The 138,968-nt window shown below is 41.0% G+C and overlaps 1 protein-coding gene and 1 pseudogene across 7 annotated transcripts; one reads left to right on the plus strand and one right to left on the minus strand.

Annotated features, from left to right (window-relative positions):
• Positions 1–16,998: 16,998 nt before the first annotated feature.
• Positions 16,999–111,524, minus strand: INO80D (INO80 complex subunit D). 7 transcript variants are annotated; one of them, XM_073019971.1, is made up of 12 exons: positions 111,435–111,496; positions 103,609–103,731; positions 90,330–90,423; positions 89,978–90,133; positions 84,016–84,761; positions 75,025–75,133; positions 52,092–52,316; positions 43,197–43,306; positions 40,971–41,104; positions 32,854–33,071; positions 30,529–30,686; positions 16,999–28,805 (listed from the first exon to the last, which is right to left on the minus strand). In XM_073019971.1, exons 5-12 carry the CDS (start codon positions 84,662–84,664, stop codon positions 27,640–27,642), a joined length of 2,769 nt encoding a protein of 922 aa, XP_072876072.1. In that variant the 5' UTR covers positions 84,665–84,761; positions 89,978–90,133; positions 90,330–90,423; positions 103,609–103,731; positions 111,435–111,496; the 3' UTR covers positions 16,999–27,639. The 7 variants fall into 7 exon arrangements, with proteins under 7 accessions (XP_072876072.1, XP_072876070.1, XP_007964150.1 ...); XM_073019969.1 differs by having other exon boundaries at positions 89,978–90,224; XM_007965959.3 differs by lacking the exon at positions 103,609–103,731 and having other exon boundaries at positions 89,978–90,224; positions 111,435–111,524.
• Positions 68,661–69,941, plus strand: LOC140712680 (large ribosomal subunit protein eL27-like; annotated as a pseudogene).
• Positions 111,525–138,968: the final 27,444 nt, after the last annotated feature.

Raw genomic sequence — 138,968 nt, forward strand, 5'->3', positions numbered from 1 at the left:
AATAGCCTTTGAAATAAAATGCTATTTAGTTGGCAACATTTTATTTTATTTTAGTCATTTTTTAGAGACAAAGTTGTCCAGGCTAGAGTACAGTGGCACCATCATAGCTCACTGTAACCTCGAACTCCCAGGCTCAGGCGCTCCTCCCGCCCCAGCCTCCTGGGTAGCTGGGATTACAGGTACAATGCCACCATACTCAGCTATTTTTTTTAATTTTTTCTATTTTTTAGTAGAGACAGGGTCTCAGACTCCACGCAGTCTTCCTGCCTTGCCCTCGCAGAGTGTTGGGATTGCAGGCATGAGCCACTGCACTCAGCCAAAATTTTTCCCTACAAAAAAAAAAAGTAAAATTGTATTGGTCTTTTTGGGGAGCTTTCTGGGGAGTCCCAGACTGGCTCCTCTGGGACTCATTCTTCCTTTCGCTTCTGTCCCACCTTTTGCCCCCTTTGATCTTCCCTCCGGTTGTCTGATATGGTGTATTTCAAGCCCCTTCTCTGTTTGGTGGTCAGTGGATGAAAAATTACAGAGAAAAAACATCAGACTTCTAGTTATCACATAAAGGGATCTAAAAGAAACTTCTATCAACTGTGAGACCCCTTGAAGAACACAGTTAAGGCACCACTGACCCCCGTCTTTTGAGGTCCCCTGTATTTCTCATGGCACCCCAAGAGAGTTGTGAATGGGTTCCTTTCAGGTCTAAAGCTCTGCTCTTTCGTATTAAACTCCCTAATCTCTATGACTGTTGGATACACACATGTGTACGTGTGTGGTTTGTTGTATCTACATGTATGTATATGTCTATACATGTATTTGTATGTTGTCTACAGGATACCAAACTGACATATAAATAAATAAGTACTCATGAATAACTCGCCAACATGCTTTTCAAGTTCACATGTAATTTTGGTAAGTAAAGCTAGCTTTAAATTTTTGGGTAAAATAAAATAAAAATGTCTTCCAAATTTAATGTAGACATTTTTGCCGAGTCTACTGATTAAACAAATTTATGCTGTCTCTGCTAGATGTTTTAAGGTCATAAAACTGTTGCTTCTGTGATACTTTTGATACTTGCTTAACTTGTCTTTGAGCTAACACTGCAGGCTGGCTGCGTTCCACCAAAGCCTTGCAAACATCCTGCTGTGGGGTTTATGACTTTGGTTTTAAGCTTTGGATTCTGCAGTCTAGACAGGTGGCCATGGTGAGGCCTGGAGACATATGTATGTCCACAGTACCTGGGCCACCAGCAGCAGGGAAGAACCAAGCCCAATATGGCCCCATTCTCTCTGGCCCAGCTTGCCTCCTAGCCATGCTGTGAAGGATCAGATCCTCCAGGTGTGGTCTTTACAGCTCTCTCCTTGTCCTGGGCTCTGCACCTGGTACATAACAATTAAAATTGCTTATGCCTGTAATCCCGGCAGTTTGGGAGGCTGAGGTGGGTGGATCACTTGAGGCCAGGAGTTTCAGAGGAGCCTGGTCAACATAGCAAGACCCCATCTTTGTGTTTAAAAAAAAAAAATTATTTTAAAATTAAAAGAAAACACAAAATAAAATTGCTTACTTCAGCCAGGTATGGTGGCTCATGCCTATAAATCCCAGCAATTTGGGAGGCCAACGCAGGAAGATCACTTGAGCCCAGGAGTTCAAGACCAGCCTGAGCAACATAGTAAAACCCCGTCTCTAGAAATAATTTTTTTTTTTGAGATGGAATCTCACTCTGTTCCCCAGGATGAAGTACAATGGTGCAATCTCAGTTCACTGCAACCTCTGCCTCCCAGGGTTTCAAGTAAGTCTCGTGCCTCAGCCTCCCAAGCCACCTGGACTATAAGCACCACGACCATGCCCAGCTAATTTTTGTATTTTTAGTAGAGACGGGGTTTCACCATGTTGGCCAGGCTGGTCTCAAACTCCTGACTTCAGGTGATCTGCCCACCTCAGCCTCCCAAAGTTCTGGGATTACAGGCATGAGCCACTGTGCCTGGCCCTACAAATAATAACTTTTAAAAAATTAGTCAAATGTTGTGTCATGCACCTGTGGTCCCAGCTACTCCGCCTTTAGCCCAGGTGGTCGAGGCTGCAGTGAGCCATGATCACATCACTGCTCCCCAGGGTGGGTAACAGAGTGAGACCCTATCTCAAAATAAAATAAAACAAAATAGGCTGGGCACATTGGCTCACACCTGTAATCCCAGCAGTTTGGGAGGCTGAGGTGGGCAGATCACCTGAGGCCAGGAGTTTGAGGCCAGTCTGGCTAACATAGTGAAACCCTGTCTCTACTAAAAATACAAAAAAAGTCAGCTGGGTGTGGTGGTGCATGCCTGTAAGTCCAACTGTTTGGGAGGCTGAGGCAGAAGAATCACTTGAATTCAGGAGAGGGAGGTTGCAGTGAGCCAAGATCATGCCACTACACTCCAGCCTGTGCAACAGAGTGAGACTCCGTCTCAAAAATAAAATAAAATAAAATAAAATAAAATAAAATAAAATAAAATAAAATAAAATAGTTTTTTTTTTTTCCTTTGAGACAGGGTCTCGCTCTGTCACCTAGGCTAGAGTGCAGTGGAACCATCTTGGCTCACCACAACCTCTACCTCCCAGGCTCAAGCAATCCTCCTGCCTCTGCCTCCTGAGTAGCTGGGACTACTGGTGCATGCCACTATGCTTGGCTAATTTTTAAATATTTTGTAGAGAGAAGTTCTCACTATATTGCCCAAGCTGGCCTCCAACTCCAGGCTCAAGCAATCCTCCTCCCTTGGCCTCCCAGAAGTGCTGGAATTACAGGTTTGAGCCACCGTGCCCCACCAAATTTGCTTATTTCTATGTTTTCCATTGAAAATTAAGGTTACTAGGAGTTAAAATTGCAATTAATATATGAAATTAAAACTGCTAGATATAAAAGACACAATTCTGCATACGGAATGTGTAAGAAGGCCAAGCACAGTGGCTCACACCTATAATCCCAGCACTTTGGGAGACCGAGGTGGGAGAATTGCTTGAGCCCAGGAGTTTGCAACCAGACTGGGTAACACAGGGAAATCTTGTCTGTACAAAAAAAAAAAAAAAAAGTTTTTAAGTAGCTGGGTGTGGTAGCACACACCTGTAGTCCTAGCTACTCAGGAGGCTGAGTTGGGAGGAGCACTTTGAGTCCAGGAGTTCCAGACCAGCCTGGGCGAAGGAGCGAGATCACATCCAAAAAAAAAAAAAAAAAAAATTTGAATGTGATTTTGGTTACAGAAAAGTTTATAAAGAAGACATAAAGATGTGGTTTCTGCTAAAGGAAAAGTAATTTTGTCCAGTTTAGAAGTTATTTAAAGTTTGTTTCAAAATGAAGGTATAAAGGAATAAATTATATACAGCAACACATCTACTAGAGTTTACTTCAAAGAGAGATAGGGAATGTGGAAGGACATCCCATTAGCTGGAAAATTCTCTGGGAAAATATTTTCTTGCTCTGAAAGAATTTTGAAAAAGGGCATTTCAGTTATGATTGAATCACATTGTAGGGTCAAAAACAGTTAAACATCCACAATTTCATATGATTCAATCTGATCCAAGAGGACTGAGAAAAGTGTCATTACTTTTCCACTTGTTTATAATAAAAATTCTGTTACAAATTGTGCACTTAAAATGAGTGAATTTTATGGCATGTAAACTATAGCCCAATAATGTTATTAAACATTCTACTCAAGTCATTTATTCATTCCCGTTTTCAAAACACAAATTCCTAACTTAAAGGTGGGATATCTCACTGAGGTTTTATGTGGCTAAATGACTTGTTTATTCATCCAGAGCAGAGCAGAAAACCAGACCACAAATGAAAAGCCCAGAACTTTCTCTACTTGGCTCACTCCCCTAGTTCACGAGACTTGGGTATAAAATGGCCTAATGTATTCCCAACAGCTGCAATTCTTCAAGACAGGAGGATAATCAAACTAAGTCCACATATTTTTTCAGAAAAAGAACCAGAAACTAAAGTCCACCCTCTCAACCACTTCTTTCTCCAAGGTAAAGTTAAACATTAACTGTAGTGCACAAACAAGGACTTTGTCTTGTTCTCTGTACTTCCTTCTCTCCTGTGACACACCCTGTTTCTCCCCACCCCCATCTCCCAACCCAATGTGTTCAACGTTATCAGACACCAGTCTCTCTCTGGAAGTTCAACTTGACCCAAACAGTCCATACTGGGAGACAGGAAAACACCACCAGTTTCAGCAGCAATATTTTGACAGCCTCGTATGTGCTGCTTAGCTTGCCACAGTGCAGTAGCCATTCTAGAATGCATTCCTGGTAGCAGATGGATATGCTAAACCTACAGGAAGTCCTCTATGGTGGCAGAGGCAGAGGTACTTCTCAAACTTGAATTGCACCTGAAACCCTGGGCATCTAGTTAAAATGCAGATTTTGAGGGAGTAAAGATAGAAGGCTTGGCCAGGCGCGCTGGCTCACGCCTGTAATCCCAGCACTTTGGGAAGCCGAGGCAGGTGGATCATGAGGTCTGGAGTTCGAGACCAACCTAGGCAATATGGTGAAACTCTGTCTCTACTAAAAATACAAAAATTAGTCGGGTGTGGTGGCACGTGCCTGTAGTCCCAGCTACTCAGGAGGCTGAGGCAGGAGAATCGCTTGAACCCTGGAGGTGGAAGTTGCAGTGTAGCTGAGATCACGACACTGCACTCCAGCCTGGGTGTCAGAGTGAGACTCCATCTAAAAAGGAAAAAAAAAGGTTAGAAGACTTCACACATGAAGGATGGTTCTTGCATTATGGGAGTTAGTCTAAATTAACTTTCCAGCTCTGATATTCCACACTTCAAATAGAGATAAACATATTTAAGAATATTGTGCACTGTTTATTAAAAATACCGAGGCAGTGTTAGGACTATTAGAATAACGAAATCCCATTAGTTCCTTTAAAAGCCTCCCAAGGGGTGGGGATGTAAAAAACAAACAACCAAAAAAAAAAAAGATTTTTTAAATAAAAGCCTCCTTCCCCTAAATTCTTCAATTACAACTTTGGAAGCATCAGTACTGACTGAAGTTCCTTATTTCCCCTACTCACATGTGCTTATACAGCATAAAATGTCTATAAGACAAGCAGTCAGTGGAGTAGTTGGAAGAGCAGAGAAGCTAGGGTAATAAACAGAACAGATAATTAGTCCTTGAATAACTGATGAACTTAGGCTCCAAGGGCATTATTCTACAACATTCTTTTTTTTTGGAGACGGAGTCTCGCTCTGTCGCCCAGGCTGGAGTGCAGTGGCGCCATCTCGGCTCACTGCAAGCTCCACCTCCCGGGTTCACGTCATTCTCCAGCCTCAGCCTCCCGAGTAGCTGGGACTACAGGCACCTGCCACCATGCCCGGCTAAGTTTTTTGTAGTTTTAGTAGAGATGGGTTTTCACCGTGTTAGCCAGGATGGTCTCAATCTCCTGACCTCGTGATCCGCCCGCCTCGGCCTCCCAAAGTGCTGGGATTACAGGTGTGAGCCACTGCGCCCGGCCCCAAACATTCTTAATGGTACTAAAACTACTCCAAACATTTTCCTGATAGCAACCAGTGACTGGAAAACAAGTTTGCTCCAAAGAAAACACTTTTCAGAAAGGATGAGTAAGTTGCTTCCAATAAAGAGGGATGGCCACAGCTGAGAAGATGCCTTTAAAATACAATCTGGGAAAGTACTCTCCAATCTAATTTGTTTCATAGCATGTTAGTACTTTTAAAATTTTTCTGCAGCATACTTGGAAAAAAATTGGAAGAGTAGCAGGGACAGATATAACATGTCCATTGGTAACTGCCACGTGTCCAGCAAGGCTGGCAGATTTGTCCAGTAGAGAAACAACAAGCCTTATAACCTGTTGAACTTAGTTTATTGCTTAGACATCAAACAACAACAACTCAAAAAACAAAAAACAAAGAGGCCAGTTCCTCATGTCCTTTGTGCCATAAGGCAACACTGAAACAAAAGTGGCCAGATGACAGCATGGATGATAGCACACTGTAGCTGAGAAGCCTGTGCCATGATGCAACTAAGCAATTTTATAGCCTGCAGCTATTCCCCACGGGTCAAGACAAGGCCTCATACCTCATCAGAATCCAAGAAGCAATGAGAGTGTCTCATGATGGCCTCCATGGAAGATTGGGAGGTGAGGGGAAAAGGCCTTAGGGCATCTCCTCAGAAGTTCTTCATGTTCTGGGACAATCACAGGGCATTCTTCCAAGACGTAGATCAGTTGTGGTTAAGCTTTGCCTAGGTGGCCTACATGGAGACTTGCACAGATGACGAGGACATCATGGTGGAGTCATTCCCCTAGGCCATGGTGGAATTAAAGAGTCTCTTGGGAAAGATTATGAAAGGGAGGGAAGAATGACATGCAGAGGTCCGTAAAAATAGCCAAAAGGGCTCTGATTAGCAAGCTGAGTCACTAGTTGGTCTACAAGGGAAAGAGGTTACACGGGCAGTATTGGTTCGTTAAGATGGGAATCTACCATGGGCAAAGGGCTAGTGAAAGCCCATCTGGACACAGCATAACAGGACACTTTAGACCATTCCTAACACAGGGATCTGGAAATGCTACTTGACATTGTGAGAAACAAACTCACCTGTCCACACCCAAAGAATGGACTCAGAGACCAGGAGAATCGCGAAAGTGAGACTTTTAATGATGGTCTTGCGAGACTGGGTGTCTGATGAGCAGGCACACCCAGTACAGTTTCAACAAGCAATTTGTCCCCTAGTGCGCATGTCCCTTCCCCAGTTCCTCATAGGCTGAGGACGATGGGGTCACAATCTTCCCAGACATCGCCTATGGATTGTTAGGTAGGGGAGTTAGACGGTTTTTTAGGGTTGTCTTGCTGCATTGTTTTTGCAGCCCACAATGCACTGCAATCCTAGTTAGCTCAGGGCTTCTTCAAGTATTTGACTTATGACCTAAGTAGCTGGGCAGGCTGATAAGAATAGACAAAGCAAGCTATTTTGCAGACTAGTAAACTTTCATCTTAGACTAAACTTTGGTTCGGGTGAAGGCAACTAAGGGGGTGATGGGGAGGGAGGAAGCCGACAAGCAGGTGTTGGCTATCCAAGCAGAGGCCTAGTATAACCTGTTTCTTCTGTAGTTTGCTGATCTAAGCTGATTCAAGGCACTTTGTCTTGGAAATAGACCACTGCATATATCATTTCCTTTAACGTTAAAAAACAAAAAACAAAAAACAAAAAACCACATGGGCCGGGCACAGTGGCTGGCGCCTGTAATCCCAGCACTTTGGAAGGCCGAGGTGGGTAGATCACTTGAGGTCAGGAGTTCGAGACCAGCCTGGCCAACATGGCAAAACCCCCATCTCTACTTAAAAATACAAAAAAATTAGCTGGACGTGGTGGTGCATGTCTGTTATCCCAGCTACTAGGGAGGCTGAGGCAGGAGAATTGCTTGAACCCGGGAGGCGGAGGTTGCAGTGAGCCGAGATCCCACCACTGCACTCCAGCCTGGGTGACACAGTGAGACTCTGTCTCAAAAAAAAAAAAAAGAAAGAAAGAAAAAGGGAACTACTAATCTGGCCTACTTCTCTTAGTCTACAGATGAGGAACCGAAGGTCCAGAAAGGTGAGCTGATTTTCCAAGGTTACACTTCTACTATGGAGAAACACCTTGAGCGCGACCATTTCCTCATGGTCCAAGGCTGCTTCTAGTGGTCTCCTTACTTCTAAGTTGTGACACACGTTTTTGCTTACCAACACAAAACTGCACCAGTTAGAAACTGTTCCAAAGCAAAACTAAAACTTCTGACAATGCTACTATTCTGAAGCTGAAATTATGCCTTTAAAAAAACACTTTTTTTTTACCAGACTAGTTCAATGACATCAAGAATTGCTACATTCTTAGTTATTTATTTTTCAAAGCATTGTTTTATCCAGATACTTAAGAAGATGTGATTTTAATATTTCATTATTTCGTTGCATTTTAAAGCAAGGTTTTAATTTAGTCTTACAACCAAAACACTTTCCAAAAAGAGCATCTCTAATTTGGGCATTTGTGTCAATAAGAAAATATGACTAATTAATATACATCAGATTTACTGCCAACTTTTCAGGAATACATTTATTTTGTCAAGTAGCCTGTTAATTAAACAGGAGTATGATAAGAGAAACAAGTGATAATAATACAAGTAAATAGAGCTCCAAGCTTCATTATCATTTTCAGAGGGAAATGTAGGTAATATCCACAAACATTACATCACATTATACTTTTGATACCAAAATTCAAATACAACTTTGGCACTGCTATTCTATCTGTATATAAAAATTAAGTAAAACAAAAAAGGCGCTAGATGCATGTTCTTAATGATTAATATTCTGTGCATACTTTTTTCTGTACACAATTTTTAGGGGAGACAGAACACAGATTAATGAAATACTGACAATCTAACATATGCTGTGACAAACTGGAGTTACAGAAAAAATTGCCAATTTTGAATATCAAGATATATTTGAAGGTTCCTCATTCTCCCTCACTAAAAAAAAAAATCAAATATATTGTTTGGCTTCTGCTAGCATCATAATGAACAACAGTTTATCCAGGTTCTGCTATATGCATTGAACCACCATCTCCAGCAATAAGGATTTTTATTTGTATTATTTTTTTTTCTTTGAGACAGGGTCTTGCTCTGTATCCCAGGCTGGAGTGCAGTGCTGCGATCTTGGCTCACTGCAGCCTCCAGAGCAATATCTGTTAGGAAATGATTGCCTGAGTTTGATCAGCAAGTGAGGAAAACCTGGAACACTGGGAGAAATCAAGATGACCACGGATACTGGTGTGAGAAATCAAGATGACCACGGATACTGGTGTGAGAAATCAAGATGACCACGGATACTGGTTGGGAGTCTTTCTATTTGTTCAATGAATGAATAAATAAAAGAGCAAGTGAATAAAGGCAAAAGTTCAGAGTGAGAGCTAGTCAAAAAGGAAAAGATGTTAACTTTGGATTTAGACAAGCTAAATTTATAATGATGGCTGGATATCAAGGTGGGAGTCCTCAGGAAGCAGCAGGCGATGTCAGGCTAAAGTTTGAGAGTAATCAGAGCAGTAGGTACAGGTTTCAAGTTAATCTCCAGGGAGGTCAATGTTTAAGCCAGGGCATAGAAGGATCCTAAACTGGGAGATCATGTACAGGGTGAGAACAACAGAGAAGGCTAAGGAATGATGATGAGGAACTGGAACTGACAAAGAGCCCAGAAAAGGCATAATACGGGAATAAAACAGAGAAAAGAAACAATGCAATGTCATCGGTCTTGACTGGTTCAAGAGAGGCTAAAGAGAATGACATCAAAGGGCATGGATGGCCTCAGAAAGAATAGTTGTGGGAAAATCACAAGGTGAAAGCTAAACTGCAATGGGTTAAGGAGTGACGGTCAGTGGAAAGAGCAGGTATAATGTTGACCAGTACAAAGAAAGAACTGCAATTAAAGGAATAAGAAAGGGGAGGGAAGATTTTAGTCTTCAAGAAGAGACATTGGTACTGAGAGTAGTAAGCATTGTGAGACACTATATTTAGCCTCTATGTCACTGTGGAGGTGACATATGGTCTGGCCTCTTAGATTTCTACTTTTTATTTATTTATTTTTTTTGAGACAGAGTCTCACTCTGTCATCCAGGCTGGAGTGCAGTGGAGCGATGTCGGCTCACTACAACTTCCGCCTCCTAGGTTCAAACGATTCTCGTGCCTCAGCCTCCGGAGTAGCTGGAATTACAGGCGCCTGCCGCTACACCCAGCTAATTTTTGTAATTTTAGTAGAGATAGGGTTTCACCATGTTGGCCAGGTTGGTCTCAAACTCCTGACCTCAAGCGATCCACCTGCCTCAGCCTCCCGAAGTGCTGGGATTACAGATGTGAGCCTCTCTGCCCATCCTCTACTTTTTAGTTTAGCAAAAGTATCTTGAACTTGATGGAACTTATGTTGAAAAATAGTTTATATTTTTTACTTTTATCTTTTAAAAATTTATCTATTTTTAAGACAGAGTCTCACTCTGTCACCCAGGCTGGAGTGCAGTGGTGCGATCTTGGCTCACTGCAACCTCTGCCTGCCAGGTTCAAGCGATTCTCCTGCCTCAAGCCTCCCCAGTAGACGGGTCTACAGAGGGACATGCACATCTTCTGATAAAGGACTGTCTACTAATTCTTTATACTTATAGTCATATTTTCTTTTCTTTTAGACATGGGATCTTGCTGTTTCCCATGTTGGCCTCAAACTCCTGGGCTCAAAGTGTCCTTCTGCTTCTGCCTGAGTAACTGTGACTACAGGTGCGTACCACTGCACCCAGCTCTATATTTTCTTTTTTTTTTTTTCTTGAGACAGAATTGCCCAGGCTGGAGTACAATGGCATAATCTCGGCTCACTCCAACCTCCGCCTCCCGGGTTCAAGCGATTCTCCTGCCTCAGCCTCCCAAGTAGCTGGAATTACAGGCATGTGCCACCACACCCGGCTAATTTTTTGGATGTAGTAGAGATGAGGTTTCACCATGTTGGTCAGGCTGGTCTCGAACTCCTCGGCTCAGGTGATCCACCTGCCTCGGCTTCCCAAAGTGTTGGGATTACAGGCGTGAGCCACTGCACCTGGCCTATATTTTATTTTCTTGAGTAGTTTCTATCCCAAAGTATCTTCTTTAAGTCAGGATATCATGATATATTTTCTTCCATTAAATGATGCTTTGTAGTATGTAAGATAAAATGTAAGAGAATTTTTTTAAGTTACAAAGCAAAGGCAAATTTATATTTTCTTTTTTTCTTGTTTTGAGACGGAGTTTCGCTCTTGTTGCCCAAGCTGGAGTGCAATGGCGTGATCTCAGCTCACTGGAACCTCTGCCTCCCGGGTTCAAGCGATTCTCCTGCCTCAGCCTCCTGAGTAGCTGGGGATTACAGGCGTGCACCACCATGCCCGGCTAATTTTCGCATTTTTAGTAGAGACAGGGTTTCACCGTGTTAGCCAGAATGGTCTCTATCTCCTGACCTCGTGATCCACCCGCCTAGGCTTCCCAAAGTGCTGGGATTACAGGCATGAGCCACCACGCCCAGCCTTATATTTTCAACAGGATTCCCATAACTGAATGCATCCTAGAATATTTGGAAACTTGGTTGGGTAAGAGTAACCACATATGCTGGTTACCCATATCCTCTTGTATTTAAAAAATCAACAGCAGACATCCTTATGATCAGAAATTTCTTCCCAAGCTCTCAGCCTATCTCTATCTTCCTCCTTCGCAGCTAACCTCTGTTCCCTTGTTCATTTCTCCAGGACACTTCCTTCTGAAATTAGCCTATGTTGTTTATCTTCAGTCTTTCCCTCTAGTTATAAAAGAAGCATAACTAAAATTTACCTAGTACTTAGTATATGTCAAGGACTATTCTAAGTGCTTTACATAGGTTCTGTTATGTAACCCTCTCAATGCAAAATGCATTTTACAGATGAGGAAACTGAAGAAAAGAGGGGATAAATGATCTGCCTGTGATCACACAGCTTGGAATCAAGATTAGAACCTAGGAAGTCTGGCTCCCAAAGCCACAGCCTTAACCAACTGCTATACTGCTTCTCACTAGACCCCCCTCAGTCTCTTCAGAGTACTAACGTCATTCAGTAATATTTACTATGTGCTGATACTGGGAAGCAGGCTGTGCTAGGAACTGAGCTTTTTGGAATTAAGGAGGTAGATACTGGAGCATACCTTCCAGAAGGGGACACAAACAAGTCATTACAATGAGAGTGAGGGGGAGGCAAGAGAACATGCTTAGGCACTTACAAAGTCAGGGTTGGGGAAGGGGCTGACTTTCCCCCTCACAGAGCATCGGGGAGGAGAGCTAGCCTGACAGCACTGGAATACTAGCTCCATAATTTGCTAGCTGGGAGACTCTGGAAACATTATTTAAGGTCTCTTTTTGGGCCTAAAATAAAATAAAATAAAATAAAATTAGATAACAGATTTGTTTCCCCAAATATGTTCTTAGCTTTCTTCCTTGATTGTTTACAGCTGGCTTCAACATTCAATTCTATGCCCACAGCCTCCCCATCTGTACCTCCGGCTTGGGCCTCTCTTCTGAGTGCTAGCGGAAGGGGAGCTGGCCATCTCCCTCTGGCCCCTGATCCCAGCTCACACTATGTGTACTCAGAACCCACTGGCCCTCTCCAAACTGTAAAGTGTTCACAGCCATGCTGCCCACTTCCATCGCTGGCACACCGCTCTTCCAGAAACCCAGGGGTGAAATATCTTTGGCTCTTTCCTTTCCCCTGCCCCTTACATCTTTATCACTGTTTCCAAGTCGTTTTGATTTCCCCTTTCCTTCACATTTTTACTTCCACAAGTAGGTGCGACTTCATTGTCTAGCCTGACTACTGCAGTAGCCCTCTCCCAAATCATGTCATGGTAATCTTACCTCGATCGTGAGGAAAGATTAGATTTCCTGAGTGCCCGCTGATCATCACTCCCATTCCAGCCTTCCACACTCCTTATGCTGTCACGCATTAGCTTCTCTGCTCCTCACCACTCTCCCTCACCTACACTCCAGACAACCTGAACTGCTCAGTGTCCTTACACAAACCACAAGGTATCCTAACTGCTCATGTTGCTTGCTTCACCTGGAACACCTCCTCCATTTCTGAATGTCCAAACACTGCCCATCTATGGATGTCCTGTTCAGATCACTCGACTCAGGGCTGGGTGCAGTGGCTCACGCCTGTAATCTCAGCACTTCAGAGGCTGAGGTGGGCGGATTGCTTGACATCAGGAGTTCGAGATCACTCTCCTCTAGAAAATTTGCTCTCTCCTTTGGTTGCAAATTCTGTCTTCCTGACTTGAGCTTACACAGCATTTTATCATTCTACTAGGCAGCTGACGGGGTCTTTCTTGTTTGCACAGATGGTTATGCAACTCTCTCCTGCTAGGTGGCAGAATCCTTTGAGTGTAGAATCCAGCTGTGATTCATTTTCATGTGTCTCACTGTCCCTAATACAAACTGCCCAGAAAAAATATAACTCAGTGTATACAAATGAATGGAAGGTCAGAAAGACAGAGAAAACTGAAAAGATGGGAGAAACAGCAATAGCATACTACCATGAGGCCGACTGAAATTTCAGGATGCTAAGTGATGAGCACCATCTTTCCATCACAGGAATTTGAAGTAGGAAAAACAACTGACTATAGTCACAACATGTTAAAGAGGACTTTTCCAAGAAGACATTTCTGTGAAAGGAACAAAATAACATCACTGGTATGGTCTGACGTGTCTCACATTCATGTGCTGGAAACTTAATCCCCAGTGCAAGTGTTGAGAGGTGGGACATTTTAGGAGATGTTTAAGTCATGAGGGCTGTGCCCTGATGAATGGATTAATGCCACTGTACAAGGGTTTGATGAGGAAGTTTGTCCCTCTTTGCCCTTCTGCCCTCTGCCAGGTGAGAACACAGTATTATTCCCCTAGGGAGGACACAGTGTCCAAGGCACCATCTCAGGAGCAGCCCTCACCAGATGCTGGCGCCTTGATCGTGGTCTTCCCAGCCTCTGTAACTGTCAGAAATAAATTTTGGTTCTTTATAAATTACTCAGTCTCTGGTACTGTGATAGCAGCACAAAACAGGCTAAGAAAATCACCTTAATGTTTAGACCCCACATATTGCTGGAATGCAAGTACAAATTAATGCAAGTACAAATTAATGCAAGTAAGGTTTTTAAATAATACAGACTTTAAAAAAACAAAAAAGCAAGCAAACAAACAAACAAAAAAGAGAAACAGGCTTCACTTTGTTGCCCAGGATAGTCTTGAAGTCCTGTGCTCAAGCAATTCTCCTGCCTCAGCCTCCCAAAGGTGCTAGGATTACAGGTGTGAGCCACCATGCCCAGTCAATACAGGCTTTTAAAAGAATTATTGTTAGGCCAGGCACAGTGGCTCATGCCTGTATTCCCAGCACTTTGGGAGGTCGTGGGCAGATCACCTGAGGTCATGAGTTTGAGACCAGCCTGGCCAACATGGCAAAACCCCATCTCTACTAAAAATACAAAAAAATTAGCTGGGCATGGTGGCGCACACCTGTAGTCCCAGCTACTTGGGAGGCTAAGGCAGGAGAATTGCTTGAACCCAGGAGGCGGAGGTTACAGTGAGCCGAGATCACGCCAACTGTACTGCACTCTAGCCTGGGAGACAGAACAAGACTCTGTCTCCAAAAAAAAGAAAAAAATTATTGTTAGATCTTAATGAGGCAGAAGAAAGAACAAGGAGGTGGACATATACTAAAGAAGGGGAATTAATAAAAATATATTATCTTCTAAACTCCAATTTTTGCTTCCACTCACAATCCACAGGATCTCAGCATTACCCCTTTAAAGATGTTGCTTCAACTCAAATATTACACTAACAGGCTTGTCTCCTAAGGCTACTATTTTTTTCTTAATCAAGAATTTAGCCAGCATAATCTCAAAAGTTTGTGCAGAGATTTAGAAAGGAAGCAGCCTTAAGTAGAAAATAACAAAAGAGCTTAAAATCAGCTACCATATAACTGAAGAAACAGAACGATCCATTTCAGGCATTATCCTCTATACCTTGTCAATCTCCAGTACAGAGAAATGGAAAAAGTTCTGTGACTGTGGCCATTTTACTAGTACAGTGGCCATCTGCCTGTAGCCTCAAAATGTCAACTTCTTTTAGAGAAACAAAGCACAATTTTAGAATGTACCTTAAACATGCCTGGGTTAGAGACCAAGGAAAACAAGTTCAATTGCTCCACAAAAATTTTTAAAAAATTGGTGGGCATGGTGGCTCACGCTTGTAATCCCAGAAATTTGGGAGCCCAAGGCAGGCTGATCGCTTGAGCCTAGTTGAGACCAGCCTGGGCAACACGGTGAAACTCTGTCTCTACAAAAAAATCCACAAAAACTAGCTGGGGGTGGTGGCACATACCTATGGTCCCAGCTACTTGGGAGGCTGAGGTGGGAAGATCACGTGAGCCCAGGAGGTCGAGGCTGAAGTGAGCTAAGATGGCACCACTGCACTTGCCTAGGTGACAGAGCGAGAATAGCTTGAGCCTGGGAGGTGGAGGTTGCAGTGAGCAGAGATCACACTATTGCACTCCATCCTGGGCTACAGAACGAGACTCTGTCTCAAATAAAAAAAGGTCACTAATTTTTGTATGTGTATTTTTGCCTCTATGTATACAACAAAACCATTTACGCTAGAGCTTCCCTCAGCAACAAGAGATAGCATTAGAAAGTTGAAAAACAATTCCAAGTAAATAGTTGTTAGTATCTGCGTTAGGCTGTTCTAACGTTGCTATAAAGAAATACTTGAAGCTAAGGGTGGTGGCTCATGCCTGTAATCCCAGCACTTCGGGAAGCTGAGGCAGGAGGATTGCTTGAGCCCAGGAGTTCAAGACCAACCTGGGCAACACAGGGAGACTCCATCTCTACAAAAAATAAACAAAATTAGCCAGGTATGGTGGCATGTGCCTGTAGTCCCAGCTACTCAGAAGGCTGAGATGGGAGGATCGCTTGAGCCCAAGATATCGAGGCTGCAGTGAGCCATGATGATGCTACTGCATTCCAGCCTGGGCAAGAGAGTGAGACCACAAGGCGGAAGGTAAAGGGGGAGCAGGCACATCACATGGCAGGAGCAAAAGCAAAAGAGAAGGGTGGGCGGCGGGTGTGTGCCACACACTCTTAAACAATCAGATCTTGTGAGAACTCAACTATCAGCAGGACAGCACCAAGACATGAGGGATCTGCCCCCATGACCCAAACACCTCCCACCAGGTCTCACCTCCAACATCGTGGATTACATTTCAACTTGAGATTGGGGTGAAAACATTCAAACTACATCAATGCCTTAAAGAACAAGAGTGTCCCAGCACTTTGGGAGGTCAAGGTGGGAGAACTGCTTGAACCCAAGAGTTCAAGACCAGTCTGTGCAATATGGTGAGACCCCATCTCTACAAAAAATAAAAGGAAAATTAAGGGCTGGGCATGGTGGCTTATGCCTATAATACCTACACTTTGGGAGGACTGAGGCAGGAGGATTGCTTGAGCCCAGGAGTTCAAGACCAGCCAGGGCAACATGGCAAGACCCTATCTCTAAAAAACAGATTAAAAAAAAAAAAAAAAGCCAGGTGGGGTGGCACATGCCTGTGGTCCCAGCTACTTAGAAGGCTGAGGTGGGAGGATAGCTCAAGTCAGGGAGGTTGAGGCTGCAGTGAGCCATGATTACACCACTGGACTCCGGCCTGGGTGACACAGCAAGATGCTGTTTCTAAAAAAAAAAAAGTTTCTTCCAGTTTTCTATTGCTTTTAAATTTTGGCTATAACACACGAAGTTGTTCTTATATTTGTGAAGCTACGAAAATGAAGACAGAAGAGGCTTCTGATTTAAAGAAATAGAAATTGGCTTGTAAGACTTCCATTATAGCATGTAACAATTTCAGCCGGGCGCAGTGGCTCACGCCTGTAATCCCAGCACTTTAGGAGGCCGAGGCGGGCGGATCACAAGGTCAGGAGATCGAGACCACGGTGAAACCCCGTCTCTACTAAAAATACAAAAAATTAGCCAGGCGCGGTGGCGGGCGCCTGTAGTCCCAGCTACTCGGGAGCCTGAGGCAAGAGAATGGCGTGAACCCAGGAGACGGAGCTTGCAGTGAGCCGAGATCGCGCCACTGCACTCCAGCCTGGGGGACAGAGCAAGACTCTGTCTCAAAAAAAAAAAAAAAAAGAAAAAAAAAAATTTCAAATGCAACTTCTGGTTGAACTTCAAGGCTGGATACCCTATCAAAAATCACTTTGGATAGTATTTGATTGATCCACAGTTATTACAAATATTAATTATTGTTAGTTCAACCATAAAAATCATGAATATATCTGCCTAGAGTTATTAGTGAAATACAAAATATTTAAGAATACTGTATTCAAATAAAGGCAGAAAAATACTTACCCTGGATTTGCAGCTTCCATCAATATCCCAGCAAAGAAAATTAAACTAAAAACAAGGCTACTTCACAGCAAGATTTATTAATACATCCAAAAGAAAGAAAGAAAAATGATTTTGTCACACTATATACAGATAATACATACAGTGTTTCATACACATATTACATCAGTTTTTACACAAGAAAAATATACATAAAAATGTAAACTTTTGTATACAAAAACCCTTAAACAAATTAAACAAGGACCAGATAACAAAAGGAGACCAATTCATTATTATTTCATCAAATTTTTTAAAACAGTAATACAGTACATTCATTGAGATATATATGGAAAATGTGAGCCATCTCTTCTTGTTTAAAGGGAAATTACAAACCAAAAGCCAATCGCCTCCCAAAACGTGGTCTCCCCCAGCAATGCCGCACCCAATGCCACAAGTATGCCTCTCCACTAGAACTGGGGGCTCTTACCAAAACCTGCCCATCTCCTCATCTTGCTCCTACAGTCTGTGCAGAAACAAGTGGCTCCTAACTTTTGTGCATATAATTAAATTCGCAGCCACTATGAACACAAATACAGAGGAGAGATTCTCAGTTTGTAAGTTCCCTTTAAGCAGCTTTTATATTTTTGTATTTATTTTTAATGCATGGCCTGTTAAACATACTTGTGTGCCAAGGTGAATGAGAACACTGAAAAAGAAGGGCTTTGAGAACCGCTAGTCCTTGCTACCGTGCAGTTTCTTTGTTAGAAGAGATTTTAAAACTGTCCAACCTGTCTCATTTGCTGGTTTCAAATAAGCTACCTCACCTTTGATTTCCCACTGCAACTTGGTTTCGACTTACACTTCAGTACTCTAGTTGTTAGTACCATACAATTGCCAAGAGGCTTTTTGTTAAAGGCTACTTCTGATATCAGGTTCCGGCTAAGCTACTCAGTAAAATGGCTCAAACCCCAGCCTCTCTATTTTAGTCTTCAGGAGTACTCTTACTTTACTGTTTTTTAACATCTTACAATTTAGGATTGTCCATCTAACCCTCCTCTCTCTGCAAGTTCTTGAGATGTAATCTGCTGCCAACTCTTCACAAAATAAAATAATATTTAATAGTTCTTCCTTAATAGTCTTGCATTCAGTGTGTCAAATTGATGTACTAATGAAAAATACCTGAAACCATAGGGAATAAGAATTAAATCTATTTCAAGCACATGCAACTTGGAACTCGCCAAAAAAAAAAAAAAAAAAAAAAAAAAGAAAAGAAAAGAAAGAAAGAAAGAAAGAAAAAAGAGTTTGGGAGGACCCTTAACTAAAATGTGCTTAAGACAGCTTCATGAGAGAGCTGCCTTCCTTCAAATTTGAATTTTGAACAAGGCAAAATAACAATTAGGTGATATATTTCCCTGCAGCATGAGAGTAGTTAACTTCCCCCAGGCAAAATGATCTCAATAATCATTATTTATTAATGAAAGGAGGAGGCAAATTGGTGAATTAAGTTGATCTAGGAGATGGTGGATGACATACACTAATGGAAATATTAGGATCGCTTTATAAGTGAAATAAACAGTCTGGTCTGTGGAACATCTCCACTTCAGAGAGAGGAAAAATGCACAAAGCTCCTCAAGTGAATCTCCAGCTCTTTCTTACTCTCATGGGACAGATGGCATTTTTAAAATGACAGTCTCCCTTTCAGTTAAGAAAAACACAACAATAAAAGGAAAAGGAAGATAAATAAATAGTGTGTGGATGTCTTTAGATGAGACTTTAAATGTTCTTTAAATAACTTTTGATAATGTATTTTAAATCATTACATACAACTGCCACTGCAGTGACAATATTCCAGTAGGGGCAGCATTTTGCTAAATGTAAAAGATTGCCATTTAAAACTCATACATATACATGTGTATATACAGTTATATCAACACTATTTATATACATATATATCTAGAGAGCAATATTTCATTGCCTTTGAATATCTATATATCTACTCCCACAATATATACTAGAGACATACTGTGTGAGTACATATGAAAGCATATGTACACATGCTCTGACATGTATATATACACTTTTGTCTGTGTGTGCATAAGAGCTTTAAAGGCACAATATATAGGGATGCAAATTTTCTAGAGAGCTGCAGCAAAGTTAATACAGAATGTCACAAACTGAGAAAATTCAAAAGGAAATATAGCAGAATTCATCACACAGGAATTCATCAAAGCAGTTTCATCATGAGAAAAATGAGTTAGTTACAGAATTCAAGAGGCTTACATGTGACCTTGTATGCTTTCCATTAAAATGTAAATGGTGAAGTTATGATTAAACTACAAAGCAAATAAAAATATGTAAATGACAAATTAATGACAGTAAGTGTGGAAATAAACCTAACACTAATATCAATCATAAAATCATAATTATGTTCTCTTGTAATTTAAGTAAAATGCCCCCACATTACTGAGGTAAAACTTTCAAATTTATTTTATTTGAAGGTTGGCTTTCTGTTTGTTTTTGAGACAAAGATGAATGCCCAATTCTCAAAATTACTATTGATAATATTACCAAAACTTGTGTCTTCTGGGAAAATTTTAGAGATAAAGATCTTTCAAAGAAAACAGAGAAGTTGACGAAATATGCTTAAGCCAAAAGTTTCTGGCTAGAAAAGACAGAATTAAGGAGAAAAAAACCACAATGATGTGTGATTTCTTTTTCTTTTTAAGTGATGAGAGACTGACCAGTAGAAGGTGGTGAAGATGAAGAATAGTGGAACTGGCAAGTAAGAATTGTTCAGACAGGCATTCATTGTGTAATATCCATAAACAAGACTATAATCCAAAGGACTTCCATTTTACTATGTTCTGATGATGTACTCTAGACTGTCACCTCCTCTGGCTTACAGAATAATCCAGAACTTTCCATAGACTTTAATCTTGCTTAACAAAGGCTGTTTACCTATTATACACACACATTTTTAAGGGAAATATATGTATATAGCTTTATCTATACACACACATATACATACGTGTATATATAGATTTATACAAATGTATAAATAAACATAATACTTTTCAATCTTTCCATTGACAAGGCAAGTTCACATTCAGCAAAGTGCCACCACATCCCATATACACATCTCTGTACAGATATACACATAAGGGTCTGTTTTCACCCTTCAATCGGGAGAATTTTTTCTAGCAAATCCCATTAACCAGCAACTGAAGGGAGAAATGGCACCAGTACAAACTCCCTTCTTTCATTTGCATGCATATGTACAAGAAATATGCAGATTAAAAAAAAATCCCAAAACAAGAGTGAATGAAACCAGGAGATGCTGCAAAAATACAACTGTAGAAAAGAACAGCATATAGAGCTTTCCTAGGTCTTCACTATATCTAAGATGAAGTAAATGATGCTCAAGAGACAACTACAAATTCAGGTATATTATCAGAAGTTGTTTTGACATATTTCGAAGTACATGATTTTTTAAGTATTAAAAAGAAATGTCATTGGAACATTTAATAACAACTCTAATTTTGACTATTTTAGACCACCAGATACTCCAGTAATAAATGTATAGCAAAATAACACCTTAAAACTCAAAATAAAGGGGTGTATTTTTTTTTATTTCCATATGAATCAGGGGTAGCACAATTTTTCCTATAGCTAAAATATGGGGATGGGAGCACTCTTAATAAATAACAGCAGAACTGAGTAAACATTTTTTGAAAAATTCTGGAAATGAAATCACCCCAGCTTTGAAATATGCACGGTGAAATGATCCCACCAACTCCTTAAACAAAGCAGCCCCTTCCAAAAGTTCTTTATGAAAGGCCTATACTTTTTCTTAACTTCACCAAGAAAAGATGATCAACAATATTTTCTTACTCAGAATATAAAGAAATCTATAATAAACATAAAAAAGGTTCAACAGATCTCTGGTCCCATCACCACAATAGATAAACACAGCTCATGTCTGGGGCTGTCTGTCTCCCTCTCTTATTTTTATGCTCAAAAGTGAGAGGCTGATCTTAGAACCTCTATTTCTCATGTCGTTTTATGAACATAGCATAATATAATTTAATCCAAAGGTTAACATAAAATGCACATGATATCAGAGCTAGCCTTTTAACATAAGATAACATAATGATTAATTTGGTGTATTTATACAACAGAGACAATGAGAAAGTAACTCCAATACCCTCAACTAAATAAATCATGTTTCTACAATACATTCGGTTACCTTTATCTATTTTTATATAAGCACACATTCATATCTCTCACACACGTGCCCCCAATGTATATTTTTGCATGTGTGTAAAAAATACAGACATATACATGCACACGAGTAATTTAATTCTATTTTAAAGTCACAGTGGGAATTCCTTAGTGAGGAGGGATAAAAAGTTCCTGAATAAGACACTGAGAACATCTAGATTTATTATTTTCTCTATTTTACTTCCCAACTTACAGAATAAACTGTAAATTAAAGAATAAATCCATAGGAAATAAAAGAGGTCTTAAAAACTTAGTTTACAAATTCCAGCTACAGTAGTTGGAGTTTTACTTGATCTATGTATTTCTATGTACCCTGTAACTAAGCTTCTAGCCATCTTATGTAAACCACAGATCATTTACTAAACAACATGATTCTCAACAGTTCTAGGAACAGTTATAAATGGTCTAAAGGTGTTCTACATTTTGAGGCCCCAGGATATCCTTTTATTTTATATATCTGCAAGGTAGCAAAGGATAGCTATACACCTTGACACGGCAGAGATCCAGTGTAAAAAGGTGCTTCACTAGTTTGTTTTGTCAAAAAAAAAAAAAAAAAAAAAAAAGCTCATATATATTTAGCTATTAAACACATAGGCAACATAATTCATTACACTCAATACAGCTTTAGTATAAAACTTATAATTTATGAGGTGATGTTAATAGCATAAATTAATATACCTTTTCTCTTAAAATCTACAATAAGTATTCTGAAAGCTCATTGGGGAAGGAAATTTTTAAATAAAAGTTTTAAAGCTGTGCATGATGGGAAAGGAGTCTGTATTCTGAAGCTGAGATGAGAGCCTGGAGGAGAAAGGAAAAAGTCCTATGCAAGACACTGTGGGCTACAAAACCAAAAGTTTCCTCTTTCTTCCGCTCTCTTCAATGATGAGTCACCTTTAGTTTCTTTTAAAACTATTTTCTTATTTTAAAAACTGCCCTAATTTCCACAAGGAATCCCTGAGACATACTCAATACTATACAGTGAAAAGAACTATCACTGTTGAGAGGAACAGATTCAACCCTTCCAAACAGATGAAGACAATGTCAACAAGTGTCAGACTTCCCATCATTTCAGCACTAATCCACTGGAGCCAACTGTACCTTAATGATGCAGGTTGGAGTCATTTCAGGGCAAATCAGTCTGTTCCCCCAAGTAAAAGCAATGGTGTGGCATTTAGCTGCACTGGAGCCTTCTGCACTGCGTGTTGAAAATTTTTCCAAGGGGAACTTTGGGTGCATATAGAGCTTACTTCAGTGGTCCCCAGCTTTAAAAACAAACAAAAACAAGCAAACGAAGAAAAAAGAAACAAGTGAAAGAAGAGGATTCTATGCCTCTTTGACCGGGATGGGTACAGATCATGTGTGCATGTGCATTCTTCAGGACTGTAGTGGGCAGAGGTGAGCAGGCGGAAGAGAAGATGGAAAGCCGTGCTGCCCTATGGAGCTCACTGAGAGTTAGATAGATTTTTCTCTTATACGAGTATTGTTCTAAACTTTAGGTCACTCAAAACTGCGTTCAAAGTAGCCAAACATCCCCAGTATTGGGGAACATAGGGTAAAAAAAGTCATACCCAATTTGCTTGCTTTCTCTCTGAAACGTCACATTTCCTCTTATTAGCTCTGTATCACAGTGCAGAGAAAAACTAACAAAAAGATAAGGGCTGAAGTGAAAACAGAATTTTTGCTATGTAGAAATAAGGCTCCCTAAGTTTGACACACAAACAACTGCAGCGTTAATGACACTGTTTATTAGAAGAGACAGAACTATTCATTAAAGTTTGATGTTTTCTTTCCTAATTCATTAGTCAGGGAGAAATGCTTAACAGATATCCAAACATGTCTTTCACTGGCATTTCATTACAAATTATTGTATTTAAAACGTTACTTTAATCTACTAAACATGATTTTGGTTTCCTCCAGAATATAGGAAAATTTATAAAGATATTAAGACATTATTAAACTGTTTAGCTTTTCTACAGAAAGCCAGTGAAGATTCAGTTAATGTATTGGGAGGGGGGAAACATCTATGTTCTTTCATGTAAATATATATATAACTCTCCACCCCCAAGAAATAAATTTTTTTGTCAGGAAAAATATCCTGAGAACAATGTAAATACTGGTAATAAAAGAGATACAAATGAAGACTGTTCAGTATGACTAACTTTTCTTTCAAGGAATCCTCTAAATTGCCTCATTAAACTGGAGAGTTCTTTAGAAGACCATAATATTAGATTTCTATATATACCAGATTAAGAAGAGAATTTTAAGTCTAAAAGAAAGATGAAGAAACTGAAAACTAATTTTTAATGAATTTCAAACCTCTTAGTAAGTTTAGTGTTAATATACTCATCTTTTTGCAATACCAACCCATAGCGACCTTCTGAACTAACCTGGAGGAGAGGAGATTGCCTTACACGTGCACTGCCGACTGATGGCGCCCACTGACCATCACCAGCACCCCTAGGATGCCAAGGCACGGGAAAGATGGCGGGCAAGCACCGGCGGACTGACCACACGACATTTACTAGATATGCTCAAATTCTAATCCACTTTATAAAAACAGAACGGTACAGGTCAATGGAAAGGTCAATTCTTTCATGTAAGAAGAAAAGTGTATGGACAGGGCACCTCTGTGCAGCACAAACATGGTTTCCTTCCTGATCAAAGAGCTGTCTTTGCTACTGTGGACTGTGATCACAGATTGAGAACAAGCTCTGATAAGGAAGAGCTTTAGTGTCAGTCACAGAAAATGATGATTCTTAACTTTCAGATGAGAGACTGGGCTTATTTTTAAAATAAATCTTATAAATAATCATTTGGCAAAGATAAAGTATTAGCTTTCTTTAGCCTTAAGACACTAAAGACAGTAACACCAATTTTAAGGAAAAAAAAAAAACCAATAACCTCACTTTCCAACTTGCTCCCTATGCCTACTATTTGTTTCTGATTATAGTCTTCTCATAGAGGGACACTAGACACACCAACCACACTGCCTGCCAACATGAAATTGCTCAGGAAGTCATTTATAAAGCAGTTATATCACACATGGTAGGTTACCAGAGAAAATAATCCTTTGCTGTCTAAGCTGTGTGACGATAATTAGAAAATTTTTCCATTGCATAGTCTGTCACTTGGTGGGTTAAGTATAATTGCTACTTACTATTATGAGTTGTTTACTAGCTACATAACCTACCCAGATGTGCAAATTGCTAAGCCATTTTTACAGAAGAAAAAACAATGTCTTAAGTACTTTAATTAAAATAATATTAATAATTATGTAGAGAGAGTAGAGAAAGCCCATCTTTTCTTCCGATGCTACTGATCACAGCCAGTGAATATCACACATTAGAATGGAATTCAGATTCTCAGAGCACAGAATGTATCCATTAACTGCAGCAACTTTGTAAATTAAATCACAGTAACACAATCTAACTGGCCTTTATAAATAGTCCCAAAGAACTGCAGAAACAGAGTGAAGCTTCTTTGCCACTATTTCTCATGGGTTTAACACTAGAATAACAGCTAGTTTCTACCTATTTGGGACCTTATATAAGATTTGTTTTTGATTCCAGTATTGCCTTATGATAGCATAAGAGCTACCTTAAAAAATACTAATTTTCATATTTCTGGAGTAAAAGACACTTCATTCCTTTCTATACATATTAATAGCAAAGTTACTACTAATAGACAAGAATGGCTCTATTAACTAAAAGAAAAACACAGATCTCTCTGGGCTTATAGATGTTCTCCTCTCTTCCAAAAAGGGACTCATAAGAAACAGCAAGAGCAAAGCAAATTGCAAACTTTGATATCTGTTTTGAACTAGATAAAACAGAGGAGAAGTTTGTCGTTGATAATTCCTCAACCACTTTCCTCAGCTTTCATCACGGGCATCCAAACGAAAAAGTATTTACTCAAAGTTTTTGGTGTGAAGCTGTAACTAGCAACATTCCTGATAATTTCATGCCTCCTTACTAGAAAGCAGAGAAGGGCTTTTAAATGCACATAAAACAGAAAATTGCAAACAATAAAATGTGCAACTTACTGCAAACTCAGCTTTGTATCATAACTGAAGAATTTCAAGCAGCTAACATGAGGGACAAAAAGATAGAAAAAGTTCAAATCGACTACCCACGACTTTCCCTTCGCTGTCAAAGGACTGATGAGGAAGTCAATGTGCTGCTCTGCGACAACCTTTAAATACACAATGGAGACTAAACTGAATTGCTGGGAATGGACAGTTACCTAGTGATGCTTACGACGGGTTGTGAAAATAGTTTAACAAACTAAATGACATTTTTGAGCAGAGGTAACTACTCGTGACCACTTCATTACAGTACATTAAAATAAAAAAGCTTACTAATATAGATTCACAGGTGAGAAATATTCAAATTATCTGTCCTCACCATTCAGAATAGAAATTTATGGTGATACCAAATATAATTTTGCTTTATGACATAAGTTATAATTTAGAAATTTTGCACTCTGCAAAAAAGGCAAAGCTATTAAAAATAAATCTTCCAATCAATTACCATGATTTTAAAAAAACTAAATATATTACAAACATATTTTTGGCCCACAAAAAGAAACATCAATAAATACAAAATAGGGCATATAATGATTTCATACAGTCATGTGACATTTCCCCTCCATAACCTCAGGCACGTGGTATCTGCATAATGCCTACTGATCACCATCATTCCTTTAAAAAGCAGAGAAAGAAAAGCTTTCAAAAGAAGGGACTGGTTAGAACTAGCATGGCATAAAGAGAATACATACAGGAAGTAGGAAAATACATACAATCGTTACCTATTAGAAAGGAATTAAGATCAAATATTCCCTGACAAATGAATTACTGAACCACATCAATAGGTATGTTCTCTCTGCTTAACTTTTAAAATATATATATATGTGAATTAGACTAGACTCAGGTATAAATAGCCAATGGTATCTCAAGGGACAGTGAAACTACTCAGCAAAAGCAGAGTAGAGATGCCTTTAAAATCTAGTTCCACCCTTCTCTGGGGGGGAAAAAAAGGTAGGCAAGAAACCTCACAAATTCATTTCATAGTCACGAACTCCCTAAACTACCCAATATGATTTTTAACCCTAAAATCCTGGATTTTAAAAACATTTCCCAAAACTATTTTCAAATTGACTTAAACCCAAGTACTTAAATTATTTTAAAAGTACCAAAGGGCAAATAAAATTTATGTCTAATTTCCATATTCTGCTTTGAAAGAAACTTTAAAATGTGTATCCTTCAGATATCACACATCACTTCACAACTGGTACACTGATTCTACAAGTGTCTGCAACATTTTACAAATCTTACCAAAGAATCACTACTGTAAACATGAAAAATTCAAAAGCAAAAGATGGATCAAGGAGTTCACAGATCCCATCTTTTCAAATCTATCTGACCTATCCTGCTTTTTCACATCAAAATATTTTCTTTAATTACATCTTGCAAGTGTATTCCATGAGAGAGGGATTTAGAAACAAACATATGTCTGAAAAGACAAAGTGACCATCAGGCCTCAGAACCCCAGGAGCCTGCAGTCGTCCCACGCAAGCTTTTCAGGACATGCCTACCTCACTGACAGGAATCCAAGCTTTCTATGTTCTGTTTCTTCTTGGGCTAACTTTCAGCAGAAAAAGGTTGTGCTATTCACACGACCAGCCCACCACCCTCCCTGTTCAGGAAACTTGAGGAAAAGAAGGACCAACCTTATTAGGATTGTGAGATGTAGGAGAGGAGAAAAGTAAGAGTCTTATACTCATTACAGAGGGGGAAAACAAACAAACAAACAAAACGCAAACTAATGGGACAGCCGCTTCCTGCACTGCACAAAAACACACGCGTGGGCACACGCATACTCACAGGCAGTCAAAAGACACATTTTTTTCTTTTAGTTGAACATGACCACAATTAGGAATGGAATCCTGGCCTCACTGTGGTGTTTAGCAGTTGGTGCTAAGTCAGTCTTGACCTGTCACACACCATTTGCTGTCTCTTATACAGGAACTCAATTAATAAGATCATTCTATCTAGAACCACCTATGTAAAAACCTGGCAATAGAATGGAAAGCATTGATCTGAATACTAGGAAATAGTAAAGGGCACTGGTATTCTGAGGTATCTTCCACTTCTAGGACTTGCTGCTAAAAATCAATCCTATCCAGTCACTGTGCTGAACCACTAAGGAAACCACTGGGGCGGAGTGGGCCTGCCAGGAGGGAATGAGCACCAGTGCTAAGGAGCACATGTGAACACTGTAGCGAGGTCCACTGCAGGGCCACTCATTGAACTGGGAAGGGGGGTGCCCCTCTAATCCCCATCTGTTATATCTTCTTTCGGAAAAGGGGAGAGGGGTGCTAAAGAGGAAACAAAGATAGAAAACACTGGGTTCCCCACCTGCCTGCAAACACACAGACACCCTCAGTTAGGGGAGGGAAAGGGAGAAGATGCATTATTGGTACTTGTAGCTGTGGCACCTGTTACTGTGAAGCCTGTAGGAGGGGCTATAGAGCTGTGGCTGGGCTGCAGGTCCTTAGGAATGCCACTGTGAGAACTCAGCTGGTGGCCGAAGGCTGCGCTGAACTGAGGGAGTTGCTGCTTGGGAGAGGTGGAGGCCATTAGTTCAGCAGAAGGCCCCATGCCACTGAAGCTGGTCTGTGGTAACCCCGGAAGCACACTGGAGCTGCTGGGGGTCACGGTGGCGAAGGCAGGCTGTGTGGTCTCTGAGTTCGAAGTGGTGGGTGGTGTGGATAGGGAAGTGGAAAGAAGATGTCCATCTGCGCCGAGAAGGTTGCTAAATGGAGAGGGGTCTCCAAGGTTGACGGGGAGATTGCCCCAGTGAGTTCTGGGGTTTACCACGCCTCCAAGTGGCACCTCAAGTTGGGTTGGGAGCAAGTGCTGCGCCATGATGGGCATCTCTGCTGAAAAGGTAGCTGCCATATTATCACCAGAGTACGATGTTGTGTGGGGAGAGGTGATATGGTCACTGTAGGGAGACGGCACATGCTCACTATCATAATGGCTTCCATGGGGCGAGGAGTGGGAGTGATCACTGCTGTATTGCTGTCGTGAGGTGATTAGGTCATCTGCCTTGCTCAGCAGCTGGGCAGGATGTGGCCTCTGGGAGGCATGGCTGCCGTCATGAAGTCCATGAAACTGTCCTGGGAAGGCTCTCTCCCCAAGTGCACTCTGGCTGATCAGAGTGGCAGAAGTAAGGCCAACGTTGGCTGGGGCAGAGAACTGCCCCTGGATCTGCCCTGCCAGGGGTGTAGGTGGGTTTGACAAGGTAGCAGAACGGAGCAGGTTCTCATCCAGCTCTAGACTAGAAAAATTATCATGTACTATACGCCCATTCAATAGCTCCCCTAGGTCTGTGTTCACCTCTCGGCTCAAGGATTGTATTCCTGAAGCTCCAGTACCTGTGGAGAACACCCCTATTCCTCTATCTGACAACTCCTGGACTGGCACACCATCTGACTGGGCAAGGACCCCAATGGTACTCAGGCACTCGAGAGAAGTTACAGCCTGCAAGGCCCGTTCAAGCTCCTCAGCCTCTTCGGTAGTTGGGAGGAGGTCTCCATTCTTCCCTGAGTCAACAAAAGCCATCAACAATCAGTAGAGCTTTTACCAGTCCTACATCACAAAAGTCATACATTTGAATTATTTTAAACAATATTCTATTTAAAAAGAGTCCCTCTTGAAAAGTTTCCAAGATTTGGATTGGAGGGAAAAAGTGAAATAATGATCTGCAGGACAGGGTCTGAAACGTCAGTTGTCTACGAACTTGAATCACCATCTTCAGTTGATTTACTGAAAACCATCTCAAAAGCCATCTTATCAAAGTACTAAATTCTTAGGAACTCTAAGGATTATAAATGTAAAACTCACGGTGACTATGTGATTATACATGTTTTTTACCTAAAATTATATTATTGTCATTAACATAGAAAACATATAATATCAACTTGGATTTGAGACAAAAGGCTGTGTAGAACAGGTCCACCTTGCCTGGTCTAGTCCTGACTCTCCCAGCTGGAGGGCAGCTGTGGAAGGTTAAAACACAGAAATTCATACATCTATTTTAGCACAACACTAAGCACTCAGTTCATTTCATGGGTTATCTTTCAAAATGCGTTTGCTTTACTCTCTAATCCTTCCCCCTCATTCTTTTCCCATTTCTTACTAATTTTCATAAAATGGAAGCCCATGGACCTACTTTGATTTCATTTCTAATATTCAAAAAATCTATTGTTAGGAACTTGATTAATCACCATGGAAATATTCGATTTTTAATGGTGAAAGAAACATTCTAAGAGTATAAAAGATTTCCCCTGAAAGCATGGGGGAATTGGCAGATTAAGCAAACTTCATTTTGGAAAAGTGCACTTCAGTTGAAGTACAGGGTGGGGTATAAAACTAGGGCAAGTTCTAAAAGACTTCAAAACTCATGTTCGGCTGGGTGCAGTGGCTCATGCCTGTAATCCCAGCACTTTGGGAGGCCAAGGCAGGTGGATCACCTGAGGTCAAGAGTTCGACACCAGCCTGGCCAACATAGTGAAACCCCGTCTCTACTAAAAATGCAAAAATTAGCTGGGTGTGGTGGCGGATACCTGTAATCCCAGCTACTCGGGAGGCTGAGGCAGGAGAATCGCTGGAACATGAGAGGCAGAGGTTGCAATGAGCTGAGTGGCGCCACTACATTCCAGCTTGAATGACAGAGCAAGACTCTGTCTCAAAAAACAAACAAACAAACTTCATGTTCAAGATGTCTTTGTTCAAAAATAAAGTAAAAGTATTCACAAAGTTGGGCCGGGTGTGGTGGCCCATGTCTGTTAATCCCAGCACTTTGGGAGGCCAAGGCAGGTGGATCACTTGAGGCCAGGAGTTCAAGACCAGTCTGGCCAACATGGCGAAACCCCACCTCTACTAAAAGTACAAAAATTAGCCAGGCGTGGTGGCATATGCCTGTAATCCCAGCTACTCGGGAGGCTGAGGCAGAAGAATCGCTTGACCCCAGGAGGCAGAAGCTGCGGTGAGCCAAGGTCTTGCCACTGCACTCCAGCCTGGGTGACAGAGTGAGACTCTGTCTCCAAAAATAAAAGAAATAAGTTATAAACCTAGTCACCAAATTATGAGTTGGTTAAACAAACTGTACATTCCTTATCTTCTGAAAGGGGTAAAATAGCTGTAGTGATCTACAGTGAAAGATATTATATGTGAGGAGGAGTATGACACATCTCAAAACACTATTTCTTTTCTTATAAACTCATTTTTAAAACCAGTTTCCTTGAGTCAAAATATTGACTATACCTTCAAAAAAATCAAAATCTTGTAAGTCATCAGGTAGCCGTGGCAGGACGTCTGAAAAGTCCTCCTGGTTCAATTCCAAGTCATGTGGAATGTCAGTGATCTCATTGGCAATGTCGTCCGGCAACTCATCAGCACTCAGCTCTGGCGTGGATGGGCTCCTGGGAAAGAGGACACTGTTGGTCCCATAACTCCCTCTTTATCTTCACATCAATACCACCAAGCCAAGTTCATTCAACATGAAAAGAAGCTAATGTCAGGCAGGGCACAGTGGCTCATGCCTGTAATCCCAGCACTTTGGGAGGCCAAGGTGAGAGGATCACTTGAGGCCATGCGTTTGAGACCAGCCTGGTCAACATGGCAAAACCTTATCTCTACTAAGAATACAAAAATTAACTGGGCGTGGTGGTGCACACCTGTAATCCCAGCTACTTAGGAGGCTAAGGCATGAGAATCGCTTGAACCTAGGAGGCGGAGGTTGCAGTGAGCTGAGATCATGCTACTGCACTCCAGCCTGGGCAACAGGGTAGGACTCTGTCTCAAAAAAAAAAAAAAACAAAAACAAAATAAAAAAACAAGTTAATGTCTTTTAGGTTTTGTTTTTAAAGGTCAGAAAGCCCTGGCAGGTCTTGAACCCAAGCACAGGGATTAGACAGATGGAAAGTAAGGAAGTAACCACTTGAGCTAAAGCCAATCCTAATGTCTTCTAGGTTTTTTTTTAGACAGTTTCGCTCTTGTTGCCCAGGTTGGAGTGCAATGGCGTGATCTCGGCTCACTGCAACCTCCGCCTCCTGGGTTCGAGAGATTTTTCTGTCTCAGCCTTCCAAGTAGTTGGGATTACAAGTGCCCACTACTATGCCAAGCTAATTTTTGTTTGTTTGGTTTTTTTTTCAGTAGAGACGGGGTTTCACCATGTTGGCCAGGCTGGTCTCGAATTCCTGATCTCAGGTGATCCACCCACCTCGGCCTCCCAAAGTGTTGGGATTACAGATATGAGCCACCATGCCTGGCCTTTTTTTTTTTTTTTTTTTTTTTTTTTTGAGGCAGAGTCTTGCTGTCGCCCAGGCTAGAGTGCAATGGCGCGATCTCAGCTCACTGCAACCTCCACCTCCCATGTTCCAGCGATTCTTCTGCCTCAGCCTCCGGAGTAGCTGGGATTACAGGTGCCCACTACCACGCCTGGCTAATTTTTGTATTTTTAGTAGAGATAGGGTTTCACCATCTTGGCCAGGCTGGTCTCGAACTCCTGACCTCATGATCCACTTGCCTCTGCCTCCCAAAGTGCTGGGATTACAGGCGTGAGTCACCACACCTGGCCCTAGGTTTTTTATACTCAACAGAAACATGAGAAATTCTAACTTACAGTGTCTCCTCCCCTACTTTAAAAGAAGGAAATCTGAAAGTAGAATCTCTGCAAAAATACAGGCCTCACCATATGCAGTCACGTATTTCTGCAACCTTCACCCATGTATTAAGAGGCAACAACAACTACTAGGTAATACTTTTACTTCAAATTTGTACAGTGAATCACAATTTGGTGTATCAAGTGTGTCGTAATGCTTTTTAGAAGAATTTCAAATCTGGTCGAAATAATAATTTTAGAAATGAAATTAACAACAGGTAAAATTGAAATGCTTAGCTAAAACAAAAGCTTCATTCTCCTGGTCAAAATGTTTAACCCTGCCAAAATAAATAATGCCTCATATTTTTGATGGAATACTTCTGTTGGAACGTATATGGAATTTCTGCTAAAATTTTTTAAAGTTAGAGGCCAGGTGCAGTGGCTCATGCCTGTATTCCCAGCGCTTTGGGAGGCCAAGGTGGGTGGATCACTTGAGGTCAAGAGTCTGAGACTTAGCCTGGCCAACATGGTGAAACCCTGTCTCTACTAAAAATACAAAAATCAGCTGGGCGTGATGCCACATGACTGTAATCCCAGACTAGGGTGGCTGAGGCAGGAGAATTGCTTGAACCCTGGAGGCAGAGGTTGCAGTGAGCCGAGATCGCGCCACTGCACTTAGCCTGGGCGACAGAGCAAGACTTGGTCTCAAGGGAAAAAAAAATGTTTTTTAAGTTGACAGTATACAATTAAACCCAATTTCAGCATCTGTTCTCTTTACTGTAAGCAAAAGCTTAATTTTAGATCAAATATAGCCAGATACAGGTAAAATCTAAAATTTATACCAAACACTATTTTAAAAATCTAGGCTGATATATTAAATGGCTTCTGTAGCCTAGTGACAGCTTTACAATAACCACATGAAGCTAGATGTTCTGAGAAGAGTCAGAAGATGCAAAGAAAAATTACGTGCCAGTGGCACCACTGACCGGATCTGAGAGGCCTCCACTGGCAGTGAGACGCTGGCGGGCATGCTGAGGTTCCCTTGGGGGACTGCAGGGGGAATGGGTTTTTGGGGTCGACGAGGTCCACGCCTTCTCTTCTTCTTGTGTTTTTTGGTTAGTGCAGGAGGCTTGGTTTTTTTCCTGGGTTTCCTCTGCTGCTGGTGCTGAACTTTACGGGAGTTATCTCCTCTCAAGAAATTATCCTTTGGAATGAATAAATACATTTTTAAACTGAGATTATCTGGGAGAAACCTGACAGCTACCTAAAAAATACTTACATCCCTTAATATTCTATATTAATGCCTAAAACATACTGTATGCCCAAAACTATGTATAACAATAATGAAGACACCAAACTTCATCAATTCCAAGATCTACATTTTAATATCCCTGCAATTGGGAAGCATTTTAAATTGTTGGCATTTTACCATTGCAGTCAGCCTGCTGATGGTCATAATAGCTGACACTGTACACACACACAAACACACACACACACACACACACAGTTCCAGTTCTTTGTCCTGGCGTCGTTTCTGAATTAAGGTATGTACACTGTTGGTACTACATGTGGAGGAAAATTTTTTGCGAATGTACAAAGGCACAAAGAGCAGCAGGCATAAAATTAATATTAGTGGAGCACATATTCATTACTGAAGTACTGACCACAATTCTTTTTTTTTTTTTCCCCTGTAAGGAAACAACCAAGTGAAAAAGGAAAATAACCACAAAGTAGATGAAGTTGTTCTATTGCTGAAGTACGCAGAAAATACTCCCTTTCACATGTCGAGCAGCACAGCCAAAACCAGGAACAGTATATAAGATAAAAATCTATGTCTAGATAAGTCTTTTAAAAGCTCTTTAATAAGTCTAAAACAAAAATTCTAAGTGATAAGAAAGTACCGCATCACTGGCAACATTTTTTTCTTTCTTAGTGGCACACAAAATGGTGGGGTTTGCAATTGATGTCACCTTTAATTAATTCCCTAATAACTCTTATAGCTAAATAAAGATTGTAGACCATAGCAGTTTAAGACTAATAACTATCACTAGCATCAAAAAATGGAAAAGAAAGAATAAAATTGAAGTATAAATTCAGGAAATCTAAAACAGGTTTAATCCTACTCAAATGCTTGAATGTAAACAATTACAGATTAAGTCACAAATACACAAATTTAAAACAAACCAGAAAAGAGGCCATTTCTGGCCAGACGCAGTGGCTGATGCCTGTAATCCCAGCACTTTGGGAGGCCGAGGCGGGCAGATCACCTGAGGTCAGGAGTTCGAGACCAGCCTGGCCAACATGGCGAAACTCCGTCTCTAGTAAAAACACAAAAATTAGCCGAGCCTGGTGACACGTGCATGTAATCCTAGCTACTTGGGAGGCTGAGGCAGGAGAATCGCTTGAACCTGGGAGGCAGAGGTTGCAGTGAGCCAAGATTAAGCCATTGCACTCCAGCCTGGGCACCAAGAGTGAAAGTCAGTCTCAAAAAAAAAAAGAAAAAAGCTACTTCTCAGACTCTGTAGTTCTTTCTGTCTCAACACTTGAGGTCTGCTTGTATTATGTCCACTATTTAACTCAAAAAATGGTGAATGCATAAGGACCAGTACCCGAACATGGTGCTCTGCATCCATTCCAGGCTTTCCCTCCAGCACCAGTGCTGATCTCAGGAGGAAGTTAGGGAGCTCTCACCCAAGAGAAAATAAGTCCTATCTGTAAGACTGCCAGTGATCACCTGGGTCAGGTTTTAGGTTCCTGCCTGATTCTCCTAAGCTTGTGTGGAGTGGCGTTGTGGCACTCTTGGTACTGTGCCAGATACTTCACACAGAACAGCCTGTGACTGATACCTGCCTTGCTCGCCTCCAGAGAGCTAGAGTCCCCACTCCCTGAGGCTTTCCTAATGCCAGCTGTTCTTTTACCTAGCTTCAGTGCACAGTGAAATAGTACTCACTCCAACTTTTGTCTCATTCTACCTCTATGTCAAGGCAATGCACTCACCATCTGTCATAGGATCTTACAAAGGTGGAATTCCATGTTCTGCCTGACAGCTGGGACTTCCTGCAGCTGGAGTCTCTTACCAACGGCTGTCACATTCTAGTTCTGAATCTTAACCCCTTACATCGGTGTGCCTAACCATTAATGTAGTCAACAATTACTTACTGAGCATCTCTAAGTGCTAGGGATACGGCAGTGAACAAAAAAATGCTCCTGTCCTTGTGAAGTTTACATTCTAGTAGGAGAATGCAGAACATAAACACACTAATGAATAACTGTTAGGCGGACAAATGTTAGGAAGAAAAATGAGGTAGAGTATGAGGATAAAAATTGACAGAGTAACAGGCAGGTGGAAGACTTCTTTGATGAGGCGACACATGATAAACCTGAATGAAAGGAGTGAGCCATGCCAAAACTTGGGAAAAGGCCAGGTGTGGTGACACATGCCTTTAATTCCAACACTTTGGGAGGCAGTGGCAGGAGGATGTGATGGGAAGCCATTAACAGGTTTTGATTATGGAGCTAATATGATCAGATGTATAGTCTAAAGGGCCTGCTCTAAAGGCTAATTACTACAGAATTCCCTTTCTATGACATTCTGGAAAATGTGAAATTATAGGGGCAGAAAATAGATCAGTAGGGATGGAGTAAAGGGATGACTACAAAGGGGGTAGTATAAGAGAATCTGGGGAGCTGTTCTGTATCTTGATTTAGGTGGTGGTTATACAACTGTATGCATCTACAAAACTCCTAAGAGTGTACACTAAAAAGTGAATTCAATTCAAAGAAAGTAGAACATACACACACCCAGCCTACTCTGGCTGCTATGTAAACAACATACCCCCTGTGACAGGGGCATATAGTAAAAAGGGAGATCAATTAGGAGACTATTACAATAACCCAGGCAAAGATAACAATAGCCTCGACTAGAATGGTAGCAGTGAAACTGATAAAACGTGTTTGGATTCAGAATATAATATAAAAATAGAGGCTGGGCACAGTGGTTCAGGCCTGTAATCCCAGCACTTTGGGAGGCCAAGGTGGGCAGATTACTTGAGGTCAGGAGTTCAAGACCAACCTGGCCAGCATGGTGAAATCCCGTGTCTACGAAAAAATACAAAAATTAACTGGGCATAGTGGCACGTGCCTGTAGTCCCAGCTACTCAGGAGGTTACTGTGGAAGACTTGCTTGAACCCGGGATACAGAGGTTGCAGTGAGCCAAGATTGCACCACTGCACTCAAACCTGGGTGGGTGACAAAGAGACACTCTGTCTCAATAAAAGAAAAAAAAAAAAAAAAAAAGGCAGAGCCAAGAGATTTAACATAGTTTTCATCTCCCAGTGTCAGTCTCTCACAGGACTACTGATGGGGTACAAGTGCTTGTTACAGTCTCTTATGTAATTTTTAACCTAAAACAAAAATAGCTCAAACTAGTGCCAGATTCTTTAACTGTCTTCAGAGAGAAAACCATTTTCAAAAATTTGTATTGTAAATAATTTAAAAATTTTTGATTAGTATAATTGTGATTGTCATATTATTATATAAAATATATATTATTTTATGACTAATTTACATTATACTAATTCAGTCTTAGGTTTGCCTCATTGAATTTGCCTAAGTAGGAAAGTTTAGCCGAAAAGAATAAAACCGCGTTCAATTTCTCTAAAAGCATTCACATAATAATTTTTATAGGAGGCCAGGCACGGTGGCGCACGCCTGTAATCTCAGCACTTTGGGAGGCCGAGGCGGATGAATCATGAGGTCAGGAGATCAAGACCATCCTGGCTAACACGGTGAAACTCCATCTCTATTAAAAATACAAAACTTAGCCAGGTGTGGTGGCGGACGCCTGTAGTCCCAGCTACTTGGGAGGCTGAGGCAGGAGAATGGCATGAACCCAGGAGGCAGAGCTTGCAGTGAGCTGAGATGGCGCCACTGCACTCCAGCCTGAGCAACAGAGCGAGACTCCATCTCAAAAAAAAAAAAAAAATTGTTATAGGAACCAAAAATTCACTCATAATAAGTTCCTAAAGCAGACACTGAAGTACGGTTTTTCTACTTAACAGTATCTTCCTACTCTTAGAAGTATGCTGGAATGGCAGAACTTTAAAATGAAAATATGCGGTCTCAAAAAAAATAAATAAATAAAAAAGAAAATATGTGGCTGGGATCATTTATTTCGTGATTTGAAAGCTACAGGGCCCCCATTACCATGGGTCTGTGAAATCATCAATGAAGGTCCACAAAAGTGGTTCAAAAAGCATATAGAAATTATTCCTTAGCTATTACAAAGCCTGAATAAGCTAAAAAAAAAAAAACCTATATTCGCTGGGCATGGTGGCTCATGCCTGTAATCCCAGCACTTTGGGAGGCCAAGTCGGGAGGATCACCTGAGGTCAGGAGTTCAAAACCATCCTGGCCAACATGGAGAAACCCTTTCTCTGCTAAAAAAACAAAAATTAGCCAGCACAGTGGCATGCTCCTATAATCCCAGCTACTCAGGAGGTTGAGGTGCAAGAATCACTTGAACCCAGGGGGCAGAGGTTGCAGTGAGCCAAGATTGCACCACTGGACTACAGCCTGGGTGACAGAGTAAAACTCCATCTCACACACACACAAAAAAGCCTATATTTTAAATGTTTTTATATTAAAGTGGGAAAATAATTATTCAACATTTGTAATATGTAATCGTAATATGTAGTTTAGTGTACAAATTTTTCAAAACATTTGGTCTGTAAAAGAAACCTAAAAACTAAAGAAGTTCTTGGTGAAAGAGCCAGTTGGTCAGGTTTGGCTCTGTGTTCCCACCCAAATCTCATCAGGTAGCTCCCATAATTCCCATGTGTTGTTGGAGGGAGACAGTGGGAGATGATTGAATTATGGGGGCATGTCTTTCCCGTGTTGTTCTTGTAACAGTGAATGGGTCTCACAGATCTGATGGCTTTAAAAATGGGAGTTGCCCTGCACAAGCTCTCTTTTTGTCTGCCACCGTCCACGTAAGATGTGACTTGCTTCTCCTTGCCTTCTGCCGTGATTGTGAGGCCTCCCCAGACATGTGGAACTGTTAGTCCAATTAAACTCCCCCCCTTTTTTTTAATTGCCCAGTCTCAGGTATGTCTTTATCAGCAGCATGAAAACAGACTAATAGAGCAAATTAGTACCAGTAGAGTGGGGTGATGCTGAAAAGATACCCAAAAATGTGGAACCAACTTTGGAGCTGGGTAACAGGCAGAGATTGGAACAGTCTGGAGGGCTCAAAAGAAGACAGAAAAACATGGGAAAGTTTGGAACTCACTGGAGACTTGTTGAATGGCATTGACAAAAAATGCTGATAATGATATAGACAATGAAATCCAGGCTGAGGTGGTCTCAGATGGAGATGAGGAACTTGGTGAGAACTGGAGCAAAGGTGACTCTTGTTATGTTTTAGCAAAGAGACTGGCAACATTTTGCCCCTGCCCTAAAGATTCATGGAACTTTGAACTTGAGAGAGATGATTTAAGGTATCTGGCAGAAGAAATTTCTAAGCAGCAAAGCATTCAAGAGGTGACTTGGGTGCTGTTAAAAGCATTCAGTTTTAAAAGGGAAACAGAGCATAAAAGTTTGGAAAATTTGCAGCCTGTCAATGCAATAGAAAAGAAAATCCTATTTTCTGAGGAGAAATTCAATCCAGCTGCAGAAATTTGCATAATTAACAAGGAGCTGAATGTTAATCCCCAAGACAATGGAAAAAATGTCTCCAGGGCATGTCAGAGGTCTTCACGGCAGCCCCTCCCATCACAGGCCTGGAGGCCTAGGAGGAAAAGATGGTTTCATGGGCCAAACCTAGGGCTCCCTTGCTCTGTGCAGCCTAGGGACTTGGTACCCTGTGTTCCAATCGCTCCAGCCATGGCTAAAAGGGAGCAAAGTAGAGCTCGGGCTGTTGCTTCAGAGGGTGGAAGCCCCAAGCCTTAGCAGCTTCCACATAGTGTTGAGCCTGCGAGTGCACAGAAGTCAAGAACTGAGGTTTGGGAACTTCCACCTAGATTACAGAAGATGTACAGAAACAGGCTGGGCATGGTGGCTCATGCTTATAATCTCAGAACTTTAGGAGGCTGAGGCGAGCGGATCACCTGAGGTCAGGAGTTCCAGACCACCCTGGCCAATATGGTTAAACCCTGTCTCTGCTAAAACTACACACAAATTAGCCAAGTATGGTGGCACATGCCTGTAAGCCCAGCTACTTGGGAGGCTGAGGAATGAGAACTGCTTAAACCTTGAAAGCAGAGGTTGATGTGAGCCAAGATCAAACCACTGCACTGCAGCCTGGGTGACAGAGTGAGACTCTTGTCTCCCAAAAAAAAAAAAAAAAGATGTATACAAATGCCTGGATGCCCAGGCAGAAGTTTGCTGTAGGGGTGGGGCCCTCCAGGGGAACCTCTGCTAGGGTAGTGCAGAAGGAAAATGTGGGGTGGGAGCCCCCACACAGAGTCCCTCCTGGGACACCACCTACTGGAGCTGTGAGAAGAGGGCCACCATCCTTCCGACCCCAGAATGGTAGATCTACTGACAGCTTGCACCGTGCACCTGGAAAAGTTGCGGATACTCAATGCCAGCCCATGAAAACAGTCAGGAAGGGGGCTATACCCTGCAAAGTCACAGGGGTGGAGCTGCCCAAGACTATGGGAACCTACATTTTGCATCAGCTTGACCTAGATGTGAGACATGAAGTCAAAGGAGATCATTTTGGAGCTTTATGATATGACTCTCCACTGGATTTTTAGACTTGCATGGAGCCTGTAGCCCCTTTGCTTTGGCCAGTTTCTCCCATTTGGAACAGCTGTATCTACCCAATGGCTATACCCCCATTGTATCTAGGAAGTAACTAACTTGCTTTTGATTTTACAGGCTTATAGGCAGAAGAGACTTGCCTTGTCTCAGATGAGACTTTGGACTGTGGACTTTTGAATTAATGCTGAAATGAGTTGAGACTTTGGAGGACTGTTGGGAAGGCATGATTCATATTGAAATGTGATATGGGATTTGGGAGGTGCCAGGGTGGAATGATATGGTTTGGCTCTGTGTCCCAACCCAAATCTCATCTTGTAGCTCCCATAAATCCCACATGTTGTAGGAGGGACCTGGTGGGAGATGACTGAATTATGGGACAGGTCTTTCCTGCGTTGTTCTTTAATAGTAATGGGTCTCATGAGACCTGATGACTTTACAAATGGGAGTTGCCCTGCACAAGCTCTCTTTTTGCCTGCCGCTGTCCATGTAAGATGTGACTTACTCCTCCTTGCCTTCCACCATGATTTTGAGGCCTCCCCAGCCATGTAGAACTGTGAGTCCAATTAAACCTTTCTTTTGTAAATTGTCCAGTCTCAGGTATGTCTTTATCAGAGGTGTGAAAACAGACTAATACACCAGTGAGTCACACACATTGAGACTGAGGTCCAAAAAGCCTGAATCCTTAGTCCCTAGTTATACACCAAGGTGGTGGCAAAGCCAGGATCACAGGTTCCAACTATTAAGTCCTGGTCTAATACCCATTCCCTCACCCTGAGAATCCCTGAAAATTGTAAAATGCCTATAGAGGGCAGGAAGCATCTCACTTTCTAGTACATAAGATACCTAGGATATGTACATAAGATACCTAATACTGAAAGTATCTTGCAGTAACTGCTTGATGGATGAACACAATAAAAAGGAACTTCCTTTAAATGATTATATTTAATTTAGATATTCCTCGAATTCAAATCCATCTCTCCTCCAAATTATTCTGAATTAATTAGGATTTATGATACTAGCATTAACTAAAGCAATTAATTACGTTCAACAGATTTCTAGAAAGGCTGGGCCTTTGAAATTTTATGAACTATTCACAACATTTGTAGAACTGTATATAAGAAAGCAAAAACTTAGAGACATAGGAACAAAGAATATTTAGAAATTCTGCTATGTATAAGAAACATATTTTAAGGGAATAAAATGTATCTTAAGGGAATAAAAATCCTGTCTCAAAACTTGTTTCAGTGATTTATATACATACAGTTTGTGCTAAGTCACAAAATATTTCCTACAGTGGATAGCCACGAAAAGTTTGAAAGCCTCTGTTGCAGAACTTACCATTTTTTTGGCATGTTCTTCACACAGAGGTGTCTGATGTGTAATGTCAAAAACTGGCACAGAGCACTGCTGTCCATCTGCAAACTTGGCTGTGCAACTTGAGAAGAGCTGCTGAGAGTGGTTCAAGAGGATATCTGGATTTTTTTAAAGTTAGGAATAAAACACACTGAAACTCTAATTTTTCAATTTCTATATAAAATTTGCTTGTTCCCTTACTTACGTTTAATAAGTACAAACTTTACTATCCATAATAAATATAAATATTACCCGTATCAGCACTAGCTCCTCTGAAGGGCTCTGTTTTGCTAATGGGATCCTGGCACCAGTCTCAACGACCATTCTGAACCAAATTGTGTTATTTGGAAAAGCAGGGCCATTTCCTTCTTAACAGGTGAACTCCACTTAAAGTTCCACTCAAAGTTTTTGCTTTTCGTTTTGAGATGAAGTCTCGCTCTGTTACCCAGGCTGAAGTGCAATGGCACAATCTCGGCTCACTGCCACCTCCACCTCCTGGGTTCAAGCAAGCGATTCTACTGTCTCAGCCTCCCGAGTAGCTGGGATTACAGGCATGTGTCACCACATCCAGATAATTTATCGTATTTTTAGTAGAGACAGGGTTTCACCATGTTGGTCAGGCTGGTCTCCAACTCCTGATCTCAAGTGATCCACCCGCCTCAGCCTCCCAAAGTGCTGGGATTACAGGTGTGAGCCACCACGCCCAGCCCAGACAAGGTATTTTTTAGAGATTATGATTGTTCACCACAAGCTGCCTAGCAGGTAGCCCAAGGATCCTGGATCAGCTTAACCATATATCATCTTTTCTATCTGAATGCAGTATTCTCTTACCCACAACCATATGAAGTCTACACATATTCACTAAGAGTATTATGTAAAATACAAAATTGAGATTATAGGCGTAAGCCACCGTGCCCAGCCAATGGTTTTCTTTTTTTAAACAGCTCTTAAAAGGAAAATTTTCTGCCTATGATACTTACAAAGAATAAAAATTTAAAGATATAATTATTAGAAACTCATCTTTCCAAATTTGAATACTTTGCTTCACATTTCCAGCACCAAACTCAAACTCACAACTTATGAAAAATTACTTTTAAATCAAAACTTTACTATTGGCCAGGCATAGTGGCTTGCACCTATACTCTCAGCACTGTGGGAGGCCAAGGTGGGCGGATTTATTGAGCCTCAGGAGTTCAAGATCAGCCTGGGCAACAAAAAAGTATGAAAATTAGTCGGGCATCGTGGTGCATGCCTGTAGTCCCAGGTACTCAGGAGGCTGTGATCACCTGAGCCCAGGGAGGTCAAGACTGCATGGAGTTGTGATTGTGTCATACACTCCAGCCTGGGTGACAGAGTGAGACCCTGCCTCTAAACAAACAAACCTGAGCTTTACATCATCAATATTTTTAAGCACTCCCTGCTTTTAGCTACTACATTTCCTTAAGACTTACCTTATATCTATTAAGTACCTTTGTGTTTTTCCTTTATGTTTTTTAGTTATAACTATAAAGCCTTTATTACATAGAAAGTGCTGCTGAAAAAGCTGTTCCAAGAACAGAAAAGAGGGCAAAAATTAAATAGATGGTAAAGATAAGTAATTGCTGCTATTTTTAAATGCTACCTAATTTTAAATATTCAATAAAAGTCACAGCAATAAGATTTCATCACCAATCTAAAGCTTCTTAACATAGGTTTTCCTCAATTATACTTTAAAAGAGATCTTCCTTCCTAGTCAGTGATGTTTGTTACCTTTCATTCATTTCAAATCAGCACTGTACTCATTAAAAAGAGTAAATTAATCTTACAGGAAAAAGTACTATAAAAGTATAAAACTGTGTACTGTCTTAGAAGACTAAAAACAGATTTTAATAATGTGATTTGATTTTGTCCATCAATGAGTGTTATAGCTCCTTCTTACAAGCTACCAAGAACCACCTGAGGGATCAGAATTCTATTAACAAAATATAATTAAGTGACAGACACTGGAGGAACCTGCTATTTGCTATCAATTTTGCTTATTTTTTGTGATTTTTGAATAAAAGAAGAAAAATTATTCAGAGGATGTCATGAAAATTATAAGTTACATAAAATTATTTTAAACATTAAATAGTTATGGTTTCAAAAGTAATTCACTTGATTTAAAAATGAAATATATAGCCCCAAATTAGGTGGCACTTTTTCAATGCACATTCCATTTAGTTGAAAGGATACGTTGGAAACAATGTCTGGTGAATGGAAGGGCTTTGTTAGTGCACTGTTCACCCTTCACGGTTCCACTGCATGCTGCTGGTTCCACCTCCCTCAACTTGGTCCGGCTTATGCTAAGGAAAGAAAAACACAAAATTAATTTTAAAAAAATGCTTTAAGAATCCAGGGTAATTTTTCAACATGATGTCACAGCTCTGTAACACTCTCATTATAATATCTATAGCATCTACAGTCACTAAATAAAATGCAAATGTGAGTTAAAGAAACACAGTATTACAATTACCAATTGTGTTATTTCCCTAATCTTCTTACATTCAAAGTAAATAATTACATCACAATATGTTTCAAGTATGTCTGTTTTTTTTTTTTTTTAAAGTGATGCTTTATTTCCCTTTTCTTCACAAAGAGGCAGTAGAGAAAAGTGATGAAGAACATGAGAGAAGAGTCAGAAAGACCTGGTTCTAAATCTCCGCTCTCCCTCTTACTAGCTGTGTGACTATGGGCATGTTGCCAGGCCTCATTTAAGTCTCAATTTTCTCATCTGTGAAGTAGAGACAATAAGGTACCTTGAGCTGGCAGGGTTGCTGGGAGCATAAAAAGATTAAGCACGTCTAAACCACTTATACACAGTATATAGTATTACATAGTAAACAGTCAGTGGTTGTTAGTCATGACTATGATTATCACCGTTATTAGGAATTGATTGCCTCATGCTGCTAAACCCATAAATCTGCAAAAAACTCTTCATCTCATACATGGGGAAGAGGATACTGACATGCAGAAATGGCTGAGTGGCTTTTATCCTCCAAGGTGAACTCACTTTAGATCCATTTTTTTTAAACTTTCTATTATATGTGCAATCCATGTTTCATTAAATTTTATCTCCACTTTGTACACTTAATGTTTAAATATTTTAACTTATTTAAAATCTTATGAATAAACAATGTATTCACATGGATCCATAAAAAAAATGAAAGAACACTAGGCAGTGAAGAATCAACTTCTCGCCCTTGCTCCCTAATTTGCCAGCCCCCACTCCCTCTATAATATGTATTCATTTTATTAGTTTGCAGATCATTCCAGTTTCTTTACACAAACATATAAAAACACAAATAAGTAACATTTAAATTCTTAGAAGTGGGCCAGGTGCAGTGGTTCACACCTGTAATCCCAGTACTTTGGGAGACAGAGGAGGGCTCCCAAAATCAAAAACAATCACTTGAGCCCAGGAGTTTGAGACCAGTCTGGGCAACACAGGGAGACCCCCATCTCTATTAAAAAAAGAAAAGAAAAAAGACAATTCTTAGAAGTACAAAACCTATCCTATCTACGTGACTCTATAAAGCATCACAAACCATTAGGCCTTTACAAGTCTGAGTATGAAGAAAAAATCTACTTAACGTACTGAGTTCAAGTCAGATATCACAAACAAAAAAATCTTTTGAGCTGTTTGTTTCTAGTATCTTTCTCAGGGTTTCAAAGGAATGATTTACACTAATTAGGTTAAGGCCACACAGAATCTAAATTACATATGAATTCACACAAAATATAAATAATACTTCTACCACAGTCATTAATTTCATATAAACACTGTTTATATGTCCATGGTGCTGCCTTAAAACCTGCCTTAACTAAGATTTCTGCAAGATTTGTTAGGATTATAAGAGTAGGGAAGTGGATCATAGAACTAAACAGTTTATTCATTATAGTTTATCTACCATTTCTTTAAAAAGTTTACATTAAATTTAGCCCTATAAAAAGAATATATAATTTCAAATAAATAAACCTTTACTATTCTGGCAGCTAAGCTCAAATTCTCTTGGTCTAGATTTAAACAGAAGGGTCTCTATATTAAAGGGATACTTCTCTTTTTTTATTTTGAGACAGAGTTTCGCTCTGTTGCCCAGGCTGGAGTGCAATGGTGTGATCTTGGCTGACTGCAACCCCCGCCTCCCGGGTTCAGGTGACTCCCCTGACTCAGCCTCCCGAGTAGCTGGGATTACAGGTGCCTGCCACCACGCCTGGTTAATTTTTTGTATTTTTAGTAGAGATGGGGTTTCACCAAGTTGGCTGGGCTGGTCTTTAACTCCTGACCTTGGGTGATCCACCTGCCTCAGCCTCCCAAAATGCTGGGATTACAGGCATGAGCCACCACACCCTGCCTAAAGGGATAATTTTCATTAAACACTCTAATAAACTGCTCAGCTATCTTCAAACACTAGTGTACAATACATTCCCTCATTTTCTTTATTCTAAACTTGCAAAATAACTATTGGTTTCATTTTTTAAAATTGCCTTATGTTTCAACAACCCCACAGACAAATAAAGGTAAAAATGGCCAGACACGGTGGCTCACATCAGTAAATCCCAGCACTTTGGGAGGCTGAGGCGGGTGGATCACGAGGTCAGGAGCTCGAGACCAGCCTGGCCAACATAGTGAAACCCCGTATCTACTAAAAATACAAAAAATTTAGCTGGGCGTGGTGGCGGGCACCTGTAATCCCAGCTACTCGGGAGGCTGAGGCAGAAGAATCACTTGAACCCACGAGGCGGAGGTTGCAGTGAACCGAGATCGCACCATTGCACTCCAGCCTGGGTGACAGAGTGGAACTCTGTCTCAGGAAAAAAAAAAAAAAAAAAGTAAAAATGCTTGATGTAATGTTAGATATATTTTATTATCCAAATAAGCCCAAGAAAACAAAGGGAATTACCAAAACTTTTTCATGTTTTTCACATTTAAAAAATCTACTACAGGATTCCCCTTGACGTGCTCTATTGCATCCCCCATAAATGATGTTTTCATACAAACAACATTAGTCACTGTACAATTGTGGGCTGCAAGATACTTAATTTGGGTTCACATACTTGAAGCTATTTCAATGGCTTATTTCACTTACTCATCAATAAATACGACAAAGTTATTTGATAGGAAAGACTAACATTTAGCTTGTATACAAACTATATCTTATTTTATTGAGAAGGAGTCTCCCTCTGTCACCCAGGCTGGAATGCAATGGTGCAATCTCAGCTCAATGCAAGTTCTGCCTCCCAGGTTCAAGCAATTCTCCCACAGCAGCCTCCTGAGTAGCTGGGACTACAGGTGCATGCCACCACGCCCAGCCACCATGCCTGGCCAACAAACTGTAAAGGATCCAGGCCGGGCGCGGTGGCTCAAGCCTGTAATCCCAGCACTTTGGGAGGCTGAGACGGGCGGATCACGAGGTCAGGAGATAGAGACCATCCTGGCTAACACGGAGAAACCCCATCTCTACTAAAAAATACAAAAAACTAGCCGGGCGAGGTGGCGGGCACCTGTATTCCCCGCTACTCGGGAGGCTGAGGCAGGAGAATGGCGTGAACCCAGGAGGCGGAGCTTGCAGTGAGCTGAGATGCGGCCACTGCACTCCAGCCTGGGGGACAGAGCGAGGCTCCGTCTCCAAAAAAAAAAAAAAAAAAAAAAAGGATCCAAGCCGGGCACGGTGGCTCATGTCTGTAATCTCAGCACTTTGGGAGGCCAAGGCAGGCAGACTACCTTAGGTCAGGAGTTCGAGATCAGCTTGGCCAACATGGTGAAACCCTGTCTCTACTAAAAATACAGAACAATTAGCCAGATGTGGTGAAGGGTGCCTGTAATCCCAGCTACTCGGGAGGCTGAGGCAGGAGAATCGCTTGAATTCGGGAGGTGGAGCTTGCAGGGAGCCGAGACAGTGCCATTGCACTCCAGCCTGGGCAACAAGAGTGAAACTCCATCTCAAAAAACTGAAAAATTAATAAACGGTCCACATTAGAAGGCAGCCATTAAACTTTTAATTTCTAAAATATGTAATGCCAACCTTTTATATATCTTTTTTTTGAAACTGGGACTTTGATACCAAAAATATCAAATAGAGGGCAGCATGCAACTAAGAGTTGACTTTCGTGACCCCAGAATATAATGTAATATAAAAAGCTGCCGGCCAGGCACAGTGGCTCATGCCTGTAATCCTACCACTTTGGGAGGCCTGTGGAGGGCAGATCAGGTCAGGAGTTCATGACCAGCCTAGCCAACATAGTGAAACCCCGTCTCTACTAAAAATACAAAAAATTAGCCAGGCATAGTGGCGTGTGCCTGTAGTCCCAGCTACTCGGGAGGCTGAGGGAGAAGAATTGCTTGAACCCAGGAGGTGGAGGTTGTGGAGAGCCAAGATTGTGCCACTGCACTCCAGCCTGGGCAACAGAGTGAGACTCATCAAAAAAAAAAAAAAAAAGCTGCCAATCACCAAAGAATGATTATGATACATTGTTACATGATTATCAGCCATACATTGGCCCATAAACTTTTCACTAATCATGGGTGACACAACCGAATATCATCCAATCAATCTGAAAACTGTAACAGGGTCCATCTTGGTGTTTGTTTGTTGTGGCAGTTATCATTAATGTTTTTTAAATATCGCTGACGTCACTTTGGAAGATGTTCTGAAAGTAACCAGTTAAGAATCGTAGATATATACAGTTTTCCATACAAATGCCAAATTTTTCCAAACTCATTGTATAGTCTTTTACATCTCTGACAAGATCATGATAATATATTAGACTCAGCATACATATTTACATACAAATTGGTTCATGCTGGACAATTCTACTAAAAGTATACACCTGAAAGCATTATATCATATAAATGTTAGATACCATTATTTTATAATCTGTGTCAAACTGAGTAAATTCCTTCAACAAATAGAGAACAGACCTTCATTTATTCAATTATATTCACTCATTCATCAATACTGGAGATTTAGGAACAAACTTGTTCCTGCTCTCATGGAAATTACTGTCTAGCATGAGAGACAGACATTAATATAGGTATAAAATTCTACAATTAAACAGAATACAGAGCACAGTAGGCATACATAGTAGAGGGAACCTAACATAGTCCAGGGAATCAGGAAATATATCTCTAAGAAGATAAGTCTCTGAGTAAGCTGAGACCTGAAGGATGTTCTAGAACAAATACTAGATCCAGAGGACTGAGAGGTCTAGGAGTCAGGCAACATGATTTGGGTGTAAGGGAAGAGTAGGCTGCAGCCATTACATATGGTATATTAGATTCTTCAAACAACTCTAACCTGTTCCACTTCTAGAAAACTCTTAAGGGCACAGTGCATCCATGTGAGACACGCAACTGAAAATTAGGTCACTTTATTACAACAAATGAAAAGCAAAATACACAACACTAAAAATATCAAAAAAAGGCATATAAGTAACATGACCAATAACTACAAAATAAAGGTTATATTTTAACACTTTATTTATTTATCTTTTTTTTGCTGTTTGAGGCAGAGTCTTGCTCTGTCGCCTAGGCTGGAATGTGGTGTCACAATCTTGGCTCACTGCACCTCTGCCTCCTGGGTTCAAGCGATTCTCCTGCCTCAGCCTCCTGAGTAGCTGGGACTACAGGCGCCCACCACCATGCCCAGCTCATTTTTGTGCTTTTAGTGGAGACAAGGTTTCACTATGTTGGCCAGGCTGGTCTCAAATTCCCGACCTTGTGACCTGCCCACCTCGCCCTCCCAAAGTGCTGGGATTACAGGCGTGAGCCACAGCGCCCGGCCAACATTTCATTTTAAAACCTTTTTATTTCCTCGACTGCCTTATGATCGTTACATAAAAATGAGACCATACAAACTAAGTATTTTTTCGTTTTATCAATAATCCCACCATCTAGAATATTTTGGTACATAAATTCCTAAATTTTTTCTCTATATATATACTAAAAGTTGTCATTTGAAAATATAATAACTGGCCAAGCATGGTAGCTCACGCCTGTAATCCCAGCACTTTGGGAGACCGAGGTAGGTGGATCACCTGAGGTCAGGAATTCCAGACCAGCCTGGACAACATGGCGAAACTCTGTTTCCACTAAAAACACAAAAATTAGCTGGGTGTGGTGGTGAGCGCCTGTAATCCCAGCTACTCAGGAGGCTGAGGCAGAAGAATCGCTTGAACCTGGGAGGCAGAGGCAGCTGAGATCACATCATAGCACCACAGCCTAGACAAGAAGAATGAAACTCCGTCTCAAAAAAAAAAAAAAGAAAATGTAATAACTAAAAAGTGTGAAATAGGCTGGTCCATGTGCAGGGGTGTTTATAAGTAATTTATCACAACCAGTTACAGATTTCTTTCTTCCTTCTTCACTCCCACTGCTTCACTTGACTAGCCTTAAAAGAAAAAAAATTTTAAAAATGTGTGAAATAATAAAAAATAGCCGGGTACAGTGGCTCACACCTGTAATCCCAGCACTTTGGGAGGCCAAGGAGGGCGGATCACAAGGTCAGGAGATTGAGACCATCCTGGCTAACACGGTGAAACTCTGTTTCTACTAAAAACACAAAAAATCAGCTGAGGGTAGTGGTGGACGCCTGTAGTGCCAGTTACTCGGGAGGCTGAGGCAGGAGAATGGCATGAACCCAGGAGGCGGAGCTTGCAGTGAGCCGAGATCGCACCACTGCACTCCAGCCTGGGCAACAGTGAGACTCTGTCTCAAAAAAAAAAAAAAAAAAAAAAAAAAAGAAATAATAAATAATAAACTCAAAGAAGCTGGCCTTCTATCAGGAGGTTGAGGCTGTAGTGACCCGTGATCACACCACTGCATTCCAGCCTGGGCGACAGACAGAGACCTTGTCTGAACAATAACAAAAAGAATCAGAATTTAACTTTACTTCCTTAAAGTAAGACAATATTTTGAATTTTTATTTTTATTTTGGAAAGCAGTCCCACTCTATAGCCCAGGCTCCTGGAGCACAGTGGCATGATCTCTGCCCGCTGCAACCTCCTCCTCCCAGGCTAAAGCCATCCTCCCACCTCACCATCCCTAGTAGCTGGGACTACAGGCGCACACCACCACACCTGGCTAATTTTTGTATTTTTTAGTAGAGATGGGGTCTCACCACGTTGTCCAGACTAATCTCAAATTCCTGACCTCGAGTGATCTACCCACCTCAGCCTACCAAAGTGCTGGGATTACAGGTGTGAGCCACTGCGCCCAGCCATGTTTTGAAATTTTAAAATTCAATTTAGTGCTTTAAATGTGTATTTCAGTTAAAAGTAATAACCAAGAGGGGCAGTGGCTCGTGCCTGTGATCCCAGCACTTTGGGAGGCCAAGGTAGGCAGATCACCTGAGGTCAGGAGTTCAAGACCAGCCTGGCCAACATGGTAAAACCCCATCTCTACTAAAAATACAAAATTGGCTTGGCATGGTAGCAGGCACCTGTAATCCCAGCTACTTGGGAGGCTGAGGCAGGAGAATTGCTTGAACCAGGGAGGTGGAGGTTGCCATGAGCCAAGATTGTGCCACTGCACTCCAGCCTGGGTGACACGGCAAGGCTCCATCTCAAAAAAATTGGAAAAAAAAAAAAAAAGAAAAATAACCATAATTAAAATATATATAAAAAACAAAATTCTGTTATACAAATATGTATTTATATATACACAACAGATACTACATACATTTTTTATATAGAAGATATTTTATGTTTATATATGTATAACAGAATTCTGTAATCAGTTTAGAAAATATAACTTTGGATTTTTGAAACATTTTATAGATATAAACTAAGGTATTACTGTACTAAGGTTTTCACCATTACCACCAAAACGGTAATATGCCAAAATTTCTAAAATATCAGATAACTCTACATTTCCAATATACAGATTTTCATGAATGGAATATTATATAAACATGACGAATCATGTTTTCAAAAGAATCCTGAAGAACACAGGGAAATGGCTATGGTATACTTTTGAGGGAAAACTAGAAAACTCGAACTATTGTCATGAGAATTAATGTAATTAATAATTAAGACTTAATGTCATGAGAAAGTGGTCATAATTCAGTGATAAACGGACAAAAGCATTTATGGAAACAAACGAAAATAATGTAGAGAACATGATCTCAATTTTGCTTTTTAATATAAACACGACTTGGTGGAAAATTTATACGCTCACACACACACACAAACACACACAAACACACACACAAAGACTAGAAGGAAACAGAATCAAAATGTTAACAGTGCTCATTCTGTCTTGTGAATGGCAACATGAAGATTTTTCCTTTCTCATTTGTGTATTTTTAAAATTTTCCAAAATAAACAAGTATCTGCATTATAAACAGAAGGAATTTTTTCTTTAAAAAAAATCAATGTAATAAAATACTTGCACAAATAATCTGTGAGGTAATGTAAATATTAACAGAAAACAGACTGAAAAGGCCAGCTACAGCGGCTAACACCTCTAATCCCATTCTAATCCCAACACTTGAGACCAGCCTGGGCAATATAGGGAGACTCTCATCTCTACAAAAAAATTTTTTAATCAGCTGGGTATGCTTTCATGTGCCTATAGTTCCAGCTACTCAGGAGGCTGAGGTGGGAGGATCATTTGAGCTCAGCAGTGAGTTATGATCGTACCACTGCACTTCACCCTGGGCAACAGAGCAAGACCCTGTCTCTAAAAACAAAAAACAAAAACCAACACTGAAAAGAAACTCAAATAACACAAGTAAATAAACATAAAATACTACTTTTGTAGTTAAAAATCTATAAATGTTACTTTTAAATAACATGAAATTTCTAAGCATTGTATTTTTTTTTTTTAGCCAGGTAACATTCTCAAATCTTTAATGAATAAATTCTAATCAAACTTCAGCAAACTTTTAGCAATGCTTTAATTTTACTGTTAGCTCATGGCAGTATTATTTTGACACCTGCAGCACTTTAACAAAGCAAGAAAACCAAAACATGATGTTTAAATGTTTGCGACTTAGTGGCCATCTCCCATTGTGCCTCAACTATCCTCTCACAAAATAAAGAAAGCAAACTGAGATGAGTCCCTTAAGAATAGGTTGCTGTGGCTCTAACCTGGTTCGACTGCATGCAGCTCTCCGCAGTTCTTGTATTAACTGACCAGTGCATTCTGGTTCTTTACTGGCCGCCTGCAGCAAAGCTTTCCTAAATGTATGCCGGCATTTCTTTTGACGAGATTCTGCCCGCTCCAGGCGGCACAGGTGCTTATATTTCTGCTGAAAGTAAGTGCAAAGTTGGGTCACCCTGGAGCTCCTACTCTCCGCATCATCATCATCTGACCTGGAAAGTGCAGGGAGAGAAATGAAAAACTGGTTACACATTAGGCTCGTTTTAGACAGGGGAAAAGAGAATTAGGAACTGTGGCCGAATGCACAGGTTTACAACTTTTGTGGCTTGCATTGGGAGTTATACCTGATGTAAATGACGAGTTGATGGGTGCAGCACACCAACATGGCACAAGTATACATATGTAGCAAACCTGCACGTTGTGCACATGTACCCTACAACTTGAAGTTTAATAATAATAAATAAATTAAATTTAAAAAAAAAAAAAAAACTTTTGTGGCATGTGAGCACATACTTCACACAATTAGAGTAAGAGAATTCCAATAGAGCTGAAATAAGTACAGTATTTCAACAATAAGGACAGAGTTAATCCAGTGCTTTCAGAAACAGCCTTGTTAGCATGGCATCGGTAGACACTTAACATGCCAGTGTCTTCTAAATTTTAAGTGATTAGAGACTCTAGAGGAAAAAATTCATTTCTTTACCTTTACTTACTAAAATGTCTGAGTAAATGACATGACAGTTATGAGGAAACAAACAGCATAATTTCATAAAAGGCAGGTCATACCAGAAATAGGGCAGCGAATTCTAACAGTTTATTATCTAAGAGCTGCCCTTTTAAACAGTTTGGTTTTTAACTACCTTTTTCTTGCTAACCACCTAAAGAAATTTGGTTGTAGGGATAGTATCGATTCTACCCCCCTTTTTTTTTTTTCTTTTTTTGCGGGGTGGAGACAGTCTCGCTGGAGTGCAGTTCATGTGATCTCGGCTCACTGCAAGCTCCGCCTCCCGCCACCACACCGAGCTAATTTTTTTGTATTTTTAGTAGAGACGGCGTTTCACCATGTTAGCCAGGATGGTCTCGATCTCCTGACCTCGTGATCCGCCTGTCTCAGCCTCCCAAAGTGCTGGGATTACTGGCGTGAGCCATCGCGCCCAGCTTTCTACCATGTATTTTTTTTTTAACTATGGAAGTATCCTAGACAGCATTTAATAAGTCAGGGATTACATACAGGATTTTCCATCACATGCTAAATGTGATTAACTGGTGTCCTGGCTAAATGCTACGTGGAAGTGATGCTGAAGGAACATCTAAGCAGAGGTTAGTTAGCAATGTCTACCACCAGCAAGGTTTAAAAGGCCACTTTTTTATGGAACAAATGTGATCTTACTTTTTACCGTTAGGGATAATGCACTCTGGACTTGGAAACTGACCTGTTATTTTAGCTTCTTTCTCTTCTATCGTAGGTAAATACCACACATGTGACACCATGGACTATATATTATCTTACCAATCTTCTGCTATTCATTGCTTGGTTTCTCTTAAGTGATATTATTATTCTTTCCTTCAGCATAGCCTATAACAGCCTACTTTATAAACTTCTACTTAGTATCTCTCCTAAGAAGCACATTCTCATCAGTATAGTTTTTACTACAGATCTACCAATTGAAGGATTTTACTTCAATCTTTTCATTTACTCAACATTCAACATTTACTGTTTATCTATTATGCTCAGCACTACAGACGAGAGACCAACATTTCAAAGAGTTTGCAATGCAATTTAGACAAGATAAACACTTACCAAAAGTTAAAACAATTCAAAAAAGAATAAAATCAGTAACAAGAACAGTGGGGCAGACAGGCCAATGATTCAAACATCTGACCACAAATCAGAAAAATCTGTGAGCACTTAAAAGTTTCAGACTCCTAGGAGCTACCCCAAATCTACTGAACAGAAATCTCCATGGTATAGGGCCCAGGATTCCTCATTTTGAATTTTTCCCTGACCTCTGACAGAAAGTCTACACTTGCGAGTTCTCGTAGAGCTAGCAAGTGTGATAAATATCTTTCACACAAGACAGAAAACAGTAAAGTATCACAACAGAGGTCAGGGTAAGGTGTTACTGAAGTTCACTGGAAAGACAGCTGGAAGGCCTGGATGCAGTGGCTCACGCCTGTAATCCCAGCACTTTGGGAGGCCAAGGTGGGCAGATCACTTGAGGTCAAGAATTCTACTAACATGGCAAAACCCTGTCTCTACTAAAAATATAAAAAGTACCCAGGTGTAGTAGTGTATTCCTATAATCCCAGCTACTCAGGAGGCTGAGGCAGGAGAACCATTTGAACCTGAGAGGTGGAGGTTGTAGGAAACTGAGACAGCAACAGTGCACTCCATCCTGGGTGACAGAGCAAGATTTTGCCTCAACAAAATAAATAAATAAATAAATAAATAAATAAATAAATAAATAAATAACTCTGCTGGAAGAAAAGAAAGGCTCTGCAGAGGAGGTGACAGCAGAAATGAACCCTGAAGAAAGAGGACCTCACACAAATAGAAAACGTAAGCCAAGATACAGAGATAGACAGGATGGTGAAGAGCAAGAATGTAAGTAGCTTGCTGTGGCTAAGGTAAGGGGTCTATAAGGGAATAATGATAGGTAAGGTTAGCTTTCTAAACTTAAATATCAAATTAAAGAGTTTAACCTTTATTCCACAGGCAAAGCAGGAGACTTGTAATTTTTTAAATTTTGCACTCCTAACTGCTAAGCTTTGTAATTGTTAAGAAAACACAATAACGGAGGCGTGCCATGACAATGATTACAGTCAGCAGCAGATATAAAATCAATGGAAGAAGAGAGAGAAGAGTAAAACTCCGGGAAAGAGATAACAAGGATCCATGCTAGGATGGAAGGAGGAGGATTGGAGAGCGTGAGGCAATCTGCATGCATAAAGACATGTATAAAGACAAGCTTTGTCAGCTGGCAAGGACCAGGGAAGGGACAATAAGCAGGCAGCAGTTTCCACCAGCAAAGACTGGGAAGAAGAACAGTAACATAATGTATAAAACAAAGAACTAAAAATACAAAAAAATTAGCTTGGCATGATCGTGCATGCCTGTAGTCCCAGCTACTTGGGAGGCTGAAGCAGGAGAATCACTTGAACCCAGGAGACAGAGGTTGCAGTGAGCGAAGATCACAAGCCACTGCCCTCCAGCCTGGGCGACAGAACAAGACTCCATCTCAAAAACAAAACAAAACAAAACAAACAAACAAACAAAAACATATAACGGCCATTATCATAATTGAACTAACTCACTTTGGTGACTCAGTATGAAGGATTAGAAAGTCAATGACTCCATGGCTCAGAATCTGCATAACTAGGAAAATAGAAGTCTCATTCATACAAAAAAGGAAAGGCAGGTCTTGAAGGGAAGGCAAAGCTTGGGTCGATAATCAGTTGCCAAAATTGTTACTTTAAAAAGATGCACCTGCGCCCCTGCCACTGCTATCACCACCTCAGTGTCACCTGGCTCCAGTCCCGCTCTTAGGACAGCACTGCCACAGCTGCATAGCCCTGCCTGCCTCCTGTGCTGCGCAGCCACTGCGTGTGCCCCAGATGGTGCTGTACCCCCAGGACTGGCTTAAAATAGCGAAGTGATCATCATGGCCGATGAGAGGCAGGACTGGATTGCAGCTCCCACAGACAGAGCAGAGTGCAGAGGCTCGCATAGTGAATTTTAGCTCCAGAACAACTGCAAGAACAAACCAGGAATCCCAAGAGGACCCACAGACCCTCTGAAGGAAGTGGACTGCTCCTGCAGGACCTGGAGACATTCCAAATACTGTGAGTGCCCAAACTGCAGAAGTAGGAAAGGGAGATCCTCTGCTCCGAACACACACCCGCGCTGGGGAACCTGAAGGTCTGGTTTACAGGAGAAGTTTCCGACCTTACCTGGACTTGAGTCAATTTAGAGAGCTGAGCAAAATACAGGGGTAGAGGAAGCAGCGGGAAAGGTTCCGGGAGCTCACTGGTTCCCCAAGCAGGTCATTCCTGCCTGGCATCACAGAGATCTTTTGGGAGGGCAGCCAGAGGCATGGGGAAAATGCCACAGGGAGAAGGAAATCTCCAGCTGAACTTTGTAACAATCTGAACTGGGTGAGAAGCCTCCTGGTCAGAATGTGGAGGAGGCCACGAATCCTGTGGGCAGACTCCACAGGTGGGGAAAGAACCAAAGCCCTTTTCTTTCCCAGCTGGGAGGCAGGTAGCCTGGGGCAAGTTCTCCAGTCCTGCTCACCCACTGCCTGGAAACAGACTGGGCTATTAGGTGGGGCATGGTGGGAGTGAGGCTGGCCCTTCAGATTGTGTGGGAGCTGGGTGAGGTCTATGACTGCTGGCTTTCCCCCACTTCCCTGACAACCTACGTGATTCAGCAGAGGCAGCCATAATCCTCCTAAATACACAACTCCATTGACCTGGGAACCTTTGCCTAGACACATTGTCACGAGGTTATCCAAAGTTAAGACGAAGAAAAGAATCTTAAGAACTGTGAGACAGAAGCACCAGGTAACCTAAAAAGGAAAACCTATGAGATTAACAGCAGATTTCTCAAGAGAAACCCCACAAACTAGAAGGGATTGGGCCCTATCTTCAGCCTCCTTAAACAAAACAATTGTCAGCCAAGAATTTTGTATCCAGCAAAACTAAGCATCACATATGAAGGAAAGATACAGTCGTTTTCAGACAAACAAATGCTGAGAGAATTCACCATTACCAAACCACCACAAGAACTGCTAAAAGGAGCTCTAAATCTTGAAATGAATACTGGAAACACATCAAAACAGAATCTCTTTAAAGCACAAATCATATAGGACCTATAAAACAAAAATACAAGTTAGAAAGTAAAACAAAAAACCAAAGCACACAGGCAACAAAGAGCACAATGAAAGCAATGGTACCTCATATTTCAATACTAACATTGAATGTAAATAGCCTAAATGCTCCACTTAAAAGATACAGAACCACAGAATGGATAAGAACCCACCAACCAACCATCTGCTGCCTTCAGAAGACTCACCTAACATATAAAGACTCACATAAACTTAAAGGCACAGAAAAAGGCATTTCATGCAAATGAACACCAAAAGCAAGCAGGGGTAGCTATTCTTATATCAGACAAAACAAACTTTAAAGCAACAGCAGTTAAAAGAGACAAAGAGGGATATTATATAATAGTAAAAGGCCTTGTCCAACAACTGCAGAATACACACGTTCTATTCAATAGCACACGGAACTTTCTCCAAGATAGAACCATATGCTAGGCCACAAAACGAGCCTCAGTAAATTTAAGAAAATTGAAATTATATCAAGCACTCTCTCAGACCACAGTGGAATAAAACTGGGAATCAACTCCAAAGCGAACCTTCAAAACCACGCAAATACGTAGAAATTAAATAACCTGCTCCTGAAAGAGCATTGGGTCAAAACCAAAATCAAGATGGAAATTTAAAAATTCTTCAAATTGAACAACAATAATAACACAACCTATCAAAACCTCTTGGATACAGCAAAGGCAGTGCTAAGAGGAAAGTTCATAGCCCTAAACGCCTACATCAAAAAGACTGGAAGAGCACAAACTGACATTCTAAGGTCACACATCAAGGAAGCAGAGAAACAAAAACAAACTAAACCCAAACCCAGCAGAAGAAAGGAAATAACCAATATCAGAGCAGAACTAAATGAAACTGAAACAAATAAACAAAATACAAAAGATAAATGAAACAAAAAGCTGGTTCTTTGAAAAGATAAATAAAATTGATAGGCCATTAGCAAGATTAACCAAGAAAAGAAGAGAGAAAATCCAAATAACCTCAATAAGGAATAAAACAGGAGATGTTACAACTGATACCACTGAAATACAAAAGATCATTCAAGGCTACTATGAACACCTTTATGTACATAAACTAGAAAACCTAGAAGAGATAGATAAATGATAAATTCCTGTAAAAATACAACACTCCTAGCTTAAATCAAGAAGAATTAGATACCCTGAGCAGACCAATAACAAGCAGCAAGATTAAAATGGTAATTTAAAAATTACCAACAAAAACCATTCCAGGACCAGACTTATTCACAGCAGAATTCTACCAGACATTCAAAGAAGAATTAGTACCAATCCTTATGACACTATTCCACAAGATAGAGAAAGAAGGAACCCTCCCTAATTCATTCTGTGAAGCCTAATACCAAAACCAGGACATAACCAAAAAAGAAAACCACAGACCGATATCCCTGATGAACACAGATGCTAAAACCCTTAACAAAATATTAGCTAACCGAATCCAACAACTTATCAAAAAGATAATTCACCATGTCAAGTGAGTTTCATACCGGGATGCAGAGATGGTTTAACATAAGCAAGTCAAGAAATGTGATACACCACATAAACAGAATTAAAAACAAAAATCACCTGATCATCTCAATATATGCAGAAAAAGCATTTGAAAAAATCCAGCATCCCTTTATGATTAAAACTTTCAGCAAAATTGGCATACAAGGGACGTACCTCAATATAATAAAAGCCATCTATAACCCACAGCCAACAAAATACTGAATGGGGAAAAGTTTAAAGCATTCCCTCTGAGAACTGTAACAAGACAAGGATGCCCACTCTCACCACTCCTCCTCAACATAGTACTGGAAGTCCTAGCTGGAGCAATTAGATAAGAGAAAGAAATAAAGGGCATCCAAATCAGTAAAGAGGAAGTCAAACTGTCACTGTTTGCCGACGATCTGATCGTTTACCCTTGAAATCCATTAAGACTACAGAAAGCTCCTAGAACTGACAGAAGAATTCAGCAAAGTGTCTGGATACAAGATTAATATACGTAAATCAGTAGCTCTTCTATATAGCAACAGCGACCAAGCAGAGAATCAAATCAAGAACTCAATCTGTTTTATAATAGCTGCAAAATAAAATAATAATAAAAAAATACTTAGGAATATACCTAACAAAGGAGGCGAAAGACCTCTACAAAGAAAACTACAAAACACTGCTGAAAGAAATCATGGATGACACAAACAAATGGAAACACATCCCATGCTCATGGATGGGTAGAATCAATATTGTGAAAATGACCATACTGCCAAAAGCACTCTACAAATTCAACATATTCCCAATCAAAATACCACCTCATTCTTCACAAAATTAGAAAAAACAATTCTAAAATTCCTAAGGAACCAAAAAAGAGCCCACATAGCCAACACAAGACTAAGCAGAAACAACAAACCTGGAAGCATCACACTACCTGATTTCCAACTATACTATAAGGCCACAGTCACCAAAAAAGCATGGTATTGGTATAAAAATAGGTACATAGACCAATGGAACAGAATAGAGAACCCAGAAATAAACTCAAATATTTACATCCAACTAATCTTTGACAAAGCAAACAAAAACATAAAGTGGAAAAAGAACACCCTTTCAACAAATGGTGCTGGGATAATTGGCTAGCCACGTGTAGGAGAATGAAACTGGATCCTCATCTCTCACCTTACACAAAAATCAACTCAAGGTCAATTAAGGACTTAAATCTAACACCTGAAACTATAAAAATTCTAACATTGGAAAAACACTTCTAGATATTGGCTTAGGCAAGGAGTTCATGACAAGAACCCAAAAGCAAATGCAGTAAAAACAAAGATAAATAGCTGGGACATAATTAAACTAAAGAGCTTTTGCACAGCAAAAGGAACAGTCAGCAGAGTAAACAGACAACCCACAGAGTAGGAGAAACTCTTCACAATTTATATATCTGACAAAGGATATATAGATATTGATATATAGATAGAACAATATATAGATATTGTTAATATCCAGAATTGACAACGAACTCAAACAAATCAGTAAGAAGAAAACAAACAATCCCAATAAAAAGTGGGCTATGTTCAGCTGGGCGCAGTGGCTCGTGCCTGTAAGTCCAGCATTTTGGGAGGCCAAGGCAGGCGGATCACGAGGTCAGGAGATCGAGACCATCCTGGCTAACACGGTGAAACCCCGTCTCTACTAAAAATACAAAAAATTAGCCAGGCATGGTGGTGGGCACCTGTAGTCTCAGCTACTTGGGAGGCTGATGCAGGAGAATGGCGTGAACCCAGGAGGCAGAGCTTGCAGTAAGCCGAGATGGCGCCACTGTACTCCAGCCTGGGCGACAGAGTGAGACTCCATCTCAAAAAAAAAAAAAAAAAAAAAAAAAAAGGTGGGCTAAGGACATGAATAGACAATTCTCAAAAGAAGATAAACAAATGGGCAACAAACATATGGAAAAATGCTCAACATCACTAATTGCAAATTTGATTTGCAGGGAAATGCAAATTAAAACCACAATGCGATGCCATCTTACTCCTGCAAGAATGGCCATAATCAAAAAATCAAAAATCAGTAGATGTTGGCGTGGATGTGGTGATCAGGGAATACTTCTACACTGCTGGTGGGAATGTAACTAGTACAGCCACTATGGAAAACAGTGTGGAGATTCCTTAAAGAACTAAAAGAAGAACTCCCATTTGACCCAGCAGTCCCACTACCAGGTATCTACCCAGAGGAAAATAAGTCATTATGCGAAAAAGATACTTGCACACACATTTATAGTAGCACAATTCACAACTGCAAAATCATGGAACCAACCCAAATGCCCATCAGTCAACAAGTGGATAAAGAAAACTGTGGTGTGTGTATATGTATATATGTGTGTGTGTGTGTGTATGATGGAATACTACTCAGCCATAAAAAGGAATGAATTAATGGCATTTGCAGTGACCTGGATGAGACTGGAGACTATTATTCTAAGTGAAGTAACTCAGAAATGGAAACCCAAACATCCTATGTTCTCACTGATATGTGGGAGCTAAGCTATGAGGACCCAAAGGCATAAGCAAGATACACTGCACTCTGGGGACTTGGGGGGAAGGGAGGAAGGGGAGCAAGGGATAAAAGACTACAAATAGGGTGCAGTGAATACTGATCAGGTGATGGGTTCACCAAGATCTCACAAATCGCCACTGAAAAGCTTACTCATGTAACCAAATACCACCTGGACCCCAATAACCTATGGAAAACGGAAAAAATAAAAATAAAAAAGATGCTATTACTGCAGAATGGAAGGACTAAATCAGTGCTTCTCAAGTTAAGTGTGGAAAGACGCACTTGGATGCTGAGGCATGTTACATGATTACACAATTTTCTAAAGCTTATTCATAATTTCCACACTTATTCTATCACAGACCAGTAATAAGCAGTTTGTAGACTGACACAGGTCCACAGGCCAACCCTTGTAAGGACATAATTTAGAACATCTCCAGGATGCTTCCCACTTCTAAGATCAATGACAACGGTATTTCAAATCTGGTTGCTGATGAAGAGTAGGAAACAGAAGAGAAAGGCCAGTTTCCCTTCATTTAGCAGTGACAAAACCTGGCACCTAATGCATTCTCAGTATGTGTTTGTTTCCTTCCTTCTTTAACTTTCCATATCTGTGAAATGAGATACACCTAGCCTACCCCCCCAAGATTGTTAAGAAAAAGGAGAGAAATGATACCTGTGAAGTGACAATATAAATACAGATATTGTTATTACTAAAATGTTATTAACAACCCTACAGAGCAGCAAATTCTACACCTGATATTCTAAGATTCCAGGCTTGTCCATAATCTCAAGGCATGACATGAACTTCTCCAAATGAAATTCATTTTAATTTACTTTATTAAGACAACCAAACAGCAAAATGGTAATACCTCTAATAAAAATAGGAGAATCAGAAAGAGGCATACATATTAAGAAAAATATTGGCCGGGCGCGGTGGTTCAAGCCTGTAATCCCAGCACTTTGGGAGGCCGAGACGGGCGGATCACGAGGTCAGGAGATCGAGACCATCCTGGCTAACACGGTGAAACCCCATCTCTACTAAAAATACAAAAAACTAGCCGGGCGAGGTGGCGGGCGCCTGTAGTCCCAGCTACTCGGGAGGCTGAGGCAGGAGAATGGCGTGAACCCGGGAGGTGGAGCTTGCAGTGAGCCGAGATGGTGCCACTGCACTCCAGCCTGGGCGACAGAAAGAGACTCCCTCTCAAAAAAAAAAAAAAAAAAGAAAGAAAAATAATGAGTTTAGTTTTAGAAATGCTGAATTTAAGGTATTGACCAAATACGTGATGAGAAATATCCAACAAGCAGTTCAAACTCAAAAGATTTATCGTTAGACATGAGTAAAAGATTTAGCAGTCATTCAGGCCGGGCGCGGTGGCCCACACCAGTAATTCCAGCACTTTGGGTGGCCGAGGTGGGAGGATCATGAGGTCAGGAAATCGAGACCATCCTGGCTAACACTGTGAAACCCTGTCTCTACTAAAATAACTGGGCGTGGCGGCGGGCGCCTGTAGTCCCAGCTACTCCAGAGGCTGAGGCAGGAGAATGGCGTGAACCCGGGAGGCGGAGCCTGCAGTGAGCCGAGATCATGCCACTGCACTCCAGCCTGGGTGACAGTGCAAGACTCCGTCTCAAAAAAAAAAAAAAAAAAAAAAAAGATTTGGGAGTCATTCACAAAAAGATAACAAGCAAACCGAGTTAGAATGGCTATCATTAAAAAGACATAAAATAACAGATAATGGCTACAAAGTGGAGAAACAGGAACTCTTATACACTGTTGGTGGGAATCTAAATTAGTACAACCTCTATGGAAAACAGTATAAAGATTTCTCAAAGTAAAAATATAACTATAGAACTACCATTCAACCCAGCAATCCCATTACCAGGTATCTACTCAAAGGAAAATAAGTCAATGTATCAAAATTATATCAGCACTCTTATGTTTATAACAGCACTATTCAGAATCACAAAGAATAGAATCAACCTAAGTGTCCATCAGTGGACAAATGGATAAAGAAAATGTGTTGCATGTATACACAATAGAATGCTATTGAGCCCAAAAAAAGAATAAAATCATGTCTTTTGCAGTAACATATGTAGAACTGGAGGCTTATTATAAGTGAAACAAGCTAGGCACAGAAAGACAAGTATCACATGTTCTCACTCATAAGTGGGTACCAAAAACCATGTTCACATAGACGTAGAGAGTGGAGTGATAGACAATGAAGACTCAGAAGGGTGAGGGGGTGGAAGAGGGGAGGATGATGACAAATTGGTTAATAGGTACAATGTATGTCATTCAGGTGACTGGTACCCTAAAAGCCCTGACTTGATCACTACACAATCTATGTATAACAAAACTGCACATGGCTGGGCGCAGTGGCTCACACTTATAATCCCAACACTTTGGGAGGCCGAGGTGGGAGGATCACCTGAGGTCAGGAGTTCAAGACCAGTCTGACCAACATGGAGAAACCCTGTCTCTACTAAAAAAAATACAAAATTAGCCTGGCGTGGTGGCGCATGCCTGTAATCCTAGCTACTCAGGAGGCTGAGGCAGGAGAATTGCTTGAACCCGGGAGGTTGTGATGAGCCGAGATTGTGCCATTTCACTCCAGCCTGGGCAACAACAGAGAAACTCCATCTCAAAGACAAAACAAAACAAAACTGCATATGTACCCCATAAATGTGTACAAATAATATGGAAATAAAATTACTAGTCATCTGTTTTATTCTATTTTGATCTGTGTATTAGAATATTTGTGGTATAGCCAGGTGTGGTGGCTCACACCTGTAATCCCAGCACTTTGGGAGGCTGAGGCAGGTGGATCATGATTTCAGGAGATCAAGACCATCCTGGCTAACACAGTGAAACACCGTCTCCACTAAAAAAATACAAAAAATTAGCAGGGCGTGGTGGCGGGCACCTGTAGTCCCAGCTACTCAGGAGGCTGAGGCAGGAGAATGGCGAGAACCCAGGAGGCGGAGCTTGCAGTGAGCTGAGACTGGGCTACTGCACTCCAGCCTGGGCAACAGAGCGAGATCGTCTCAAAAAAAAAAAAAAAAAAAAAGAATATTTGGAATATTTGAGGTATAAAGATGAATAAATTGTGTTCTTCTTTGACCTTGAGGGTAAAAAAAGTTACCTGATAAAACTTCTAAAAGAAAAAAAGAGAAAGAAACACTTGACAGCATATGGTAGTTTAGATATACTAAGAGAACTTACCATTCTAAAGCAACTACATACTAGGTAAAATATATTTATGAATGCATTGTTGGTCCCAATAGGAAGTAGAGGAGATCTCTTCCCCTAACTGCTCATCAAAAAGTAAATAAACGATAAATAGAAAAAACCTGGGCCAGGCACAGTGGCTCACACCTGTAATCCTAACACTTGGGGAGACCTAGGTGGGAGGATAGCTTAAGCCCAGGAGTTCGAGAGTGGCCTAGGCAACATGGCAAAACCCATCCCTACAACAAAATGCAAAAATAGCCAGGCGTGGTGGTGCACGCCTGTAGCCCCAGCTACTCAGGAGGCTGAGGTTGGAGGACAGCTTGACCCTGGAAGGTCACTCCAGCCTGGGTAACAGAGTGAGACCCTGTCTCAGAAAACAAACAAACAAACAAACAAACAAATGAACTCAAAACTGAAGCTAAAGGTAGAAGCAGAGAGAAAAAGAGAGGAGGTAGGCTGATTTCAAAGTACTTGCTGATATAAATTATCATCCTAACAAGTTAACGTAGCTAAATGTGAGTTTCCAGGATAAGTCCAAAACCTATAAAACCAAGGATTACCATGCAAATAAGTAGGTAAGCCACTTTGTGTGACAAAAAGAAAAAACATGATAAATGACAGACTCATACTTACAAGGACCCCAAAGGTGGGACTTATGATACACAAAAGTTGTGTAAGAAAGGTATAAAGGGGCCGGGTGTGGTGGCTCATGCTGGTAATCCCAGCACTTTGGGAGGCTGAGGTGGGCAGATCACCTGAGGTCGGAAGTTCGAGACCAGCCTGACCAACATGGAGAAACCCTGTCTCTACTAAAAATACAAAATTAGCCAGGCATGGTGGTACATGCCTGTAATCCCAGCTACTTTGGAGGCTGAGACAGAAGAATCACTTGAACCCGGGAGGCAGAGGTTGCGGTGAGTCGAGATTGCGTCATTGCACTCCAGCCTGGGTGACAAGAGCAAAACTCCGTCTCAAAAATAAAAAAAAAAAAAGAAAAGTATAAATGATGTTCCAGCTATGGCTTAGTCTCTCGGTTCTGGGCTCAGTGGCACGGCCTCAAATTTTTATTTAATAAATAAACTCTTAAAAATAAAAAATTATTTTAAACCAAAATTTCATGGATGTTTTACCCAAAATAAAGGAAACAAGGCAATTATGTCCATCCTCACTCTTTCTATTCAATAATTTACTGAAAATCTTAGCCAGTACATAAGGCCAGAAAAAGCAATACGAAGCATACAGATTGGAAGGAAGTAAAACTGTCATTCACCATGACATGACTGTTTACAGAGAAAATCATAAAGAATTTACCCAAAAAAGTTAGAATAAGTAAATTATCAAAATTGCAATATATATTGACAATTCAACCTAATAACAAACTATTTCTACATATAAGTGGCAAACAAATGAAAAATATAATCATAAAAAAATTCGGTTTACAACAGCATTGAAAGCAAAATACTTTGAAATAAACTTAATGAAATATATGCAAGACTGTCACACCAAAAATTTAAACTCTAATGAAGACAATTTTAAAAGACCTAAACTAGAGCAGTATTCCATATTCATGGATTGGAAGACTTAATATTGTTAAAATGTAAATTCTCCACAAATCAACTTATAATAAAAACCACAATCACAATAGTATTGTTAGTGGAAAATGACAATTTGATTCTAAAATTTGTGTGTAAATAAAAAATACCTAGAAAAGTCAAAATAATTGTGAAAAATGACTATGTTGTAGGATTCAAACCACTGAATTTCTACAGGTACTCTATAACCACAATTAACTAAGTAAATAAGTCTGGAAGTAGTCTAAAAATTTAAAAATTAATCAATAGAACAGAAAAGACTTCAGAAATAGGTTCACACCTAATATGCTTAATTAATTCGTCACAAAGGCACCACAGCAAATAAATAGGAAATAAAAGTATTTTCAACAAGTACTTTTGCAACAACTAGATAGCCATATAAAAGAATAAACTTTGGCCAGGGGCAGTGGCTCATGCCTGTAATCCTAACACTTTGGGAAGCCGAGGTGGGCAGATCACCTGAGGTCAGGAGTTCAAGATGAGCCTGACCAACATGGAGAAACACCGTCTCTACTAAAAATGCAAAATTAGCTGGGTGTAGTGGCTCATGCTTGTAATCCCAGCTACTCAGTAGGCTGAGGCAGGAGAATCACTTGAACCCACGAGGTAGAGGTTGCAGTGAGCCAAGGTCGAGCCGTTGCACTCCAACCTAGGCAACAAGAGCAAAACTCCATCTCAAAAAAAAAATAAAAAACTTTGACCCCAACCACAGTACGCACAAAAAATTATATAAAATGGGTCACAGACATAAATGTTAAAGATAAGTTAAACCTACAAAGTTTCTAAATACAACAGAGGTGAAAAACCTCCACAACTTTAGAATGGTCAAAGATTTTTAAAGTGGTATAGAGAAAGTAGTAATCATAAAAGGAAAAAATGTAATAAACTGGACTTTTTTAGTATTAACAACTTGTACTCATCAAAAAAATATTATTAACAGGCCAGGTGAGGTGGCTCATGCTGATAAGCTCAACACTTTGGGAGGCTGGGGTGAGAGGATCATTTAGGGCCAGGAGTTTCAGCTTGGGTAACATAGCAAGACCTTGTCTCTATTATTTTAAAAATAATAATAATAATCTCCAAAAATAAAAAAGATATCCTTAACAAAATAAAAACTCAAGTCACAGACTAAAAGAAAACACTCTCAAAACATGTATGTAGGCCAGGAATGGTGACTCATGCCTATATTTGCAGCACTTTCGGAGGCTAAAGCAGGAGGATCATTCAATGCCAGGAATGTGAGACCAGCCTGGGCAACATAGAAAAACCTTGTCTCTACAAAAAATAAAATAGGAGGCTGAGGCAGCAGGATCACTTAAGCTCATGACTTTGAGTCTGCAGTGAGCTATGACTGTACCACTGCACTAAGGTTCAGCAACAGAGTGAGACCCTGTCTCTAAAAAACAACAAAAATATATATGTACCAAAGACTTATACCCAAAATATATAATTAACTATGACAAATCAATAATTTTAAAAAAATGTATTAGAAAGGGGGCACAAGTCTTGAAAAAATCATTTCCCAGAAAAGATCTTTGAATGGCCAATAAACACATGAAAGGTAAACAGCAGCAAAATGCAAAGTGAAATGACAATAAGAAACCATTTCACAGCTCATTAGAATACCTAAAACTAAAAAGACTGACACCACCAAATGTTGGAGAGGATATTGAGAAAATAGAATTCTTATACATTGATGGTACAAGTATAAAATTGCACAAACACTTCAAAAACTGTTAAACTTCTTGTGAGGTTAAATATCCATCTGGAGTATACTCCATGTTGCCATTGAAAAGAATATATATTCTACTATTCACACAAATAGGCTGAAAGTAAAGAGACAGAAAAGGATATATGTGCAAACAGCAACTAGAAAAGAGCCATGCTAACATCAAGACAAAGTAGACCTCAAAACAAAAAATGCCACTAGAGATGAAGAGGGGATATTTTATAATGATGAAAGTATCAATACTTAAGAAAAATACAGTAATTACAAACATACATGTACCTAACAACAGAGTCCCAAAATACAGGAAGCAAAAACTGACAGAACTGAAGAAAGAATCAGACAATTTAACAGTAATAGTTGGGAGACTGCAATATCCTACTCCAAATAACAGAATAAAATTGAAGATCAGCAAGGAAATTGAAAAACTGAACACCATAAAACAACTAGATCTAAAAACATTCCACCCAACAGCAGAATACACATTCTTCTCAAGTGTAATATAAAAGATTCTCTACAAGAGCATAAAACAAGTCTCAATAAATTTGAAAGGAGTAAAATTATATAAACTATGTTCTCCAACAACAAAAGGCCGCATATTGTACAGTTTATATGTGAATATATATGAAATATAAGTGGTCAATAAAATTGACAACCCTTTAACCTACACTAACCAAGAAAAAAGGAAAAGTAATAAATTAGGAATAAAAGAATATACATTATCTAACTTAAAGAAAGAAAAATGAGGCCGGGCAGGGTGGCTCACCCCTGTAATCCCAGCACTTTGGCAGGCCGAGGTGGGCAGATCACCTGAGGTCAGGAGTTCAAAACCAGCCTAGCCAACATGGTGAAACTCCATCTCTACTAAAAATACAAAAATTAGTCAGGTATGTGGGGCGCATGCCTGTAGTCCCAGCTACTCAGGAGGCTGAGGCGGGAGAATCGCTTGAACCCAGGAGGTGGAGGTTGCACTGAGCCAAGATTGCACCACTGCACTCCAGCCTGGGTGACAGATTAAGACTCTGTCTCAAAAAAAAAAAAAAAACAAGAAAGAAAAAATATTATAATGGAATGTCATTTTTAAAAACTGTATGCCAAAAACTTAGATAAAAAATGGACAAGTTCCTAGAGAGGCACAAGCTTCTGAATCTAACTCAAGAAAAAACATAAACAAACATATAACAAAGAGTAATCACAAAACTTCCCACAAAAAAAAGCCCAGGGCCAGGCGTGGTGACTCACACCTGTAATCCCAGCACTTTGGGAGGCCAAGGCAGGCAGATTACTTGATGTCAGGAGTTCAAGACCAGCCTGGCCAACATGGTAAAACCCCATTTCTACTAAAAATACAAAAATTAGCCGGGCGTGGTGGTGCATGCCTGTAATTCCAGCTACTCAGGGAGCTGAGGCAGGAGAATCACTTGAACTCAGGTTTAGTGAGCCAAAATCGCACCACTGCACTCCAGCCTGGGTGACAGAGTGAGACTCTGTCTCAAAAAAATAAAGCCCAAGACCAGATGGCTTCACTAGTGAATTATACTAAAACATTTAAAGAAGAATTAACATGTTAGACATAAATGCAATAATAGCCTTCCTTTCTGTTGTAGCCCTCAGTGGTTGCTGTCAAAACGGGCAAGTGCATGAAACCTGGGAAAGTGGTGCTGGTCCTGGCCAGCACTATTCTGGCTGAACACAAAGCTGTCATCGTAAAGAACATTAATGATGGCACCTCAGACTGCCCCTACATCCAGGCTCTCGTGGTTGGAATTGATCGCTATCCCTGCAAAGTGACAGCTGCCATGGGCAAAAAGAAGATTACCAGGAGGTCAAAGATCGAGCCTTCTGTGAAGGTTTATAACTACATCGTCTTAACGCCTACAACGTACTCTGTGGATATCCCCTTACACAAAACTGTCATCCACAAGGATGTCTTCAGAGATCCTGCTCTTAAACACAAGGCCCAATGGGAGGGCAAGGTCAACTCAAAGATACAAGACGGGCAAGAACAAGCGGTTCTTCCAGAGGGTACAGTTTTAGATGTTTGTTTCTGTCTTAAAAATTAAATAAATAAATGCTGTAATATAAACAATAACATTAAATTCAAATGGTCCAAACACTCCAAATAAAAAGCAGACACTGTCAGAGTAGATAAATTAAATGGGCAGGAATGAAAGGAAACTGTTATAGGTTCTTACTCGTGAAGTGGTTTAACACTTGAAGGTAGACTGTGGTAATTAAAGATGTATTAAAAAACCCTACAACAGCCACTACAAAAACAAAGCATGTGAGTACAGGTAATAAGCTATGAAAGAGATAAAATATAATCCTAAAAAATAATTTAAAAAACAGGGAGAAAAGAACAAAGAATAGACAAGACAAATACAAAAGACAGTAAATTTAAACCCAATAATATCAATAATCATATTAAATTTAAGTTGTCTAAATATTCCAAATAACAAGCAGAGATTGTCAGAGGAGAGAGAAAAGCAAGATCCAGTAATACATTGCCAACAAGAAACGCACTTGAAATATAAAGATGCAAACAGGTTAAAGGCAAAAAGACTGACAAAGATACCAAGCTTTCACTAATCAAAAGAAAGATGGAGTGGCTATGTTAATGCTACGTAAGGAAAGATCTTAGAGAAAACACTGTTACTGGGATATAGAGGACCATTTTATAATAATAAAGAGGCTACTTCATCAAAACAATCTTAAACAATTATGCATCTAATAACAGAAATACAAAATATGGGAAATAAACAATGACAGGCTCAAAAGGAGAAATAATCAAATTCACAAAGAGAGATTTCAAGATCCTTTTCTCAGTAATTGATATAATGACTTGACAAACATCACCACAGATGTAGAAGACATGAATACTATTAACCAACTTGACCTAATTTACATTTATAGAATACTATATTCAAATGTGGTTTCTGATCACAGAATTAAACTAGAAATCAGTATCTGGGAAACCCCAAAATACTCAAAAACTAAATATCATTTCTAAATAGCCCATGATCAAACAACAAATCAAAAGGGAAATTTACAAAGCATTTTGGGGCTGGGCACAGTGGCTCATGTCTGTAATCCTGGCACTTTGGGAGGCCAAGGCGGGAGGATCACTTGAGCCCAGGAGTTTGGGACCCCATCTTCACAAGAAAACAAAAAAATTAAAATTAGCCAGGTGTCTCAGTCACTCAAGAGGCTAGCGTGGGAGGATCTCTTAAGCCAGGAGGTCAAGGCTGCAGTGAGCCGTAATCATGCCACTGCACTCCAGCCTGGGTGACAGAGTGAAACCTTGTCTCAAAAAAAAAGTATTTTTAACTGAATAAAAATGAAAATGTCTTATTAAAATTTGTGGGACACAGCTCCAACCAGTGTTTACAGGGAAGTGTATAACATGAAGAGTCAATATTAGAAAACAATCAAGATCTCAGTCAACTGTTTTAAGCTGTCACCTTAAAAACTACAAAAAGACAAGCAAATTAAACTCAAAACAAGCAGAAGGAAATAACAGGAATTAGAATACAAAGCAATGAAATTAAAAACAACAATAAAGAGAATCAAAGAAAGGAAAAGCAAGATTAAAAGGTGGCTCATGTCTGTAATCCTAGCACTTTGGGAGGCCGAAGCAGGTGGATCACCTGAGGTCAGGAGTTTGAGACCAGCTTGGCCAACAAGGCGAAACCCTGTCTCTATTAAAAACACAAAAATTAGCCAGGCGTGGTGGCGGGTGCCTATAATCCCAGCTACTCGGGAGGCTGAGGCAGGAGAATCACTTGAACTTGAGGGGTGGAAGCTGCCATGAGCTGAGGTCGTGCCATTGCACTCCAGCATGGACGACAAAGCGAGACTCCATCTCAAAAAAAAAAAAAATCCTTTAGGGCTGGATACAGCAGCTCATGCCTGTAATCCCAATACTTTGGAAGGTCAACACAGGAGGACTGCTTGAGGCAAGGAGTTTGAGACCAGCCTTGGCAACACAGTAAGATTCTATCTCTACAAAAATTTTAAAATGGTAGCCTGCACCTGTCGTCCCAGCTACTCAGGAGGCTGAGGCAGGAGGATCACTTGAGTCCAGAGAGTCAAGGCTGCAGTGAGCTATGATCTCACCACTACACTCCAGTCTGGGTGATAGGGTAAGACCCTGACTCAAGACAAACAAACAAAAAAATTCCTTATGGTACAATCCTGCATTAGCAAAAAACTCACAAAAAGGTTCTTTAGGCACAAACTTGGCGGCCACACCACTGTCAGTTTTTCTTTCAAAAACTCAATGAACTAATTGAGGCATTTGGAATGGCAACACCCTCTTGAAGATATAATGAACAGCATAGGTAGGGCCAATTTTCCTTTTTTTTTTTTTGAGATGGAGTCTAGCTCTGTTACCCAGGCTGGAGTGCAGTGGCGCAATCTCGGCTCACTGCAACCTCCGCCTCCCGGGTTCAAGCAATTCTCCTGCCTCAGCCTCCTGAGTAGCTGGGATTAAGGCATGCACCACCATACCCGACTAATTTTTGTATTTTTAGTAGAGATGGGGTTCCACCATGTTGGTCAGGCTGGTCTCGAACTCCTGACCTCATGATCCGCCCACCTCGGCCTCCCAAAGTGCTGGGATTACAGGCATGAGCCACTGCGCTCAGCCAGGTAGGGCCAATTTTCTACAGCTCTCCATTTTCTACTATACTTAAACACAGCAAGGTACAACAAATTACAGGTAGCTGCAACAAGAAATTGGAATAAAGACAGAAGTTTAAAATACAGGACAGGTCAGGCATGTTGGCTCATGCCTATAATTCCGGCACTTTGGGAGGCTAAGGCAGGAGGATCCCTTGAGACCAGAAGTTCAAGACCAACTTGGGTAACATAACAGGACCCCATCTCTACAAAAAATTTAAAAATTAGCCAAATATGGTGGTGCACACCTGTAGTTCCAGCCACTCGGGAGGCTGTAGGGGGAGGATCGTTTAAGCCTGGGAGTTCAAGACTGCAGTGAGCTATGATCATGCCACTGCACTCTACCCTGGGCAACAGAGCAAGACTCCCATCTCAAAAAATAAATGAATTAATTAATTAATTAATTAATTAAAATGCAGGACAGGGATTCCTCTTAGAGAGCAGAGTGGTGGATACAAATGTGGAGTTACAGGAATAGACGCGTGGGTAAACCAACATGTTTGCCCAACATTAAAAATATAGAGTGCTCCATGACTGGAGCGTAATAAGAGCCCAATAAGAATGTGCTGAATAAGTAAATGAACAAATGAATGAAAAATGAATGACTGAGTGAAGGAAAAGAATGAAGGGGAAAACATGAAAACAACAGCTGGGCACGAAGTAAGAATAAGTATCTGTTAAAAAAAAAAAAAGGGGGGAGGAAAACAGAGTAAAGGAAAAGAACCAGGAGAGCAGAGTATCATAGTAATCAAAGAGGAAGCAAGTTATGAAAGTGGCCAAGAAAGTAACATGCTACAGAGATAAAGAAAAATGAGATGGCCACAAATCTAAAACAACAAAAGAAGTATTTGATAACTCTGCAAGAATAGAAGGCAGAATAGAATATACATTGTTCCCAATCAGTAGCATATACTCCCTATACCGATGTCAAGGTTACCTTAAGAATTAAATTAAGAACGATAACTACCATTTATTAATAATTTCCCATGTAACAGGTTTTTGCTGAATTTGTAAAATGAACCCAAAACATCACAAGTCAAATTAAGTTGATACGAATTACCATTAGGAAGTATGACTGATGGTATCTATAACTGAAAAGCTTAAGCTCAATTGACTCTGTTGTGCTGTATCTGAAAGAACCTGCTAATGGTAAGGAAACAGTCTTGAATGACACATAAAATGGAACCTCAGCGTAAGAAAAAAAGGTGTAACATTCTCCAATACTATCTAGGGAGTAAGTGAGGCAGGAACAACTAGGTGGGAGATAAATCCCAAGAGTGGAATAGATGCATCATGTTGTTATAATTTAAGACACTGACCATTACTAAAATCCAACTAACCCTACTTGCTCTAATTCCATAACCAAATAAGCTTCTGATAATTTGCTTCCTGTGCAGTTTTGTTCAGTGACCATTTGTACTACTTGATGATTATATTTCTCAGCTAAGCTGGCATTTTAGTGTACAGATTAGTCTCTAGTCAATCAGTTCCCTAAGCCTAATCACATCTAGGTGTACTAATAAATCATATTTTTAACCCTATAAATTCAAAAACCATCACAGATAGCTGGTCTCCCTCTATATTGCTGAATATTCAAACCACAACATTTTAAATAAATAGTTAGTTGAGTGAGTGAGTCATATTTTGGCCCCACAGACAAGGATCTATCTTGGTATTGTCAAACTGCACCAAGTGAATCTGTAGAATGCTAAAAGCAGTCTCCTAAAAAAATTGGTTTTCTTACTATCATTGAAGGGGATGTGCATTCAACTTCTACAGATCTTAGACAAATGCTTCTTTTCCGAAGACATAACATGGGAAAAAAAAAAAACGAAGACAGCTGTCAGTATACCCAAACAGCTTTCCAATAAGGAAGGTACAAAGAAAACCCCTCAGGAGATTTACCCTAAAAAAAAAAAAAAAAAAAAAACCTTGTAGCACAGTAGAAATAAAGAATGGATCAATGTTGCAGAAGATAGAAGTGAAGTAAAAAAACACTATTTCTACTACTGTGGAGATATAGCTAAGGAAGATACAGAGAGGCAAGACAGTGGGACTCTACGTAGCCCTCCAAGAGACCACATGCAAGTTCCTCAACCTATGTGGGCCTTGCTTTCCTCTTCTGTAAAATGAGGAAATTGGATCAATTAATCTCTAAGGTTCTTTTCAATTATAGGTTCTATTATAATTAATTCCTTTAATGATGAGCGGGAAAGGTATAGAAACAAATTTACCAAGAAAATTTAAGAGTAGCTTTGCTCAAACAATATAGTACATTTCCTCCCAAGTGGAATCTATTTTACTTCCAATTTCTTGGAGTGAAATCTATTTTACTTCCAACTTTTTTTAACCTTTATTTTATAATAAAACTAGATCTAATAACATAAAAGTATCAGCATATATAGCGAGAAATATCAATCTGCTACAGCGGTCATTCAAGAAGGAAAATAGGGCCGGGCGTGGTAGCTCATGCCTGTAATCCTAGCACTTTGGGAGGCCTAGGCAGAGAGATCACTTGAGGTCAGGAGTTTGAAACCAGCCTGGCCAACATGGTGAAACCCCGTCTCTACTAAAAATACAAAAAAATTAGTCAGGAGCGGTAGCGGGCGCCTATAATCCCAGCTACTCGGGAGGCTGATGAAGGAGAATTGCTTGAACCCAGGAGGCAGAGGTGGCAGTAAGCCAAGATCACGCCACTGCACTCCAGCCTGGGTGACAGAGAGAGACCCCATCTCAAAAAAAAAGAATAAAAACAGAACAGAAGACTTACGCATGTCTTTGATATCTGAGGGTTTCCCGGATGGACCATGCAACCTGGTAGGGCGAGGCCTGCTCTGAGTCCTCTGGTTCCTCTCCGCTCTCTTCAGACCAGTCCAAACCTGGGGTAGACAGGAGATATTGCAAATTAGAAAAAATTGACTTTTATTCAAAATTTGAATTAAAAAGCTACACAAAATAACATAACCCAACACACCTATGGCAAGTACTATTGTGGTGTGAATCAATGCCTCCTGATGAACTTCATTTCTGTTCATACAAAGATAATCGATTTGTTTTTGGTTTTGTTTTTGAAGGAGTCTCACTCTGTTGCCCAGGCTGGAGTGCAGTGGCACGATCTTGGCTCACTGCAACCTCTGCCTCCCGGGTTCAGCGATTATCCTGCCTCAGCCTCCTGAGCAACCAGGACTACAGGTGTGCACCACCACGCCCAGCTAATTTTTGTATTTTTAGTAGAGACACGGTTTCACCATATTGGCCAGGCTGGTCTCGAACTCCTGACCTTGTGATCTACCCACCCCGGCCTCCCAAAGTGCTGGGATTACAGGCATGAGCCACGGTGCCCAGCCACACAATCGGGTTTTTTAAATGACATTACAACAAAAAGGCTAAGCTGTATTCCACAGATGAACTTCTTTTGTCAGACACTTCACTAACAGGGTAGAAACAACACAAGCAAAGAGAAAGTTCAGGTCACAAAAAGGTAGAACTTCTTTTTTTTTTTTTGAGATGGGGTCTTGCTCTGTCACCTAGGCTGGAGTACAGTGGCATGATCTCGGCTCACTGCAACCTCGGCCTCCCAGGTTCAAGCGATTCTCTTGCCTCAGCCTCCCAAGTAGCTGGTATTACAGGTGAGTACCACCACACCTGGCTAATTTTTGTATTTTCAGTAGAGACGGAGTTTCACCATGTTGGCCAGGCTGGTCTCAAACTCCTGACCTTAAGTGATCTACCCGCCTTGGCCTCCCAAAGTGCTGGGATTACAGGCGTGAGCCACCGCGTCCGGCCGAAATTTCTTTAAGTATCAAAACTTCATACACTAAAATGATGTCAGAAAAACATAAAATACAAACAAGAGGGTGAGAAAAGCAGCTCAATATACGTTCAGGCAAGAAAAAGGTCAATACCCGCTTCTGAAAGGTTTTATGAAACAACAACAAAAAGAAAAACATCAAAAAGGACAGATGGAGTCACTCTACATTTCAACCAAGAAGGGCCCTACGATAAAGTGTCAAAGGCAGAAACACTCCATCCTCCTCTCCCAAACCATTCCCTGGTTCTTACCTTCCATGGGAAGATGGAAGGGTGGGATGGTAATGTTCTATTACTAATGAGGTTTGGGATTTCTTTCAATTATTTTAAACAAAAAATGTCAGACTTTGTGCTCCGTCACATAAAACAAGGTTAGAAGGAAAAGTGGATAAAGATAGTATATACTAATATTTTGTTAAAGGGTCTCACTCTGTTGCCCAGGCTGGAGCGTAGTGGTGCAATCTCAGCTCACTACAGCCTTGACCACCCAGGCTCAAGTGATCCTCCCACCTCAGCCTCCAGAGTAGCTGGCACTACAGGCAGCACTACCATGGCCAACTAATCTTTGTACTTTTTGTAGAGACAGGGTTTTGCCATGTTGACTAGGCTGCTCTCGAACTCCTGAGCTCAAGTGATCTACCTGCCTTAGCCTCCCAACGTCCCGCAATTACCTGCATGAGCCACTGTGCCCAGCCAAATGCTATAATTTTAATGACTGAATAATTTTTAGCTCCTGACATAAAAGTTTTACCCTTTTAAAAGTCTTGTGTCTTGGCCAGGTGTACTGGCTCATGCTTGTAATCCCAGCAGTTTGGGATGCTGAGCCAGGAGGATCACTTCAGGCAAGTAATTAGAGACCAGCCTGGGTAACATAGCAAGACCCCGACTCTACAACAAACTTAAAAATTAGCCAGGCTGAGTGGTGCATGACTGCAGTCCCAACTATTCAGGAGACTGAGGCAGGAGGATCAATTGACCCTTGAGCCCAGGAGGTTGAGGCTGCAGTGAGCCATGATCATGCCACTGCATTTCAGCCTGGTGATAGAGCAAGGCCCTGTCTCTAAAAGTTTAAAAAAAAAAAAAAAAAAAAAAAAAGGAAGTTTTATATCTTGAAGAGGTCTTAATAAAGACTGATGTTGCACAGCCTAAAGTGTAACAGTATGTGAGACTATGTAAGTTTAACACATTCATACCTCTATGAAACTTACTGGACACCTTGACAACTAGTATTTTATTTATGTCTTCCTTCTTGAGAACCTCAAAAATTAAGAGTATCCTCATTAGACAGTTACATTAAAAAGGACTTCACAGATTGCTTCCATAGTTTAAATGAGTTTACATGTGCCAAATAGGGAAATTAAGAAAAGGTTAATTAAAATGCAAATTATAAATGCTTAAGATTAAATAACACATTGCAATTGGCATAAAGAAACTTCAAATCTAATTCTAAGATGACTATCTAAAATGTCAGGTCACCTTTAAAAATGAGTTACTTTCTCTCAACTGAAATAATTAATAATTTGTAGGGGGAAAAGGTAAAAAAGCAATTAAATGATCACAACAGCATCAACTTCAGTGTGTTGAAAGGTAAAGTTCTTCAAAGTGACATTTAAGGCACCAGTAAAAAACAGAACATGAGTTATCTTTTATTTGTTTCAATAGAATAATTTCTACTAAGACACCCATACTTTCTCTGAAGAAGTCAAGATCTAAGTCATAAAAACTGAGATGGAAGTGTTTTTCCTGCTGTGAAACTAACTGTCCAATAAAGCAAACCTTTGATCTTGGCTTCATTATCACTAGTTTTAATGTAACTAACTGATATAACTAGCCCAGACAGAACTATAAAAGCTAATAATAAGACTGAGTTTTTATTTAAGTACTCTTTGCTGACATGAATACAGACTATACTTTGTCACAAGGTTATAGAGTATATGCATTACTATTTCTGGTTTCCCCAAAATAACCTTTGCTTTGAAATCTTAGGCCCTCCAATATGTTTGCATTTTTAAAAATTTAAAAGGGCGTCCGGGCATGGGGGCTCACGCCTGTAATCCCAGCACTTTGGGAGGCCGAGGTGGGTGGATCACCTGAGGTCAGGAGTTCAAGACCAGCCTGGCCAACATAGTGAAACCCCGTCTCTATTAAAAATACAAAATATTAGCCGGGCGTGGTGGCGTGCACCTGTAATCCTAGCTACTCAGGAGGCTGAGGCAAGAGAATCACTTGAACCTGGGAGGCAGAGGCTGCAATGAGCTAAGATCGTGCCACAGCACTCCAGCTTGGGCTACATAGCGAGACTCCATCTCAAAGAAAGAAAAAAAAAATGTAAAAGGCTGAAAACTTTTTCTGTATGTTTTCATTCTGTTTAAAAATGATTTAAAAATTGCTGGGCACAGTGGCGCATGCCTGTAATCCCTGCACTTTGGGAAGCAGAGGCAGGCAGATCACAAGATCAGGGGTTCAAGACCAGCCTGACCAATATAGTGAAACTCTGTCACTACTAAAAATGCAAAAGATTAGCTGGATGTGGTGGCATGCGCCTGTAGTCCCAGCTACTGAGAAGGCTGAGGCAGGAGAATCGCTTGAATCCGGGAGGCAGAGGTTGCAGTGAGCCGAGACTTCACCATTGCACTACAGACTGGGTGACAGAGCAGGACTCCGTCTCAAAAAAAAAAAAAAAAAAAAAAAAAATTAAAAAATCAGCCCCTAAGATGATATAAAATTTCATCATTTAAAAAGCTAAAAAATTATCAGCATCCAGAAATAAATGAAATTATAAATAAAAATTTAGTAGATGATGCCGGTAAGTGTTGGAATTAGAGGCAAACTTTTAAAAAAATGGTTAGATCTCTGCCTCAAAACTAATGTCTAAATGTTCCAGCTAGATAACTAAAATGCAAATAATGAAATCATAAAAGGACTAAAAGAAAATATGGGTGAATAGGTTTACATATTTTTGGGATGAAGAGAATCCAAACAAGGAAGCAAGCAAATCAAAACCCAGCCTCAAAAGAAAGAAATCTTAAAGAAGAGAATACATTAAAATTTTAACTTTTAAATCCCTACAATGGATATTTCTTTTCTTTTCTTTCCTTTTTAAGAGACAGGGGTCTCAGCTCTGTCACAGTGGCATGATTATAGCTCACTGCCAGCCATAAGCTCTTGGACTTAAGGGCTCCTGCCGCCTCAGCCTCCCAAGTAGCAGAGATTACAAGTTTGCAACTGTGCCTGGCTATAACAGATACCCTGGAGCAAAAAACAAAGGAGACGAGGGAGAGACTTTCCAACAAATATAATATACATATAAAAAGCTCTTACCAATCAATAGAAAATAAATATATGGATGGAAGAAGTGAAAGTCAAAATAAACAAAATGTCCAAAAATCGTATGAACAAATACTCAACTATATTATTAATCCAAAATAGCAGTTCTGAAAGTATGGTCCACAGATCACCGAGAAGTCCTTGAAATATTCTTGGAGTATATAGGTCAACACTATTTTCTTTCTAAAAAGTTTTTTTTTTAATTTAAATTTTAAAAAAGAGAAAGAATCTCATATGTTTCCCAGGCTGGTCCCGAACTCCTGGGCTTAAGTGATCCTCCTGTCTCGGCCTCCCCAAAGTGCTAAGATTATTGGCATGAGCCACCTCACCTGGCCTCAAAACTATTTTCAACAAAATAATATTAAGACATTATTTGCCTTTTTCACTGTGTTGACACTTACACGGATGGTATAAAAGCAATGATGGGTAAAACTACAGGCTCCTTAATTACCATGAATCAAGGCAGTGGCATCAGACTTACTAGGAGTCACAGTATTCCTCATACCACGCCTCGCAGTTGTAAAGGAGTTTTATTTGAGAATATTCTTGTTCATTAAAGATTATTTATTTTTATTAAATCAGCCCCTGAGCACATGTCTTGATACTATTCTGTGTGTGTAAATGTGAATCTGCTGCAGAGGAAGAAAGTATGACAGCGACAGCTGTCCTGAGGAAGAGGACTTACACAACTGTTTTCATTGCAACCTGACCAAACTGCTTTTTCTCATTCATCATCATTTTTTCTTTTTTGAGATGGAGTCTCACTCTGTAGCCCAGGCTGGAGTACAGAGGTGCGATCTCAGCTCACCGCAACCTCTGCTTTCCGGGTCCCAGTTCAAGCAATTCTCCTGCCTCGGCCTCCCGAGTCGTTGGGATTACAGGCACGCTCCACCATGCCCAGCTAAGTTTTTGTATTTTTAGTAGAAACGGTGTTTCACCATGTTGGCCAGGCTGGACTTGAACTCCTGATCTAATGATCTGCCCACCTCAGCCTCCCAAAGTATTGGAATTACAGACGTGAGCCACCACACCCAGCCTTCATCATCGTCTTTATTTGAAAGAGAATCTGACAGGCCAGGCACGGTGACTTATGCCTGTAATCCCACCAGCACTTTGGGAGGCCACAACAGGAGGATCAGCCTGGGCAACACAGTGAGACCCCATCTCTATCAAAAATTTGAAAAAAAGTTAGCCAGTTGTGGTGGTATGTGCCTGTGATCCCAGTGACTTGGGAAGCTGAGGTCAGGGGATCGCTTGAGTCCAGTAGGTCAAGGCAGCAGTAAGCCATGATCATGCCACTGCACTCCAGCCTGGATAACAGAGCAAGACCCTGTCTCAAAAAAAAAAAAAAATTATATTTTAAATTTCTCAGTTTTAGCTTCTAATACAGTATAAATAGATACAACCCATATACAAGAGCTTTATGGTGTCCTTATTAATTTTTAAGTGAAAAGGATCCTAAAACCAAATATTTGAGAAATACTAAGATATGTAAATTTAAGCAGATTTTCTATCTAATTTGCAAAGGCAGCAATAACATAATAATACTACCCAGGGCTGATAAAAGATTTAGAGAAACTGGTTTTTTCACACACTGCTTAAAGAAGATAAGCTGGCAAAATAATTCTGAAGAAAAATTTGGCAACATATATCAAAACTTTTTTTGTTTTTTTTAAAAGCTAAAGCTTTGAATCAGCAATTCCACTTTTAGGCTGAATTAACAATCTATTTGAAGAAAAAAATTAAAGATGTGGCAATAATTGTTTTACTTTAAGGCTATATACATCTACGACAGTTTATAAGGACATAAACTGGATACAACTTACATGGAAGACAGAATTCAGTCATGACAAATTACACTGTATATTAAAAATTACCAACTTGAAAATACATTAGTATGAAAAATTTTAAAACAGGTTACGAAACAGCATGTATAGTAAGAACCCAATTTTATATATTGGAAAGAATATATCAAGGTATTAACAAATGGGTATTAATATGGCTTGGAGTGTTTTATTATTTTCATTTATAAATTTTTTAACTTCTGTATTTTAATCACAAAAAGTCACAGATGGTTAAACAACAGGTTAAACAATAAAAAGCTGTAAGAAAAGTCACCACTCCCATCTCCTATAAAATACACCCTGTCCAATTCCATCCTCCCTAGGGTAGCTGATGTTAACAGCCTGGAAATATATATCTTTTTATACTTTTACCTTTGTTCACACCAATCAGGCAAACAGTCATATACTTAAAATCAATAAATATACTGATATCCCCTGTTTATTTACTTTGTTTATGTTTACCAAAATGGGGTAATTACCTCTTGATTTTTTTTTCTACTTTTTAACATACCATGGACACAACCCGGTCAAAAGATACAGATATCATTTTCCTTTTTTTTTTGAGATGGAGTTTCGCTCTTGTTGCCCATGCTGGAGTGCAATGGCACAATCTCGGCTCACTGCAGCCTCCACTTCCTGGGTTCAAGCAATTTTCCTGCCTCAGCCTCCCAAGTAGCTGGGATTACAGGCACGCACCACCATGTGCCAGGCTAATTTTTGTATTTTTAGTAGAGATAGGGTGTTGCCATAGTGGCCAGGCTGGTCTCGAACTCCTGACCTCAGGTGATTCACCGGCCTCAGCCTCTCAAAGTGCTGGGATTACAGGCGTGAGCCACCACGCCCGGCCTCATTCATTCTTTTTAATAGCTGTATAATATTTCTTTCTTTTCTTTTTCTTTTTTTTATATAATGTGATGAGGTCTTACTGTGTCGCCCAGATTGATCTTGAACTCCTGAGCTCAAGTGATCCTCCCACCTCAGCCTCCCAAAGTGCTAAGATTACAGGTATGAGCCATTGCACCCAGTCTGCTACATAATATTTCATAAAACACATATGAACCATAGTTTAGTCAAGGTTTCCTATCAGTAATTGTTGCTTTGCAGGTTTTTAATGCTGCGAACAATGTTTCAGTGAACATCCTTGCACATACATCCTTACATTTTGATTTTTTTAATCCACAGGATAGTGCCCCAAAAGTGAGTCCGCTGGCTACAAATATATTTTGTTTGTTTGTTTGTTTGTTTGAGACAGGGTCTCACTCTGTCACCCAGGCTGGAGTGCAGTGGCGCAATCTTGACTCACTACAGCCTCCACCTCCCGGGTTCAAGCAATTCTCCCACCTCAGCCTCTCAAGTAGCTGGGACTTCAGGTGCGCACCACCACACCCGGCTATTTTTTTGCACTTTTAGTAGAGACAGGGTTTCACCATGTTGGCCAGGCTGGTCTCAAAATCCTGACCTCAGGTGATCTGCCCACCTCAGCCTCCCAAAGTGCTGGGATTACAGGCATGAGCCACTAAGCCCAGCCTATACATACATTTTAAATTAGTAGATATTGCTAAATTACTCACCAGCAATGTATGAGATACCATATCCTGACCCTGACCAACAATGGATATCATTTTTGCCAATCTGGTAATTCATTGTTGCTTTAATTTGTATTTCCTGCCTGCTGAGAGGATTGAGGTATTCATTTGTTTACTGACTATTCACATCTCTTCATGTTCTATCTTTGCTCATATTTCTATTGCTGTCACATTATGCAAATAATTTTTCCTGAAGTGAAAATCATAGCTCATATTGCATTTGAGAATAAATTTCAACTGAATTAAAGGTTTAAATGATAAAAACCAATCCAACTATTAATAGAAAACATAGAATATCTGTATAAACTTGGAATCGAGGAAGTTTTCTTCAGCAAGACAGGAAATTCAGAAGCAACAAAAGAAAAACAGACATGTGACTACATTAAATTACAAGTTTTCCCTGTATTTTCTCACTTTTAAATCATTAACAGGTACTGCCTTGCGAATTTTTTAAACAGGAAAAAATGTTTTAAAACTGTCAGCCGATATCAACAATGCTATGATCATTCCTAGAATAAGACACGCAAAGAACTTCATTGGATGCACAGGTGCTAAACTCATAAAAGCATACAACCAAACACAACTGTCTTTTAATGCTGCTATCACTACAAATAAAAGCTATGTGTGGAATTCTAAATTTCCAACTCCTATTTCTGTATCCTGTTCAGCAAGTATTACGCCCTCCAATGTTGGCCCTCTGTATCCATGGGATCCACATTTGTGGATTCAGCCAATCGCTGATCAGAAATATTTGAGAAAAAAGATTACATTTGTACTGAACATATACAGACTTTTTTTCTTGTCATTATTCCCTAAACAATACAGTGTAACAACTGTTTTCATAGCATTTACATTATATTAGGTATTATAAATAATCTAGAGATGATTTAAAGAATATGGGAGGATGTGCATAGGTTATGTGTAAATACTATGCTGTTTTATATCAGGAACTTGAGCATCCTCAAATTTTGGTACCTGAGGGAAGTCCAGGAACCAATCCACCACACATGTAGAGGGATGACTGTGTTTATTTTAAGGTGGTCTACCTAAATACAGAATCTTTCACTGCACCGCTCTGCCCCATTGTGATTCCACCCCCACCACATATGGGGTGATTATGAAAGGGAAGCTCCACACAACAGAACACATTCTGTCATATTATGTATCTATGATATGATAAAATAGATAACTCACCTAAATGGGGAAACAGATCAGTGTCCAACTGATGTTTCTGGGTGCACAGTTTCACCAGTCTCTGCAGTCGGCTTATACATGAGAAGTGTGGAGAGAAGGCTGTGGCTTTCATGAGGATCCGGTCAGTCCTGGGTGGGTCCACAGTGGGAGCCCTACTGGATGGCAGGAGGGGCAGAGGCCTCTTGTGAGACAACTGCCGTGCTTGTGCTATAGTGTGTGTGGTGGGTGCCACTCCCTGCATTGGTAGGCTGGTGTTCTGAGGTTGAGGTGACTTGCAGACTGAACCCTGCGGTGGCGCTGGAGGTTTTAAAGAAGTGGATAAAGGTGACAGGTGGGAGTGCTGCTGCGGAGGCTGCTGCTGTGAAGGTGCAGGAGGGGGACTAAAGTGCTCTTGTCGAACTTTTAAAATCTCTGTCTCTCTCTGGCGCTGCCGATTCTGGGCCAACTTGCTCTGCAACTTCTTTCTCACAGTTGCCCCTTTCTTTAGGTCATCATCTTCCTCGTTGAAAGCAAATGGGTCTTCCAACTCAGTTTCCAGGTAGTGGAGAGGGACCCTTGCCCCAGGTGGAGAGAGGGACATTCCATCCAGTCCGTTGGGCATCTTCAAGGCCAGCGTGGGCACTGTCAGGCTAAAGGCCATGGTATCCATCTGGTGCCTGACCTTCACCTCATCTATAGGATCATTCTTTTTCTTCCTCTCTTTTTTCGGGATAAAGCCAAGTACCTGCAGGTGGCTGTTGCAGTACCTTTAAAATACACACATACATGGGAAAATATTCATGATACATATTTTTTAAAGTAGAACATAAAACTACATATGAATCTTAATACGTTACAAACTGCATCACTATAGTGACTCTTGGCAGCCAGCGACTTAACATGCAAACCTCTACTACTTTCAAGCAATCCTCAAAGTCAGTGTAATTTTGATGAGGCAAATATGTGAACTGTACATGCACAGGGGTGGCCAGAGAGAAGCAAGTCATTCAGTGACTGAATGGCCCTGGATAACAGCTCAGCTATTGCTTCTCACATGGCTTTGTTATTCTCTATTCATAGCATACAAAGTAACTCATCAAGAGTCTAAAAGATCACTTAAAATTCTCTTACAGAGAAAAATATATATTTTTTCTAAGGCCATTAAGGTATTTGGAGATTCACAAAGCTCTCATGACATAAAACCCTCAAGAATGTCAAGTGTCTACTGTGCCTTAGACACATATATACAGAGAGAGAGAAAGAGACAGAAGGAAAGAGAGAATGAAAAAAGAAAGTAAAAGATGACTCATGGGGTTATAGGTGAAATGTCTTTTTCAGTAGCCAGATGTAAGTACACGAATTATCTCCTGTAGTATCTACCTGCTGTGGGCACTAAAATAATGCCCTTAATGCACACGAGGAAACTAAGCTTTATAGAAATTGATTAACTTGCCTGAGACTCTTTCCAGTTGGAAAAGAGTCAGAGCTAAGACCAACTAAAATCAAAACTCATGAAGACTCTCATTAGTCTTCAACAACGAGCAAGTATATTGCTTGGGTGACTGGTGCACCAGAATCTCACAAGTCACCACTAAAGAACTTATTCATGTAACCAAATACCACCTGCACCTCAGTAACTTATGGAAAAATAAAATAAAAATAATTTTTTAAAATGCTTGATAGAATTCACCAGTGATGCCATCTTGACATGGACTTTTCCTGTGGAAACTTAAAAAAAAAAAAACTGAGCAAAATTAAGTTCAAAACTGCTATTTTGAATTCTCTGAGAGATCACATATCTCTGTTTTTCCAGAATTGGTCCTTGGTGCCTTATTTATTTCATTTGTTGATGTCATGTTTTCCTGGATGGTCTTGATGCTTGTGAATTTTCGTCTGTGTGGGTATTGAAAAGGTAGGTATTTATTGTGGTCTTCATACTCTTCATGCTATTTTAAAAACCTATAAAAGGGCCAGGTGCGGTGACTCACACCTAAGTAATCTCAGCACTTTGGGAGGCCAAGGCAGGTGGATCACCTGAGGTCAGGAGTTCGAGACCAGTTTGGCCAACATGGCAAAACCCCATCTCTACTAAAAATACAAAAATCAGCCGGATATGTTGGTAGATGCCTGTAATCCCAGCTACTCGGGAGACTGAGGCACAAGAATCGCTTGAACCCAGGGGCAGAGGTTGCAGTGAGCTGAGACTGCATCACTGCATTCCAGCCTGGGAGACAGAGTGAGACTCGTCTCAAAAAAACAACAAACAAACAAACAAACAAACAAAAACACTACTCCATGCTTAAATAAATTTGGAAAATGCTGGCTTAAACAAAATTAAAGAAGGATTTTGTTTTTTGTTACTGATGTGCAACTACTCAAAGCACTTTGCATATAGTACATTATGAAGTTCCAAGAGGAAAATGTACCCATCTGGCAGTGTTTCCCGAAGTTATTTGAAAATGAAACCCAGGGCCAAACGCAGTGGCTCATGTCTGTAATCCCAGCACTTTGGGAGGCCAAGGCAGGAGGATCCCTTGAGGCCAGGAGTTCAAGATTGGCCTGAACAACATAGCAAGACCCTGTCTCAGTTAAAAAAAAAAAAAAAAAATCCAAGAAAACAGAACCAGCCGGGCAAGGTTGGCTCATGCCTATAATCCCAGCACTTTGGGAGGCCGAGGCGGGTGGATCACTTGAGGTCAGTAGTTTGAGACCAGCCTGGCCAACGTGGCGAAACACAGTCTCTACTAAAAATACAAAAATTAGTGGGGTGTGGTGGCGGGCACCTGTAATTCCAGCTACTTGTGAGACTGAGGCAGGACAATCCCTTGAACCCATGAGGTGGAGGCTACAGTGAGCTGAGACTGTGCCACTGCACTCCAGCCTGGGCGACAGAGTGAGACTCAGCCTCAAAAAACAAAAACAAAAACAAAAGAGAACCTATTTTTATTGTAGCATACCGGTGATAGCTCCACAAACACAGTTTGGGGAAAGACCACTAAAGTAAAAAATGTCAACCCTCAAATTCACTGGGCTTCATCATAAAAATGTTTTTTTAGTAATTGCTAAAAATACAGATACACCAAGTAGTCAGAAAATCTCACACACACACAGAATATGTGTATTTTGTTGCTTCGTCTTAGAAATAAATCTATCAGAGGCACTCTTTAAGACAGGCCTCTTAAGAAAAAGCTTTCTTTGTCATGTGCAGTCACTGAAAAAGAGAAAAAGGTTTCTAGCCAGCAAAGAGAATCTACACTGTGTGTGTGTGCGCGCACGCACACATGTGCTTCCTTAGCAGGTTTGAGGTAGGTCCCACACATATCTTAAACAGAACAGATTCACAAAGCAATGGCCAGCAAAGAAAGAGGCAGCAGGGATAACTGCACTAACCAAAAAGTTTTCCAAGAACAGGAAAAAATTTTAATAAAGAATAAATTTGGCCTGGCATGGTGGCTCATGTCTATAATCCCAACACTTTGGGACGCCAAATCAGGAGGATTGCTTGAAGCCAGGAGTTCGAAACAAGCCTGGGCAACCTAGTAAGGCTCCATCTCCACAAAAATTTTTCGAAATTCAGCCAGCCACGTGGCTTGTGCCTGTAGTCCTAGCTACTCGGGAGACTGAGGCAAGAGGATCATTCGAAGCCCGAAGTTCAAGGCTGTAGCGAGCTAAAATCATGCCACTGCACTCCAGCCTGGGCAGCAGAATGAGACCCCATCTCAAAGAAAAAAAAGAAAAGAAAGACAAATTTATAACTTAGTACTTACGGCTGGGCGCAGTGGCTCATGCCTGTAATCCCAGCACTTTGGCAGGCAGAAGTGGGCGGATCACTTGAGGTCAGGAGTTCAAGACCATCCTGGCCAACATGGTGAAACCCTGTCTCTACTAAAAATACAAAAATTAGCCAGGCGTGGTAGTGTGCACCTGTAATCCCAGCTACTGGGGAGGCTGGTGCAGGAGAATTGCTTGAACACAGGAGGCAGAGTTCGCAGTGAGCCGAGATCACACCACTGCACTCCAGCCTGGGCAACAGAGTGAAACGCCATCAAAAAAAAAACAACTTAGCACTTATTAAGCACAGTTTCTCTTGAGATAGAAACATGAAAGTCCTTTCCCTTATCTTGTTCTCAAAAGAGCAAACTATTTCAAAGACAAAGGTGAATACAGATGCGTCAGAGAATATTTTGAAGAAATTCATAAGGACTCTCACTTGAATTCTTGCCTTTTTTTTTTTTTTTTTTTGGATATGGGGTCTTGTTCAATTGCCCAAGCTGGAGTACAGGGGCACAATTACTGCTCACTGCAGCCTCGACCTCCTGGGCTAAATCAATCCTCCCATCTCAGCCTCCCAAGTAGCTGGGATTCCAGGCCGGTACCACCACACCTGGCTAATTTTTGTATTTTTTGTAGAGATGGGGTTTTGTCATGTTGCTCAGGCTGGTCTTGAACCCCTAAGCTCAAGCGATCCACCGCCTTGAGCTCCAAAAGTGCTGAGATTACAGGTGTGAGACATCACACTCAGTGCTTGCTGCTATTAAGATAATTCCTGCTTTGGCTCAACTGAAAATAAATCCAACACTGACAACTGTAACCATGATAAGCTGATTTTAAGACAAAATTTTAGAAATGTGTTTACAATGGGGCTTGATATAAAAAAAAAATTAATCCAAGCTCATCCATTCTTCAAGTTAAAAAAAAGCAGCAGTAAGAAATTACCATTTTCAGTCTGCTAAAAACTAACGAGATAGATATATTTAGCCTAATACATAGGTCCCTTTCTCACCTGAGATTAAAATTTTATTTCTTGCCCCACTAAGCAGCTGTTTCTAACTTTCAGGTATTGTAATCTGAAGCCTTAAGTGCTCATTAGAAATTCTAAAAGAGTATTCCTAAATCCCCATTAAACTATTTGTACTCATTTTGGTGAGATCTCCACCAACACAAATTATTTATTTCATACTGCAAGCATAAAAAGTATTCATGACATAAAATATCTGATTCCTGTCCAAGCAATTTATGCAAGTCACATTTGCTAATGTATAGAAACATGGATGAAGGTTGCGTGTGTGTTTTAAGATTCAAATTTTCTACCTAGAGATAACAAGTATCTTGAAACTTTTGGGAAACAAGCATGTATCTCTCCATGAAGTCCCACAATGATCTATATAGTTTCTGGAGAACTGAAGAAAAAGAGGCACGGAGAAGAGATTATATATGAAAGATAGTGTAAATTTTCCTAACAATATGAAAGATGAATAACCAGTATAAGACTCCTTTAAACACAATTCCAGTCAGCAAAGCATAAACTCATCATTCTAGTGGCAAAATGGACCCTTAATGTGAAAATAGTGTTTCCAAATTATGGTAAACATACTCTATTTGGAACACTTTTTAACCAAAAAAGGTAAGGTTATAAAACATGCCAAACACTGGTGAGAAGTCTGATAGGAAATAAATCTAAATGAGCCAAGTAGTTTAAAAAAATGTTTTTAAGTATATATCCTTTACTAACTTCTAGGCATAGATTTTAAACTCCAAAATTACTATCATTAATTACAACACCTAATTAGTTCTTAAAATTTCTCTCATTTAGGCAAATGAGAAAACTAGGTAGAGAATCAGGAATTACTTTATAAGGCCACAAACCAAACAAATCCGTTTTAAGACTTCAAGCAGCAACTTTGAGGGAAAAAAAAATCTTTAAAAAATTCTAGAAGTCCATGAAATCAATTAAAAAGACACTCAAACATATTTTAAGTAATCCCCCAAATGTATTACTCTATTTTTAAAAACTGCCATATGTCATCTTTAAAAGTATTCCATAGTTTACTTAGATTACCCCCAGAATTCAATATTTATATAGGTGGAGGAAGGGAGGGAGGGAGAAATGAGGAACAGGAGAAAAGAGAAGAAAAAACAAGAAAAGAAAAAATTCCAAGCCTGTTAATGAAATCAAAGATTGAGTCTCATGATTAGCCCTTACCTACGATCCTCTGATTTGGGGATGGGGTTGGTGCAGCGTTGGCTGTTATACTTGGCCACATATTCACATTGCTTGAAGGGGGCAGTCTTGTCCTCCAGAACGTGTCTGATACAGAAGGCGTAGCCGTTGAGTCGCCTCTGCTTGCACAGTTTGGGGCTATATGAGCACAAGGGCTTATTGTCAACCTCAGAGAAGTGTATATGTTTCCCTTCATACATCACGTGACTCTATTCCTTGTGAACATCAGCTAAAAGGCCACCACAAAAAAAGAAACCCAAATGATAAATCAGAGAGTATAAGGCAGATTTAAGTTGAGAATTTCACTGAGGGACTTCTGGCCCCACAGCCATACCTGATTTTAAATCTTCTGCACCATAGCAATGTTAAGAGAACCCCCAAGGATACCACAGTTTGGAATGCCGCAGAATCAAGATGAAGCAGATTGTCTACAAAAATATCAAAAGGCCTAGTTAACAAACAGAAATCAGCAAAGCTAGTTCACCCAGGAAGCAAAATACTACGGTATCACCCTTACTAATGCAATGGATTCTTTACTGTAAATCAACATCCCAATAATGAAGTTAAATAAGAAAATAAGACATTATAAAATATTAAGTTGGCCGGGTGCCATGGCTCATGCCTGTAATCCCAGCACTTTGGGAGGCCAAGGTGGGTGGATCACCTGAGGTCAGGAGTTCGAGACCAGCCTGGCCAACATGGCGAAACCCCGTTTCTACTAAAAATACAAAAATTAGCCAGGCATGGTGGCAGGCACCTGTAATCCCAGCGACTTGGGAGGCTGAGGCAGGAGAATCACTTGAACCCGGGAGACAGAGGTTGCAGTGAGCCGAGATCACACCCCTGGACTCCAGCCTGGGTGACAGAGTGAGGATCTATCTCAAAAACAAAACAAAACAAAACAAAAAATTAAGTTACCTTATCCCCCCAAATTGAACTGAATAACATTTGCTCTGGTTAAGTTTTACAAATACCTCAAAGCAGCAGAACTCTTCCACCAAATGAATGTCACAGGTAGTAGGTCTCTTTTTCATTACTGATGTTTGCATGCTATACTTATTTTCAGAACCCACATCCCTCTACAATGCCAGCAGAATAAATGGTAGACCTCAAACGTCTCTCAGAAATTCTACTTTTTTTGATATGATGGTAAAATATTTGAGAATTTATAAATGTTTCTATGAAATACAAAATAAAGCAAATTTCTGCCATTAAAAAATGTTCTTTCCCTTATAATATTTCCCTACACCTATCCCATCCAATCTCAATAAACTTCTCAGGCCCAAAGACTAGTCACCTGACCATACTTACATCATTCAGTTCAGAGTTCTGCACCATGTGGTGCTTCCAATCACACTAAGTAGTATAATAATCATGGCTTATGAGTCTTTTCAGAGTCAGTGAGAAAATGGAAGGAGGGAATTACACAATACTCACTACCAAACTACACACAAAAGGCCCAATGGTAGGATTTATATATTACAACACCATCTAGTCTATCATGAAACTGAGTCTATTTTGCCAAGTCAGGATCTTAGTGAGCTGATGGAGTCTCGCCCATCCTCTTCTGCACTTCCAGCCATCAAGATGGCTGATGGAACAGCTCAGATATCAGCTACTGAAAAAGTCCAGAAATACTCTCTCCTTTACCAGTGAATGACAAGATACATAAATGCTGGAGGTGTCAGAAGACACGGTTGTTCATGTCTAAAATCTGCCACTTGCTGTGTTACCTTGAACCAATCATTTAACCTATCTGAATGTCAGTTTTCTCATCTGTAAAACAGGGATAATAATAGTAGCTATGTTATCATCAGGATGCTGGAAGGATCAGGTGATACAAAATATGCAACATACTAAGTATCATCCCTAGTATATGGTAAACACTGGAGAAACAAATTACTATTCATAAGTATTCATTCTTGTAATACATGACTACATTCCACCTGCCAGTAATAAAAGTAGAGAATTTGTATTCTTCTCAAGAAATACTTCACTTACTGTAGTAGAAAAAAAAAAAAACTCAAAAAATTACCTTAGTTAATAAAAATCACATTTTCTCTTCTGGAAGGAAAACAATCACATTCATTACTAAGTAAATCTAATCACACATTAATGTAAAAAATAAGAGCTTTCTCTTTTCACCTTATGAGAATATAAGAAAAAAAATTGGACTAGAAATTTAAATTTAGGTGCTAGGAAACTGGACACTCACATGCAGAAGAATGAAACTAGACCCCCACCTTTCACCCCATATGAAAATCAACTTAAAATGGATCAAAGACCTAATTGTAAGACCTGAAACTATAAAACTACTAGAAGAAAACACAGGCGACACTGATGTGGGGAAAGATTTTATGAGTTAAGATCTGAAAAGTATAGACAATAAGATAAAAATAAACAAATGGGATTATATCAAACTAAAAAGCTTCTGCACAGCAAAGGAACAACCAACAGCACAGACAATCTACGGAATGGGAGAAAATATCTGCAAACTATTGAACCAACAAAGGATTAACATCCAGAATATATATAAGAAACAAACATCTCAAAAGAAAAAAATGCAAACAATTCAATTTTTAAATGGGCAAATGATCTAAACAGACATTTCTCAAAAGAAGGCATACAAATGGCTAACAAATATATGAAAAAATGCTGAACATCACTAATTATCAGGGAAATACAAATCAAAATTGGGGTAAGGCATCCTCTTACCCCACTTAGGATGGCTATTATCAAATAGACAAAAAATAACAACTGCTGGTGAGGAAGCAGCAAAAAGGGAACTCTTGTACACCAGGAATGTGAACCAGTATAGCCACTATAAAGAACAGTATGAGCCGGGCACAGTGGCTCACGCCTGTCATCCCAGCACTTTGGGAAGCCAGGACAGGTGGATCACTTGAGGTCAGGAGTTCGGGACCAGCCTAGTCAACATGACAAAACCCTGTTTCTACTAAAAATACAAAAATTAGCTGGGCTTGGTAGCATGCGCCTGTAGTCTCAGCTACTCGGGGCTGAGGCAGGAGGATTGCCTGAACCCAGGAGGTCAAGGCTTCAGTGAGCTGAGATCGCACCACTGCACTTCAGCCTGGGACAGAGCGAGACCATGTCTTCAAAAGAAAAAGAAAGTAAGTAACAGTATGAAGGTTCCTCAAAGAACTACAAATAGAACTACCCACTACTAGGCATTTTTCCAAAGAAAAGGAAATAATACATCAAAGAGATATCTGTACTCTCATGTTTATCAAAGCACTATTGATGATACCTAAGATATGGAATCAAACTAGGTGTCCCACAACAGATGAATGGATAAAGAAAATGTGGTATATATACACAATGGAATACTATTCAGCCATTAAAAAGAATGAAATTCTTGGGCACTGGGCACAGTGGCTCATACCTGTAATCCTAGCACTTGGGGAGGCCAAGGCAGGCAAATCACCTGAGGTCAGGAGTTTGAGACCAGCTGGCCAACATGACGAAACCCTTCTCTACTAAAAATACACAAATTAGCTGAGGGTGGTGGCACTCTGTAATCCCAGCTACACGGGAGGCTGAGGCAGGAGAATCACTTGAACCTGGGAGGCGGAGGTTGCAGTGAGCCGAGATCGTACTACTGCACTCCAGCAGGGGCGACAGAGCAAGACTCCATCCCCGCCAAAAAAAAAAGAAAAAATTCTCTTGTTCACAGCAATATGGATAGAACTAGAAGACATTATCTTAAGTGAAATAAATGAGGTATGGAAAATTAAACACACATGTTTTCACTTATGTAGTCACTTAAAAAAGTTGATCTCCTAGAAGTAAAAAGCAGGCCGGGCATGGTGGCTCATGCCTGTAATCCCAGCATTTTGGAGGCCAAGGCAGGTGGATCATTTGAGCTTAGGAGTTCAAGACCAGCCTGGCCAACATGGTGAAATACTGTCTCTACTAAAATACAAAAAGTAGCCAGGTGTGGTGGTGGGCGCCTGTAATCCCAGCTACTGGGGAGGCTAAGGAAGGAGAGTCGCTTGAACCCAGGAGGTGGAGGTTGCGGTGTGCTGAGATGGCGCCACTGCACTCCAGCCTGGGCAACAGAGTGCAACTGTCTCCAAAAAAAAAAAAAAACAAGAAGTAAAAAGTAGAATACAGACTACAAGATAAAGACTGGGAAAGGTAGGGGAAAGAAGAGAATAGGAAGAGATTTGTTAAAGGATACAAAATTATGGCTAGATGGGAGGAATAAGCCCTAATGTTCTCTAACACTGTAGGATGGCTATAGTTAACCATAATTATTACATAGTTTTGAATAGCTAGAAGGAGGATATTGAACGTTTCCAATACACAAAAAAATGATGTTTGAGATGACAGATATTCTAATTACCCTGCTGATCACTATACATTATATGAATCAAAACATCACTATATACCCCACAAATATGTACAATTATTTTGTGCCCATTAAAATTTTTTAAATTTGAAAATTATAAAACATAAACATTTAAATTTAGCTGCCCTGGATGTTTGGGACAGGAAATATTTCAAAGTAAATCCATGTCATTTTTCATTTTTCACCATCTTTGCTCTACTCACCCACAAGCCAAACACACACGTATCTTTCACAAATTAGTTCAAAGAAACCTATAAGAACTTCAAGAAAAAAGAGGAATCTACATGTCTGTAGGTATGAGAGGATTTTACAAATCATAGAAAGAAATCTGAGGGTAGGGATAGAAGGATATGAAGTTGCAGTGCGCCGAGATGGTGCCACTACACTCCAGCCTGGGCAACAGAGGGAAACCCTGTTTCAGGAAAAAAAAAACAACAACAACAAATGCAACTCAATTGATGCATTTTGTGATGAATTCAACCTTGTCTGACACAAATATTTGAACTATTGCTTTTTTGGTTTGAATTTATCAACTGAGTCTTTGCCCATACTTTTGTTCTCAACTTTTGAGGCACTGTGTTGTGTTTTATTTTTATTTATTTTTTATTTTGAGGAAGGGTCTCACTTTGTTGCCAGGCTGGATTGCAGCGGCATGATCATAGCTCACTGCAACCTCAAACTTCTGGGCTCAAGAGATCCTCCTGCCTCAGCCTCTCAAGTAGCCAGTACTACAAGTGCGGGCCACCATATCTGGCTAATTTTTTAAATTTTTTGTAGAGTCTGGGTCTTGCTATGCTGCCCAGGCTGGTCTCAAACTCCTGCACTCAAGATATCCTCCCGCTTTGGCCTTCCAAAGTGCTGGGATTACAGGCATGAGCCACTGTGCCTAGCCACATTATGTTTTAGATCACACGTCAGCAAACTAAACTATTTCTTACAGGACAAATGTGGCCCACTGTCTGTTTTTGTAAGTAAAGTTTTATTGGAACACAGCCATGCTCATTCATTTACATACTGTCCATGGCTGCTTCTGTGCTATAGTGGTAAAATTTAGTAGTTGCAACAGATATCATACGACCACAAAGATAAAACTATTTACTAACATGTTATTTGCTGATCCCTTTTAGATGCAACTCTTGTTGGGTTTGACTTTTTGCCCAATCTGAATCATATTACTTTTGAGCAATTTTTTTTCTTTTCTTTTCTTTTTGAGGCCGACAGTGTCTCACTCTTGTCACCCAGGCTGGAGTGCAGTGGCACGATCACCACTCACTGCAGCCTCAACCTCCAGGGCTTAAGCAATCCTACCTCAGTCTACTGGGTAGCTGGGACTACAGGCACATACCATTACACATGGCTAATTTTCTGTAGTTTTTGTAGAGGCGAGCTTTCACCATGTTGCCTAGGCTGGTCCTGAACTCCCGGTCTCAAGCAATCCCCCTGCCTGGGCCTCCCAAAGTGCTGGGATTACAGGAGTGAGTCACCCTGCCTGGTCCAAGTCATTTTCTTTTAATAAATGAGTTTATCCAATTTATAATTTTATATTTATGACCTGTTTCATCCTAATCCTATTATATTTTGTATTGCCTTTAGCCTTTATACATTTCACTATATTCAGTACAAAGGTTTTAACTGTGTAGTTCTACTTATACGTGGATTTTTTTTCTCCTCTGCTACCCTGACAGTAAGACCAACCCTTCTCTTTTTCCTCCATCTAATGTGAAGACTTTTATGATGATCCACTTCCAATTAATACTAAATATATTTTCCTTATGGTTTTCTTAATAACATTTTCTTTTCTGTAGCTTACTGTTTGCAATATTATAATACCTATACAAAATATGTGTTAATCTGTTTATGTTTTCAGCAAGGCTCCTAGTTAACAGTAGGCTATCAGTTAAGTTCTTGGGTAGTCAAAAGTTCTAATATGGTCGGGTGTGGTGGCTCATGCCTGTAATTCTAGCACTTTGGGAGGCCGAGATGAGTGGATCACCTGGGATCAGGAGTTCGAGACCAGCTGGCCAACATGGTGAAACCTCATCTCTACTAAAAATACAAAAATTAGCCGGGCATGGTGGCGGGCGCCTGTAATCCCAGCTACTCGGGAGGCTGAAGAAGGAGAATTGCTTGAACCTGGGAGGTGGAGTTTGCAGTGAGCCACTGCACTTCAGCCTGCACAATGGGAGCGAGACTCCATCTCAAAAAAAAAAAAAAAAGTTATAATGTGGATTTTCAACATGTGGGGTTGGTACCTCTACTCTCAAGTTGTTCAAGGGTCAACTGTAGTCTGTTTTCTTAGAAGAATTACAGTCTATCTCCTTTAGATAACACTTTTTTACTCCACACTAAGAAAATTAGTATACTTATCAGCATTACTGCAATTGATCCCATGTTAGAAAAATTTCCAGACTTGCAACGACCTACGCAGCCCTAACTCTCAAGGCTTTTTCCTGTTGTTGTTCTTAGTTCTACATTTAAATTTATTCAATGCAAAATAATTTTTTTAACTTAGTCTTCCATTCACTTCTTGATTTAATAGTTTATAACACAGTCTCCTCTCTTTTCTTTCCCTGCCAAGAGCTAATATGTGGAAACTATAAGCCATGATTTTTCCATTTGAAAATATATGTTGGCCGGGTATGGTGGTGCACCCCTATAATCCCAGCACCTTGGGAGGCTGAGGCATGTAGACTGCTTGAGCTCAGGAGTTCAAAGCCAGCCTGGGTAACAGTGCGAAACCCTATCTCTATAAAGAATACAAAAATTAGGCCAGGTGCAGAGGCTCACGCCTATAATCCCAGCACTTTGGGAGGCCGAGGTGAGGTGGGTGGATCACTTGAGGTCAGGAGTTCAAGACCAGCCTGGCCAACACGGGGAAAACACCACCTCTGTTAAAAACAAAACAAAACAAAAATTAGCCGGGTGTAGTGGCACATGCCTGTAGTCCTAGTTACTTGGGAGGCTGAGATGAAAGGATTGCTTGGGCTACAGTGCGCCAAAACTGCACCACCGCACTCCAGCCTGGGCAACAGAATGAGACCCTGTCTCAAAAAAAGAAAAGAAAACAAAAGATGTCAATTGGTGTTATACTTAACAGCTTGTCCGGACATAAAATTCTTGGGTTGTACATTTTTTAATCTACTGACTTTGTATATATTGTTTCATGTTCAAAAAGCCTGAGGCCAGTTTCTTGATTTTCTAGCGGACTTGATTTTTTTTTTCTTTTTTTTTTTTTTTTTTACATTTTGACCTAACAGTAAAAGTCTATTTAAAGACTAGACACTGTTCTAAAATTTTAAATTTTTTTTTTTTTTTTTTTGAGATGGAGTTTCACTCTTGTTGCCCAGGCTGGAGTGCAATGGCGCGATCTTGGCTCACTGCAACCTCCATCTCATGGATTCAAGCGATTCTCCAGCTTCAGCCTCCTGAGTAGCTGGGATTACAGGCGCATGCCACCATGCCCGGGTAATTTTAGTATTTTTAGTAGAGCTGGGGTTTCATCATATTGGTCAGGCTGGTCTCGAACTCGTAACCTCAGGTGATCTGCCCGCCTCGGCCTCCCAAAGTGCTGGGATTACAGGCATGAGCCACCACGCCCGGCCTTTTTTTTTTTTTTTTTTTTTTTTAAAAAAAAGAGATGAGGTCTCACTATAATATCCAAGCTGGATTGAACTCCTGGGCTCAAGCGATCCTCCACTGTAGCTGGGACTACAGGTGCATGTTACCACACCTGCCTTCAAATCTTCTTTTCTTGTGGGAAACTCTTCCTTAATGTGTTGACATTGCTTTCTGCTTGATTTATTCTGCCGACAGCTTCAGGGGTATCAATTATTGGCATGCTAGATTTACTGTATTCCCTATCTATCACTCTCTCTAGTCTTTCTTCATTTTTATTTGTTCATTTTGGGTTGCTCAAATTTCTCAAGCTTGACTCCGTTACCCCCAGCTACAGTTGATATTTGCTGCTTTGAATGTTTCTGCAATGTTACTTTTCTCTTATTTTGTACCCTGATTCCACCAGCTCACTCTTATATCCTTCTGTTGTCTTTTATTTCTTGAGCTTTTATAGCTCATTTTTAAACTCTAGTTTCAGAGGAGCTATGTCTCACCCCCACCTTCCACCATAGGAACTATTTTTTCACTTTCCCTTGAGGCTTGACTCCATGCTGGACTATGTTCCCTAACTCACAGGAGCCCACATGGCATAGATTTGGGGGTGGGGTGATAATTTAGGCTTTATTTCTCTTCACATGACCAAGATCAGCAGCTGAAAGGCTGCTTGCTGCCAGTTTCTCCTCCACTCTGAACTTCCTACAAAACTGGTAGGACTGCACGGTTTGTAACTCAGCCCAACCCCTCCTGCCACACAGGGAGCCCAACATACAGATCCAACTTTGCCATCCTTGCACGGGGATTACTGGTTTTGTCCTCGGGGTGTGTTACTTTCTTGGGAGAAAGTTTCTTCCTTTACTTTGCCTGGGTCTACAGAGGAAATCATCCTGTCTTGGCATCTTCTCTTGCCCTGGTTCAGTTTTCACTGCACTTAATAGTACTAATTCATATATTTTGGGTTTTTTGAGGGAGTTTTTGTTGTTTTTTTTTTTTGAGACAGTCTCGCTCTGTCACCCAGGCTGGAGTGCAATGGTTTGATCTCGGCTCACTGCAACCTCCGCCCCCTGGTTCAAGCCATTCTCCTGCCTCAGCCTCCTGAGTAGCTGGGATTATAGGTGCCCACCACCACGCCCGGCTAATTTTTTTGTATTTTTAGTAGAGACGGGATTTCGCTATGTTGGCCAGGCTGGTCTCGAACTCCTATCCTCAGGTGATCCATTCAGTTCGGCCTCCCAAAGTGCTAGGATTACAGGCATGAGCAACCGTGCCTGGCCATAATTCATATATTTTGGTTACAAGGTTACAGTAATTGTCAAAGCTTCAGTTTAGTTTCTGTTTCTAATTCTCCCTATTTTTAAAGTTGGTTTGGAGAAGGAAGAATAGAGATGTCAGTATTTGCTATCATTAATCACAAATATCTTTTAAAATTTTGAATAGTAAAATATTCCACAATAATATCAAAACCATAAAGCATACTTACTATAGAATTTTTTTTACAACAAATACATTAATAATAATTTGTAATGACTTTGAAATCTAACTTTCTTCTTTTTTTTTTTTCTTTTTTAAGAGACAGAGTCTTGCTCTCTTGTCAAGCCTAGAGTGTTCAGTGGCACAATCATAGCTAACTGCAGCCTCAAGCTCCTGGGCTCAAGTGATCCTTTTACCTTAGCCTCCCAAGTAGCTGGGACTACAGGCATGCATCACTGTGCCCAACTAACTTTTTAATTTATTTTAGACATGGAGTCTCACTACATTGCCCAGGCTGGTCTCGAACTCCTAGCCTCCAGTGATCCTCCTGCTTCACCTCCCAAAGTGCTGGGATTACAGGCATGAGCCACCACAACCAGCCTAAATTTCTTCTAATTGAGTATTACTGTAGTATCAAAATCACTGTTCTGTAAACTGGAAACCGATGAATATCTGGTCTTCTCTACGTTAATAAACTTCTCCTTTTTAAATAAAGAAGTTATGACAAACGCACTAAGGCAGTTCTCAGAAAAAATCCTACATATTTTTCACTCTTTACCCCTAGCCTTCCACAGCTGGCATTTTTTACCCTGATTTTACTAAAGATGATGTTCACATAACTTTCACTCTTTGGCATTCAGTGCAAGATATAAATAAGAATGGAAACATACAATATATAAAGCCCATGTAATCTTAATCAAACGTCTTTTAGACCCTGATATATAAATATTATCACATTTTCTTTCTTTCTTTCTTTCCTTTCCTTCTTTTTTTCTGAGACAGGGTCTTGCTCTGCCACCCAAGCCGGAGTGCAGTGGTATGATTACGCCTTACTGAAGCCTTGACCTCCCTGGCTCAAGTGATCCTTCCACCTCAACCTCCCAAGGAGCTGGGGCCACAGGAATATGCCACCATGCCCGGCTAATTTTTCATATCTTTAGTAGATATGGGGATTCACCGTGTTGCCCAGGATGGTCTCAAACCTCTAGGCTCAAGCCATTCACTAGCATCGGCCTCCCAAAGTGCTGGGATTATAGGCCTAAACCACTACGCTCAGCCTATCACATTTCCTAATTCATGCAACCAAAAGGCTAAAACTAAGCACTATCTTTTTTTGTTTTTGTTTTTAGAAAAGGGGGGTGTCTCACTATGTTGCCCAGCTGGTCTCAAACTCCTGGTCTCAGTGAGCCTCCTGCCTCAGCCTCCCAAACTGCTGGGATTACAGGCGTAAACCACCACGTCCAGCCAAGCTCTACTTTTTAATACATGATGAATATCACTTTAAAAGGGAAGAAAAAAAACCTTAGCCAAACTAAATTTATTAACAGTTCTAGCAAATATCATCCTCAGCGGTGAAGACAACTTGCTTAGCATATAAACAGACCTATGCTCCCTTAAAGGAGAAAATGCAGGTAATTAAGCACTGTAGAGCAGCAGCAGAATATACACTGTTATTACCAAAAAACGGAAATAACCATTACTGAGAATAGAAAATATTCAAGTCTCACAGGAGAAATATTTCAACAGCATAAATATCCATATACTAGAATTCAAGAGTAGGAAATAGCTGGGCACGGAGGCTCATTCCTGTTATCCCAACATTTTGGGAGGCCAAGACAGGCAGGTCATCTGAGGTCAGGAGTTCAAGACCAACCTGGCCAACATGGTGAAACCCCATCTCTACAAACATACAAAAATTAGCCGGGCATGATGGTGGGTGTAATCCCAGCTACTATGCAGGCTGAGGTAGGAGAATTGCTTGAACCCGGGAGGCGGAGGTTGCAGTGAGCTGAGACCACGCCGTTGCACTCCAACCTGGGCCACAGAGCGAAACTTTGTCTCAAAAAAAAAAAAAAAACACCAGTAGGAAATATGATTAGGTTTAGGTTTAATAAAAATCCGCCTTGGGGCCAGGCACGGTGGCTCACGCCTGTAATCTCAGCACTCTGAGAGACTGAGGTGGGAGGATCAACTGAGGTTAGGAGTTCAAGACCAACCTGACCAACATAGAGAAACCCTGTCTCTACTAAAACTACAAAATTATCCGGGTGTGGTGGCACGTGCCTGTAATCCCAGCTACTTGGGAGGCTGAAGCAGGAGAATCGCTTAAACCCAGGAGGCAGAGGTTGCTGTGAGCCGAGATCGCGCCACTGCACCCTAGCCTGGGCAACAAGAGCAAAACTCCGTCTCAAAAAAAAAAATCTAAAAAAATCCTCTTTGATATTATACACCGAGTTTAATAGGAAAATTGAACAATTCATTTCCATAGCTTCTTACTTCTTACAAATACAGAGGAATAAGACATTATCAAGTAGAAAAGTAAAGAAGATACACTTAACAAAAGCAGCCAGCAGCCCTTTCAGTCTTCCAATGACAACCGCAAAACAATTTGACAAAAATATGAACATTATTCTCTTTGGGACTACCACTTTATCACCTCCATGTGGAATCTATGTCATTGCTGTTCTTTTGATTCTCCTAGTTCAGAAACATGTTCATTTCACTGCCACACTATTTTTCTCTAATTGCCATCTGTAATTTCATATCCTACCACTTTTAAAGAGCCTAGATCTACGAAATACCTTATAATTTTTTTTTTTTTTGAGAGACAGAATCTCACTGTGTTGCCCAGGCTGGAGTGCAGTGGCACGATCCCGGCTCACTGCAACCTCTGTTGCCCATTTTCAAGTGATTCTCCTGCCTCAGCCTCCCAAGTGGCTGGAATTACAGACATGTGCCACCACGCCTGGCTAATTTTTGTATTTTTAGTAGACACGAGGGGTTTCACCATGTTGGCCAGGGTGTTCTCAAACTCCTGACCTCAAGTGATCCACCCACCCTGGCCTCCCAAAGTGCTGGAATTACAGGCATGAGCCATCGTGCCCAGTCCATACCTTATAATTTTTTTTAAACTGGCGTGAGATGCCAGGTGCAGTGGCTCACACCTGTAATCTCAGCACCTTGGGAAGCTGAAGCGAGCAGATCACTTGAGGTCAGGAGTTCAAGACCAGCCTGGCCAACATGGTGAAACCCAGTCTCTACAAAATACAAATATTAGCTGGGCGTGGTGGTGCATGCTTGTAATCCAGGTACTCCAGAGGCTGAGACAGGAGAACTGCTTGTACCCGGGAGGTGGAGGTTGCGGTGAGCCAAGATCGCACCACTGCACTCCAGCCTGGGCGACAGAGTAAGACTCCATACCAAAAAAACAAAACAAAACAAAACAAAAAACCCTAGTGTGAGACTGGGCACAGTGGCTCACACCGTAATACCAGAATGTTGGGAGGCCACGGCAGAGGGATTACTTGAGCCCAGGAGTTCAACACCAGCCTGGGCAATGTAGTGAAACCCTTGTCTTTACAATAAACAAAATAAAATAAATAAAACTAACATCAGCCTACTAAATTATCAGAATGTTTGTTTTCTAATATACTTAATGCAAATGAAAAGAATATTTACTTATCCCAGAAAGAGTGGATCCTGTTAAAATCATATTTAGAGTATCATAAACTCTTAAAAACATTTTTTCATGTTATATCTTTTTTAAATGAGTTTTAATTCAACTTGATGAAGCATAAAAATGTAATGAGATACTAAACATGACTATATTGATTTTAAGAACCTAACATCTATATTATAAATGTAAAAAATAATAAAATCAGACTGAGGAATGATGAAAATCTATCAACTGATGTAACTGGAAGAGAAAGAAGCAGTGAGAAAACTGCTTATCACTCAAAAATATAAACAACGTTCATTATAATCAAGTTCAAACCAGAATATTTTAAAATAATGCTTATTGAATGTCTAGTATGTGCCATACACTGTACTCAGAGACAGCATTGTACAAATAAGTTTGCATTAGGAATTTCAATGAACTTTACACTAGGTCCTTCCCTGCTCTATTAGAAAGGTAAGGATAGTTTATGCAGCAAAAGAGATCACTCATTGGCTCTGCTAGGTATCAGAGAGGGGGCTCAAATCTGGTTTTGCTAATTACTAAGTATAAGACCTTGGGCAAGTTATTTAGGCTTCAGTCTTCTCATCTGTAAAGGGAAGATTGCAATTGTATGTACCTCATTGAGTTGCTTAGGATAATTACATTAGGTATTTCATGAACTGTAACCCCAGCATATAGTAATCACTTAATATTAACTACCATTAGAAGCCGGGCGCGGTGGCTCGCGCCTGTAATCCCATCCCTTCGGGAGGCCAAGGTGGGTGGATCACGAGGTCAGGAGATCGAGACCATCCTGGTTAACACGGTGAAACCCCGTCTCTACTAAAAATACAAAAATAAAATAAAATTAGCTGGGCGTGGTAGCAGGCACCTGTAGTCCCAGCTACTCGGGAGGCTAAGGCAGGAGAATGGCGTGAACCCGGGAGGCGGAGCTTGCAGTGAGCCGAGACTGCGCCACTGCACTCCACACTGGGCAACCTGGGTGACAGAGAGAGACTCTGTCTCAAAAAAAAAAAAAAAACTACTGTTAGAAGCAGTTAAGTAGTGGTTTATTTGTATTTTCATTTTGATCTAGAATCTGTAGGACTAAAACACATTCTCTAGCTGTTAGTGGTTTTCTGAACAGTTTCCTATAATCCTCATTAAAAATCTAATATCAAAATATTTCCTACATTCTATAGAGCACTTAAATACTAATGTTCTTGGGATGAAAAACACTAGCAGAATGAGCACAGTTTGACTGATCTGGGTACAGTATTTATTAGTTCAGTTAATAATCCTTCACAACAAATGCTTTCTGAGTTCTTATCCATGTCACAGTCACTCTCTGTTGTTACAGAAACCCTGCATTACAGGACAAGAGGAAAGAAGAAAAACTAAGTTGTAGCTCTACTCCTCAAAGTTCTTTTGTTCTAAAAATCTGAAACTCATGGCCTCTTTGTTACTGAATTCCACATACACTTTTCCATCTTCAGCTAACTGGACCTCTCTGCGGCATCTGACACTGCTGACCACTTTCTCTTTCTTGAAAATCTCTCCTTTCTGACCAGTCAGTGGGTTCTTTTCTCTTGGCCCCCTTGCTTCCATGCCAGTATACTCCAAGGTTCATTTAATCTTACTTTACAGGGGTGCAAGATGAAATGCCTACATGGGCTGGAAGAGTAGGCCAGGGGCACTCTTTGGCAAACTTTGCTCAAATTATTTCCAGCAAGTTGTTGCAAAGTTTAAAAAAATAAAAAAGGTAGACCCAGAACTTCCAGCTCTTCTGTGTTTTTAAAAAAAGATAGGGCTGGGCACAGCGGCTCAGGCCTATAATCCCAGCACTTTGGGAGACCAAGGCAGGTGAATCACCTGAGGTCAGGAGTTCAAGACCAGCCCAGCCAACATGGTGAAACCCCGTCTCTACTAAAAATACAAAAATTAGCCGGCGTGGTGGCACATGCCTGTAGTCCCAGTTACTCAGGAGGCTGAGGTAGCCGGGCATGGTGACTCACACCTGTAATCCCAGCACTTTGGGAGGCCAAGGCAGGTGGATCATGAGGTCAGGAGTTCAAGACAAGCCTGGCCAAGATGGTGAAACCCTGTCTCTACTAAAAACACAAAAATTACCAGGTGCGGTGGTGGGCTCCTGTAATCCCAGCTACTCGGGAGGCTGGGGCGGAGAACTGCTTGAATCTGGGAAGCAGAGACTGCAGTGAGCCAATCGCGCCACTGCACTCTAGGCTGGGCGACAGAGTGAGACTTTGTCTCAAAAAAGAAAAGAAAAAGACATGTAACCCTGACTAAGTTATTTTATAAATCTGTTTCCTCATATATGAAAAGGCACTGATGAAAAATCAGAGACCATCACAAAAAGTGTAGGTCCAACAAAACATTTCTATAGGCTTACTTTTATCTCTTTTTTTTTTTTTTGAGACAAGTTCTCCCTTTGCCGCCCAGGCTGAAGCACAGTGGTATGATCAAGGTTCACTGCAACCTTGACCTCCTGAGTCCAAGTGATCCTCTCACCTCAGCCTCCTGAGTAGCTGGGACTACAAAAATGCACTACCACGCCTGGCTAATTTTTGTATTTTTTGTAGAGACAGGGTTTCACTATGTTGCCCAGGCTGGTCTCAAACTCCTGAACTCAAGTGATCTGCCCACCTTGGCCTCCCAAAGTGCTGGGACTACAGTTGTGAGCCATGGTAACAAGCCTACCCCAGGTTTCAAACCAAATGTATACAACTGCATATGTGGATTTTTCTGGAGAAGTGTCTAAGACTAAGAACCACTCACTAGCCCAAATTTATCTACTTCTGTCATTTCAGCTGCCATCTGTGAGGATGAGTCCCATCTTTACATCCAGTCCACCTATGAGATCACCTTACCTCCTTAACCTGCCTCTGCCACCTCCTCCTCTTAATTGCCATTGCCACCACCTTAGTTCAAACCCTCTTCAAATCTCTTGTCAGGAGCTGCTTCACTAGTCTAATTACAGTCTTGTTCTCCTTTTTCCTACTCTGTACAACTCAAATCCTCTAAATCTCAAGTAATTTATGTGGCCAAAGGCTTTCAGGGTGTGCCTGTAACATAAAAGAAATCCAAACTCCTTACCCTAACACAGAAACTCCTTAGGTCCTAGCCAGACTGACCTTTCCCTCTCACTATTTATTCCCCTCCTCCTCCAACTCCAGGGCGGTAACAGAACCATAATTTGCAACACAGGATAGTCTTTTGTCCCTAAACTGTGATTCCTACTTACAGGTCACACCTTCTGGAATGCCTAACTCCTCCCATTCGCTTAGGACAGAAACTTCCCCTGTAAAGCCCTCACTTTAAAACCTAGCCTGCCCTTTAAGCCAGAATAGAAGAATATTCCTCCAGGCTAAGCTATCACTTAACATTCACATTGACATTGTAAATGTCAGCTTATTTTTCTTCTCCAATAGACTAAAAACTCCTCAAGGGCAGAGAATGTGTCTTTCTATTGCAAAGCTCAGAGCTACAACAAAGAAGCTAATCTGTTAAATGAATGAACCAGCAGCTGCTCCTACCAATCAAGTCCCGTAAACATGCCCAGGTCTCTAAAGTGAGCCTATCAAGGCCACAAACTGCTCAGTGCCTTCAAAACCACGCAACACTATCGTCCGTGGGGACTCACAAGAACACTTCAAAACCTGAAAGAGGGGAACCAGGAGTAAAGCAAACCCACCTTAAGCTCCTTTGCCCTTGGTGTACTTACCATACCTTTATATTGGCCAGTTCCAAATTCAAACAGCAGAGACTACACTAACATGAAGCCGCTGAAACTGAATATACTGCACAATTTTTTACTGGCAAAACTAGATTTATTTGCCCCATTAAAGTAATTATAATACTTTCTGTACTCAAATACTTATTAGTATTATTAATATATACTGAGGCAAGAACTCATTAAAAATTCACATCAAGAATATTAAAAATCTTTAAAAAAAAAAAAAAAGTTATGTACCAGAAAAAGTTATGCACCAAGAAAATATAAAGGTTATGCTCCAGGAACCATTCTAAAGGCTTTATGTTCAATTCCTCATTGAGTCTTCACAGCAACCCTATGAAGTAGGTACTATTATTATCCCCTTTTACAGATGAAGAAAACTGAGACTTAATCAGATTAAGTAATTGTCATGATCCAACTGGGGAGACTGAGGCAGGCGGATCCCTTGCATCCAGGAGTTTGAGACCAGCCTGGGCAACATGGGGAAACCCCGTCTCTACCAAAAATACAAAAATTAGCCTTGTATGGTGGCACACACCTGTAGTCCTTGCTGACTACAGGCACACTTCAGGAGGATCACTGGAGCCCAGGAGGTTGAGGCTGCAGTGAGCTGTAATCATGCCACTGTACTCCAGGCTGGACAACACAGTGAGCCCCTGACTCAAAAAAAAAAAAAGAAAGAAAGAAAAGTGGGCTAGTGGAATTAACATTTAATTAATACTATTATGGGCCAAACACATGGCTATCTCATCTAACCCTTATATCGAAGAATTTTATTCCCATTTTCAGTTAAAGAAACCAAAGATTAAGTAAATTGCCCAGCGGAAGGACTGGGATCACAACTCAAAGCCCAGTCTAAAGGTGTCACTGTAGGATGTCATACTACAAATAAAATTTCACCAGAAACTCGTCTTTTTTTTTTTTTTTTGAGACGGAGTTTCGCTCTTGTTGCCCAGGCTGGAGTGCAATGGTACAATCTCGGCTCACTGCAACCTCCACCTCCCAGGTCCAAGCGATTCTCCTGCCTCAGCCTCCCACGTAGCTGGGGTTACAGGCATACGCCACCACATCCAGCTAATTTTAATTTTGTATTTTTGGTAAAGACGGGGTTTCTCCATGTTGGTCAGGCTGGTCTCGAAATCCCGACCGCCTCAGCCTCCCAAAGTGCTGGGATTACAGGCGTGAGCCATAAAGTGCTGGGATTACAAGCGTGAGCCATCACGCTCAGCCTAAAAACTCATCTTAAATCACATTCTGTGAAAGGATGAGAACCAAGTAGTCTGTCACCTTACGTGCAAGGAGGGAACAGAGTGAGGCTTAAGGTTTTAAATTGAGTATTTCCTCAGTATCTCAAACTAGCCAGGAGCATTGTCAAAAATCAGCCTTTACAGTCAGGACCTCTGGGACAAACTCTTGCTTGAAGGAGTGAGGAGACTCTGCTGCTGTTTGTTTTGCCTAGCACAGAGCTGCATGTATAAGTTAAACTGACTTAGCATTGGGGACAATTTGCTGCCTCCAACCCAGTCTCACCTATTCAACCACTGTTTTACCAGTTACCGGGTGTGGGGGAGGGGGAAGAGAATTGTCTGAGAATATTGTTCTAACTGTAATCAAATATAAATGACTTTTCATTAGCCATAACCACCGTACCAAACCTGGAGAGTGAGAGCTGCTAACCCTCAAAGAACATCTCAAGTATGAACAAATAGTTTAGCACTTTTTTGAAATGTCATTAATTTTGGGTGCTCTCAGAAATGTTTAATTCCTTCTAAACTAAAATTTTTTATTTCTCTAAAAACAGTAGCAACATGATTTGCTGAGAAAACGTCGGAATGGGGTATACAAATTTTCTCCTAGAAATCTTCCAGAGGAAAGAAAACTTGATTATTTCAGACTTGTAATTATACTAACCATTTACTTTTTAAACTAACATTTAATAGTAAACAAGCATATTCCCTTAGTAATTTAAAGTTAATTCAGTATTTGACCTGAAAATCTTTTATTAATTTCAAATGGAATGTAACTTTTAAAAGTATCAAAACTGTCATTCCTTCAGGAAATAAAGTAGCCCATTAGGAGATCAGGTTAGGAAATTAATACATGTTTGAGATAGGGTGGGAAAAAGTACAAAACTTTTTTGGTATTTGTACATATATAGTTTTGGAAAGCTTTGGAATGTGAAATCAACAATACACCTTTGAAATACCAAATAACGAGGCAATAATTTTTTTCAAACCTTAAAATGTCCCAAGAAAAACGACTAAGAATGATTTTTTTCCATTCAGTATATGCTCTAAAAATAAGGACAAACTATAATAGAAGTAACGATTTTTGGCACACATGTTTATGAAAATGTCCAAGTCAATAAGCAATTTCAATTAATCAACAAACTTAAAACAACCATTAAATGTAATTTGCATTTTTGTATCAGATCCATACAATCTCAAATATCAAGATTTTCTTTAAGCTCAATGCTAAATGACTGGATGTCTATCATTGTGGAGAAAGAGAATTTGATCTCAGGCAGACCAAAGGAAACGAAAGGCACACACCTAGAAGAATCACATGAGTCTCACTTCGAAGCCTCACAGAAGTCAGCACTGAAAGTCGTGGGTTACCCATTGCCCTGTAAGTGGCAGCTTTTCACTAACAGTGCTGGTGGTACTGAGCGGGCAGAATGTGGGACATCTCCTGCCAGCAAACTCCAGCCTGCTACCAAGCAGGACACCGCACACAAACACAACACTCTGCCCTAAGCTCACCGAAAAAAAAAAAAAAAAAAAGGAAAACGCCAACAATTAAACGATGCAAAATAACCTCACCAAACACGCCCACAATGGGGGCTGGCAGTGGGGGGTGGAAGGGTTCATTAACATTTCAATTTCAACACTCAACAACAACAAGGAGGTAAGCATAGCCACGGGAAACATCCTGTCCCTGAAAAGCGGAAAATTGACATTTGAAAATTTATGTTTATTACTTTTAACGTTCAGAGCTCAGGGCACCAAAATAGAGCTAAAATTGAATCAATTTAAACAGAAAACATACGTGTGTGTGTGTGAAAATATGTATGTGTATATATATGCATATAAAATATATACATAGACATATATATTTTATATTTTTTTCCATTTAAATGTTATACATACAACCCCCCCCCCCCCCCCCCCGCCAAAACCAAAGTAGTTTTCCGAGGTTCCGAGGGCTCTTCCACAGACCCTTCGGAGTTACGGCAATAACAAGTTTAGGTTTCCTTAAAATCTCCATTATTCTATTTCTAGGTCGAATATAAGAATGTCACATAAATCTAAATAGTGATTATCAGAATAAATGAACTACTGATCCTTAAACTGTAGACCTTGTTTCGGGAGCTGCCCTGCCCACTTCCTCTCCCTCCTCCCAATCCCGGAGGCTTCCAAGCCATCTGACAAGCACGTCTCCCCCTTGGGATCTGTTCCGGTGTTGGTTTTACCGGACAGTGACCAAAAAGGAGGGGAAACTCCTACATCTGGGGACTGCTCCAGAAACCGTGCCTGATCCTGCCCCTCTCACTGACAGTCTCCTCGCTGCTCCCTACATCTTCCTCTCCGCCGGAGCTGTCCAGAAGGGGGATTTTGGACCCAAAGGAATCGGGATGAAAGGGGGTGGGTACTCAAGCTGAAAATAACACCCCCAGTTGGTGGGGTAAGGGCTAAAAAAGGCAATAGGGAAAGACTGGCCGGCAGAAACACCACCTGAGTTTACCTCCTCCTTCCCACCCCAAAAACCCCAGTCACTAATAAAGCTAAGAAACCCCTTGCAAACTTTTCCAAACCGGAAGAGAAGGCCCTCTCCCCAACCTGGGGGGCTCTAGGGGGAACGGGCTGGAGTTAGCAGCCCCGAACGGGCTCGCGGGGAGTTGGGTGGGGCGCGGGCGAGGGGTGCAGGGGCGGAGTACCTTCTTCAATGGACAGGAACTGGCAAAGAGTTTCAAAATAGCCGAGTGCGCTCCCCCACGCCCTGGGGGGGTCCCGGGCGCTAGGACCAGGGCTCCCCGGAGAGACAGCGGCCCCCAATTCCGACCTAAAAGGAAACTTTCTGGGCCGCGGCTGCACCTGACTCCTCACCGCCCCTCCACCCGACCCCACGCCCGCCAGGCCGCCCGCCCCGCCCCGCCCCGGCCTGGCCGTCCGGAGCGCGGAGGAGGGGGATAAATAAATTCAACTCTTACCGGAATCTGGGGGGCGTCTGCGAGAGACCGGGGGAAAGGGGGGCCGGGCGCCCATTCCCCACTCCCCACTCCTAGGCCCTGACGCCCCTGTCCCGGCAGCCCGGGCCTGCCGCCCCGCGGGAGAGCCTCCGGGCCGGCGCGGGATTCGGCCCCGCAGCGCCGCTGTCCCACCCGGAGGCCCTGGGGGACTCGAGGGGGCGCGCGGAGGCCCGGGGTGCGGGGGCAGGGCGCGGCCACCGTGGGGCCTACCGGCCCGAGGCCTACCGGCGCCCCCCCATCTCGCTGCACACCCCCACCTGGCCCGCGCAGGCCGCACCGCTCGCCCCACTCCGGCTCCGGCTGGACCCCTGCCCGCCCGCCGTCGCCGCCCGCGGGCGCCCCGGAGGCCCTCAGGCCCCCGGCCTCCACCACCCGGGCGCCGGCCCCACTCACCCTTTCATTCTCCGCCCGGGGCCTGGCGTGGGCCGGCGAATCCCCGGCCTCACGTAAGCGCGCTCGCCGCCCGCCCAGCCTGCGCGGCCCAGCCCGCCGCCCTACGGGAGCCCGGGGATGTGGGCCGGGCCTGGGGCCGCCTCTGCTTACCTTTCAGTTGCTTTTTTTTTTCTCCTTCCCCCCTGTTCCCTCGGCTGGGCTGACAGATCAGAGTGAGAGGCGCTGGCAATGGACTAGGAAGCTCGGCTGCCGCTGCTACTGCTCCCCCCTGGGCTCCGGCGAGAGCCTTTCCCTGTCAAGCAAGAGGGGTGAGGATCATATTTTTATTTTGGAAACTAAAAAGTGCTCCCAGGGTCGGTGATTATTAAGGGGAAATCCCTGAATATACTCTCCAGCCAAGAAGGCAGGGCTGCCGGGGCTGTACAAGTAGAGGCAGCAGCCTCCTACAGCACCACTACAGGCACTGCGAGGACATAACACCAGAGAGCTGCTCCTCTGCCCTCCGAAACGACAACTTTCCTACCATCTTGGAGGCAGAGCAAAGGGGGGCCGGGGGAAAAGTGCACCCGCTCCCGATAAAGTACAAATTTTTACTCCTCATCTCTGGAAAAAAGTCCACACCGGCAGTCTACACCGGCGCCTGGGGGAGAAAGCAGGGAAGAAACTGGGGGTGCATGAGAAACGTTTTCATTTGCTCCAGGGGGAAAAATGTTTCTGCATCTTCTGATGGAAAGAAATCATTACAAGACACAGGTTTTCCGGTGATTACTGTTTTCTGTTTTCTATTTCTAATTTTTTTCACGTTAGTGACAGTGATATTTTAATATTTTTTCAGGCCAATAATAATCTTTCTCCATTACAGGGCTAAGTTCTGTGGCTGGGGGTCAGTTTGTAAATTTGTACTTAAAGAGACTTAATAGTAACTTCATTTATTTGTCTAGTTATGTTATTGTATATATAAATATTTACATATTTTCATATATTGCATATGAAAATTTGTTACATGTTACTCTCAAAACTGAGATTGCTGTAAGACAATTGTAAAAAACATGTCTTTCGTCTCTATCTCAAGGCAATGTAAATAAAACCTATGGACTGTCCAGAAAGGCATGATACAGTGTGTCATTTTCCACAGTGCAAATAAAGGCAGATATCACTGGGGATTTAAAAACGACCCCTGTTTCTGGAAATTCTGTTATGAAGAAAGGATACAGTAAACCTGGAAAGAGATTTTAAAGACAGCTTTAGATTTTTCTTTAAGTAAAATAGTTTATTAAGAATTCTATCCAGGCATTTAATTTTTTTATTTATTTAGATTCTTTAAACTCTAGCTAGATTTTGGTGCATTACACATGTTGCTGTCTGCTTTTTGTGTCACAGAATTGAGAAATGTGGCTATTTTTGTTAGTTCGTTCAGAACTTCCAATATGCTGCCAGCATGTATGAGTGACTTCTTGTATATTGCAGTGGATGTCATGAATTTACTTTTTTAAATGAGCAAAGCTTAATAGATACATGGGATCAGAGTTAAACAATGCTGTTAGCATAGAGGTGAGAGGGACAAAGGATACCCATTTGCATCAATTCCAATAGAACGCTTGTTGGAGGATAATGAATTGCAGAGACATTTTTCAATTTTTGTGAAGAAAGAGAAAAATAATAGAAAATGAATGGACTATCTTTGTATGTTCTACGGGGGATGATGATTTAAATCTTGTATTAAAAGTACTTTTCTGACACATGTTGACTAACCTGGCAGGAATGAATTTGTTATATTAGTGCCCTGAATCAGTAGAATATTTAATTTCTATGTAAAATTTATTACACAGCATTTAGAAATAACTTCCAAATTTAGAAATTGTCCTAATTTAAAAGTGAGTTGATGTAATGCATATATCGAATATTTATTAGTTTCTAGCTGAACCTTTATCATATAACTTTGAATATAGTACTTACCTAAATATTCTGGATTTTCTTCTGTGGTTTTTTTCCTCTCTGTTTGGTGGAAAAGTTAAGTAAAATTAACTGATTCTTATCATCTTCAAAAACTCAGTTGTGAAGTTATGTTCTATTTACAATATTTTTTTTAAACATTTAGACATCAAACACATTAGTTATCACAAGGAAAATTACTTTCCTTCTAGTGAAATTGAAAAACATGTTTTCTAACAACTTATTTTTCTTTATATAAGACATGACTTTATAGATATGTTTTGAATTTTTCAGGAAATTAAAATGTGTTTGGCCAGATTCCATGGCTTATGTCTGTAATCCCAGCAATTTGGAAGGCCTAGGTGAGAGTATTGCTTAACCCCAGGAGTTTGAGACCAGCCTGGGCAACCAAGCGAGACCCTTTCTCCAAAAATAAAAATTAAAATTAAATGTGCTTGTTTGCATTAAGCTGGCTACACCCTTTTTTGCAATACCCCTTGTGACCAAGAAACCAGTGGATAGGGCTATGCTGCATCAGCTTAGCATTTCAGTGCTTTCCTCTTTATAAAGTTTGACTTCTGCTTAGCTATAATCTATGATATTTATCCATCAATTGAGCGAAATATTCAAGACTTGAGGCCAGGCATGGTGGCTCACGCCTGTAATCCCAGCACTTTGGGAGGCCGAGGTGGGTGGATCACTGAGGTCCGGAGTTCGAGACCAGCCTGGCCAACATGATGAAACCCTGTCTCTACTAAAAATACAAAAATTGGCCGGGCGCGGTGGCTCACGCCTGTAATCCCAGCACTTTGGGAGGCCGAGGCGGGTGGATCATGAGGTCAGGAGATTGAGACCATCCTGGTTAACATGGTGAAACCCCGTCTCTACTAAAGATACAGAAAATTGGCCGGGCGTGGTGGTGGGCGCCTGTAGTCCCAGCTACTCGGGAGGCTGAGGCAGGAGAATAGCGTGAACTCGGGAGGCAGAGTTTGCAGTGAGCTGAGATCGCACCATTGCACTCCAGTCTGGGCGACAAAGTGAGACTCCATCTCAAAAAAAAAAAAAAAAAAAGATACAAAAATTAGCTGGGTGTGGTGGCAGGCGCCTGTAATCCCAGCTACTCTGGAGGCTGAGCCAGGAGAATCACTTGAACTGGAAGGCGGAGGTTGCAGTGAGCTGAGATCACACCATTGCACTCCAGCCTGGGCGACAAGAGAAACTGTCTCAAAAAAAAAAAAAAATTGCTATGTCTGATTCGTAGAATCTGCAAATGCTAACAAAACTGATATAATTTTTATTGTTTTTTTTTTTTTAATTAATTAATTTATTTTTTGAGACGGAGTGTCACCACATTGGCCAGGCTGGTCTTGAACTCCTGACCTCAGGTGATCCGCTGGCCTCTGCTTCCCAAAGTGTTGAGATTACAGGCGTGAGCCACCACACCCAGGCTAAAACTACTGATATAATTTGAGGAAGCTATTTTTTTTCCCAATAAAGTTTCCACTACTCAGATTTGGCTACATTATTGAGCACTTAATGCATCTTGATAACCTTGTTGGATGCTTTTATCTATGTTTTCTTATTTAATTCCTGTAAGAGCTCCAAAAAGTATTACATTTTTCTTTTCTTTAAAAAAAAAATACAGATGGGATAATTGTCTTTCCTGTCAGGGATCATGTACCTTCTTGGCCCAAAAGCTTTCCAGTAAGATTCTCAATTCTCCTGGTTAAGAGTGTCCAAGGTGCCTGTCACAATTCTGTGCACTATGCCTGAAGTGCTAGGTTCCTGCTCTACGCTCTTTGTCAAAAACAAACTGAGTAGCCAACTGTTGGAGCCCCCTTCCTTCATTGGTGGCAACCAGTGGCTTATTTCATATGCATGAAGTCTAGCACCTAATCTATCAGTTGTTTTGAGGAATGCAAATAAATAACAAAAATAACAAACGCATTATGATTAACAGAGACTTTATTCCTGATCCTGAAAATGAGCACTATATGGTATAAATCATTAACTTATTCTATTATGCCTTCATTTCACAAATAGCCATTTGGCCTTTAGTTGAAGTAGGAAATGCTTGCCTTAATTTTTTTTTTTATTTTGAGACCAAGTCTCGCTCTGCCCAGGCTGGTGTGCAGTGGCGCGATCTCGGCTCACTGCAACCTCCGCCTCTGGAGTTCAAGCTATTCTCCTGCCTCAGCCTCCCGAGTAGCTGGGATTACAGGTACCCACCATCACACCCAGCAAATTTTTATATTTTTAGTAGAGATGGGGTTTCACCATGTTGGCCAGACTGGTCTCAAACTCCTGACCTCGGCCTCCCAAAGTGTTGGGATTACAGGTGTAAGCCACTGCACTCGGGCAATATTATTTTAAAAATTATTTTTATTATTATTTTTTTACATAGAGATGGTGTCTTGCTATATTGCCCAAGCTAGTCTGAAACTCCTGAACTCAGGCAATCCTCCTCCCTCAGCCTCCCAAAAGCGCTGAGATTACAGGTGTGAGTCACCTTGCCCGACAACCTTAATAATTTTAATATCATTAGAATCTTTAATTGATCTACCTTTTGGTATTAATTATTTTAGTTTTCTTTCTTTCTTTTTTTTTTTTTTTTAAAGACAGAGTCTCACTCTGTTGCCAGGCTGGAGTGCAGTGGCGTGATCGCAGCTCACTGCAACCTATCCATCCCAGGTTCAAGCGATTTTCCTGCCTCAGCCTCCTGAGTATCTGGGACTACAGGTATGCACCACCACGCCCAGCTAGTTTTTGTATTTTTAATAGAGAGGTGTTTCACTATGTTGGCCAGGATGGTCTCCATCTTGATCTCATGATCTACCCACCTCGGCCTCCCAAAGTGCTGGAATTACAGGCATGAACCACTGCACCCTGCCTAATTATTTTCTAAAAATTGACCACATTACTATGTATACTAAAAAGTTATTAAGAAAATATCAGCCAGGCACAGTAGCTCATGCCTGTAATCTCAATACTTTGGGAGGCCAAGGTGGGCGGATCACCTGAGGTTAGGAGTTCAAGACCAGCCTGGCCAACATGGTTGAAAACCCATCTCTACTAAAAATACAAAAATTAGCCTTCCAGCTACTAGGAAGGCTGAGGCAGAAGAACCTCTTGAACCTAGGAGGCGGAGGTTGCAGTGAGCTGAGATCGTACCACTGCACTCCAGCCTGGGCAACAGAGCAAGACTGTCTCAAAAAAATAAACATAAAAAAACTCCAGGGAGCCGGGCGCAGTGGCTCACGCCTATAATCCCAGCACTTTGGCAGGCCGAGGCGGGTGGATCACGAGGTCAGGAGATCGAGACCATCCTGGCTAACACGGTGAAACCCTGTCTCTACGAAAAATACAAAAAATTAACCGGGCGCAGTGGCGGGTGCCTGTAGTCCCAGCTACTTGGGAGGCTGAGGTAGGAGAATGGCATGAACCTGAGAGGCAGAGCTTGCAGTGACCCGAGATCGCACCACTGCACTCCAGCCCAGGCAACAGAGTGAGACTCTGTCTCAAAAAAAAAAAAAAAAAATTTAAAAAACTCCCAAGGAGATGAGGGAATAGAAATGGAGTATGCACATAGCCTGAAAGTTTTCAAAGTCACACTGTTATGATGGCCATAGACTCAAATTTTTTTCACTTTAAAGCCTTTCTGTTTTGCAAACATTTGTTGGTAATGTTTCTGCCTAAAACAAAGATTTGGGTTTTATTGTGGTTACAAGAAAGTGTTTCTGAGATAAACACTGTATTTAGCCGACATACACATCATAGCTTTAGACTGACTATGAAATTTCTTTAATAAAGATTCAAGGCTCTGGGCATGGTGGCTCACACCTGTAGTCCCAAAACTTTAGGAGGCTGAGGAGGGAGGATCACTTGAGCCCAGAAGTTGGAGGTCACAGTGAGCTGTGATCGCACTACGGCACTCCAGCCTGGGCAACAGAGTGAGAGCCTGTCTCAAAAAAAAAAGGCCGGCGTGGTGGCTCACACCTGTAATCCCAACACTTTGAGAGGCCGAGGCGGGTGAATCATGAGGTCAGGAGTTTGAGACCAGCCTGGCCAACATGGTGAAACCCCGTCTCTACTAAAAATACAAAAAATTAGCTGGACATAGTGGCGGGCGCCTGTAATCCCAGCTACTCAGGAGGCTGAGGGAAGAGAATCGCTTGATCCTGGCAGGTGGAGGTTGCAGTGAGCCAAGATCACACCACTGCACTCCAGCCCAAACAACAGATGAGACTCCGTCTCAAAAATAATAATAATTATATATATACACACACACACACACACACACACACATATATTATGTATATATATTTATATATTCAGCTGTAGTCAAAATAAACATGAGCATTGATCAAGTAATCTCCCTAATGCTAACATCTAACCTGAGGCAGTTAGACCTCTGATTTCATACCAGAAGCCAAGAAGTGGGTTTTTGGTTTTGTTTTTTTTTTTTTGAGACGGAGTCTCACTCTGTCGCCCAGGCTGGAGTGCAGTGGTGTGATCTCAGCTCACTGCAGCCTCCACCTCCTGAGTTCAAGCGATTCTCCTGCCTCAGCCTCCCAAGTAGCTGGGACTACAGGTGCCCGCCAATATACCCAGTTAATTTTTTGTATTTTTAGTAGAGACAGGGTTTCACCATGTTGGTCAGGCTGATCTCGAACTCCTGACCTCGTGATTCGCCTGCCTCAGCCTCCCAAAGTGCTGGGATTACAGGTGTGAGCCACCGCGCCTGGCCTGGTTTTGTTTTTAAACCCCCGCAAAGGCCAAAAGATACCCTCCAGGAACCAGATGGTCAGTGTTGTGCTGCCTTTTCATCATACTAAAGGCGGAAAATGTGACATTGTAGACGCTGTATACTATAGGCATTCTTGGGCTATTTTACTGACTCATAATCTTGGAAAAAGTAAAACAGCTCCCCAACTGAAGTCATGTTTTCAGTAATAATTAGTAAAAAGAAACACCCCAAAGCAGTATGAACGATTGGGTGGTGGAATCAGAAGTGATAGTCAGCCTTTTCCATATAATGAAAAAAACTGTCCCAAAAGTGGTGGTTAGCTAAAACATTGAAGTAAGGCGAGAAATCCATTGAGACCTCAGAATAATAGGCAGAGGCTAACACAAAGGTGACAGTGTTCATTTCTGCTGCATTCCTAGCTAAGAAAGCTTTTGTAGACCCGCTGGGAATTTAACCACTATTTCCATGGGAAAATAAATTCCAGGTTCCAAACAACTAATTTACAGTGATGTTCATGGGAACACAGCCCATTAATAAATTTGGACTTCCTGTGCTATAACATCTTCACCATGTTGTTGTTACAGACTGCCAGAGTTTGATGGTAAGAATGGGAAAATGCAGGGAAAATCCTCGCATTCAAACAAAAAAGAGTAACTATGAACACAACCCAAATAGCTTGACTTAAACTCAGGTCAAGGGAAAGATTATCAAAGATATTAAATGGTAAAGCCAGTTCTAGTACCCCAGGAAGGAAAAAAAGACCTCAGTAACTGAAAATTGTACTATTTACTCCGTAAACATTGAAGTTTTGCTGCTGCTGTTGTTTTGAGATGAAGTCTTGCTCTTGTTGCCCAGGCTGGAGTGCAATGGTGCAATCTTGGCTCACTGCAACCTCCACCTCCAGGGTTCAAGCGATTCTCCTGCCTCAGCCTCTCGAGTCACTGATACTACAGGTGCATGCCACCACGCCTGGCTAATTTGAATTTTATTTATGCATACCTAGGTGCCATATGATAGTATTATAGGTATTTGCATTTTCTTCTATTCTTAAAGAAAAAACAGATAAGAGTCTACTAAAAATTACTAGATCTCATCCTTCTACTAGGTTAATGTTCTTTTTGCACCACACATCTAGTCATGGCCATTCTTGTTCTCATGCCTCTATTCTTGTTTTGGTGCTCTCTGTTCTCAGCTCTGCCAATTAAATCCCACTCTGCTTTGATGACTTGCTCACAGTCTTGTCCCTGAAGCCTTCTGATGCCAAGCTGAGTCTATACTGACCTTATTGTTACTCTAATACCTTAAGTTGTTTTCTAGCTTTTGTTAGTTTTGGGGGGTTTTTTCTACAGGTGCAACAGGAGCTGTAGTGATTAATAGCTTGATCTCTGGAGTCAAGGCCATCTGATTTGGAAACTTGGCTCTACCGTTTTCCTACTGTGTAACCCTGGGCAAGCTCCTCGTCTAGTCTGTTTTATGCTGCTATAACAGAATGCCACAGACTGAGAAATTTATAAAGAAGAGAAATTTATTTCTTACACTTCTGGAGACAGGAAGTCCAAGAGCATGGCGCTGACATCTGACAATTGTCTTTTTGTTGTGTTATCCCATGGCAGAAGGCAGAAGGTCAAGAGAGCACATGTGTGAGGGGGGAAAGTGGGGAGGAAGGAGAGGAAGGTGGCAGAACTTATCCTTTTATCAGGAACCCACTCCCACAATAACTCACCTACTTCTGTGATAACAGCATGAATCCATTCAGTAGGGCAGAGCTCTTATGACCTGATCACCTCATAAAGGTCCCACCTCTCAACCTCATTGCTTTGGGGATTAAGTTTCCAACATATAAACCTCGGGAGACACATTCAGACCATAGCACTTCTTACCCTCTCAGTTTCCTCATTTGTAAAACTAGAGATAATAATAGTACCTGCCTCACTGGGGTATTCTGAGGATTAAATGGCATAGTGGGTAAAGCACAAGGTTCCAGCATTTTAGTAGAGGTGAGGTTTCACCATGTAAGGATGGTCTCGATCTCCTGACCTTATAATCCGCCTGCTTTGGCCTCCCACAAAGTGCTGGGATTACAGGTGTGAGCTGCCGCGCGCAGCCCCAGATAGTCTTAAATACCCAGATAATTGATAGAATTTTAAGTTTAGCTGAGATTTTGGTGCCCTTTAGACTCAATCAAGGTCTTAAAATATAAAAAGGGGTTCAGAAAGAGTACATAGAGAATACATCACAAGCCAGGCACAGTGGCTCATGTTTGCAATCCTAGCACTTTGGGAGGCCAAGGTGGGAGGATCACTTGAGGCCAGGAGTTTGAGACCAGCTTGGCCAACATAGTGAGACCATGTCTCTACAAAAAATTTTAAAAATTAGCCAGTTGGCAGGCCAAAGCAGGCAGATCACCTGAGGTCAGGAGTTCGTGACCAGCCTGGCCAACGTGGTGAAACCCCGTCTTACAACATAGCCGGGTGTAGTGGCACACACCTGTGATCCCAGCTGCTCAAGAGGCTGAGGCAGGAGAATCGCTTGAACCTGGGAGGCAGAGATTGCTGTGGGCCTAGATCACACTACTGCACTCCATATATGTATGTGTGTGTATACATGTGTGTGTATATTGTGTGTGTGTGTGTGTATATATATGCCACTTGTGGTGGCATGAGCCTATAGTCCCAGCTATTTGGGAGGCTGAGGCAGGAGAATCACTTGGACTGAAAAGGTTGGAAAAAAATTTTTTTAATAATAATAGATACATACATACATGTTCAAGAAGTGCCTATAAATTACTTACAGTGTGCTAGGCACAGGTGGTAAAGATATTGGGGAAACAGCTCCTGCCTGCGAGTGTCTTCAGTCTGGCAAGAGACAAAAGAATTATTGCTTTAGGGTTATTTATTTTTATATAGATCCTTTTGAAATGTAAGCTTTTATAAATACAAGCTTTTAAAAAATACAAGCTCCATGAAGGCTAGAGATTTTGTCTTTTTTTGTTTTGTTTTGTCTAGTTTGTTCATTTGGCCTCTTGAACAGTGCCTGGGATGAAATATACACCATAAGTATTTGTTGGATTAATGAATATTTGAGATTTTGGATTCTTTACTATTTGATAATTAAGATATGGCTTTTAGATGGTTAAATGAGAAGGACTCTGAGGAGTCAAGCATGGACTTTCTAACAAACTTCACTACAAAAGTCCAAGATGATTAGCAAAATAGCTGTACAATTCAAGTTATTTCAGCCACCCTCAAGAATTATATTCCAATTGGCCATACTCTAATCTAGTTTAAAAATCTGGGAGTGGTATTAAGTATTCTTTTTCTTTTCTATTGACCTATTTCTGTTGTGCATTTCTATTGCCAAAAATACTCAAAACGTGTGCATATCCTAGGTTATTTTAAGATTACTAGCTCTACAGGTCAAAAAATTAAAAAATAGAATATAAGAGAATCACCTGGAATAAAAAGCAAACATGCAAAATGAAAAAATATATACGGTTGCCATTATAGCCTTTTGTGTGGAAACTCTAGCATATTTGAGCAAACATCTTTGAGTATTCCCTTTTCATATTTTGAAGGATATGATCAGATATACCATCTGCTTCTCTGGGTAACTTGGCAGCTGTTGACTGACTAACATTCCCTGAGTTCTGTTGTCACCGTCAGTGGTTCTAGAACATAAGAACAGAAAAAGATTGTAAGAATAGCTTTCATAATCCAAGTGTCCTTTAAATCATAGAGAAAAAAAAATAAGAACCTATATTGACCAACTGGGAAAAACTAAATGAATATTTACATAATCATAAGTCATTTTAATTTTCTCTAAGGCTATTACTGTGATATATCTAAATATTTTAAATGTATATATAAAGCAAGAGCAATTAAGTAATTTAATACCAACAGAATTTATACTTCAAATAGGGGGGAAAATGGATCATCTCATTTTGTGGTAAGATATACAGATGCTTCCTGTTGCCCTGTCCAGAATGATGTTAACATTAACCTCAGAGGAGGCCGTTAAGCCAGCACTGAGCTAGACAGTAACCATTATGTCTCTTTCTATTGAGGAGGAGGGGAAGAATGATATTACCTAAATTTATGAGCTGCAAACTGAATACTTCATACAATGATCATCAATGATACGATAAGTTATCGTTCAATTTCTACAGTTTGTGTCCTTCTCTCTGAAATTAAGCTAAGAAAAAAAATTGTAGGGAAATAACAGACTCCTGTTTGCATTATTAGAAAACTCACGTAACTGCGCTATGCAGGCCATTTGTCATTTTTTTTTGTTTCTTTTAGAAGGGAGTTTTTATTTTCTCTGAATCAAACTATTAGAGTAATACATTACTGAGTTCATTTTTGCTTCTATCTCTTTATCTTGAGTTGAGTTCTGAAAACTTGGAACATGTTCATTCTTTTAAGCTGTCTGAAAGGATTTTGTGTATTTATGGTTTTACATGCCGAGCTATTTTTCCTCAGAAATTCTGACATCAAATGTGTGAATTTTTTCTCACACCAATTCTCCAACTTTCTGGACACCAACGGGGTATCCTACAATTCAATTCAATTCTGACATTAAGGACCCAGCATTAGCAGCAGCCTCCACAGGTTTTAGAGAGTCCTCAATTCCAATGCCATTCGCAAGTATCAGGTCCCCAGGTTACCCACACACACTTCTTGGCTACAAAGTCAGGGAGTTCCCACAACTCTCCCCCTTCAGTTTGATTATTTGCTACAATGACTCACAGAACTCAGAAGCACTCTTATATTAATATTTACTGGCTGTTTATAAAAGATATAACTTGTGAACAGCCAAACAGAAGAGATGCAGAGAGCAAGATATTGGCAGGGGTGCTGGAAGCCCCACGCCCTCTCCGGGCACACGACTCTCCTAGCACTTTGATGTGTTCACCAACCCAGAAGCTCCCTAAACCTGTTGGTAGGGGTTTTTATGGAGGTTTTGTCGAATCAGCATGACCAATTATTAACTCAGTCTTCAGCCCTTCTCCCTTCCCCACATATTGAGGGGATGGGCTGAAAGTTCCAGGCTTCTCATCAAGGCCTAGTCTTTCTGGTGACCAAGCCCCATCCTGAAGCTATCTAGGGCCCCAGCAAGAAATCTCAGTAGACCAAAGATGCTTCTATCAACCAGGAAATTCAAAGAGATTAAGGAGCTCTGTGTCGGAAACTGGGGACGGAGACCAAATATTAGAACAAACAACGCTCCTATCATCCCTATTGCTCAAGAAATTGCAGTTTTAAGAGCTCTGTGTCAAAAACCAGGGACAAAGTGCAAATAGATAGATAGATAGATACACATATATATACATATATATCTATCTCTATATATACATATATATATATATATTTCTTACTATACCACACATGCTAACTCCTTATTCTGAAATAAAAGCAAAAAGCAAACACCAAACCAATAATGAAAAGCCTCCACAATGTACAGGTGTTTTGGGGTCACATCATGATAAACCTATTGTGAATTGGAAATATTAAGTGAAAAATGCATTTAATATACCTAATTCACCAAACATATAGCTTAGCCTAGCCTCCCTTAAATGAGCTTGGAACACTTACAATAGCCTACAATTTGGCAGAATCATCAAACACAAAGTCATTTTACAATGAAGTGTTGGCTGGACGCAGAGGCTTATGCCTATAATCCCATCACTTGGATACTGAGGCGGGAAGATTGGGTCAGGCACGGTGGTTTATGCCTGTAATCCCAGCACCTTGGTAGACTGAGGCAGGTGGATCACCTGAGGTCAGAAGTTCGAGACCAGCCTGGCCAACATGGTGAAACCACGTCTCTACAAAAAATACAAAAGTTAGCTGGGCATGGTGGTGGGCACCTGTAATCTCCCAGCTATTCGGGAGGCTGAACCCAGAGACTTGCTTGAACCCGGGAGGCAGAAGTTGCAGTGAGCCAAGATCGTGTCATTGCACTCCAGCCTGGGCAACAGATCAAGACTCCGTCTCAAAAAAAAAAAAAAATTGGACAATTTAGTACAGATGGCCCCTGATTTACTATGATTTGATTTAGGATTTTTCAACTTTACCATGGTAACCATACAACTATTCTGTCTTTCAGTACAGAACTCAATGAATCATCTGGGTGTGGTGGCTCACGCCTGTAATCCCAACACTTTGGGAGGCCCAGGTGAGCAGATCATGAGGTCAGGAGATCGAGACCATCCTCACTAACACGGTGAAACCACGTCTCTACTAAAAATACAAAAAATTAGCCGGGCGAGGTGGCGGGTGCCTGTAGTCCCAGCTACTCGGGAGGCTGAGGCAGGAGAATGGTATGAACCTGGGGGGCGGAGCCTGCAGTGAGCCAAGATGGAGCCACTGCACTCCAGCTTGGGTGACAGAGCAAGACTCCGTCTCAAAAAACACAAAAAAGAACTCAATGAGTCACTTTTTTTCTTTTTCTTTTTTTTTCTTTTTTGACACAGTCGTGCTCTGTTGTCCAGGCTGGAGTACACACCTTGACTCACTGCAGTCTCGACCTCCCAGGCTCAAGTGATCCTCCCACTTCAGCTTCCTAAGCAGTGAGTAGCTGGGACCACAGCTGCTCCACTATGCCTGGCTAATTTTTTGGTTTTTTGTAGAGACAGGGTCTCAATATGTAGCCCAGGCTGGTCTCGAGCTCCTAGGCTCAAGCAATCCTGCCAAGTAGCTAGGATTATAGACATGTGCCACCACGCCCAGCATATATTTACTTTCATTAATCTGTACTATTGCATCGAAATTATTATAATGTTGAAGCATGTTAAGTCTTTTGTTTTTGTTTTGTTTTTGTTTTGAGACAGTTTCACTCTTGTTGCCCAGGCTGGAGTGCAATGGCGCAATCTTGGCTCACCACAACCTCCGCCTCCCGGGTGCAAGCGATTCTCCTGCCTCAGCCTCCCGAGTAGCTGGGATTACAGGCACATGCCACCACGCCCGGCTAATTTTGTATTTTTAGTAGAGACGGGGTTTCTTCTTGTTGGTCAGGTTGTTCCTGACCTCAAGTGATCCGCCCACCTCGGCTTCCCAAAGTGCTAGGATTACAGGCATGAGCCACCTTGCCGACTGCATGTTAAGTCTTTTGAAGCAGTCTGGACGCGGTGGCTCATGCCTGTAATCCTAGCACTTTGGGAGGCCAAGGTGGGTGGATTGCCTGAGCTCGGGAGTTCAAGACCAGTCTGGGCAACACAGTGAATCCCATCTCTACTAAAATACAAAAAATTAGCTGGGCGTGGTGGTGTGCGCCTATAATCCCAGCTACTGGGAAGACTGAGGCAGGAGAATCTCTTGAATCCGGAGCTTGCAGTGAGCCGAGATTGCGCCACTGCACTCCAGCCTGGACGACAGAGTGAGACTCCATCTCAAAAAAAAAAAACAAAAAAAAAAGTCTTTTGAAGCACACTAACTACTAACTCTTCCAAAATTAAGCTACCTTAAAGGAAAATAGAGTTATTAAAATAAAAACAGTAAGCAACATAACTGTTACTATTTCAGCTAAGAATCTTAAAGCACATTAGACACTTTCCATCTTAACAATTGGAAAAAACAAGTACTAGCAAGTGAATTGCTTAAGATTACATAGACTAGCCCAATTCTAGAGAAAAATAATTCAAGTATATTTTATTGTCATCTTGTTAAGTACAGACATATTCAGATTTCACCAGTTTCCCACTAATGTTCTTTTTCTTTTTTCTTTTCTTTTGTTTCTTTTCTTTTCTTTTTTTGAAACAGTATCTCCCTCTGTTGCCCAAGCTGGAGTGCAGTGGCACAATCACAGCTCACTGTAGCCTTGAACTCCTAGACACAAGTGATCCTCCTACCTCAGCCTCTCAAGTAATTGGGACTGCTGACTTGAACCACCATACCTGGCTATTTTTTATTTTTTAATAGAGATGGGGTCTTGCTGTGTTGCCCAGGCTGGTCTTGAACTCCTTGATTCAAATGATCCCCTTGCTTCAGCCTCCCAAAGTCCTAGGATTACAGGCATGAGCCACTACATTCGACCTACTGTCCTTTTTCTCTTCCGGAGAGTTAATCTTTCCTTGTCTTTCATGACCTTGACATTGTTGACGAGTTCTAGTCAGTTACTTGGTACACTGTCTCTGAGTTTGGGCTTATGTTTTCTCATGATTAGATGAGTTAATACATTTTTGGCAAGAATCTCAGACATAATGTCCTATCAGGGAGTACATGATGTCAAAATGTGTTATTACAGACAGTTTGTGTAGTTTTCTTTTCTTTCTTTCTTTCTCCCCCTTTTTTTCTTTTGGAGACTGCGTCTTGTTCTGTTGCCCAGGCTGGAGTGCAGTGGGGCAGTGACAGCTCACTGTAGCCTCCACCTCGTGGGTTCAAGTGATCCTCCCACCTCAGCCTCTTGAATATCTGGGACTACAGTCATGCATAACCACGCCTAGCTAATGTTTTCTTTCTTGTAGAGATGGGTTGCACCATGTTGCACATGCTGAGTGTGAACTCCTGGGCTTAAGCCATCCTGCCGTCTCAGCTTCCCGATGTGCTGGGATTACAGGTGCGAGCCACTGGGCCTGGCCACCAGTCGTATAGTTTTATATTGCTGCTGTAACAAATTACCTCAAGCCTAGCAGCTTACAACAACACCCATTTACTATCTATCTCAAATCAGCATCTTCATAGGTTAGATGCAGATTAATGAGTTTGTTTCCACTTGCTGTTCTAACAAATTACCACGAATTGAGTAACTTAAAATAAAACAAATTTTTTGCCTTACAGTTCAGGAGGACAGAAATCTGAAATGGGTTATACTGGGTTAAAATTAAGATCTCAAAAGGCCTGCATCCCTTCTGGGGGCTATGGGAGAATCCATTCCCTTGTTTTTTCCATCTTCTAGAAGCTAGCTGCATTCGTTGGCTCATGTTCCCTTTTTCCATCTTTAAAGCCAACAGCATAGAATCTTCCAATCTGCTACCTCTGATCCTCCTGCCTCACTCTCATACAGATGCTTCTGATTACATTGGGCCCACACAGATACTCCAGGATCATCTCCCCATTTTAAGATCCTTACTTTAATCACATCTACAGAAATCCGTCTTGCCAGCTGAGGTAACATATTCACAGGTTTAGGGAATTAGAACATGGGCACTTTTGGGAGCCATTATTCTGCCTACCACATGAATATATTTAGACTAATAAGTCAATCAGTCCACATAAATCAGGCAAAGGTAAAATGTCCCTTAAATAACATGTTTCTTTTTACTCTTCCTTCTTATTCCAGTGAGTAGCTTTTTTTTTTTTCCAAGACAGTCTTGCTATGTCATCTAGGCTGGAGTGCAGTGATGCGATCTTGGCTCATTGCAACCACCGCCTCCCGGGTTCAAGCAATTTTCCTGCCTCAGCCTCCTGAGTAGCTGGGGCTACAGGCATGAGCCACCGTGCCTGGCTATTTTTTGTGTGTGCATTTTTAGTAGAGATGGGGTTTCACCATGTTGACCAGGCTGGGCTCGAACTCCACTTCAGGTGATCTGCCCACCTCAGCCTCCCAAAGTGCTGGGATTACAGGCGTGAGCTACCACTCCCGGCCGTGGGTAACTTTTGTAAAATTTGCAATATATTTGCACATTTATCTAGCTCCATAAAAGTAATGTCATTAATCTTCCATTGGTAGCATATTGACTTTCATTTGTCCTCCAGCAACAGTGAAGAACTCTTGTTAATCCATCTGTCTGTCAGCTCAGATTTTTACCAGTTGTAAAAGCAACAATTACAATTTGGCATGATGCATTACTCTGCTGTCCAGAGAGCTCAGTTTATGTGACCTGTATTCAGATCATTGGTTGGGAATTACATTGCCAGACCTAAATGAAAAAAAAGTAAACATTCTCTTCATATTCTTGGCTGTAAGTGTGCTTTTACTTTTTATTCATTTATTCATTGAACAAGTGCTTATTGAATATCTGTGCAAGGTACTGCAGTAGGTATTGGTGATATAAGGTCACAATTCAAAATATGGGGATATTGCTTTTAGTAGCTTAACCTTAAGTGATAACTCAAGTACTATCTCATATTTATATACTTACTTTCTTTTTTCTTCTTTTTGTTTTTTTTTTTTCTTTTTTCTTTTTGAGACAGTCTCACTCAGTTGGCCAGGCTGGAGTGCAGTGGCGTGATCTCGGCTCACTGCAGCCTCCACCTCCTGAGTTCCAGCAATTCTCCTGCCTCAGCCTCCAAAATAGCTGAGACCACAGGCGTGTGGCACCACATCCAGTTAATTTTTGTTTTTTTATTTTTTGAGATGGAGTTTCGCTCTTGTTGCCCAGGCTGGAGTGCAATGTCGTGATCTTGGCTCATCGCAACATTTACCTCCCAGGTTCAAGCAATTCTCCTGCCTCAGCCTCCCGAGTAGCTGGGATTACAGGCATGCACCACCATCCCCAGCTAATTTTGTATTTTTAGTAGAGATGGGGTTTCTCCATGTTGAGGCTGGTCTCAAACTCCTGACCTCAGGTGATCTGCCTGCCTCAGCCTCCCAAATTGCTGGGATTATAAGTGTGAGCCGCTGCGCCTGGCCTATATATACTTTCTGTCTGGGAGGTAGTTTCTAAAATCAAGGTTTTCTCATTATTACTGTTGACTGACTGGAAATAAAATTTTTGATATAAAATATTGTGTGTAAAAAACAAAATATATTATGTGTAAAAAGTCATTTAATGCTTTATATTCTAGTACTGAATTACAGATTGGTTGCATACTAATTCACAGAATACTCAGTGTTAGCTTTCTTTCTTTCTTTTTTGTTTAGAGACAGCGTCTTGCTGTGTTGCCCAGGCTGGTCTCAAACTCCTGGGCTCAAGTGATGCTCCCGCCTTGGCCTCCCAAAGTGCTGGTATTACAGGCTTGAGGCACTGTGTCCCTCCTCATACTTTTTAAAAGATGAAATTCTTAGAAGGATTTTTTTTTCTTCTTCTTCTTCTAGACAGAGTCTTGCTCTTGTTGCCCAGGCTGGAATGCAGTGGCGCGATCTGGGCTCCACCTCCCAGGTTCAAGTGATTCTCTTCCCTTAGCTTCCCGAGTAGCTGGAACTACAAGTGTGTGCCACCATGCCCGGCTAAGTTTTGTATTTCTGGTAGAGACAGGGTTTCACCATGTTGGCCGGGCTGGTCTCAAACTCCTGACCTTTGGTGATCCGCCCGCCTTGGCCTCCCAAAGTGCTGGGATTACCAGCATGAGCCACCACGCCTGGCGCAGAAGAATTTTTTTAAGTGTCATGCAATAAAAACAACTAACATTTATTAAGCACTTACTCCTGCCCAGAACTTTACACAGATTATTTAGTCTTCCAAAGACCTCTATGAGGTAGGTGTTATTATTATCAACATCCCCATTTCGTAGGTATTAGTAATAGAGATGACATAGCTGGGGAGTGGTAGAGCCAGAATTTAAATCTAGGGAACTGATCCCATTACTTCCTCCCTTAACACACACATCAGTGTGTACAATATCTCATAATGTTGCCACTCAGTAAATAGTGTAGGATATAATGATTGCTTCAAATCCTGCTCATAGATTGATCATTTTGCCCAATTTTGAAATATCATTGAAAAACTATAACTTCAATGGGTTGTAAAACATGCAGGTATGGAAATTTCAGAAAGAGCCTAAGTGCTACACACAGACTTAGTAAGTCAAAGTCCTGTTAAACATACATACAATAACTAGCACCCAGGACATTGCTGACTTAAGTTCATCATTGCTGCTGTTGAAATCACCTCTTTAATTTGATGGTGTGACTCAGGGAGAATGCAGCTTCAGCACAGTTATTCAGAATAAGGTGACTATATTCTAGTGCCTGTTTTACCATTAGCAATCACTTTCCCATAATTGAGAAAGATTGCTGTCAATTTAGTTATTATTTTTCCAGTTCTTAGAAAATTCCTGAAGAAAATACTTGGGTAAATAAATTTTGGCTGCCTAGTGATGATTCTTTTGTTTTTTTTTTTAAGATGGAGTTTCGCTCTTGTCACCCAGGCTGGCGTGCAATGGCATGACCTCAGCTCACTGCAACCTTGGCTTCCTGGGTTCAAATGATTCTCCTGCCTTAGCCTCCCAAGTAGCATGCCTGCCACCATGCCCAGCTAATTTTTTGTATTTTTAGTAGAGATAGGGTGTTACCATGTTGGCCAGGCTGGTCTCAAACACCTGACTTCAGGTGACCCACCCGCCTTGGCCTCCCAAAGTGCTGGGATTACAGGCATGAGCCACCATGCCCGGCCACACACCTGGCTAATTTTTAAATTCTTTGTAGAGACAGGGTCTCACTGTGTTGCCCAGGCTGGTCTCAAACTCCTAGCCTCAAGTGATCCTCCCACCTTGGCCTCCCAAAGTGTTAGGATTACAGGCAGTAAGCCACCATGCCTAGTCCTAGATTCTTAAAAGTATATTCCATTCATACCTAATCAGAAAGAATGGTTTTCATGTTTGCTTTATTTCTATATTTGAATACTTAAATATTTCATTCATAGAAACATGTAATGTTTTCTAATCCAGGACACTCAAGTTTATAATATTTCCATGATGAAGTTCATGGAAATATTATAATGTATATGTATTTATAATATATATAAATATATATATATATATATATTTGTGTGTGTGACAGAGTCTCACTCTGTCGCCCAGGCTGGAGTGCAGTGGTATGATCTCAGCTCACTGCAACCTCTGTCTCGTGGGTTCAAGTGATTCTCCTGTCTCAGCCTCCTGAGTAGCTGGGATTACAGGTATGCACCACCACGTCCGGCTAGTTTTGTATTTTTAGTAGAGATGGGGTTTCTCCATGTTAGTCAGGCTGGTCTCCAATCTCGACCTCAGGTGATCTGCCTGGCTTGCCTTGCAAAGTGCTGGGATTACAGGCGTGAGCCACCGCACTTGGCCACAATATGTTGTTTTTAAAAATTACAAAGCAATATATTGTAAAATTTTTCAAATGTTTGATCAAGGTATAAAATTAATTTCCTTATACTATACCACATGTTAATTGATCCAGGGGTAATCACAATTAAGTTTTTATTGTATCTGCTGAGATACTTTCTATACACACATAAGCATATACATATATACACACATTATTGTACACTTAATTTATGCCCTTAATACATTCTGAAGCTCTTTCCATATTAGCATGTTGAGATCTAGCTCATTAGTTTAAACATCTGCATGTTTCATTTTATGAGTATACAATTTTGTACAATGTCAGATGAAGAATAACACTATCTTAATTTTGCAATACACTGCATTTGCTGGTGCTACTTTTATACAGTGAAGCAACAGCTTTGCAGCAAAATAATAAAATACTTCTTCATTAAAAAAAAAAAAGAAAGAAAGAAAAGAAATTTACTTCTTACAATTCTGGAGGCCAGGACGTCCATGATAAGGCGCCAGCATCTGGGAAGGGCCTTCTTGCTGTCCTCCCATAGCAGAAGATGGAAGGGCAAGGGAGAACTAACATGCTCCCACAAGCCCTTTTTATAATGGCATCAATCAAATTTGAGGCCAGAGTCCTTGTGACCTAATCATCTCCCAAAAGGCCCTGCCTCTCAATCCTGTTGCATTGGGGTTAAGTTTCCAACACATGAATTTTGGAGACAACACATTCAAAACATAGCATTCCACACCTTGGGCTCCCCAGATTCATGTCCTCACATGCAAAATAAATTCATTCCATCCCAATAGCCCCCAAAATGTCTTAACTTGTTCCAGCATCAACTTTAAAGTCAAAGTCCAAAGTCTCATCTAAATCAGATATGAGTAAGACTCAAGGCATGATTCATCATGAGACAAAAGATGTACATTTGCAATGTTTGTCATGTCAGACAAAACAAAAATATGTAAATATCCATCAATAGGGAACACAAGCAACAAAAACTTCTTCACTCCCAGTTATTTCCAATGGAAAGATCATTAAGTATTTAATCCCAAATCCAGGTATGGACATACACAAGTTACAATATTATATGAGGCTTAAAAATAACAATGGTATCTTTTAATTATGTAATTTTTATAACTAATTTTTACCATGGATAATTTCATGAATTCTGATTACTAAAGCTTAGTCTAAAAATGATAGGATATTGTGAAAGACACAGATTATGTTTATCTACAATCATTAGAAAGTTAAAACACATTTTCTTTCATTAGCAGTGTTAACAGTAGTTTTTTTTTCCCATCAGTAATGCTAAAAGTTGCTATTCTAAGTCTTCTATCCACTACTAATTTAAGACAACTCCGCTGCATTGCATTATTTCACACTAGTTTATTTAGGGGTTCCATTTTCACTCCTCAATAGATTTTTACGTATTTCTCATACGCTTCTTCACTCATAAGTTCATCTAGTTATGAAGGGTTACTCAGTGTCATCTTGATCAGCCAACCATCTTCCTAACAAGATTTGTTTACAAGTCCTGGATTTTCTGCAAGAGCTTCATTAATTTCAGTTACTTTTGATAAAGGAGAACAGAGTTCACTAGCAGCTCTCACACTTTCCAAAGCACCAAACTCATCTTGTTTGTTCAATTTTGTCCCAACTTCAGGCAGACTACATTAAACATCTCCCAACCCTTCCCAAGAGCAGAGCGGGTCCCATGCGCAGCAGCCGGACGGCGCCCATCCCAAGCTGCCAGGGCCTCAGCGGCAGAGCGCGACTTGCAGCGTCATGTCCCAGGGGTGCGGGGGTTGCAGCACTACACCTCAGCCACCCGCGCGGGGGAGCCGCGGCGGGGCGGGCAGAAGTAAATTTCTTTATAAATTACCCAGTCTGGGCCTGGTGTGTTGGCTCACATCTGTTACTCCAGAACTTTGGGAGGACAAGGTGGGAGAGCGCCTGAGCCCAGGGGTTTGAGATGAGCCTGGGCAGCATAGTGAGACCCGTCTCTATAAAACGTTTTTAAAAATTGGCTGGGCGCGGCAGCTTATGCCTGTAATCCCAGCACTTTGGGAGGCCGAGGTGGGTGGATCACGAGGTCAGGAGTTCGAGACCAGCCTGACCAACATGGCGAATCCCCGTCTCTACTAAAAATACAAAAATTAGCCGGGCGTGGTGGCACACGTCTGTAATCCTAGCTACTCAGGAGACTGAGGTAGAACTGCTTGAACCTGGCAGGTGGAGGTTGCAGTGAGCTGAGATTGTGCCACTGCACTCCAGCCTGGGTGACAGACTGAGACTGTCTCAGACAAAAAAAAAAAAAAAAGATTAAAAATTAGTGGGGCATGGTGGCTCACACCCGTAGTTCCAGCTGTTCAGGAGGCTGAGGCAGGAGGATTGCTTGATCCAGGGAGGTTGAGGCTGCAGTGAGCTGTGATCATGCCACTGAACTCCAGCCTGGGTGACAGAGTTGCCTCAATCAATCAGTCAATCAATCAATCAATCACCCAATCTGTGATATTCTGTTTTAACAGCAGAAACAAAGACAACTAGCCATGCCCACTGCGTTATGTGCATACCTCTATTAGAATATGTTATGTCATTACTATAATTGATGCCTACATATCTCTTTTAGTATACTGTTAGCTTCTTGAGGACATTAGCTAAATCGTATTTCTCTTTGTAGTCTTGGGTAATTAATGTACTTGACACACAGTAGATAATCTGCAATTTTTTTGTGTGTGTGTGTGAGATGGGGTCTCACTCTGTCGCCAGGCTGGAGTGTAGTGGCACGATCTGGGATCACTGCAACCTCCGCCTCCCAGGTTTAAACAATTCTCTGCCTCAGCCTCCAGAGTAGCTGGGATTACAGGCGCCTGCCACCATGCCCGGCTGATTTTTGTATTTTTAGTAGAGACAGGGTTTCACTATCTTGGCCAGGCTGGTCTTGAACTCCTGGCCTTGTGAGAGCCACTGCGCCCAGCTGATATTCTGTAAATGTTTAATAGATGTTGGAGCTGAATTTCAGGCTTTGTAATGTCACACAATCAGGCGTCAGAAGAGCTGATCCAAACCCAATATCTGCCCCTAACTTGCCTCTTATTCTTTCTGGCCTCTATTTCCACAATTACAAAATGCAGGTATAATACTAGATTTTTTTTGTATAGTCCTTTACAGATCCAAAATTATGATTTTAAGAAGGAAATTAATAAGTTATTCATCTCAGTATCTCTTTAGGTACCAATATTATAAATTAATCACCAGTCTCAGACTATACATTGCCATTTTCAACATATGCTTTTAGTGTGAGTTATTTAAAAATATTAAGATATCAGATGTTTTGAATATCAGCAATAGGTAAGTCAATCTCTAAACATTTTCAGTAGTAAAAAACACAAAAAAACACTTTAAGCAGAGGGTATTTGGTTTTGAGATCCTTGTTCTCTTAAAATCTATGATCTGAAATCTAGTCAGTTTTCTTATTAACATCCTTGTCCCTTGGGCTAAATTATTCAGCAAACTAAAGTGCTATGTAACTATTAAAATATTTTAAAATATTGGTTATTTAAAACTTATTCGGGGCTGGGTACAGTGGCTCATACCTGTAATCCCAGCACTTTGGGAGGCTGAGGCAGGCAGATCACTTGAACTCAGGAGTTCAAGACCAGCCTGTGCAACATCGTGAAACCTTGTCTCTACAAAAAATACAAAAATTAGCCAGGTGTGGTGGCATGTGCCTGTAGTCCCAGCCACTTGGGAGGCTGAGGTGGGAGGATGGCTTGAGCCCAGGAGATGGAGGTTGCAGTGTGCTGAGATCATGCCATGCATTGCACTCCAGTCTGGGTAGCAGAGCCAGAATCTTATTAAGGAATTCTGACATCTTCATCTTTTTATAAAAGGTGGCCAGACTGGGCGTGCTGGCTCACGTCTGTAATCCCATCACTTTGGGAGGCCGAGGCAGGTGGATCACCTGAGGTCAGGGGTTCAAGACTAGCCTGACCAATATGGTGAAACCCCATCTCTACTAAAAATACAAAAATTGACTGGGCATGCAGAGCTCACACCTGTAATCCCAGCACTCTGGGAGGCTGAGGCAGATGGATCACCTGAGGTCAGGAGTTTGAGACCATCCTGCCCAATATGGTGAAACCCCACCTCTACTAAAAACACAAAAATTAGCTGGGTGTGGTGGTGCGCGCCTGTAGTCCCAGCTCCTTGGGAGGCTAAGGCAGGAGGATCACTTGAACCCAGGAGGCGGAGGTTGCAGTGAGCAGAGATCGCGCCACTGCACTCCAGTCTGGCGACACAGTGAGACTCCGTCTCAGATAAAACAAACAAAAAGGAATGTACTTCTTAATCAGCTGGAGATTATTTTAGGCATGGCTTTCCCTCATAGTCTATGAAATTTTCCTATAATGATCATCCTCAGTTAGCACATGGGGCATTTACTATATGTCAGGAAATAGGCCTAAGATTTTTACAAGCTTTCTGACATAATCATCAAAACAACTCTATGAGGTTAGAAGTAGGTACAAATTTTACAGTTTTTATTCTCATTTTACAGATGAAGAAATACTCTTAAAGAAAATGTTAACGTCAATAGCAAACAATAATAAATTATTGAGTACTGGGTATTGTCAAATATTTTTTAATTTTTACTTTTTTTCAGAGTCTCACTGTCACCCAGGCTGGAATGCAACGGTGCAATATTGACTCACTGCAATCTGTGTCTCCTGGATTTAACTGATTCTCCTGCCTCAGCCTCCTGAGTGAGTAGCTGAGATTATAGGCACCCGCCACCACACCTGGCTAATTTTGTATTTTTAGTAGAGACAGGGTTTCATCATGTTGGGCACGCTGGTCTCAAACTCCTGACCTCAGGTGATCCGCCTGCCTTGGCCTCCCAAAGTGCTGGGATTACAGGCTTGAGCCACTGTGCCAGGCCAAGTATATTTTTAATTAATGTATTCATTATAATACAATTTACTACAAATTTGAGGGAGGAGGCTTTCCATATGGAGTTTAAGATATTCTTTTAAGAGATGGGGGTCTTGCTATGTTACTGATATGGTTTGGATGTCTGTCACTTCCAAATCTCACGTTGAAATGTAATCCCCAATGTTGGAGGTAGGGCCTAGTGGGAGGTATTGAATCATGGAGCAAATCCTTCATGAATGGCTTGGCACCATCACCTTAGTGATGAGTGAGTTCTTAGTTCACGTGAAATCTACTTGTTTAGAGTCTGGGACCTCCTCCTTCTCTCTCTTGCTGCTTCTCTCACCATGTTACATGCTCGCTCCCATTTTGCCCTCTGCCACAATTGTAAGCTTCCTGAGGCCCTCATCAGAAGCAGCTGCTGGTGCCATGCTTTGTGTACAGCCTGCAGAACGGTAAGCCAATTAAATCTCTCTTCTTTATGAATCACCCAGTCTCAGATATTCCTTTATAGTAACGCAAACAGACTAAAACAGATTAGTACTGACGGCGGGGCACTGCTATACATACTGGAAAATGTAGAAGCAGCTTTGGAACTGGGCAGAGGTTGGAAGAATCTGGAGGGCTCAGAAGACAGGAAGATGAGGGAAAGTTTGGAACTTAGAGACTTGTTCAGTGGTTGTAACCAAAATGCTGATAGACATATAGTGAAGTCCAGGGTGATGAGGTCTCAGATGGAAATGAGGAAGTTATTGGGAACAGAAACAAAGGTACACCCATGTCATGCTTTAGCAAATAACTTGGGTGCATTGTGTCCAGGCCCTAGGAATCTGTGTAAGTTTGAACTTAAGAGTGATGACTTAGGGTATCTGGCAGAAGAAATTTCTAAGCAGCAAAGTGTTCAAGATGTGGCCTGGCTGATGCTAGCAGCCTACAATCAGATATGGAAGCAAAGAAATAACTTAAAGTTGGAACTTATATTTAAAAGGGAAGCAGAGCATAAAAGTTTGGAAAATTCACAGGCTAGTCATGTAGCAGAGAAGGAAAAAGCACTTTGAGGAGAGGAATACAAGCAAACTGCAGGAATACAGTTGCCCATGCTGGACTCAAACTCATTTGCTCAAGGAATCCTTGTGCCTCAGCCTCCCAAGTAGCTGGGGCTATAGCTTGTGCCATCATGCTCAGCTATTCACCTTATATTGCTGTCAAAAATGTTTTCATTTGAGTCAACCTAGGATAATAAAAGTACTTCTAATTAAACACTCTTGCCATTAGTATCTGTGTAACCATAAATAAGTTATTTGATATTTCTTAAGTCTCAATTAATACCTACCATTAGCAGAGATTTTGTGAAGAGCCATAATGTACTTAAAGCTTTAATGGCATTTATTTAGAAGGTCCTCAGGAAATGGTATTATTATCCCAAGGTCTTTCTAGATTGCCTCATTCACCTAAAGAGACTTGATCTTGAGCCTTTGTAGATTTTCTCATTGGTGATTCCTTCATTGCTTAGAATATCATGATCCACCAGACAGGTTACTCTCATCTACATATATTTTTCTTTTATCTGAGGACTCTTTTTCAGTCTGTTTTTCTCTAGCAATTATCTTCAATGTTTATGCTTATAATAACCTTAGTATTTGGCATTATGACACTAATATGTGCCCATGAGACAGACAGAGCACTACTTATCACAGACAAGGTATTTTCTATTTATTTTTGAGATACAGGCTTGCTTCTTCACCCAGGCTGGAGTGCAATGGTGTGATCTCAGCTTACCACAACCTCTGTCTCGACTCTCGGTTCAAGTGATTTTCCTGCTTCGGCCTCCCCAGTAGCTGGGATTACAGCCATGTGCCACCATGCCTGGCTAATTTTTGTATTTTTAGTAGAGACAGGGTTTCACCATGTTGGCCAAGCTGGTCTCAAACTCCTGACCTCAAGTGATCTGCCCACCTCAGCCTCCCAAAGTGCTGGGATTACAGGTGTAAGCCACTAAGCCCAGCCCAGACCAGGTATTTTTTAGAGATTATGATTGTTCACCGCAAGCTGCCTAACAGGTAGCCGAAGAATCCTGGATCAACTTAGCCATATATCATCTTTTCTATCTCAATGCAGTATTCTCTTACCCACAACCATATGAAGTCTACACATACTCACTAAGAGTATTATGTAAAATACAAAACTGGGACTATGTCCCCTCAAGATAAGCACAGTGCTAAGAGGTAAGAGATGGGAAGTTTGTATTAAGTTCAAACACTTTTGGCAAGAATTTATACAATTTCAGGCAACTGGACATTTTAGGCAAAGCACACAACTTCATAATGTATCACTAAGGAGGATAAGATAAACAGTTCTAAAAGCTGGTACAGGTGACAAATTTTGTGCAATTTTAAGCTTTACCTTTTTTTGTAGAAATAGGATCTTGCTATGCAGTCCAGTCTGGTCTTGAACTCCTGGCCTCAACTGATCCTCCTGCCTTGAACCCCCAAAATGCTGGGCTTACAGGTGTGAGCCACTAGACCTTCTGTTTTTAAAGATATTGTGACATACTGTTATTCTAAAACCTTATCCTTTGTTGTATCAGAAAAACGACATCCTAGACTGGGCGTGGTGGCTCACACACACCTGTAATCCTAGCACTTTGAGAGGCCGAGGTGGGTAAATCACCTGAGGTCAGGAGTTCAAGACCAGCCTGGCCAACATGGTGAAACCCTGTCTCTACTAAAAATACAAAAATTAGCCGAGTGTGGTGGCGGGTGCTTGTAATCCCAGCTACCGGGGAGGCTCAGGCAGGAGAATCGCTTGAATCAGGGAGGTGGTGATTGCAGTGAGCCAAGATCATGCCACTGCATTCCAGCCTTGGGTGACAGAGTAAGACTCCATCTCAAAAAGAAAACAAAGGGAAAAGGGCATCCTATATTTGGGCTGAGTCTTTAATGAAAGCAGAAAAGAATAAGGATTACAAAACAAAAAAATTGTGAACATACTTTTGTTTGTTGGAGACAAAATCTTGCTGTGTTGCCCAGGCTGGAATGCAGCAGCACAATCACGGCTCACTGTAGCCTCAACCTCCTGGGTCAGATGATCCTCCCACCTCAGCCTTCCGAGTAGCTGGGACTATAGGTGTACACCACCACACCCAGCTAATTTTT

Source organism: Chlorocebus sabaeus, chromosome 10 (genome assembly GCF_047675955.1).
Source record: "Chlorocebus sabaeus isolate Y175 chromosome 10, mChlSab1.0.hap1, whole genome shotgun sequence".
Classification (NCBI taxonomy): domain Eukaryota; kingdom Metazoa; phylum Chordata; class Mammalia; order Primates; family Cercopithecidae; genus Chlorocebus; species Chlorocebus sabaeus.

Excerpts from the sequence above, each read along its gene's own strand:
- INO80D (XM_007965959.3), bottom strand. The coding sequence starts at position 90,195 with ATGTATGAAGGGAAACATATACACTTCTCTGAGGTTGACAATAAGCCC. Across the intron at positions 75,134-84,015 it reads TGATCTGTTTCCCCATTTAG|GTTTGGACTGGTCTGAAGAG; the intron begins GTGAGTTATCTA and ends TGTCTACCCCAG. Across the intron at positions 52,317-75,024 it reads CTCAGATATCAAAGACATGC|GTCAGATGATGATGATGCGG; the intron begins GTAAGTCTTCTG and ends TGCACTTTCCAG.